The 124,506-nt window shown below is 31.2% G+C and overlaps 12 protein-coding genes across 18 annotated transcripts; 8 read left to right on the forward strand and 4 right to left on the reverse strand.

Annotated features, from left to right (window-relative positions):
- Positions 1–11,632: 11,632 nt before the first annotated feature.
- Positions 11,633–17,261, forward strand: LOC112697874 (uncharacterized). 3 transcript variants are annotated; one of them, XM_025751241.2, is made up of 4 exons: positions 11,639–12,001; positions 13,184–13,592; positions 13,801–14,002; positions 15,986–17,261. In XM_025751241.2, exon 4 carries the CDS (start codon positions 16,048–16,050, stop codon positions 17,050–17,052), a length of 1,005 nt encoding a protein of 334 aa, XP_025607026.1. In that variant the 5' UTR covers positions 11,639–12,001; positions 13,184–13,592; positions 13,801–14,002; positions 15,986–16,047; the 3' UTR covers positions 17,053–17,261. The 3 variants fall into 3 exon arrangements, with proteins under 3 accessions (XP_025607025.1, XP_025607026.1, XP_025607027.1); XM_025751242.2 differs by lacking the exon at positions 13,801–14,002 and having other exon boundaries at positions 11,642–12,001; XM_025751240.2 differs by lacking the exons at positions 13,184–13,592; positions 13,801–14,002 and having other exon boundaries at positions 11,633–12,001.
- An 11,749-nt stretch (positions 17,262–29,010) lies between these two features.
- LOC112697875 (uncharacterized) lies at positions 29,011–33,110 on the forward strand. Of its 2 annotated transcripts, none has more exons than XM_025751245.3 (11): positions 29,011–29,361; positions 29,724–29,848; positions 29,954–30,070; positions 30,287–30,530; positions 30,888–31,036; positions 31,146–31,492; positions 31,605–31,704; positions 31,814–31,873; positions 32,173–32,256; positions 32,348–32,464; positions 32,688–33,110. In XM_025751245.3, exons 2-11 carry the CDS (start codon positions 29,762–29,764, stop codon positions 32,985–32,987), a joined length of 1,605 nt encoding a protein of 534 aa, XP_025607030.1. In that variant the 5' UTR covers positions 29,011–29,361; positions 29,724–29,761; the 3' UTR covers positions 32,988–33,110. The 2 variants fall into 2 exon arrangements, with proteins under 2 accessions (XP_025607030.1, XP_025607029.1); XM_025751244.3 differs by having other exon boundaries at positions 29,036–29,361; positions 29,744–29,848.
- A 7,006-nt stretch (positions 33,111–40,116) lies between these two features.
- LOC112697877 (uncharacterized) lies at positions 40,117–41,822 on the forward strand. Its single transcript, XM_025751246.2, has 2 exons — positions 40,117–40,734; positions 41,175–41,822. The coding sequence occupies exons 1-2, from the start codon at positions 40,260–40,262 to the stop codon at positions 41,672–41,674; spliced, it is 975 nt and encodes a 324-aa protein (XP_025607031.1). The 5' UTR covers positions 40,117–40,259; the 3' UTR covers positions 41,675–41,822.
- Positions 41,823–42,420: 598 nt separating this feature from the next.
- LOC112697878 (uncharacterized) lies at positions 42,421–48,989 on the reverse strand. Its single transcript, XM_025751247.3, has 12 exons — positions 48,233–48,989; positions 46,902–47,038; positions 45,469–45,967; positions 45,295–45,382; positions 44,936–44,998; positions 44,700–44,863; positions 44,347–44,422; positions 44,194–44,253; positions 43,966–44,091; positions 43,055–43,279; positions 42,868–42,968; positions 42,421–42,776 (listed from the first exon to the last, which is right to left on the reverse strand). Exons 1-12 carry the CDS (start codon positions 48,643–48,645, stop codon positions 42,629–42,631), a joined length of 2,100 nt encoding a protein of 699 aa, XP_025607032.1. The 5' UTR covers positions 48,646–48,989; the 3' UTR covers positions 42,421–42,628.
- A 4,874-nt stretch (positions 48,990–53,863) lies between these two features.
- Positions 53,864–56,467, forward strand: LOC112697879 (protein OSB1, mitochondrial-like). Its single transcript, XM_025751248.3, has 4 exons — positions 53,864–54,523; positions 54,605–54,743; positions 55,338–55,413; positions 55,920–56,467. The coding sequence occupies exons 1-4, from the start codon at positions 54,135–54,137 to the stop codon at positions 56,186–56,188; spliced, it is 873 nt and encodes a 290-aa protein (XP_025607033.1). The 5' UTR covers positions 53,864–54,134; the 3' UTR covers positions 56,189–56,467.
- A 4,189-nt stretch (positions 56,468–60,656) lies between these two features.
- On the forward strand, positions 60,657–65,162 carry LOC112697880 (disease resistance protein ADR1-like). The gene is made up of 6 exons (XM_025751250.3): positions 60,657–61,168; positions 61,727–62,174; positions 62,648–63,045; positions 63,239–63,594; positions 63,702–63,913; positions 64,148–65,162. The coding sequence occupies exons 1-6, from the start codon at positions 60,926–60,928 to the stop codon at positions 64,972–64,974; spliced, it is 2,484 nt and encodes an 827-aa protein (XP_025607035.1). The 5' UTR covers positions 60,657–60,925; the 3' UTR covers positions 64,975–65,162.
- Positions 65,163–69,883: 4,721 nt separating this feature from the next.
- Positions 69,884–73,918, forward strand: LOC112697881 (probable disease resistance protein At4g33300). 2 transcript variants are annotated; one of them, XR_011873574.1, is made up of 7 exons: positions 69,917–70,453; positions 70,687–71,125; positions 71,249–71,640; positions 71,802–72,157; positions 72,255–72,463; positions 72,554–73,443; positions 73,575–73,918. XR_011873574.1 is itself a non-coding variant. In XM_025751251.2 (6 exons), the coding sequence occupies exons 1-6, from the start codon at positions 70,211–70,213 to the stop codon at positions 73,390–73,392; spliced, it is 2,478 nt and encodes an 825-aa protein (XP_025607036.1). In that variant the 5' UTR covers positions 69,884–70,210; the 3' UTR covers positions 73,393–73,918. The 2 variants fall into 2 exon arrangements, 1 of the variants encoding a protein (XP_025607036.1); XM_025751251.2 differs by having other exon boundaries at positions 69,884–70,453; positions 72,554–73,918.
- Positions 73,919–76,276: 2,358 nt separating this feature from the next.
- On the reverse strand, positions 76,277–82,012 carry LOC112697882 (nucleobase-ascorbate transporter 3-like). Of its 2 annotated transcripts, XM_025751252.2 has the most exons (14): positions 81,543–82,012; positions 80,649–80,746; positions 79,380–79,556; positions 78,946–79,046; positions 78,786–78,861; positions 78,642–78,701; positions 78,365–78,549; positions 78,175–78,271; positions 77,756–77,842; positions 77,571–77,629; positions 77,143–77,234; positions 76,993–77,070; positions 76,749–76,909; positions 76,277–76,640 (listed from the first exon to the last, which is right to left on the reverse strand). In XM_025751252.2, the coding sequence occupies exons 1-14, from the start codon at positions 81,712–81,714 to the stop codon at positions 76,425–76,427; spliced, it is 1,659 nt and encodes a 552-aa protein (XP_025607037.1). In that variant the 5' UTR covers positions 81,715–82,012; the 3' UTR covers positions 76,277–76,424. The 2 variants fall into 2 exon arrangements, with proteins under 2 accessions (XP_025607037.1, XP_029143556.1); XM_029287723.2 differs by lacking the exon at positions 76,993–77,070.
- Positions 82,013–88,215: 6,203 nt separating this feature from the next.
- On the reverse strand, positions 88,216–89,889 carry LOC112697883 (heptahelical transmembrane protein 4-like). The gene has a single exon (XM_025751253.3). It carries the CDS (start codon positions 89,629–89,631, stop codon positions 88,450–88,452), a length of 1,182 nt encoding a protein of 393 aa, XP_025607038.1. The 5' UTR covers positions 89,632–89,889; the 3' UTR covers positions 88,216–88,449.
- A 5,885-nt stretch (positions 89,890–95,774) lies between these two features.
- Positions 95,775–98,611, forward strand: LOC112697886 (large ribosomal subunit protein eL19y-like). Its single transcript, XM_025751256.3, has 5 exons — positions 95,775–95,967; positions 96,624–96,746; positions 97,629–97,942; positions 98,235–98,299; positions 98,390–98,611. The coding sequence occupies exons 1-5, from the start codon at positions 95,856–95,858 to the stop codon at positions 98,412–98,414; spliced, it is 639 nt and encodes a 212-aa protein (XP_025607041.1). The 5' UTR covers positions 95,775–95,855; the 3' UTR covers positions 98,415–98,611.
- Positions 98,612–98,854: 243 nt separating this feature from the next.
- On the reverse strand, positions 98,855–103,380 carry LOC112697884 (LEAF RUST 10 DISEASE-RESISTANCE LOCUS RECEPTOR-LIKE PROTEIN KINASE-like 2.1). Of its 2 annotated transcripts, XM_025751254.3 has the most exons (4): positions 102,496–103,380; positions 101,326–101,358; positions 100,601–100,624; positions 98,855–100,283 (listed from the first exon to the last, which is right to left on the reverse strand). In XM_025751254.3, exons 1-4 carry the CDS (start codon positions 103,343–103,345, stop codon positions 99,022–99,024), a joined length of 2,169 nt encoding a protein of 722 aa, XP_025607039.1. In that variant the 5' UTR covers positions 103,346–103,380; the 3' UTR covers positions 98,855–99,021. The 2 variants fall into 2 exon arrangements, with proteins under 2 accessions (XP_025607039.1, XP_072075520.1); XM_072219419.1 differs by lacking the exon at positions 100,601–100,624.
- A 6,735-nt stretch (positions 103,381–110,115) lies between these two features.
- LOC112697885 (rust resistance kinase Lr10-like) lies at positions 110,116–112,191 on the forward strand. The gene is made up of 2 exons (XM_025751255.3): positions 110,116–110,788; positions 110,935–112,191. Exons 1-2 carry the CDS (start codon positions 110,167–110,169, stop codon positions 112,029–112,031), a joined length of 1,719 nt encoding a protein of 572 aa, XP_025607040.1. The 5' UTR covers positions 110,116–110,166; the 3' UTR covers positions 112,032–112,191.
- The last annotated feature ends 12,315 nt before the right edge of the window (positions 112,192–124,506 follow it).

Genomic DNA, 124,506 nt, shown 5'->3' on the forward strand with positions numbered 1-124,506 from the left:
TTTTACCCAACTAAACCTGAGACTGGTGGTCTATTGAGTTGAGAGTTGAGGCTGACACAACAGACAACACAAAGTTTTAAAATGTCTTTTGTTAAAATGTTTAGGTTCAACACAAATCTAAAATAATATTCGACTAAAAAAATTAATATATTACACTAAATGAAATAACCATGGAATAATTATATTTTTTTAATTTTATAATTTTTCCCAACAATGACAGATATACTAGTTTAAAATAATTTAGGTTTTTCTCTATTTTAAGATATAATAAAACTTTTATTAAGAGAAGATAGAATACAATATAATATTACACTTATTGTATATAATTATTCATGATCTCTATAAAAAAAAAGGAGATAAGCCAAAAAGATGAAGTAGAAAATGCACAATACTACAATAGTCTAAATCTATGTTATTTCATCACACAATAATTATTAGGTGCTATTGGTACAAATTATAACCCTTATATTGATATATTAATTGAACGATAGATTTTTAATTTGCTTATAACAAGGTTATGAAATCCGGTTCATATATACTGGTCGAACAGGAATTCGGGAGCAAGATGGTCCGGTTAGAAGTCATACTGCTAAATTAAAAAATTATTATTGAACCGTCGAATTGAACCAGAATCCGGTTGATTTTCAAAAATCTTCACCAAACGGCATCGTTTCGTTCCCTTTGGAAAACTCTAAGTCTGCGAACGTGAACCTCTTCCCCAAAGTCCAAACGAAGCACTCTGCTTGTTCTGAAAACCGATTCGAACCGATTAAACTACAAACCAAAAGGAAAAGCAAATCGATCAGATGTCAAAACCCGAAATTAAAAAACCACTCCTGAACCGTCAAACTGGATGAGAATCGGTCGGTCGAACCGAACCGTGATCCGACCGGTTTTTTTTATTTAAGCTTAGACGGCGCCGTTTTGTATCACATTAGGACACGGAAGGTAAGCCCTAATCTCCTGCCCCTTAACTAAAACATGCTCCTGCCTCTCTCACACTCGGCCAGTTCGAGGTTCTCTCGTCGAGCTCCTGCTCCTCCGTCATTTCCGTTGAGCCACCGTCGCGGCATCGCATCTTCCTTCCCTCCGTTGCGCAGCAACCGTCGCAACTTCCTTCCCCTCCATCGCGTAGCCACCGTCGAAATGACGAAGCCTCCGTCGCGCAGTCATCCCGCCAGCGCCAGCTTTGTTCCACCTTGAGCCTTCAATCGTGCTCCACTGCTCCCTGTCCCCCTCTTGCGCCAGCTCTGCCCTGTTCTGCACTCCCTCAGTCCTTGGTATTCAAAAAATTTCTTTTGTAACTATAATTGAATAATTTTTCATTAATTTTGTGAACTGTGAACTATTAATTTTTTGTTGTTGTTAATTTTGTGAACTGTAAACTATTAATTTTTTTGTTGTTAGTTAATTTGTGAACTGTGATTTTTTTTTAGGATTGTGGATAATTTTGAATAATTGTTGTTATTTAATCTGTGAACCTTGCTGTTGTTACTGTGTTGAATAATTGTTGAATAATCTGTGAACCTTGCTCCCTCTCCCTCATACTCTGCTCATTGCTCACTGCTCAGAGTCTCATACCAAAAGTAATGGTTGTTTCCTTGCTTTTTCTATTGTTCATTTGTTGTTCAGATTCAAATACGTCCCTTCACTCCTTTGCTTGGTTAGATCAGTATGATTTATTTTATTCATCGAAGATCTTGCTTAATTTTTTTCTGATACAAAATTACTTAGTTTAGGGGTGTACATGGGTCGGGCCACGCCGGGTCTGGTTTATCCCATTTTCGACCCGAAATATAGACTGAGTCTAATTTTTAGACCATAACCCGATCCTAGACCCGATGAAACCTACGCACCTTCAGGCCGGGTGAAAATCGGATAAAAAACAGGTCTTTAGCATAAAAAAATTACATAATCTCCAACCATTATTTCACAATTCATATAGTAAAATTCACTTAAAAAAATATAACAAGAACCAACCATTCTCTAAAATCTAAGCATAACCATAATCAATACTAATATTGTCTAATAACACCAAATATTTAAATCAATACAAATAACACAATATTATCCATTAATCTAAAGTCTTATACATTTTAAACATAAAACATTAAATTATAATCTTATAATGACTAATAACACAAAATATTAAGGTTTACAATATTTAAATTCTACATAAAAATAGCCATCAGCCATCACTAATAACACAAAATATTAATTGTGTATTATGACCGGACCACCGGATCGAGTTCGGGTGACTCGATTTATGGCCCAGGCCCGACCCGAAAATAATGGTCGGGTCTATTTTTGAGACCCTTACCCGACCCCATACCCAATGAAATCACACTAAATTAGTCTCTAATGTGTTCGGGACCGAGTCGGGTCTTCGGGCCGAGTCGGACCATGTGCACCCCTAACTTAGTTGGGCATTTGATTAAATTGAGAATAATTGTGCAGAACCATATATTGAAAGGATGACTGGATGGAGATTGCGGTTGTTATTTTAGCTGGTTGTTGTTTTAATTAGTAGGATGTAGTTTCAATTCTTGTTTCGATTAAATTAACTTGTTTTTGTTAACTTATTTTGTTATGTTGTTGATCTTATTAACTTGTTAATTTGATCAATTGTGATTGTTAGAATGTTGTGCTATTCTTGACATTTTAATAATTTGTTAATTTAGTAAATTGTTTTTGTTGTGGATTGTTGTTCTTAATCTTGATTTTATTATTGTTGTTTGTCATTGGTTGTTGTTAACTAAATTTTGTTATTGACTAGATGATAGTATCAATCAATTTAATTCATTATTCTTGATTAATTTATTGTTCTTGACTTCTTGTCATTGGGTTGATGTTTGATCTTAGATTGTGTATTTGAAAATTTTGATGATTGATGACAAATTTTGATGTTAGTATTTTATATTTGGTTGTTTTTTTGTTATTTGTCTTTTGAGTTTATATTTGAATGATATTATAACATTGTAGTTGATCTAATACTTTTAATTTGAATGATATTTTAAAATCTGTATTCGATTATAATTATATTTTAATGTGTTTATTTATATTTTATTTATTATTTTATTATAAAACAGTTATTTAAACTATATTTTAAACCTCCTCAATGATCCATTATCACTCTCCAATTATATCAAATTATTTATAACACAAATCACTCATTTCCATCCAATTTCAAACCTAATCATTTATTCCAAACCACTTCAATCAACAACTCAAAAACCCAATGATTTTTCACATATTCCATACCACCAAAATTAATATTTACTAATCCAAACATAAATTACACCACATTCACACTTACCTAGACTTACCCAAATTTATGGCTTTCGACCCAACATTCATTAATTTATCAATTCATAAATCAACAATAATTAATTTACCATTCAATTTCACATATTCCATAACATTTCAATTTCAAACACCAAACCAAATCAAATTCATCAACCCATCAAATAAATATATCAATTTCATCAAATTACACAATTCACGCTTATTCATAGGGGCATCTAGCCTAAGACTTCATGTCAATTACATAGTATTTAAATAAAATTTAAACCGTACCTTAACTAATTTTTCTCCAAGCTCAAAACCACCAAAAAACCTCTTCCTCGCAAGCTTTCAAGTTCAGCCACCAAAACTTAATATCTAGCACTCCAAATCACTAACTCAACTCCAATCAACATACGTTCAATCTAAATTTATACATTGTACCAAAATGAAACATTAGGGTTTATCGAATTAAACTAATTACAGGGATTTAGTGATTCCTTACCTTACCCACTGAGATTTGTGATGAAACTCAGCAATAGTTGCTACTAGAGCATCCCTAAACAACCAAAATCTCAATATCTCAATATACGCCCAATAAAAAAACAAATTGAAAGGAAAAAATGAAACTGGACAGAGAGCTTTGAAGTAATCACCACAACACTTAGATATAATCAAAGAAGATGAGGAGAGCGACGCGTGGGCGCAAACGGTACAGTGATCGATGCTTCAAAAAAATAGTTATAGAATTTTGAAAATCGAAGAGTTAGGATTTCTCTCTTCTTCCCTCTCTTGTCTTCAATTCAGCGTGACATTCACAAATGAGGGAGTTTGGTTGTTGAATTGCATAAGTGTGTGGTTTAAATAGTGTGGGTTTAAACCCACTTGAACTTGATTTACTTGGTTTAATTCGTTTGTCCAAATTTTGGGTCAAAATTTTTTAAGATTAGTGTTTAATTTGCATTCTAATTATTCTCACTCCTTCAAATTATAAATTTTAACTTCTTAATCCTCTTTATTCATAATTAATTATCTCACTCACAATAACAGACAGACTTAAACCGATTAATTTATGCATACACATTTTTACACATTTTTTTATATAAAATTATATTTTTTCACTAAAAAAAATTCATTAAATGCAATTATTTTAAATTTTCAGATCCATCCGAATACGTTTTAGCTATTTTATAATGATTAATTATCTAACTAACCCTTTTATGTTTTTTTTCGGATCTTACAACATGGAAGTTGGAGCATTTCCTAATATATAATATTAATTTCGTTGCTGAATTTAGCATGATATAATTTAATTTTGTTGATGCAGTCTTAATAGATGTGATAAGTGATAAGAGCTCAAGGTTTCTATGGATCAATTATTTGACACCTGATATTAAGAGGGGCAGGATTTTTTGAAGGAGAGGAGCAAATAATTCTCCATCTGCATTTTATTTTTTGAAGTTGGAATACAGTTTAATTATTTATATACATTTAATTTTAAATTGTGATTTTGTTTCCGATGTGTTAATAATTTATTTTGTGTGTAATTATATAATTTCAAATTGTTGTGAATATTTGATATAATATTTTAACTATATTCAAATCATATTTAAAATTACAAATATAATATTTTTAAAACACATTTAAAAATAAGTAAGTTTATGACACATCAAAAATAACATAATAACACATAATTTTTTTTAACATATCCAAAATTTAGCTAAAATTATTTAAAATAAGTGTCATTAAACATCTAAATCACACCTACAATAAAAAATAGTCTTTAAAAAAAATATTTTTTCCTTTTGCTTTTTGTTTTCGTTTTTCTTGCTTCCCAAATTAAAAGACGTCATATGCTTTTGTAAAACTCTTCCTTATTTTTTCTTTTCGTTTTTCTTGTTTTCCAATTAAATGATTTAGTATTTTTTTAAGTTATAATTTAAAAAATTTTAAATTTAACTTAAAATAACTAATTTTTTAAATTTTGAAATTGATATTTTTAAATGCTGGATAAAGAGAGAAAACATCAAATTTTTTTGGTGACTAGAGAAAACATCAAATTTATATACGGTTATTGTAATTATATATTTAAAATTTTTATAAAAAAACTTAAAAAATAGAAGACATTAATAGATAATTAATTGTATTTATTAATTTAATTCAATTCAACAGGAATATCAATCTTAAATCACTATTCTTGTACACGACAAGTATTAGAACAAGCTTATTTGAGTTCATGGATTCAATAAAAAACCAATCTCAAAATAAAACACAATTCTGATTTTTGAGATAAACAAGTCACTTAAAATATATAAAAAAAATGTTCATCATGGGCTGTTAAATCCGTAATATTTAATCACCGTTTTTTCTAGAAATCAACTTAAATATAAAAATAACAAGAGCATTATTCATAAAATAGATTAATCCATGTCAGAATCACTATCACTACTGTAGATATCACTATCACTATCACTATAAATATCACTATCACTATCACTATCACTGGTATCGCTAGATACTTCATCGGAGCCCTTATTTGGCATGATGGGAATCCATTTGCGAAATTCATTAATAAGATCAGGATGGCCCCGCAAAAGTGTAACAACCTGCATGCATAACAACGACAATGTGTATATCTATATATGCTGAGGTAAAAATTTAAGTGTACTTAATTTTACGTATAGTTAATAAAAAAACCGTTAAATAATTTAAATAATTTAACTAAATTTTTATTTAACGGTTTATCAACTTCACGAAAATGAACACGTCACTAACGTCAGAGCTTAGTTGGGTGATAGATTTTCTTCCATCTTTGTACTTGTCCACTTTATCTTGGAGCGAATCGTAATTCACCAGAAACCGATCCTATATGCATCATCATCAACACACAAGTTATTTTACAACAATTAATTACAATCAAATGTGTGGCTCACATTAAACATGGATTTGATTTAAGAGTTACCTTGATCTTTTTCCAAAGGTTTTTGGGGATTGTACATCTAGTCGACCTTCATTAAAACAAAAAATTTAATTATCAAGTGTTACGGAACAATATATATTGGATATATGACTATGACTATGACGGATTAATTAAACCAAGTTTCAAATAAACATATAAATGAAATAAACATAGTTTAACAAAACCAGAAAAAGTTAAATAAACTTATTATTAAATATATCTATATGTCATAATTTTGTAAAGTTTAAAAATTTTAATATACTAAATTTTTTTTGAAAACTATATCATGTATCACACAATTTTGTTTTTTACTACTTGAATGATTTTATGATGAATTTTTGGAAGAAGAGTGGAATAAAAGAAAATAATATTATATGAAATTGTATTAAAATTGTGTTTTACATATATAAAAGTCATGCTATTTATAAAGATACTTTTAACTAATTTCATAAATATTCATCTATTAATTATTAATTATTACTGACTTAACTCTTAACTCCTAACAACTCTAATAATATTTTAATAATTTAAAGAAAAAAATAAAAGAGAATAACCTTTTCTTAGGTTCAGAATGGATAGATACTTTATGATAGCCCTCATTATGCAAATTTGGTTTCTCCAAATACGTTGCTACTGCCAAGTGTTGGGAGAGTAACGTGCACGAATCTTGAAGAGTCTCAGGAATCAATTGGTCAAACTCGTGGAGAAGATCTGGATGACCCCGCATAAGTATAGCAGCCTGCATATAACAATATGAAACATTTCTCAAACTAATAAAAATAGAATATAAGTTATAAGTTTTTTTCCCCTTTCTTTTAAAAGAATACATGTAACTTACTTAATTTTTTTTAAAAAATAATTAACTTAATTAATGTCTTGCTGCTTTGAATTTCAATTATTTACGTAAAAGATGAACCGGTTAGTAATAATTTTTTAAAAAATAGTAGAAAATATTTTAATGAAAACAGTTTAGTTTAACTCAATTAACTTTAAATATAATAAATTTAGACTAAAATTCGGTGGATTCAACTAACTAAGATATATGATTTTTTTTTGGAAATAATAGTTTTTTCTTATTTATTTGAAAAAATTTCCTTCCCATAACAATAATATGTGTGTATGTACTGTTGAAACCAAACCATCACAAAGACTTAAAAAAATAGAAATAATAGATACATTACTAACATCGAAACCTAGTTGGGTGATAGATTTTTTTCCCTTTTGGTACTTGATTACTTTATTTTGAAGCTTGAGGTAAATATCATCCTTCTCACAAATGGATGGCAACCGGGTCTGCATGAAAATTTTAAAATTCAGATGGATATAATTTAATATTTGAAAAAATTAATAATAAAAACTTTTAAATTATAAAATTAGGTAGAATATAAATCAATTTTACATGTTTTGAATATGATTAGATTAAAAAATAAATTTAAAATATTATCCTATCTTATATATTCACGGTATAAACAAATAGTTATGAATAATATTATACATAAAATAATTATATAATAAAGTAATATGTATGTTATGGAAATCATATAATAAATGAATTCAAATAAAACATTTACTGTATAGTACTTTTCCAAGACTTTGATATTTAGTTACATACCTTGATCTTTCTCCAAAGTTTATTGCATTGTTCCAACCTATCAACCTTGTTGTTTGGACGTGTAATGGGTTTAAATTTTGGCCGTACTACACCCGGGGGAGGAACATGATCCTTCTTCATTATATTTTTCGTTTGACAAGGTTCCTTCTTCATTATTAACCCTGTTGAAAAATGTTAAAAATTACAACATGATTAAAAGAAAATAGAAACAAACAACTCACGAAGCCAAATTAAAAGCAACTATATCCTATTCTTATATGAATCGAAAAGCATGCATGAAACAAGGAGGATTGAAGGTACAAGAAAATAAAAACTATACGAAACAAAGAAGGAAAGAAAAAACTAATACTTGAGTAGAATTCTGGCTTAACTTTTTTCGATTGTGCAAAGATGCTATTTACATACCTATATATAGGGAAGAGAACTAGGGTTTGTTTCGGTAAATTTAAAAAAAAAATCTCTTTGAGTGATTTTTTTAACAGATTTAAAAAAATATATATATATTTGAATATTTTATAAAAAAATCTTTTTATTTAGGAAAAATTATTCTAAAGGACCGTTAGGAAGATTTAATTATTAAAAAGGACCTTTAATGCCAAAATTATTAAGAAGGACCAAATCTTTTTATATAATATTTAAGAAGAAGAACAAAATCTTTTTATAAAGAGATAAATATATCCTTAACTATTTTTCCTCAACCATATTTATTTCAGTAGTCTTGACTACAGAAATTGAAAATATATTTTCCAACCTTCCACAATCATGCACCCATATCTTTTACAATTTGATATCACTCCATTTTACTTCTTTCTTCTGTTTGAATACATTCTCCAGTTTCGGGAGTGTTTCTAAATGAATATCTTGCAACTTGATGTTATGCATAACATCTTTTCTATTATTATCGTCAGCTTTTTCAAATATAACTTTGATTGACTCGCAGTTCGTAACCCTCAAACAACTTAAATTCGACAATCTTTCAATCAAATTATGAGGAATCACATGGACCAATTCATCACATTTCTCAATGATCAGAGTGTGTAGTTTGCCCAAAAAAATTTCATGAGCTTCAGAATTCCATATTTTGCACAAACTCTTTATGTTACTCAGTTTGACAGTCTTCAAATTTAGAAAAATTGCATCCTGCTTTTGGTTCACAATAGCAAGCTAATTGAATTAGCAATTATGCTAATATGCTAAATACATTTACTGCATTCAAAGTGCAAACAACTTATTTGAAATTCTTTTTTCCTTTCAAAAATCCTATCAAAGCTATAACTAAATAGGTCATTCACCGAAGGATGTAGAAATTAATGTGTTGTATGGATATATAAATGTAAATAAATAATCAGTAATTTAAGAAGATAAAAAGAGTTGGTCTTTTTTAATAATTTTGGTATTAAAAGTCCTTTTTAATAATTAAATCTTCCTAACGGTCCTTTAGAATAATTTTCTCTTTTATTTATCTTATATTTGGATATAAAAGTATTTTTTATTTATTTATTATATAATAAATATTTTTTTAAATATATTTAAAAATATATAAATTACAACTTTTAATAAAAGATTTTTTTATTTTTTTAATACTTTTATTTTTACTATTAAAAATTTGTCAAACACGTTAAAAAAAATCATTAAAAATTATTTTTTTAATAATTTAATGACACGAAACAAATTTTTAATCTAATTTTCTTTATGTCAATTTAATTTTTAAATTTTATTTTATTCTATTTTAAATAAAATCATTTAAAATTCTATCCTAACTTATTCAAATTTAAAACTCAATTGTAATTTTGAAAGAAATCTCCAACTAGCTTTAACGCTATTTTAAATTTAAAAATTTTCGCAGATGATAACAGTTAGGTTGATATATAAGGTTGCAACAAATTTTATAAAAATCATTCACAGAGTTGGAAGAAATTGTGGAGAATCAAACTAGCCAATCTACAGACACTAATAAAACTATATTAAAAATTAGTCATTTACCTACCATCGCAGTTAATTTAATTTAATTAAATTCAACGCAAACATCAATCATCAATCAACACGCTGTATGTTTTGAAAGAAGGCCAGCATTAGCATAAACTATAATATTATAATCTCATCTAAATATACCTCAACAATTAAAAATCACAACAGTTATATGCATTTTAATTTTTAATATTTATAATTAACATATAATTAGCTTAGTCTCTTTATGTATTGTTAAATAATTTTATATTATTAAAAATATTAATAATAATTAATTAATAATTATAAATTACAAAATTTATTACTCGTAATATCCATCATTCTTCTAAAACTGAAAAACTCCCATTCAATATATATATTGTTTATATATTTTTATCTGATAATTTAAATCGATAAAATATCAGAATATGTGATTAATGACAATTTTATAAGGATATTCATACTTTTATATATATATATATATATATATATATATATATATAGAGTATATTTTAATAGATTAAGTAGTTTTTGTCCGTCTATCAAAAATAAAATCGTAAGGCTCAAAATATTAATACAGATAATATTTATAATTTTATTTTCTATTTTAATATTTTGACTTTATTTAGAAACCTAAAATTTTACATTCAATACTAAATGGAAAAAGTATTAAGAATATTAGAGATTTTTTCTAAAATTATATATATCCGTTAAATAGGCCAGTATATACTTATAGTCTTATACGAATTAGATACACCTCAAATCTCATATAACAGTTTAGTGTATGTTCACTCTAATTATATATGATAAAATATAAATTAATGAACTATGTGTTACATATATACTAAAATTAGTCACCAAAATTAGTTATTATTATAAAATATATGTCGGAATATAAATATACGTTAAAAATAAATTAAATTACACATGTATTTATATACATACATTGATGGCTGAATTTAGTGGATGATTTTAGTATACTAATAGAATTTTTGTAAATTAATTGATTATGTTATGTGTATACTAAAATTAACTATCAAAGTCAGTTATCGGTATAAAATACATGTTAAAATATAAATACACATTAAAAATAAATTAAACTATACATGTATTTATATATAAATATATTAGTAAATGATTTTAGTGATTAATTTTAATGTATAAATAACATTTTTGTTAATTAATATTATGTAGACGATGCTTGACACAATTTTTTTTTAATATAAATTTATAATAGATTACAAAAATTGAAACGAGAGTAAATGGTTTTGTGTGAAGAGACTGAAGCCAGAAATGGAGTGAGATTTAATTTGGCAAAGTTTTTATTTTTTAAAAGTAGTTTATAAAAGTTAATTTTAAAAAAAAAAATTTAAAAGTTGTATAATTTATGTTTGGTAAATTAAATTAAAACTAGCTTTTAATAAACACAAGCAACAACAATTGTATTTGAAAAAATAACTTTTAAAATTTAAAAATACTATAATAGACATGAGTGTAAACATTAAATTTAAAAATTAGTTAACATATGAGATTATATTAGATTTTTAAATTTTGAAAAGTACAAACCAACTTTAAAAAGTTCTATTTTAGATGTTTTCAAAAGTACTCCAATCTTTTAAAAACGGTAAACACACATGGCCTTTTTTATTTACCAAATACAAAATGAAGAGTTTAAACTACAAACCACACGCAAAAGGAAAAGCAAATCGGTCAGATGCCAAAACCCGGAAATTCAAAAACCACTTTTAAACCGTCAAACCGGATGGGAACCGGTTGTCGAACCGAACCGTAATCTGACCGATTTTTTTTATTTAAGCTTAGACGACGCCGTTTTGCACATTAGGGCACGGAAGGTAACCCTTGCCAGCCCCAGCCCAAAGCCCCTGCCCCGTAACTAAAACGCGCTCCTGCCTCTCTCACACTCGACCTGTCCGATGTTCTCTCATCGAGCTCCTGCTCCTCCGTCACTTCCGTTCAATCACCGTCGCGGCGTCGCATCTTCCTTCCCCTCCGTTGCGCAGCAACCGTCGCAACTTCCTTCCCCTCCATCGCGCAGCCACCATCGGAACGACGAAGCCTCCGTCGCGCAGTCGTCCCGCCGGCGCCAGCTCTGTTCCACCTTCAGCCTTCGATCGTGCTCCACTGCTCCCTGTCCGCCTCTTGCGCCAGCTCTGCCCTGTTCTGCGCTCCCTCAGTCCCTGGTATTCAAAAAATTTCTTTTGTAACTATAATTGAATAAATTTTCATTAACTTTGTGAACTGTGAACTATTAATTTTTTGTTGCTCATCCAAAAAAAAAACTATTAATTTTTTGTTGTTGTTAATTTTGTGAACTGTGAACTATTAATTTTTCTCGTTATTAGTTAATCTGTGAACTGTGATTTTTCTTTTAGGATTGTGGATAATTTTGAATAATTGTTGTTAGTTAATCTGTGAACCTTGCTGTTGTCACTGGTTGAATAATTGTTGAATAATCCGTGAACCTTGCTCCCTCTCCCTCGTACTCTGCTCATTGCTCACTGCTCAGAGTCTCATACCAAAAGTAATGGTTGTTTCCTTGCTTTTTCTACTGTTCATTTATTGTTCAGATTCAGAGACGTCCCTTCCCTCCTTTGCTTGGTTAGATGAGTATGATTTAGTTTATTCTTGAAGATCTTGCTTAGTTTTTTTCTTTTTGGGTGCAGAATCATTTAGTTGGGCATTTGGTTAAATTGGGGATAATTGTGCAGAACCATATATTGAAAGGATGACTGGATGGAGGTTGCAGTTGTTATTTTAGCTGGTTGTTGTTTTAATTAGTAGGTTGTAGTTTCAATTCTTGTTTCGATTGGATTAACTTGTTTTTGTTAACTTGTTTTGTTATGTTGTTGATCTTATTAACTTGTTAATTTGATCAATTGTGATTGTTAGGATGTTGTGCTGTTTTTGACATTTTGATAATTTGTTAATTTGGTAAATTGTTTTTGTTGTGGATTGTTGTTCTTAATCTTGATATTATTATTGTTGTTTGTCATTGGTTGTTGTTAACTAAATTTTGTTATTGACTAGACGATAGTATCAATCAGTTTAATTGATTATTCTTGACTAATTCGTTGTTCTTGACTTATTGTCATTGGGTTGCTGTTTGATCTTAGATTGTGTATTTGGAAATTTTGATGATTGATGGCAAATTTTGATGTTGGTATTTTATATTTGGTTGTTTTTTTTGTTATTTGACTTTTGAGTTTATATTTGAATGATATTATAACATTGTGGTTGATCTAATACTTTTAATTTGAATGATATTTTAAAATTTATATTAGATTATAATTATGTTTTAATATGTTTAGTTATATTTTATTTATTATTTTATTATAAAATGGTTATTTCTGTTGAACCATCAGTTGAATCGGTTGAACCAATTAACCAATGAACCAGTAACTAGAATGGTTCGATGACCGGTTCGGTGTTCAGAACCTTTTCTGCCACTCTCTCACTCACGCGACACTCCTCATACTTCCTCGCCTACTTGAGCTCCTCCCTAACTCCCACACCTGCTCTGTCCAGCCACCCCCCTGTCACCGCCGCCGTCGTAGCCACCGCCTTGCTTGAAGCCGGTCGTCTCCGCCGCTGTTCGAACTTCGAAGCCACCGTTGCCGTTGCAACTGGTCTCGCCTTGTTCCTCCATCGCACAGCCACTGTTCCACCGCATCAGCCCCTCTGTTCCACCGCATCAGCCCCTCTGTCATGCTCCTTGTCCCACTCTGTGCTCTGTCTCGAAGGATCTATTCTGTTCCTTAATTGATTGAGCAGGTAAGTACATTCATCTTCCCCCTTGACTAATCCCGGTCGAGTTGGATTTTTCACAACGATACTACAACCTCTGCTCTCTTTAGAAGGTTTTTTTATTTTTATTTTTTAACTGTAATTGTTGTTTTAAACTTTTAATTGGTTAGTTAATCTATGATTTTTCATGTTGCTTCTTCAATTGTTGTTATCATTAGTCATTACTGTGATTTAGGATTGTGGATGATCTTGAATATTGATTCTGATATGCTGCGGCATCCTCTCTCTGCTTCTGCTTCTTCTCCGTCGCGACCTCTTTTCTCTTCTGCTGCGTCACCTCTCTTTTCTGCTCCACTGCCGCCTTCTCTTCGCCTCTCTGCTTCGCTTCCTCCTCCTTTCCGCCCCACTGCTCCGTCGCAGCCTCCTCCTCTCCACTGGTGTGCTCCGCTTTCCTGCCGTTGCTTTTTTTTTCTTCGGCTACCTTTTTTTTTAATTTTTTGTTGATCGATGTGTTGTTGTTAATCAAGTGCCAATGTTGCTGCTGTGCTGTTATAGTTGAAATTCTGCTATCTATTTGTTGTTGTTCTTCCTGATTGTTAATCAAATTTCTGATGAAATTGTTGATAAAATTGATCCCGTTGTTGATCAATTTAAGTTAGAGTTTTAATTTTTATGTCAGGTTGTTATGTTCAATCTCATCGATGATGATTGATATTAAAGTATAATATTAGTTTTGTGTTATGACACAACTAATATTGGGCTGCACATTAGAGTTTATTAGGAATATAAATAAGAGTATTGAGTCATTGTATTGAGTATGAAAAAATTAATGAATTGGTGAATTTCTTAGAATTCTTTGGAGATTGATAACTCATCTCAAATAGAGTTGCAACATTTTGTTATTTGCGTTTTGGATTTGGTGATTGGTACCTGAGATTTGTTTTTGGATTTATTTTGTGAATGATAAGAATTCAATAGATATCATATAATATATAATATTTATTAAATTCGGTTAAGTTGGATTCCAGTTCAAATGGTTAGAACTCTAAATCTTAACCCGAAACCTATCCAGTAGCCTGAACGGTTGATTGTCCGGTTTTGTTTCTAGAACCTTGGTGAAGAGGAATCTATCTAACCTTGAAGAAACCGTGTAACCCTTATTGACAGACCAAATCCAACCTTGAAGAAACCGTGTAACCCCTATTGACAGACCAAATCCAACCTTGAAGAACCCGTGTAACCCCTATTGACAGACCAATTGAATTTTGCATTGGATAGTGGAGGTTCCTTAAGGCCATAAATCACAATTTAAATGAAAACATTAAAGTCTCGCGTGGTAGATGTAATTCTCCCATGGAAACCTTATAGCATTAAGTCCAATTAATTATTATTATTAGAAAAAGAGAAATCAAGTATGTGTTGCAGTCTTAGAAAACACGAGGAAAGAAGTTCAGAATTGCAATGTCTTGGTAGATATGTGGTGTTGCTGAATTTGCAATTAGAGATATATAGTGGTGCTTCATCTGCATATCATTCTACCTTTAATTTTGTCATGGGTTTTTACATTTTTTGCTTATAAAGTGTCACTTGTTTGTTTTTCATTTGTCAGAGGAAATACACACTTGCTTGTATGCTACTAAATATACTTTCTTGTAATCTGATTGTGAAAATGTACTTCTTTCTTTGTATCCAAACAAGTCTATAAGTGGTTTTTAATAATTAGGTCACTTCTTAAGGTAGCCTATTTCTATCTGGCTGCTTCGAAGCTAAGGGAAGAAAGTTATATTTTATTTTCTGTTCTTTCTTCCGAGTGAGTGTGTGTGAGTATGAGTATGACTGTATGAGTATGAGTAATGGTATGAGGTAGTGGATGCCAATTTAGAACTGTAAATTTTGTTTGTTTTGACTCTTTGGATGATTGATGGGACTGTGAATCTTATGTGTGATTGCCAGCAGAAATTTGTTTCTTGAAAATAAAATTTATTTATGGGAATTATCAAAGGATAGAATGGTTTAATGTTTTGATCTGTCATGCTCATGAGACTGTACTGGCTGCATTGTTTGCATCCCTAGCTATATTTTATTTTCGTTATGGTTTTGGTATACAATAAATCAGTCTTATACGATCCCTTCTAACTTGTTAACAATATATAGTACTTTTACAACTCTATCATTTAGCTCATTTGTTATTTTGAAATATAAAAAGAACTGTTCTGGTAGAGTCATCACTCATCACCTGGTAGAGTCGTCTCCCTTTTTGTAGCACATTAAATATGGCAGACTGATAAAAACTTTTGGGACTGTATTGTAACTTCCAACCTTTGGATATTTTGACTGTACACATTGCATAAGTTACGTTACTTAATTGACGGATTTCAATGTATTGTTACCAATCATATCTGTTGCCAATTGCGTGTCAGATCCAGATAGTTAAAGGTTCTGCCACATTTATTTGAGAGAGAGAGAGAATCATTCAGCAAATATGAAAGAGGAAGAGGTCAATCGATGCCAAATTCAAGAATGGTACCCGAAGTTCAAATCTGTATCTATCAAGACCATAATTCATAAACTCCCTGAATCTTTTATTCAGTACCTTCTTGATGACTCTGGGACATTTTTGTTGCCTGCTTCTGTGTTGGATGAAGATGCCTTGCCGAATAGAATTCATAATTCGGATGATGAAGATTTTCAGGTGTCAGAAGGAACTGCTGATGAAGCAGAAGAACCTTCTCCACCGCCTTCATTTCCAGAACTTGAGTTGAAAATTAAGGAATCCATCGAGTCCCTTGGGGGTGCAGTCTTCCCCAAGTTGAATTGGAGTGCCCCAAAAGATTCGGCTTGGATAAGTACTTGTGGCAGCCTTCGTTGCACCTCTTTCAGTGAGATTGCGCTCTTGTTCCGCGCATCTGACTCATTGGTGCATGATTTGTGCCACGCTTATGACTCTTGCCAAGATAAATCTTTGTCCAGACCTCAAGAGTTTTTTCTTGCCCTTCGAAAATGGTATCCATCCCTTCAACCTGACATGGAGTTCCGTTGCTTTGTGCGAGATCAGAAATTACTTGGAATTTCTCAGCGAGAAGTTACTACCTTTTATCCTCCTTTGCTTGAAAAGAAGAGCAGCCTCCAATTGCTGATACAGGAATTTTTCAACAGTTATGTTAAAGAGAGATTTGAGTCTGAAAACTACTCATTTGATGTTTATATTACAAGGGACGAGAGAGTTAAGATCATGGACTTCAACCCTTGGGGTGCCTTTACATTGCCATTGTTGTTTACGTGGGATGAATTAGAGCATATCCACAATGAAGGAGGTGATGCAGAGTTCAGAATCATTGAAGATCATTGTGGTGTTAGGCCAGGCTTGAAAACTGCTGTTCCATATGATTACTTGGATACTGCCCCAGGAAGTGGTTGGGATCAATTTCTGAGGAATGCACATGAGGAGTTACATCGACAAACCATGTCTACTGACGCAGGTGCATAACAATTAGATTCTGTTTCTCATCTGCCAACTTTGAGGTAGAAAACAGAAAAGTAGATATTTTGTTCCCTAGTCTGAGCTGTTTGACATTCATATTGGATGTCGAAAAACATTAAAAATTTCTACCTGTTCCAGAGGTGTTTCTTTCCTTTTTAACAAATATGTAAACTGGTTTTGCTACGCATATGCTTAATGTTTTGAATGTTCCCTTCCATGTAGATTTACATATGCGATTTTATGAGGTTATCAAAGCTTGACTTAATGCGTGGTAGTGTATTTTGTTGGCCATGTGTGCATCAATTGTCCCGTGGCGGAGGCTATGTGGGCCAAGTCACAATCGAATGTCGTGGGCGCTTGTGTTGCTGAATGTACTATAAGGCTAGGGTATGCGCTTCTTCTAACACCAATTGGTTTTAGTCGAGCTGGTAGCGCCTGAGGTCCTACATATTTTAGGTCCTCAATTGAGTCGAGTTTACATGTTTAGCTTTATGATTCAAGATTCACCTAAAATCATGTTAAACTAGTTTACTCTACAAGTTTAAGTTATATAATATTATTAGTTTATTTATAAGTATGATATTACTATATTGTCATATTTTGCTAATAAATTCAATTGCACCCTACAAAAAAAAAAACTTGATGGCTCAAGTATAAGATGGTTTCGTAGTATTCCATGTAAAATTTTTATTTTGCTTTTGGTTTTTTTTTTCTCTCTATTAAGTATAATTAGATTTTATTGTGTCTCTCCCATTTAGATTTAGTGTTGATCAACAATATTTATAAGTATTAAAAGAAGACATTAAAATACTTTTAAGGAGAAAAATGTAAAATTTCTATCATTAATATTAATTGGACATCCTAAAGAACTTTCAATGACCAGATTTTAGAATAAAATGAACTAAAAACAAAAGGATTATAGTTAAAATAACAATTTTGGAGAGATCAAAATTTATCTTTTAAAAAAAAAAGAAACAATAAATAAAAACCACATATATTCTCTTATTAAGGGCAATTACATTCCGGAAGGCTTGGATGCATGAAACATTTGGTAGTTACACCAATAAGAATAAAATTGCATGCATGCCCTACCAACTATTATAAATTAAAATTGCCTCGAATTGTTTGACCAATACCTTAGTACTTATTGCTAAACAATACTTTTATGTCTCCAGAGAGCAATGTATGTTTCTGGAAAATAATGGGGGCCCTCTTTAATTTATTTTATTTTATTTTTCCTTTTCCTGAAGATGAAGCCATACAAGTGCTGACAAGCATTGTTCACAGCACAAAATTATCAAGTTTTGTTGCTGTTTTTATCTCTGGCCTTGTCTCTCATATAACAGCCTGTAACCCGTGACAATTTTGGATTCTTATTATTTTGTTACTATTTGATATATCCAATATCCATATATGTAGATCCATCTTCCATAAAAATACAAGTCAATATCAGTTATCTAATATATTAAAAAAAACTATAATGTATAATAGAAAATAGTTTAGTCTAGCGGACGTCTAGCTACTATATCAAAATTAAAGGAGTCAATTTTTTAGAACTAGTTTGCGGGTCCATTTAGCCAAACTGTTTCTTTTTATATATTATATAAATTAATTAATTTTGATTTAAACCAGTAGTTCAGTAATCCAACTAATATTTTTATCCGTAATAATTACGGAAATATAATTTTTTTAAGACTACATTAACAATATAGATTATAACATAAAAAATTTATATAATCAAACTATTTTTATAAAAAAGCTGTAAAAGACAAAAGTTTTTGTCTACTAAAAAGATAAGAATTTTTATAGATAAAAAATTAAATAATAAACCTATTAGTTATTATTTTCATGTGAAAAAATTTAATTTTTTATTAATAATTAATTTTAACATTCATTACTTAAAACTTAAAAGAATTTAATGTGTATATTTTTATATTTTGATTAGGTGTTAAGTCTGTTATACACATAAAAATAATTATTTTTTATACTTGTCATTTAAAAATAATATTTTTCTTTGTCTATATAAAAATATAATTAGATATTAGTATAAAAATTATACTAATAATTATAAAATTAACTCAAAATTAATTTTTTTAAACAATTAAATCTTAATTCTAATTATTAATCATAATATTAGTATTATCTCCAAGTTATATGAAATAAATATTTGGAAGAAAGAGAAGTAAAAATATAAATTATAAAGATAAATGGTGAAAATTTTAAATTTAATAAAAATTTCAAAAATATGCATATAATAATAATATTTTTATGTAAATAATATTACAAAATTATTTTTTAATGATATTTAATTATAAATTTAATATATTTTTTATATTTTTATGAATTTATTTAAATTATATTATGTTATTAATTTTATTTTTTGTAGAACAAAAAGGTAGAGAGAAAAATAAAAGGAGAGAGGGAGTTTGTTAATTTTGGAAGAAAAAAATTATTTTAATTATAATAAAATAATATCTCGTGACACATGTTAGTTTGTCAAATTAGTAATATAAAATATAAATTATAAGTTATATATAGAGTGAGAAGAGTAGAGAAAAATAGAGAAGCGAAGAAAAATAGATAAGAAAATGTAATAATGGAGTTTATTAATTTTGAAGGAAAATATTTTCTCTTAATTTTATTGAAAGAGTGTCATGTGATACATTTTAATTGTTAAATTAGTATTATAATATAGTTATATAATTTCAATTTTAATATTTTAATTTTAATTTAATTTAAGTTACAATAAGAGAATATCATGTTATATATTTTGATTGTCAAATTTATAATTAATCATTGATAACGATATATAAAGAGATAAAGTAGGTGAAGAAATGAGATAGAGAAAAAAATAAAGAAAAAAAAATGACTCTTTAATTAAAAAAAATTATTTTAATTATAATAAAAAAATGACATATAACATATTTTAGTTATAAAATTAATAATAAACAATAAAGGTCTCAACCGAATTAATTATCTATAACAATATAACAAACATAACTTAATTGGTCTAAACATCAAACTAAGCTGATTAGAGCGGTCGAACCAACTACTTCCGAATTGATAACTATGTGTATTTTTTCTATAAATTAATATTGAGTGCAATTTTATGTGAGTTCAATTCAATACAACTATGCTTAATGTAACAATATATGTATAAATTCATATACTGGTTACAACAAATAAATTTGATAAATAGCGTTGGTTCTTTATATTTTGCGATGGTTTTGGACTGCCATGTAATGGTTTCGCAACGGTTCCAAAAATCGCTGCAATTGTTAGTGTGTTAAAATCTTTTACACCAATTTTAAACAATACTGGCATAATTGTTGCAAATTAAGTCTCAAATTTTATGAGGGCACATATACCTCAAACCATATTTTATACTTGAATATATGTCCTTGACTGCCTAATTGGGCAGCGAAAATTTTCATGAGCTTTAACAAAACTGCATGCTCAGTATTTTAATTTATTATTATTATTATTATTATTATTATTATTATTATTATTATTATTATTATTATGCAATAATATAGGAAGGTAACCTGTCTTAGTCTCTCAGTCTTAATGTACATAATAATGGCCTCTATTTAACTAACTTTGGGCAGAATGTCACGTCATTTTTTTATTACAAGATAGCCTTGAGATGCCAAACTTATAGTTTGAATTAGGAAAAATTAAAAAACACCCAAAATCTATTTTCTTCTTCATTCATTCTTGATGCTGATATATATGCTCTTAGTCTCTATGATTCCTCAATTATTATTATCTTCTTAGAAAAATGTCATCTTGATTAATTTGGCATATTATACAATCATTATATATAATTTTCAATATGAAAAATTAGTTAAAGCAACGTTTGTAACAGTTCAATAATTATATATTGGTGAAAAATTAAGTGCAGTTAACTTCACGTGAAGTTAATAATAACTGAGACTTGTTATCGTTTGATAAAAATTTAGTCAAATCAATCAAATTATCTAACGACTCTCAACTACCAACTTTACGTGAAATCGACTGTACCTGAGTTTTCACCTTATATATTGATTGAGGAACAAAAACGAGTCAATCCATCCAAATACGTCTAACTAATATTCTTTACAACATTATTGCTTAAACAAAGAAACAAGTATTCAAAGTTTATTTAGCTCTAACTAATATTTGGTGTTTGAGAAATTCTTGTGTGGTCATGAAACATCGAGTTAAACTTAAATTTACTCCAATACCACTTATTACATAACAATTCAACTCTAATTGTAAGGAGGTAATTAATTATAAGTATCATTAAGTTAATGATCAAAGAGTATATTCTTACTATCCATATGACCACGCATGTAAGTATTTAATTTCTTCTTGTATACTAAAATTCATTACACGAATAAAATTTTATAAGTGTGAGTTTTTTCAATTTTTTTTATTCACGAAGTTAAACTCAAAAATCTTACTTACTTTTTTAATAAAAAACTATTTGAATTCATTTCAAAAATTTAAATAGTTTGACACATGAATGATTACATTTATAATACGTCTCTTAATTAAATAATATTTATCGTTGAATTTGTGTGAATTTTAATTATGTATTTTTTAATTTTATATTAAAAATTTATCTTTTTAAGATAATAATCATTGAACTCTTAAATTTTCTATTCCTAAAATAAGAAGAAAAAGAAAAGTAATTATGTCTTTACTAACTCCTATTCAATATTCAATAATAATTTAAATTTGTGGAATATGTGATTTAATGACAACTAAGAGAGTAAAAATGGTTCAAGTTTTAATGTTAAGTCTTAATAGTTTTAATGTTAAGTTTCATATTAATTGGAGAGAGAAATAAGGTATACTTTATAAGGATATTAATATAATTTTTTTAAATATATTTTAACGTATTAAGTGGTTTTGGTTCGTCTATCAAAAATAAAATTTTAAGGTTTAAAATATCAATGCAGATAATATTTATAATTTTATTTTTTATTTTAATATTTTGACTTTATTTAGAAACCTACAATTTTGCATTCAATGCCAAATGAAAAAAATACTAAGAATATTAGAGATTTTTTCTAATATTTTAAAATACTAATATGTTAAAATGTTTTAATTTATTACCACATTTTCCTTATCAATTGTGAACATACAATACAAAAATGTTGGATGCAAACATGCAGTATGATCCAAAAACCCCCACAATCGAATCAGACAGATCCCACAAAGACAGAGCCTTTAGTAAACTGAGTAAAACAATTATTTATTGGTTTCTTATTTTTTAAAGGTTCACCATTTACCACTCAATAGCAATGGAGATATGCAATCTCTGAATTCCGTACAAAATCCTATACAAAAAGTAATCATAAGTAGGAAATGACCAGTGAATATTTTGAGTTGCTCAAAAGTTAAAAGTTGTCTAGTTATTTTAAGAGAAAAAAATTTTCACATTTTCTCTTTTATTATTTGATTTAACAATTGAATGAAACAATAAACACTAAGTAACTTGATTTAATTAATTAACTGATTTAATAATTTTCTTCACACATTTAATATATGAATGAATTAAAAGAAAATTAGACACAGAAAGAGAACATAATTAACATGTCTTGTGTATTTTAATTTGTTTCTGTCTCCCTAAATGAATACTTGCATTGTGTACAAAAAATACTTTTATGATTTGTGGAAAAAGAAAAAAAAAACACTGTCGGTTACATTGTCTCTGATTTTTAAGGTATGAAAATTAAAGGTGCAAATGAAAGTGATATTGATGGTGAGTCTTTATCAAATAAATTATAATATGTACATAAATTAAATAAAGTTTAATTTGATGTATTAATAGTTAATTTTTTATAGTTATCCAACTATATATCTTTTTAAATGATTATTTATACAATAATAAATATAAAAATATTTGTTGATATAATACTTTGTATGATTAATGTATGTATAAATTTAGTTTACACTAATAATAATTTTGCATCAAAATTAAATTTAATTAAATATATAATAGAGTACCATATTATTTTTTATGTAAAGAAAATTTTAGAGTTATGGTTTACAGCTAAAAGTGAAAACTTTATGTAAAAAATGTGTATTGTATATATAAAAGTGTCAAGAATATATAGTAACTAACAGTGATTAATTAATTATTGAAGTTCATTCTGTGTGTGGAACAAGAGAATTTCAGTACAATGGGATATTATTATTGTAATAACCTTAATTACAAGCTAAAATTAATTCACACAAAAACTTCCAAGACCATATATTATTTTGAATAAATTAAAATACAATATATTTCTTCTTGAGATTGAGAAACTCATAAAAAATACACTTATTTATTTGTAAGTTATATCATATATGCTGTTTTATTGAAATTTAAGTTACATAATATTATTAGTTTATTTATAAATATGATATTAACATCTTTTTTAGAAATACGAGCATATACATAACATTTTTTGTATTTATTTAAAAAAAAAAGTGCAAGATATACCATGTAATCATCAGCATGGTGATAGATGATGATTTTAATTTATCCAAAATAATATGTTTACATAATTATGCATATTTGATTCTATAAATGGCTCCATCTAATAACAGAGAAAAGCAATAATAATTGTGTATTTTTAGTAAATAATAAGAACCAGCTGAGTTATAGTTTACCTTTAATCATGGTGAATGGTATGGAACACAGAAAGGACAGTTTTGGAATAAAAAATACTATTTATACTAGTTTAATTTGGTAATGCAGATCGATTTCATAGCTAGTGCAAATTATTGAACTCCTTTATTATTATTATTATTATTATTATTATTATTATTATTATTATTATTATTATTATTGATACAATCATTCATGTTACTTTTTTTTATTAGTTTAAACTTTTGAAAAAAATATCATTAAGATATGATATCAGAATTTTATATTCGAAAGATTTAAAACTCAATACTTGGTTTATCCCAAAAGAAAAAAAGTATAAAATAAATAAAAAATTATGTAAAAAATCAAACAAACTCAAGAGATATTTTTACTTAAAAAAAATATTAGAGACATAATAGTTCATGTTGTTTTTTTACTAGCTTAATTCTTTGGAAGAAATATTATTATTATTATTATTATTATTATTATTATTATTATTATTATTATTATTATTATTATTATTATTATTATTATTATTATTATTATTATTATTATTATTATGGCAAAAAGTAGGGGAGGAAATAAAAGGTAAAAGCACAAACCAAATGTGTGAATGCATCATGTATATAATTGATCCATGGTGAAAAAACCTAAAGGGAAAATAAAGCAACCACATCACTTTTTAATCACTTCTCTTAAAGAATCCAAAGAAAGAGCCTCTTCAAGTTGTTAGTTTTAACTTATTATGGAAAAATAAATAAATAAAATAATTAATAGTTTTTTGACAACTGCACAAGATAACATGTTACCTAAGCAATGGAGTTTTGCTTGTTTTTATAAGATCTTCCATTGTTGTCCTTTTCCTTAAATCTTGGAGGCTATCACTGTTGGTTACAAAGCTCTTTTCAATAATAGACATGGACAATTAAGCTGACACAAACATTAACTTTTTATATTGTTATATTTTGTTGCCGTAACTAATTTTTTAATTATGTTATCTTCATTATTAATGTTTTTAAATATGTATTCCTTAGTAAGTTTGGCCTTTTGAAGGCAAAATTAATAGGCATCTAGTTGAAAGTTTGATTAGGAATAAAGAAAACATTTTTTAACTAGGTAAAAATTACACTAATCTCCCCCTTAATTAATGCATGTTAAGTAATATTATATATACTTATATAGTCTCAATTTAAGGATATGCTTTATATTGTTAGGGACATGTTTTTTATAGTAAATTGACAAAAATACCATTAATTATTTATAATTAATTCAAGAATAATTAAAGATGTTCGATGGGTCGGATATCGTACAGTTCAGAGACGACTCTTGGATATTACAGGGGATTGTTGTCTCGTTTCGGATCTGGGGTGAGGGATAGGAACGGCCGACTTCCCGATTTTTTCAAGAGGAGTGGGGGTGTCACCTACAAGAAAACTCCGACGCTCGAGTAAAAAAAGTGTGTAGGTGATATAAAAAGTAGGATTGTGGTGACGTACCTTGGGGGAGAGGTAGGTCCCTCCTCTTTTATATCCTGTCAGTAACATGGGTCCCGTGAAGACGGACAAATCTTTCTGAAACCTTCCTAATCTCCAGCTATCTATAGCTGGTTTCTCAGAAGGTGTATGGGTAAAGGGTCAGACACGTGGTGCTTCGTTGCTCGTCTTTTCGAGTCGGGTCAGATCGACTACGAGACCAGTTGGACCGGACCGCAACAAAAAAATCTTTTTATTTATCATCTATAAAAAATATATTCGGTGTCATATAAGATATATATTTAGCATCATCCTAAAATATATGAAGGGTAAGAGTAGTGACAAATGTTGTATAACATAAATAAATATAGAAGATATTTTTATACACTTGCAAATAAACAAATAATATTGCACATACTATATATATATGCATCAATGCATGTATATCACCTTACTTTAAGAGTAGATACCCGTATAGAATCTACTCTGTTTTATTTATTTATATATTTATTTATTATTATTGCCATTTTTCAGATGAAAGTTATTTTTTTTAATTAAGATTAAAAATATGGATTTTAGCTTAGTCAAAGAAAAAATTGTAGTTAAACTCTAAAATAATCGTGGTAATGATATTTTTGTCATGATATTATATTCTTTCAAAAAATTTAAATTGATAAAAAAATATAAATAATTATATCTCTAATAATTTTTATTACGAATGAACATCTATGACTAAAAAAAAATACATTTTTAATTAGTCATGATTTTTGCTTAATTAACCACGATTTTATATCTCTAATGGTTTTTACTACTCTATTCTATACATTAATTATTGAGTTAGGGAAGAATAATACTAATAATATAAACTATCATCATCATAAATATGTACCTAACTTTTAAATAAGGAAAATTTTGTTTTTTATTTATATATGTGTTCAAGATAACAAATAGTTAATGTTATTAACGTTTATCTTATTTAGAAATAAAGAGGTTAAAAGATCATTTATTTCAAAATTTTAAACGAATAAAAAAATTACATAAATAATTATATTTAGTAGAGAAAAATTAAGAAGATGATTAAGAGAATCTACCTATATTAGTATATTTATAGTTGGTACCACCTATTTAATTTATGCCCTCAATATTTTTAGAATGATTCTAGCTTCTATATTTTTCTTCTTTTCAGCCATGTGATTTACTATAATTAGTACAGTGTAGCAAGAGTTTGTTCCAATAATTCAACTTTATTTTAATGTCTAGTTAAAATTGGTTGGTTCAATTGGTGATAAATAGATTAGAATAGAAAAATATTGAGCAATAATTTTGCCAATTTATCATCCCATTGTTTCCACTATTGTGTTTTATAGGTCTTTAATGAACAGAGTACTTTGTATTTGTTTTTTAAGTAAAAATGGTTGATTAAGGCAATGATAATTAATGTTGACTTTCTATAAAGAAGACACAAATTTAAAATAAACAAACAATTCGGAATAAGCTAAATACCTTGATGTTTATGAAAAATTCCAGCGTCACATCCATAAAATACAATAACATCAAAGTCACAAATTTTAAAGAACATTATATGCTTTCACAAATAGTCAAATAGAGAATGAATATAATTTAGTATATTGTTTAACTTTAAGAGATTTTAGGTAATTTATCAAAAAAATTAATAAGCATAAATTAACTATATGTATTAAATATTAATTCAAGTTTATTCTGTAATTTAAAATTAGTTATTGAAGTCTTTGGTCCCTGAAATTATACTCAAATTTTAATTTAGTCATGTAAGTTTTAATTGCCTCAATTTAATTTTTAAACTTTTCAATTGACTCTATGACAAAAACTATCGCAAAATTAATGTGATTAAAATTTGAAAAATTTAGAAACTAAATTAAGACAATTAAAATTTTAAAAATTAAATTAAGATTCGAATATAATTTTAAGAATTAAACTGAATATTTATATATAAAGCCTTAACATTAAAACGTATATATTATGATATATACCTTCTCTTAGCAAAAGAGTGCTTTCAAGTTTTCAAGAGCTTGACGGCGATGACTTGCTAAGATTAGCTGGACTAACACATTAATTAGTATAAATAAACCCCTTCTTAATTAACAGATAAAGAAAAGATATGTCTAATAATTAATGTCGGCTAGTATTTTGGAGTCAATGTCATGTGGTCTTCGATGGGGGGACACTAAACGAGTAATAATTAAATAATAATAATATATTTAATCAATTTCTAAGATTTTTTTTTAATCAGACATTTTAAATTTTATCAAATCTTAATTATCAAATCAATCTCTCAAACTTATATTTTATTAGATCAATTAATTATTCATCGGATTTTACTAAAAATATAAAAGTAGTCTTCAAACTTTTTTTAAATCATATCAATCCTTCGATATAAAAGAGTAATTTGATAATTTAAATTTGTTAAAGACTATTAAAAAATTATTAAAAATTGATTTGTAGTGGTATTCAAAAATATTATATATTGACATGCATGAGGATCGAACATTGTCTAAGTAAAATATTATCAAAAATATTATTATGGACCAATAATATATATAATATTAAAAAATATATATGTATTTTTTACTAACGAAGTGGTCGATTCTTCGTATCATAAAATTCATCAATCTGTGTCAAATTTTTTAGTAATTTTTTTAATATAATTAAAAGATAATTAGTAAGAAATTCATCTTTCATTTTATTTCTGAGTTATTCTTTTAATATTTTTTATGACTAGTTATTCTTCTAATATTCATAGCTGCAAAAGATATCTTAATTATAGTAGTTAAAACAAAGAGAATTAATATCAAATGAATCAAGAAAGATGTTCACAAAAAGAAAAAAAATTCACTTTATAAGATTTAAAAAATTTTATTTAATTAAAAAATATTAATAATAATATCTTTTCAAAAAAATTTAAATATTATTATTTATTTTTTAGATATTAAAAATCATTAATATTTAGATTAAACTGGATTTTTATTTATATTAAACTAAATATTAAAGATTTAATTCTAACCCTATAATAAGAATATTTCATATCATTGATTAATCATTATTTTAGGACGTAATTTCTATAAAAAAAATCCCGGAAAACAATTTTTTTAAAGCAAAAATTACCAAAATTTACTATTTTTTATTTTATTTAACATATCATGCAATAAATAAATAGTAAATAAGATAAATGTAGAATATTTGAGTTATTTTTTTCCTAATATTACTGATTTCTATAAATTAGCAGCCAAGCAAAATTCACAAAAATGAGAAGTCATAATAAATAGCTTTTTATTTTATTTTTTCAATTTTCAATTTACTAAGTTAATGACTAATTTATTTAAGAGTTTTTCTGATAATAAATTGCTATATATTTATAAAGTAGATTTTTTTTTGTTGTCCACAGTATTCTCTAATTCGACAGGTTAAGAATTAATTCGTTATGAATTTGAGTTTTATTTAAGAGTCTGCTGCTAGCCAATGAATTACTGTATGCACAAAGTAAGATTTAAACTCAACACTTTTTTAAACATACAAGAAAGTTAACTACTTGACCAACCCAAATTGATTATCTAAAATAGAATTTAAATTTCAAAATTTGTTTACAAAGACAAATAAACTAATTACTCGACCAATCAAAATTTATTTATACACAATAAATATAGTTAATCAACATGATTTGAAGATAAAATTAATTTACACTGTTTTATAAAAAAAATAAGTCATTATTTTATATATTTTTATAAAAAAATTCAAAGGTAAACAATTTTTAAAACTACTAGCAACATGTTGGTTAAAAAAACTATTTTTAACTATTAACCACTTAACATGACTCCTTGTAAGGCTTTATTATGTGATTGGAGAGAGTATCCTTCAATCCATGTCTTTAACTCTTCATCTTCTCCAACCCCAGCAACACTTACTATTTCTTTCTTTATTAATATAATTCTTTTCATCCAAATTGGATCAACTTCAACATATATACACACACAAAATCTTCTCTCTCTTTTTTTTCCTGGTAGTTGGTTAGTTCATGAAGTTCAATACTTCTTGAAGTTTCTTCAAGTTACTACTGCTGCTGCTATGTACTTCTTAATAATATTGAATATTGTGTATTCAAGTGATGAATGAAACCTTCTTCAGATGATATATAATGCTGCAATTCTTGTCAAGTTTCATTCTTCACCTGGAGGATCATTGGAAAAGGTTTGTTCTTTCATTGAATTTTCTCTTAGTTGCTATGCAATCATGTCCATGAGAGTTGACAATTGTGTTTATTAAAGTATTGGTTTCAAAAAAGGAATAATAATAATAATAATAATAATAATAATAATAATAATAATAATAATAATAATAATTAAATTTGCTAAAAAGTCAGAACTTATTATCAGGACATAGTACAATTCATGTGTCATATGTTATGATTGAGAAAACAGAACTAATAAAGTTTACAGCTTTCATCACAATTCAATGACACTACACACTGCCAAGAAAGAAAAAAAAATCTTTTTTTTTTCAATTTAATTTTGGGATTGGTGGATTGATTTTGATTCTAACCTCTTTTATAGGATTTGAATGAAAAAAACAGAGAAAAAGGGAGGTGGGGATGCAGGGAAATTTGAGAAATGCAGCAACAACAAAAGGTGGAAGAAAATCCATAAGCAGAGAAAGAAAACTAGCATTGCAACAAGATGTAAATGTTCCATTCTTTGCTTACTTTGTTTCGGACACTGTGGCATCGTTGGATTCATGTAACCGACAAAACTACTTAGTAGTGATTTTTTATTTTCTTTTACAGGTAGATAGTTTGAAGAAGAAGCTAAGGAATGAAGAGAACATTCATAGGGCATTGGAAAGAGCTTTTAATAGACCTTTGGGAGCATTGCCTAGGCTTCCTCCTTATCTCCCTCCATATGTTAGTATAAATCTCAACTTCTCAATCCCTTTTTATTGCTTTTACTGAAAATGCAGCATAACTATTTGACAGAAGTCCTCAATGAGGAATAGATTAAGGGGGACAAAAATGTGATTTTTGAATGTTGTTTTGGGGGGGTGTCAAAACCAATGGTGTTGGAGCATACTGGATTGGACTAATCTTGATTTTGAAATCTTGAAAAAAAAAAAAATTTAGATACTGGCGCTTCTCGCGGAAGTAGCAGTTTTGGAAGAGGAGATTGTTAGCCTTGAAAAGCAGGTTGTGCATTTCAGGCAAGACTTGTACCAAGAAGCTGTTTACATGTCTTCTTCTAAGAGGAAAATGGAGCATTCAGCTCATTCAAACAATCCAAATCCAACAATGGATACTCCAAAATTGGATACATTGAAGCATTTTTCACAGAAATCTGGTAATCCAGCAACATCTGCAACTGTTCCAGGTGAACAACTTACCATTACGTTTGGACTTTGGAAACACATTGAACTGGGTTAGAATCAATTCCAGAGGCTGGAATTTTGAGTTTTCAGTTTTTTAAAATGATCTTTGGTTGTTCACTTCCAAAATCATTTATAGCTTCCAGAATTGATTCTGGGGCCGGTAGAAGTGAAAGCTTTTTTACTTTTTTTATCCAAATCACTTTACTTCAAAATCAGTTAACAGAATCAATTCTACAAAGGAAGAATCAAGCTAATTTGCTTAGATTTGTGAACACATTTGTTGAATCTCACTTCGTACTGAAAAAGAGTTTAGTCCCTTATTTGCTTGCGAATGTTGTGTTGGCTTTGGCATATGATAGAGGATAGAAAAGGAAAAGAGAATCAGTCATGTACCAATTCTTCCAAGAGTAGGAAGCAATCTTCAAACCAAACAAATAAAACTCCAATCAAGAAACTTTCCATTGACAATAAATCACTACAAAAAAGTTTGGATACTCCAAGAAGGCAGGTATGTGATGTTCATAAATAATTCTCAGTTGTTTGAATCTTAGGGATAATAGGTGAAAAACTGGATATTTTTTTGAGGACAATGAATGTGAATTTTCTTAATTGTGCAGCAAGAAACAAGGGTAAATGACCAACAAATTGCAGAACTAAGAAATCCTAGTCAACACAAAAGGCCACTACCAGAATCTGATAGCCCAAATATAATCTCTGAGAATATTCTGAAGTGTTTATCAAGCATTCTCTTGAGAATGAGTGCTGTGAAGAATCCATGCTCTGTAGGTAACACACTAACGCGCCAAAACTGTATCGAAGGGACTGAAGTTTGGGATCCATATGGTGTCTGTTTGGAATTTGGACAGCATGATATCGGTCCATACAAGCAGTTATGTGCAGTTGATGCGAAATCTTTCAATCCAAATCGAACAGCAAACACTTTGTTTTTACAACATAGATTGAAGTATGTAATGTCTATTCAAACTAGATATAGTTTACACTTAGATGACACAAACTAGTTGTTATTTGTGTTGATTCGAAGCTAAAGTATTCTTATTTCTTGGAAATTTTTGCAGACTTTTATTTAGGAAACTTGCCTCTGTCAACTTAGAGAAACTTAACCATCAAGAGAAGCTTGCATTCTGGATCAACATTTATAACTCCTGTATGATGAATGTATGTGTGTCAATTATGTTCATCATGACATATTTACATATAGTATTGTTATATACTAAGACATATTAATATTATTTAGTATTATCCTTAAGCTTATCTAATTCTTCAGGCATTCATAGAGGGTGGCACACCAGAGAGTCCAGAAGCGGTTGTTACATTGATGCAGAAGGTATGGACTACTAAGAGAATTTTGTTTCCTATGGTTAGAATGGCAATGTATTTTGTTTGTTGGATTGAGAGTGTGTTTGTTTCTTCTTATTTTCTCGAAAATAATCAGAATATTTAAAACAATCATGTTCTTAGCCTTTGTAAAAGCCGAAAATTGTAGCTTCTTAGGTCAATCAGTTTTCAGCTTTTTTTTCTTTTCATACAAAAGATTTTAGTTGTAAAACCACTTTAAACAGAAGTTTGAAACAAGCACAAAACATGTTTTGCTCAAGATTTTACCAGGTTTTTCTTGTTACACAGGCAACAATCAATGTTGGTGGGCACATGCTGAATCCAACAACCATAGAGCATTTCATTTTAAGACTTCCTTACCATTGGAAATTTGTAAGTCCTTTGTTCACTTAACAGTTTACTAGATTTTCTATAGATGAGAATAGAGAGTTAACCATTATCTTGCTGCTAAATTCCGAATCAGACGTTCTCAAAGGGAGCGAAAAATCACGAAATGACAGCAAGAAGCATGTTTGGACTGGAATTGTCAGAACCCTTGGTGACATTTGCTCTCTCTTGTGGTACCTTGTCCTCTCCTGCTGTAAGTAGATGACTGGTTTATTTTACAAAGTATTTTCTTGATTTTCTATAACTTCATAGCTAAGGCAATGTTCCATTCATGATTTGCATCTTTTGTATATACATCCTTAAATAAGATGAAAAGGGGTGAAAACAATCACACTGGCTGTTAGAGTCTCTTTTAGGGATGAGTTAGGCCGACTCAATTCTACCGGTCGCTTTATTATTTACCATGCGAAATGCAGGTGAGAGTTTACACAGCATCCCAAGTTGAGAACCAGCTAGAAGTGGCTAAAAGAGAGTATTTGCAAGCAACTTTTGGAATCTCAACAACCAAATTTGCTATCCCAAAGTTGCTTGATTGGTATTTACTTGATTTTGCAAAGGACTTGGAATCATTATTGGATTGGATATGTCTCCAATTACCAAGTGAATTGGGGAAAGAAGCAATCAAATTACTTGAGGAAAGAAAAACTGAACCTCTCTCTCAATTTGTACAAATTATGCCATACGAGTTCAGTTTTAGATACTTGCTATGCACATAGTTTTCTTTACATATTTCTCTGTATATTGTTTTCTTATTATTGATGTCTGCCATTCAATTTTTTATACAATGCAAGCTGTATATCACACAAATAAAAGAATGATGAATAATGTTTTTCTTCTCATTCTGGATACATTTATTATGGATTTTTGATGATTATGTAACAGAATAGGAATAAAGAAGTGTGAAAATTAGATAATTATAGAAAGATAGAGGAATTAGAGAGAAACAGGGAGAGTTTGCACATCAATACCATAAAATAGTAATATAAAATGTCATAAACTATTCTGAATTCCGATCAAGACACTAATTTCTTTAGAAAAAGTTTACTTGATTTATTCTGCGTTAACGCAAGGTTCGAAGAAGAATCGCATCCAAAGTATGTAATGTAGGAAATCTAACCTGATAATTATATCAGTAACTAATTTCACAACTTAAACTTATGATCTTGAGATCACAGTCACACAGAGACAACCTAACCAAAATTTAAAAATTTAAAAAGAAAAATCATGGTTTAAGCAGTGCCATATAACTTCAGAAAAACCTATAGGATGAAGGTTTATAATAGTGAATTGGTTGCATATTAAATGAAACCTGCTTCCATGTGAATCAGTGGAAGCAATGCTCTATTCACATGTACTGAAGATTATAGAAAGAATTTACCAATGTTGATGGACATGCATGGGTGGTCCAACATCCAAAGTAAGATTGATAACAAAATTCTCTAGTAATTTGCCACATCCATTTTTGGTCCACATTTTGTCTCCTCTCTCTTATGAATGAACTGGACACAATAAAGTGCTCTAATTGCAGCTCCATAAATATGCATTTCACCTTCCCTCTTGATTGGTCACCACTTGCCACCCTTTATCATGTTCTTTTTAGGACATCTGTAAGACTGTAACTGCTCACTCAATCAGATCATAAAAGACCATGTCACACACTCCTAATGTGTGGGAGATATCAACCCAATTTTTCTTTTGTTTCTAAAAATATACACTAACATCTAACATTGTGAAAGTTTAGATAATAATACATTTAAAGGGAAGCCAATGTCACTCACACAAAAATAAGAATAGTGTTTAACTGTTTATGTCTGTATATTTTCATATTAGTTTTGGAAGTGTTTGCTAAGCATATCAAAACCTCATATAATGTACATTTTTTGTCGAGGACATCATTCTTATGGAAGAATGCAATGAATATTTGACTAAGAAGTCAGATTTATAGAGACTAATTTCAAAAGTAAATAATTTACACATAAATTACGTTAAGACGGAATATATAAAGTTTAAATTTAGTATAGGAAACGTGAACTCTAACATACAAGTAGGGCTGGAAGTGAGTTAAGTCAGCTCATGAATCAGCTCGAACTCGACTCGATAATAGCTCGATAAGCTAAACTCGTGAGCTGTGAGCCAAGTTTAAGCCTTGAATTGAGCTCATAAATTAAATAAGTCGAGCTTGAGCTTAGATAAGCTCAGCTCATTAGCTCGTGAACTGACTCGATTATATATATATATATATATATATATATATATATATATATATATAATCTTAATTATTTAAAATTTATATTTATTTTTTACATATAATTTTAGTATAGGACACAAATAAAAAACTTATAATTTATTGATAGATAAACAATATATAAAATTGATCTTTTCAAATATTTTTTAAAATATATAAGTTATAATTTATAGATATAGAATTATAAATTATGTATTTGTGTTTCTCTTATTTGAGCCAGCTCGTGAGCTTAAATCAGTTCGTGAGCTTTCGATGAGCCGAACTTGAACTTAAGAAATAGGCTCGATTGTTAATGAATCGAGCCGTGAGCCAAACTCAATTTTCGTGAGTCGAACTTGAGCTTAGTCTAACTCGACTCAACTCGGCTCACTTCTAGCCTTACATACAAGTAAAAATTGTGGAAAATATTATATTACGAATTAAGAGATATCTAAACATAAATAAACCTATTACATACATGTTACATAACAGAATACAATAATATTGTTTGATATATGTAACCGAAATCGACCAACCTAATAAAATAAGACTTGTGGTATCTTTTTCTAATTATGTGGACCAACCGCTACGTACTTCAAACAACTTCAATTATTTCTTTCCCTAAACATTGCGGGGAAAAAAGCTAAGCTGAATTATTTCATCTTTCTCCATATGTTGTTGTGTGCCAACTGACTAGAAAACAAATACTATAATGATCAAAACTTTTATTCATCACTCGGATTTTGTAGGTCAATATGCTTAACATAGATGTGGATAGTTCAACCTCTAGTTCTTAGTTCCTACAACTTTAATCAAGTTGGATTGGTCTAATAGTTAGTTCACTAGTTCGTTTAAGTAAGTATTTAGGATTCGAATCCCACGCAGTAATCATTGGTTAGTAACAAACTCTTAAATAAAATTTTGATCCGCAACGAATTAATTTTTGACCTATTGAAAATATCATGAGAAAAAAAAATTCCTACAACTTTCAATGTGCTCATTATTCATCACGTCTTTAATTTTTGGTGATTGCTATAATATTTAATTTTTTTTTTCCAAATCATCACATGTCTTTAGATTTACTATTGTTTGTTACGTTTTTCTTTTAATTTCTCGCTTTCAAAGTGATGTATTGTAGATGCACTTGTCAATCATACTTTCCGTTACCTTTGGAGAATAATTTGCATTTGTAGGTTTGGGAATCTAAACTTCGTCTTATGTTAAAAATTAAGAAAATAATATTTTAGGCTATTGTCTATTAGCAATTTAGCATTGGTATACCCGTCGGTTTTTTTTTAAGCTTCGATTAGTGTAATTGGACTGGGCCTAGACGAATTTTGTTATTGGCAAACTTATTTCATGTTATTAAATATATGACAATGATAAAAAAAACATATGATCCAAGTCTAATGTCCCAAAAAAAATACATGATCCAAGTCCAGAATTATTATTTGTTATAATCACCGAGATTAAATTTTAAATAAATACAAAAAAAAAAAAAACAGTTAAACATATATTATCTTCTCAATTTCGCTACGTTACCAACAACATTTCTGCCAACATCTGCTAACTCTTATTTATAACGGTGTTTAATAGAAGTGTCTTTGTGAATGTATCTAATAAAAATATTTTTTTTTATGTTTGTATTTAATAGAAATATCTTTATAAATATATTTTCTGGATGTGTCTTTTTATAGATGTGTTTAAAATATAATAATTAATTATAATTGACAATAAATTAACAGATAATATTTCTTTCCTTGTTTAGACACCAAAAAAATTAACAGATAATATATTGGTATTCTATATTTTTCCGTATCTTATTCTTACACCTTTACAACATTATATTAAACAAGTGGTCCAACGAACTTCATTAATTTTTTTAATATATGATCTGATCTATTTAGTTAGTATTCATTAAAAGAAAAATTCAAATCTAATCTATTTAAAAAACAAACCAAAACACTGAAACAGTGACATCCTCTTAGATAGCCTGGCCAACTTTCACCCTAAATAAACAAAATAATTTGAAATCTCACTAACCAATAAATAAACAAAACATAATTCGAAAAATAATAAATATTTTTAATTACATCAAATAAAGTACACTTGATAATTCAAAGAAGAACAACCTTCTAGGTTTTTTGTTACTTGTTAGAACTCAAAACAGAACACGACAACATTTATATATTCACATAAGAGAAAATGTGTTTGGTGTGTGAATACTCCAAATGAGATTTCACTTTGCTTTGACATGAAGAATTCCAAAGTCACTAGTGGAATAGTAGTTGTAATACTTTTTTACTATTATCATGTTGGATTTTAGTGTTTGGTATGAAGTACCTCATTGTCTTTAGAATTTTATATTGCAAGTTAAAGTTATAGGGTTTTTTTTTTCCATGTTCTATAGTGTCACATATAATTTCTTGTTTGTTCTTTAATGGAGTAAATATGGTTTTGGTCCCAAAAGTTTAATGCCAGAATTAAAATCGTTCCTCATCTAATTTTCGATTTAGAATCGTCTTTAACGTTTTTTTTCGTATTAAAATCGTCCTTTTTATTTAATTCCTAAACTACCATTACTTTAAAAAAAGGGATAAGTATTATTTTAGTCCCTAACGTTGAGGCTGAAAATCGAAATCATTCCTCATCTAATTTTAAAGCAGGGATAGTTTAGGAATTAAATTAAAAATTTAAATAAAAAAACTATTTTAATACGAAAAAAACGTTAAGAACGATTCTAAATCGAAAATTAGATGAGGAACGGTTTCGATTTTGTCGTTAAACTTTTAGGACCAAAACCATACTTACCCCTTCTTTAATTATCTCACTAGGTATACTCTTTTCCATTCTTCATGTATGGTGTAGTTATAATTTTGTATTATTTTTCTTTGTTTTTTTCTTTTCTTTTCGATCCAAATTTATAGTGTTTACCTTGCACAAGCTAAGTACGGCGTTAAGTAATTCTAGAAGCCCATGGGGAACAAGTCTAATGAGACATTAACATGTTTCTTTGAGTTCTTTAAGAATAATTTTAAAATGAATAATTATAGCATATAGACAAATCAATACAACGATAACGTAACTTCCATATAAAACCTTTTCTTAATTAATATATATTCAATGTCATATTTTAAAGAGACGATGAGTCATGACATCAAATTGGGTTGATTGATTTATTAGTTTACTCGTCTATTTAATTAAATATTAAAAATTTAAATTCGATAGTATGTATATAACTATATATATAACAATCAATTGACTAAAGATAAATATTATTTAAATAGAGTTTAAATTCATAATAAAATAATTTTTATCCTGTTAAATTGAGTAATACTATATTCTAAAAAAAAATTATACGTTTTTAAAATATATCTAAAATATGTTTAAGAATCATAAAACCCTAAATCCTCGTTACTCTTTGTTATCACAAATAAAAGACATAAATGTTTAGTTTTACAGAAATGTTCCAAATATTTTCTTATCTTTTTATTATTTTACATTTTAAGGAAGAATAATTTATGTGCACATTAAATACCTGTTTCTATTTGTCTCATTGCCATCTCTACCAGACAAATAATATATATATATATATAGGAGTTCCAAGATGTATAGCCTCATCATCCAAATACCCTAAAACAAAAGACGGCATTATTGTATAACTAGTTAAATTTTTTCCATCACAATATATATATATATATATATATATATATATATATATATATATATATATATATATATATATATATATATATATATATATAATGTAAAGAGATACGGATAGATCATTTTTTTAATTAGAGAGACTTAGATGGATTATTTTTCTTTTTGTGGGGCAATTATGTGTATTTTGCTTTTGATCTTTAGTGGGTTTTACAAGGCACAAACGGTGTATATTATGTAAATACATAAATATGGAGATAACTAACTAAATTACTAATTAATTAAATTAAAGGATAAGTATTCCAACGAGGCTATAGTTAAAATAATTGATTTTAGGATATGTAATTCACAGGAGTTTAAAACCCACAATTTCAAATATAAATCTCAGAAATTAGCATAACGTATATAAAAATAGTTGCAAATAGTGAAAGGTAAAAAATTGTCGCAAATTTTTTTGAAATAATATCGGTTTAAAAAAAATTTTATTATTAAATTACAGAATATCTAACTGTGTCATTTGATCAAACTGCCATAACACATTTTGTGGAGATTAAAATTTATATAATTATCATCACATACATAATATAAATTAAAATAAAAATTTAAATATAATATAATATAATTAATTAATTTAATAATTATTTTATATATATTATATATTTAAAATTTTTTTATTAAAAATTCACTTCGAATAAATAAGAATGAAATAGATATCCACAAATTCGAATAGTATTGGATTTATTTCTATGGCTTGGTTACTAAAATTTATGTTGACTTGGCATGGTTCTTCTAGATTATACGTATACATATGATAGCATATTATATAATGGCAGCTTGAAATTGACCAAGTTAAAGGTAATCTAATTAATATATAACACCCAGATTTGCCTTGTGTAGCAAGTGGATAATGACTTATTTGCTACACATATCTACATGTATACGTATGTGTACTTATATATTATGTTTGAAATATACATATTTGTCATATACAAATAAATTAGTTGATTTAAGTTGATTTAATTTATCTTTTGAAGCGTGCACTTAAATATATTATATATCCCTTTCAATAATATATAATATTTTAGCCCGGCCCTAATATATGTGCTAAGTAGATAAGTTTATTGTATACAAGTTATGTATTATTTCCAAACATGTATTTAATTTTAATAATCACCCTTGTGGGGCAACAAGCTAGCAAGTTGTATTGTTGATAGTTTTACTTTTCTTATAAGAAGATTATTGTTTGATTGATTTCTATTCACACCTAAACACAGGCTAACATATTATGACTTTGACATAAAATCATAAATGAAATCCAATGCAATGGTAATAGAAGGCGGCTTCTCGTAACTATCCCACAACGAGTTAATAATTATATTATCTATGCCAATAATTTTGGTCAACAAAATAAATAAATAAATAATCTACTTCATCAATCCATTTCCCATCTTATTCTTCCAACTTGTACTTAGTTATTATATGCTATACTTGAGAATAATAAGGAAAATATAATTTGAAAAATAGAATTAGCCCACAGAACTAATTATAACACATGTGAAATAAGTATCTAGACTAAAATCTCAAATAGGTCATAACAAAAATAAAAAAAAATAGTAATGTTAATTTAGTTCTTGAAAGATAATTTTTATTTTTAGTTAATCAAAAAAATTAAAAGAAATTTGGATATTAACTCAAATTAGAATTAAATTGATGTCTCAACTCTTTTAATAATTAATTTGGAAGCACAAACAAAATATCCACAATAAGAAAACCAAAAAAATTAATTGATGTCCAAATAAACTTAATAGATATTTCTTATATGAGGAGAACATGTGGTGATAAATAGTATTTTATTTTATTTTATTTTATATCATATCATTGATTGAATATCCATGTATTGAGGCCACATAATCATTAATAAAATATTTTAATACAATAAATCATAATCATTGATTAGTACACAATTGAGAAACAAGAATAGCTATTTCCTCCCACCTTCCCTCCACATGTGTTTATATAACTATATATATATAATATATACAACCATGACCTAAACCTAATTTAGGCATAAAGCATATCCAAGGCAAAAGAAAAAAAAGACATGGAAGTGATGGTGCAAAATTCTTCAAGTATGGATAATTTTGAATTCATGAGTGGGACAATGAGTTCACCATATTTGAGTGCACCTTCTTCACCAAAACGTTTTGGAGAATACTACTTGAGTGCACCAACAAGTCCATCTAGGGTTTCTGAGTTATATGCTGATTTTCATGAATACTTCTCTTCCTCTTCCTCTTCAGCAATGCATTTTCAACAAGGTATTACTACTAATAATGAAGATGATGATGGCGATGGCGAAGATGACGACGAAGGTTTTGCATTCTTTGTGAGTCGCGAATCGGAGAAACCTTCTCGTTCGGCCGAGGAACTTTTTGATGGCGGCAAGATCAAGCTTTTGGAGCCTAAGGGCAATGAATTGTTCATAAAAACTCATAAAAAAGAAGAAGAAGAAAAAGAAAGGAACATATTATTCAAAGCTTTTTCAAAAAAAAAGGAGGCTAATGAGTCTCATCAAGGTATGTTAATTAATAGATTATATTTTTGAAAAAAAAAGTTTCCTTTTAAAAAAATTATTCTAGGAAAGTAATTACTAATCATTAATGCTTTTAAATTATAAATGAAGCAAGAAAATGAAAATCTATTGAAGACTCACATGCAGTTATCTTTATGTGAAGTTGATAGTTAAGAACTGTTAGATAGTAATTTAGTCAAACTTATCAAATCATCTAACGGTTCTTAAATATCAACTTTATATAAAGACAACTGTATGTGAGTTTTCACCTTTGTAATTAGCCTTTGACTTTGTGAAGAACTCTTGGTTTTAAGAGATTATTATGTATTTCTAATTAGTTATTAGTTTTTGAAATTGAATTAAATCCACCCAATTTCAATAAAACATGTATTGAGACCTATATTATTGTTGTTATTGAATCTAATTAGTTTTCCACTTGTTCAGAAACTCAACATAGAAGAGGAAGAGACAGAACACCAGCATCATCATCAACATTGTCTTCATCAAACTCAGGTAGAAGGATCACAAGATCACACTCACCATATAGAACACCATTTCAAGAACAACAACAACAACCACCTTTGACCAACAAACTAGAATCCTCATCAATCTTAGCATCATCATCATCATCATCCTCCAATAACAACAACAAAGGTGGTTCATCATCAAAAAGATGGAGCATAAAAGACTTATTGTTGTTCCGAAGTGCCTCTGAAGGAAGAGCTTCAACCAAGGATCAATTCAAGAACATTCTCTACAACAAGAGTATTAACAAAACATCAAGCTTTAGATCCATAGATTCTTCTTCTAGAAAGAAGGGACACGTGTCACCACATGAGTTGCACTATGCAATGAAGAGAGCTGAATCTGAGGATATGAAGAAGAAGACTTACTTGCCATATAAGCATGGCATTCTTGGAAGATTAGCTGGGTTTGGACTCTAAAATAATTTACCAAAAAAGTTACTCCTAAAGAATTCATCTTGTTCTTTCTTTGTAAAATAGTTGTATGCTTTTGCGTAAGTTTGTACAATAACTTTGTATTAGATGGAAAATTTAAATTATTATAATAATTGTTCATTTTTTTATTAAATAGTAGTTGACTAATGGTAACGTCGTCAAAATAGGTTAAATCTATCAGATTAGCTCATTTATTTGTTTAAAGGACGGATTTTGTCTCTGAAATTAAGCTCGTTTAAATTTCGAGTTAAGCATGCTAAGCTTAACTAATCCGAAAAAAAGATAGAGGATTAAACGGGCAACTCGCGGTAAACGGATGGTTTATTTATTTTTTATTTGCATTTTTTTTAATTAATTTTTTTTGTTAAAACTCAAAAACCTAACCCATCAACTAAATAATATACATGTTTAGAATTTTTTACCTAAAAATGATATTTTCTACCAAAAAATAAAATAAATAAGTAAATAGATCAGCCGGTTTAACTTATTAGATTAACTATAAACAATTCGAACTAAAAATTTATAGCCGATGAATAAAACGTGCTAGTCCGATGGAGCGAGCCTAAATGGAACAAGTTGGTCCGTTTGACAACCCTAACTAGTTGTATAGTATTACTAATAATACTACTATTAATGAAAATTAGATCATAGCTATAGCTCTACTCTGTTCCATAAAATTTGGTGTGCAATGAACTAAGATATACAATCATGACATAATAGAAACAGGGAAATTAAATAATGGTTCAGCTAAAATAATATACATTTAATTATATTTACACATGAATTTCTCGATAAAACAAGAGCCTTGTTATGTACACAATATATAGTATCATTAGTAAGTAGTGAATACAAGTCAAATGTTATCCTAAAATTAGCAGCTTATGAATAATGAATAATCCTTGCTCCAATTTAGTTCAAACAAAATTGATTTAATTCTTATTAGCTCATGACATGCTTCAAATTTGAGTGAGGCAGGGATGATAGGTTGCTGGACTTTGCAAGAGACGAGTAATTGAAGGTGCCAGCTTTAACTGAAGATTGAAGATTGTGATGGGAAGCTATAATAATGTGTTTAGATTCCTCAGCACTATCATAAAGCAAAGACAACATTAGAATTGGATTTGCTAGGATTGTAATTTGTAAACATAGATTAAATTATAGCAAATAAAGAAAAAAACCCCATTAATTTCTGAGTTTTGTTGAAAATCTTTGTGCTCATGGAGGTTGGCAATATATCATGTCTATTTTTGGTATTATCTTTGGGACTAGATGAATTATCCTACAAATAATTGAATATACTTGTTAGTCCATTGAAAATGTAATAAATTATGAATGATGATGAATTGAAGTGTGATTAGCACTTACTCCTTGTCCTTGGTCTCCTTTGTGACACAAATTTAAATGAGGATGAATTAGAGGATTATCTTGATCATGAAAGTTGTGGAGAAAGGGATGGTTAAGAAGCATTGATGCAGAAGGTCTATCAGCAGGGTCCCTTCTGAAACATTGCTGCAGGAAATCCTTTCCCACTGATGATAAACTCTCTGGTATTGGTGGTGTGCTCTGTAGTACCTTGAACATTGCTGATGGCTAATCATCAAATACAAAAATCCAAAAACTATATGTTATTAGATGACTACTGATATGAAAATAGGATAAAATACTATTTTGGTTTTAACATTTGGGCTAAATCCTAATTTGATCCATAATGTTTCAAACGTTCTATTTTATATCAAAAAGTTTTAAACAGGTTCAATGTGGTCCTATCATTACATTTGAGACTAATAGTGGACGGACTAAGTGATCTGGACGTTAATAACATTACTAGTTAAGTTACATCTTTTTTCATGTGTTAAAAAAACATAACCAAAACCTTCTTATAACATTTTTTTCTCATCAATTTTCTTCTTGTACAAAACACCAAATCCTAACAATCACTTACATACCGAAGTCGAATGCTATTGGCTCTTCAATATGCAAATTGTTTGTGTCAAATTCAATGGTGGGACAATATTGAACTCACTTAAAGCTTTTTATGAATTTGAAATAGGATGTTTGAAAATTTTTAGGATTGAAATAGGATGTTTGAAACGTTAGGGAGCAAATTAGGATTCAACTCAAACGTTAAGGATCAAAATAATACTTTATCTTATAAAAATGTATCTGATAGTTAATACGTGCACACATGTTTATGTTAAGTAACTTAGTCACAATTTTCAATTATCATTTTCACGTAAATAATCATCGCGTTATATATAGTAAGGTAGTTTGGTTACCCCTTCAAGGTCACTCCAAGGAGGCTTTCCTGACAACATTTCAATGATGGTGCAGCCTAAGCTCCATATATCAATACCCATGGCAACATCAGGATTTGATTCATTCTTAATGGCAGCTTTCATCACCTTCAATTAATTCAAAAGGGGGTATGTAATTATTGTAACCATTATTAATCTAAATCACTATAATTATATAGTTGATGATGATAAGAGTAATGAATTAAATACCTCAGGAGCCATCCAATAAGGACTTCCCTTCAAAGAAAGTTCATATGAATTCCCTGAGAGCTGCAAATAGCACATTATATTATTGTTCTTCAGATATCATGACCACCACAATCACAACTAAAAATCAAAAAAGAAGTTACAAAAGAAACTCACAATTTTGGCCATCCCAAAATCTGCAAGCTTGACAATGCCAGATTCATTAACAAGCAAGTTTGCACCTTTGATATCCCTAAAGAACAAGTCAACAAATTCCAATTTAGACTTTATTATAAAAAATAACAAATAAAAGAATAAAATCAATTTTACTTTGTAGGAAGATTCAGCTTGTGAATCACTTGTCAATTACATCAAAATAATCTATCAAAATTTTTAAACAACAAATTTGTCTTTTACTATATGTAAAATTCCTTGAAAACCAAATTGACATTTTACTCATTAAACACATCACATTGTTTTCATTCAACACAACACAAAAAAAAATTGTTTTGAACAAAGAATGTTATGACCTGTGAATAGTCTTGGTGCTGTGTAAGTAGGCCAATCCAGAGAGAATGTGTCTTGTGAAATTTCGAACTACAGATTCTGTCATAGCTCCACAATGCTCCCTAATAAATTTATTAACTGATCCTGGATGAACATACTCCATATATATGTACAAATGATCACCAACCTGATGAAAACAAATGTCAAATCTAATTGAAACTCACAAAATATGAAAGAAAAATTTAATGAAGTCACTCACTATTTCACTTCCATAATACTGCACTATATTGGGGTGGTGTAGTTGATGAAGGATTTTGATTTCCTGAGACAAAGATGGAATAAGCCAAAACATGTCAAAAAATTAACTACACTATTTGAAGCTGCTTTTATGAACATTTATGCCATAGTTCATATCTCCTGTAATGTGGAGTTGATTATCTGATATATTTTTAAGTATAACTGCACGAGTTTAATTTTGATGCACTGACAGCTTTACAGGTCACACAATTTATAGATTAAACAAGGATAGCGAGTGTCATATAACTTAAATTTCAAGAAAATTATTCTATATAATTTATAAATTAAACAGTAGTGTGTAGAGAGGTTAATGTAATTTACCTGCTCTAGTTGCTTTATGCACTCAGCAGATGTAGGATCATCAGGAATTATATCCACTTGCTTCATTGCACAAGAAGCTCCAGTTTCTCTATAAAATCATACACATGAATAGCTATAAAATCAAGCATATAAATGGATTGTATGAAGATGAAGAATGAGCAGAGAACTGCATACAGGTTGGTTGCATGATAAACACTTCCAAAGGTGCCGCGACCGATTAGTTTCCCTTTCTGCCATTGGCCTTTCATTGAAGAAGGTGATGGTTGATGTAGTATCATTGATGATGAAACTCTAGGAGGAAGTGGCAAGGGATGTGCATCAACATGGTTATTTTTGGGATTAGAATGATAAGCAGTACTTAAGCTAGCAGGGCAAATATGAACATTATTTTTGTTAGTATTAGCTTGTGGTAGGTGGTGGTGATGATGATGATACAAATTGAAATCATTGTCATTGAGTTGTTGAAGGATATTATTGATGGTGTGATGATGATCAAAGAAATGTTGTGGGTTGTTGTTTGATCCATGTGGACTAGTGACTGGACTAGAGAAGACACTTGATGGGGCACTCTTGGCAGCAACATGCATGCTCAAACCAGAAATACTCACACAATCATCATCATCATTTTCATCATAATGACACAATGATGGGGGAATTTTGCATGAACTATTCCCTGCATTAACATCAATCGTTAAGGAGAGTCTCTAAAAAGCTCGCGTGGACAGAAACCTAAAATTATATCAGATAAGACGGAATAGTTGCAGTTATATTTCTGGAGATAATATTCAATTTGGTCCCTAAACTTGCACACAAGCCTAAATTTAGCCTCTAAAATTTTAGTTGCCTCTATTTAGTTTCTAAATTTTGTAAACGTGATTTATGTTAGTCCTTAGAATAAGTTTTGACTATAGACATTAATAAAATGCTAACGTGGATAGTCAGATGTCAAGTTGGACTCTCTTCTGTCATTTTTATTTTGGCACTCAAATATAAAAAAAAAACATCGTAAGTAGTGTTTATTAAAATTTTTCCTCTCAAAACAAGTGACACGACGTCATTTTTCAGCTATTTGAGCACCAAAACCAAAACGATGTCATTTTACACGGTTTAAGATAGCATTTATGTCCACACTCCTTTATTATTTGTGTGTCGAAAGTTGTTCCAAAGACTAATATGAATCAGGTTTGTAAAGTTCTGAGATTAAATAGAGATAATTGAAATTCAAGGAACTAAATTAAATATGACGTACAAGTTCAGAGACCAAATTGAATATTAATTCTATATTTTTGTTTCTAAATTCTAAATTCTAAATTTCAAAATAAAGATATTTTGTCTGTATTTTTATTCTGTCTCAAATATCAAACATGGTTTGAGAAAATAGACACATTAGTAGACAAAATATTTCTATCTTGTGACTAAATTGTTAGTAGAAACAAAAATAGAAATACAACTTCCAAAAAGAAGATCAAACCATTAACATTTAATTAAAAGAGGATGAATCCCTTCAACTTATACACCATAATTAACTAATCAATATGAGACTAAATGGAGTCACCAATATTTGATTCAAGAGGCACAAAAAAGCAGAGAATGGATAAGAAATTAACCTGCCAAGAAAGTTTTAGCTGGAATGTGCACTCTCAGATTATTTTTTGCTTTTGCTATAGTTGTAAGGTCTTGAGAGGGTCTATCCAAATTGCTTGAAGGTTTTGTACATGTCAATGCACCATGATTCACTGTTTTCCTGATAATTTTATGGTAAAGGGCAAAAAATTTCCTTGATCAAATTTCTTCGAAAAATAAAAAATAAAATAATTAAGAAAAGAAGAAAAAAATAATAATAAAAGGCACCTCACACCACAGCCTCAGAAAAATTTCCCCACTAATTAATTACATTTACCTTTTTCTGAAGTATCTGTTTGAACCTTTTATATTAAAACATCAATTAAAATATTATCCACCATCCTTCATTCCTACTTAAAAGGATCACTGATGTTGCTGTATTATCTAATGTATAATCTCGGACCAATATGTGATAGCTGTACAAGGATTAAATCTTATTACATTATTATTAAAGTATCATTTCCTAATATACATTATCGTGTAATAGCAGATTATTATTAGATTAGTAAAATATTTAGCGTTGACCCTACTAATTATTATGCAAAAGATAATACTCCTATGTAAAACTACCTGGACAGATGAACGTTTTACCCATTATTTTGGACAGTTAACTATCTTTCTGGTGTAAATAGCTATAATTTTTTTGGGTAGAACCATAGCTATAAACTTTTAGTTACATTTCTGGTAAATGTGAGAAAAAAAAATCAGCAAACACATCACATAGCTAAAATTCTTAATTAATATTAGTAGCACTTAATTTTTCAATTTTTTTTCCTTGCAGATACTGCCAATTCTTCAACTGAAATTCCAATAAATGCCATTCCTCATGTGTTTCAATAATCCCAAGAGAATTGGTCAACCAAAACTTTTTGGTGCTAAATAAGTTAATATTTTTATATTGCATAATTTATTAATAATTTGAGCTGATATGTGCCATTCATTTGCAAAATTAAATATAAAAAGAAGTATTGCAAAGGTATACTAAAAAAAATTATGCTTAAAAATGTAAAACTTTAAATTTTATATATATTAAATATATATAAAAGAGAAATTTTTTTCTCATTTTCTTGCCCTTAACTAATGTCTTTAGAACCTTCTTTAACTAAATTCTAAAAATACACAACAAAATTTCAATAAAAATATAGCAAAACTTGTCATCATTAATTACTTAATTAAAGTCTTTTGTATTTCTAATTTAAACACCAACAAGGTCATATATTAAACTTTCATTCTTCTTTAACAAATAGTTCCTAACTTCAATGTCCTTGATTTTAAAAGGAAAAAAAATGAATAATAATAAAATTAAGCATATTACCTCAAAGTCAAAGCAAAACTAGGCTGTTCTGTGGAAGGAGATCCAAGCAGGTGGACATGGCCTAATCCGAGGCCCGTTGACTCGGGAAGTGGCAACGGCTGCGGCTTAGCAGAAATAGACCAGTGTCCGCAGCCGATGCTAGAACTACGGCCTCGCGAGCAGGAAGAAGAACAAGAACAATTGATAGTGGAGTGCAAATGCAACAAATCAAAGACTTCTTTGTCCTTAAGGTGCCTAACCAACTTCCTCTGCCTTGTAACATGCTGAACCTCATCAAGAACGTTGGTGTTGATACTGTTACATGTTTTTGATCTCTGGTAGTTGCTTTGTTTCTTCATGGTTTTTTCATCATGATGATCATGCACAACACATGATGGTGGTGATGATGGTTTGCGTGAAATTATTGGAGGCATTTGATGAGAGTAGCGGAAGATCAGAACATGAACATTACTCGATCAAAGTCTTTTATTTTTTTTAGTGGCGGTTTTATGTGGCAATAAAGATAAGAGACTAAGGCGTGGAAATTAAACACTCACATGGGAAACATCTTATGTTAATTCATTTTTTTTATTATTATTTTAGGACCATTAGCATTTTCCTGGCAACTTGTAACTTTTCCTTGTCCTTTTCCACCTATACTATCCTCATATGTCAATGATTTATGTTTAATATTTTTTCAAGTCAATGTTTCTTTTCTATTTTTTTTTTTTCATAATATCTCTCACGTCTGATTTTTTTAATTATAAAATATATTTTTAGTTTATGATATTTAGTTTTTATTAATTTTACATCAAATTTATTTTTATTCTGCTTACCTTATTTTACATTTGTTAGTTATCACGCAAATAATCAAATAATATTCTTAGATGTAAAAGTTTATAATTTAGATATAATAAATATATAATTATAAAAATTATATATATATATATATAATTAAAGATATTAAATTCAATAAAATAATTTTAGATTATTATTTTTCTTGTTTCCTTAGCAATATCAAAATTATTACTACAAGATTAATTCATTTATGATTCGCGATCCAGATCAAACTCAAAAATTTTTATTTTGAATAAATTTTGTTCATCTTCATAAATCAAAAGAATTCAGATTTTTTTAATTATAAAATTTGTTCTTTTTTCATTTTTTTATTTTTAATATTAGATTAACAATAGTATTCTTTTAAATTGTAATCTAGTAGTATTTTTCTAAAATATTGGATGATTTAATGTATGGAGTACAAATTAAACCGTCCGATTTTAAAGAAGTATAAAAATCGGACCGTCCGATTTTTAAGTACACAAATCGGACCATCCGATTTCTATACTCGGACCCACCGATTTGTGTTGAAAAAATTAAAAAATTTTGAGTCCAATTTGTGTCCTTCAATTTTTTTTAATTTTTTAACACAAATTGGTAGGTCCGATTTGTGTATTCCAAATCTTTAAAATTTTTTAACACACATCGATAGATTCAATTTATATACTCCCATAATTTTAAAAAATACTAAAAAACACCACGTTAAAGTATAACACTCATTCTACTGTCATATCCAAATTTTTTAACAATTCGTTAAATTCTTTCCTTTATTATTAAGCATATGAATTGGGAACTCTATTCTAATTATCTTTTAAATTTATTGAATTTATTGTTGAAGTCCTTGTATATACACCTTTCTATATAAGACTCTTTTTACTAAGTTTAAAACCCAGATATAGCTGCTATCATATAAATTACATAAAAAATATTACACCATTCTCCCTTTTAAGTACTTAAAAATTAAAATTTCTACTTTAGCATTAATTAACTTGGCCAAGATTAGAAATTGGGGAGGCTTACTTATTGGTTGGGAAGAAAAAAGAGATGACAAGTGATGCAAACTAATTAAATTGTAAAGAACAATATAAACACCTAAATCACAAAAACTTAGATAGAGATAGAGTCAATGTTGACAAATGACAAACCCTAAAATAGAGAAAAAATGACCATTGTTAACAAATTTAAGTGTACAAGATTGAGAGGATTGTGAACAATAGAAGAGTAGTTTATGTGAACGGTGAGAAATAACATTTTTTTATTTTTAATATTTGATTAATAATGATATTTTTTTAAATTATGATTTACTGTGATATTTTAAAATGTGGAATAATTTAATGTATGGAGTACAAATCAGACCGTTTGATTTTTATATTCGGACCCACTGATTTGTTAGATCTGATTTGTGTACTCTAAATTTTTAAAATTTTTTCAACACAAATTAGTAGGTTTAATTTATGTACTTTCATAATTTTAAAAAACGCCAAAAATCATCACGTTAAAGTATAATACTTATTTTACTATCATATCCAAATTTTTTAATTAGAGATAACTATAGACTATTATAACTTTTGAGTTTAATTTGTATTATTTATGTCAATGTCATGGCCAGGACCAACAGTAAAACAATCACAACAATCATGACGATCATAATGCCAAAAAAAAAAAAAGGCTAAGGTCTATGAGGTTTTAAACTTTAATTGTTTGATGAAATCCACACATGTATGATTAATATAATCCGGGAATTCATAATATTAGTATATTACGTTGAATTTTATTTCTATAATAAAAATAGAGACGGATAATAACGATAGAAGAGATGTGTTGGAATTTTTTTATAAAACTAAAAGAAGACGACGAGGAGATTAGTAAAGATTATGGAGAATTAGCAGAGATAGTTTAGTAAAAATATTTAGAGTAGAATTAAATGAGAGAATATAAAATAAAAAAAATATTACATTCAACTTAAAATTTTAAAATAATAAATTAATAAATTTCTCGTTTTATAAATTTTTCATTCTTTTTATTTTTTTTAATATGAGATTAATTTAAATACTCCTCACACTTACAACATTAATACTTACTTATAACAACTCTTAAAACAACAAAATCCTAATTCAAATATAGTTTGGGTGAATCAATTGGGTGAGTCAAGTTTGGCAGCTCTCACCTGTTCATCATCACTTCAGCCAAGCTCCCAGCAACAAAATGCTTTGGCGGTGGTGGTTGCACGTGGCACAAGAAAATTCAAAGAAATTCAAAGAATTTTCAAAGTAAAAACATCACTACTCCACAACATACTCTTACTTAAGCGCAGCAGCTCCTCACTGGGCTTTAGACATGGAAGCTTGCTTAAACTTCTTTGCTTTCCTTCTTTATTTCTTTCTCAATTTCCTTTTTTATTTTCATTCTCATTTCTGAAATGAATATCTTATTATATTTTTTTAAATCAGTTTTTATATTAGATTATTGTTTTTCTGTATAAAAGGATTAATTTGAGAATTTTAAAAATAATAATACTATATATATATTAAAAATTAATTATTCGTATAGAATATATGTTAATATATAAAATACGTATTAAAAATAAATTATACAATACATATCTTTATATATAAATATATAATAATTAATTTTTTTGTTGTATATAATTTTTTAAAAATTTATTAAGTACTATTATGTCTATATCAAATGATAAGGACTATTTTATCTAATTTATTTACCAAAATTTGATAGAAAAAAATTAATTTATCTAATGAAATAATGTTTAAAAATATTCAATTTAATCTCTCAACTTGTATGTAAATTTTAATTTATTTTTAAAATTTTAATTGTTTTTCTTTAGTTGTCAAATTTACAAATATTATTTACATTAGTTTTTGAAATAATTTACAGTAAAAAAAACATTAATAAAGTGCTAACATGGATAATCAAATATAATGCTGAAACTTGTAAAACGATGTCATTTTAATTTTGGCGCTGAAATAGTCAAAAAACTATTCCGAATCACTTGCTTGAAGAGAAAAAGTTTCAATAAATACCACTTGAAATTTTTGGGCTATTTTCGTGTCAAAACAAAAACGACATCGTTTTACAAAGTCCAACATGACATCAAACTGCCCATGTCAGCGTGTGCATTGAAAATGGACTAACATGATCACATTCACAAAGTTTAGGGACTAAATATAGGCAATTGAAACTTTAAAGATTATATATTGAGATTTTAAGAGTTAATACTCAAAAAGACTTCTGAAATTTGACTCCAACTTAATTTAGTCTTCCAATTTTTAATTGATCCAAAGTGTTCTCTAAAATTTTAAGATGTGACTCAAGTTGGTATTTAGTCACTAAAAAAGATGAAGTGACACAATTAAACAACGTCATTTTACTATTTACACCTAAACTAATGACATCGTTTCTCCTCTTCTTTCCCTTCTTTTTATGATATTTATTTAGAGTATCATTTTGATTAAGATTAAAAAAAATTCTTTAATCTTTCATTTTCATTTTTCCATTTCTCCAAAGATTTGGGTAATAATGTATGAAGGTGGATTTGTGATTATTATGGTGAAAAAAAGTTATACATTAAACACGAAGATTCTTTGACGGGATTTAGTTGTTATTTATTTATTTATTTGTCTATGTTTCTAAATTCTAATGCCATAACTTATTTGGTTATGTAAATTTTGGATGGAAAAAATGATTTTGATATATACATTCACTCAAATATAATAACGGTAAAACAGAGTTAATTATTAAAGCTAAATTTAAACAATACGGTGAAGTGAGGAGAAGTTGAGGAAGAGGAGGGTTGTGGTGGTGACGGGATTGAGACGGTGATAATGGGTGGTAGGAGATCTAGACATTGAGAAGGAGAAAAAAGAAGAAGAAAGATGAGTAAAAGTGTAAAATAATGTCAATTAGGTATAAATAATAAAATAATATTGTTTAATTGTGTGTCACGTCATTATTCCAATGATAGAAATGGATGGAGAAACTAACTTGAGCCACATCTTAAAATTTTAAGATATAATTTAGGTCAATTGAAAATTAAAAAATTAAATTAAGTTGGAAGTTAAATTTTAGAGGTTATTTCTAAATATTAAAAGTAAATTCTATATGCGACAAAAAAGTGCCTCTAAAATTTAAAGGTAAATTTTATCGCACGGCTATAAAACTGGCTATGCTGTATGGTTGGGCGGCTAAAGGGGAGCACGAACATAAGCTGAGTGTGGTAGAGATGAAGATGTTGAGATTGATGAGTGGTCATACGCGATTGGATAAAATAAGGAATGAAGATATAAGGGAGTGAGTTGGAGTAGCACCATTGTGGAAAAGATGGTTGAATCGCGTCTCAGGTGGTTTGGACATCTGAGAAGAAGACCGATAGAACATCCAGTTAAGAGGATGGATGAGATGGAAGATGGACAAAGGGCGAAAGGTAGAGGAAGACCTAAGAAGACCATCCATGAGGTGGTCAAACGAGATCTACATGTAAACGGTCTCTCTGTAGACATGATAAATGACAGAGCACAATGACGTCGTTTGATTTATGTAGCCGACCCCACTTATTGGGACAAGCTTTCTTGTTGTTGTTGTATTTCTAAATAGGATTTGGATCATCTAAATTTTGAATTTTTACTTTATAGGGTAAAGTGTGATTTTCTATCTTTGAATGGTTTCTCTCTCATATTTACTTTTGACCCCACCTATAAAATAAATAATGAGAAATCACACTTTATTCTCTAAAATGAAATTCAAACTTTAAAAGATCCAAATCCTTCTGAATATTACCTCTTTGCACATACGTTGAGCCATAAAATTGAGTATTATCTCACTGTTTTTCTTGGTCATGGTTTTTTTTTTTTTGGTCATGCTTGGTCATGTTATAGCTCACTTTATGTGCATATAATTCTCCGGGCTCTTTCTGGGCTGGGTCATTACGCCCATGAACCTTTACCAAAAAGCCCAAAAAGAAGAAATACTCACAACCCTACCAAACGCCAAGTCGCCAACTCTGAAAAACTAAAACCACGAAAGCAAAATCTAGTCTCGCCGGAGCCCGCCAAAATTCACTTCGCCGGAGTCTATGAACTCGAAACTCCTCCGTCTCATTCCACTCTTCTCAACCAAACCAAAATTTCCAGCTTCGTTACCTTATTCTCCTTCTCAACAGAGGTATTTTCCGTTCTCCACTGCAACTCCCGAAACGACGTCGTTCAAGGAGCGTCGCAGATTCACGCACTCGTTTGATGACGATGCCGTTTCGGGAACCAGCGCCGCGTACAGCCACACGCTGAAGTTCCAACGACCATCGACTATCGATTGGCATCGAGGGATTGAGAACAACGCTTCCTTCATTGGAACCGTCACGCGCCAGCCGAAACCCGTTAACTCCAAAAAAGGTTGTTTCGGTGCTTTCACTGTGTTGGAGATTTCGAATCCGAGATGCGATGATTCTCATAGCTCCAACTTAAGGTGATTTTTTTTTTTAAATTCACAAAATGTCTCATTTGGAGCTTGTAATCATAGTGTTTGATTTTGCAATTTTGTTGGCAGGGTGGTCTTGTTTATGTGGGATCGGTTAGCGGAAATTGCTTTGAAACATTTGAAAGCGAATGATTTTATATATGTCTCAGGTTCTTTGCGTTCTTACACCAAAGTTGATCATAGTGGAAATGACAATGTTAACTATCAGGTATTTGGTTTTTACTCTTTTGTGTTCTTAATTTAAATTGGGGATAATCTTTGTAGGTTCAATTATGATTGCCATGCTTGTTGATTTTGGTACTTTGGGAGTTTAACTTTGATCCAATGATACATCATGTGTGTTTAAGTTCTAGCTTCTTGTTTGATTGGTACTCTACTATGAAAGTGTTGCTGATGTTGGAGAATATATGGATCGTTTTGCTGAGCTTCTTTTGAACAGATAATTGACTTAATTTAAGGAATAGAAGTTACTAATTTTTTAAATCAATTATGCAAATTTCAAGTTTTCCATTTTTTTTCTTTTCTCTGCGTGTAAGTTTGTTTTTTTTTATCATGCATTACTGTTGTTATCAGCGTATCACTTTTTTCTGATTACTACTTATTCTTCTTCACAACAAAATATTCCATGTTTGCCCGTTGATTCATCATTCATCATGGTTGGAGTTTGCCTTAGATTTGTGCATTAAAGCACATTATTGAAAGTCAACTCACAGCATTCTTGTGTTTGCAATTCCTCATTTATCAGCACAGCTTTTTCAATATGCCCATTGTTTTTATAAATTTGTCTTCTGTCTCACTGCAGCTAGTTGTGAAGGAGCTGGATTTTGTTGCTCGAAAAATAGGCCATGAGGGGCACAAAAGATTAGAATCTATTGAAGGTATGTATGGTAGATCATGTTATGTTCATACAAATCATGGACAATATAGTTATCCTTCTTGTGTGGACGTATTTAAACAATTTGCTCAAGTGGGTGGCAATCAACTAAAAGCTTTTAGATAAATGTAAGTTCCTAGCTTGACTGAGTGCAGAATGAATGGACATGAGAAGTTGTAACGATATTGGGTAGGTGAATATTGATTCAGTAAATCTAAAGGATAACAGTAGAAAAGGGTCTTAAAAAGATCTTGTTTTGTGCCTATAAGCACTCACAGTTTTAGAGTATAGTATTATTAGTTGAGTTTGTAATGCATTTCTGTTATTTCCTTCCTTTGGAGATTTTTTGTACAAGGAAACAGGCTTATGCTTCATTCTTAATTGCCTCGGTTGAAGTTAGTCTCAATTTTTTATTACTTCTTGACCATGAATTGGGTTATCTTAATAGTTTTTCATGGTCTTTCCTGTGTTAATGTTTGTTCTTACTCTTTCCATCTTAAACTAATGTAGCTGCAGATAGTATCCAAAATAATCAAAATCGACTTCACCTATGGCATGTGTTTTTTTCCAATCCATATGAGTGGTGGGATCATAGAAAGAGCAAGTATAACACAAAACAGCCTGATTTTAAACACAAGGATACTGGTGAAGTTTTGTGGTTGAGTAAATATGATCCTCCATGGGTAAGAAAACAACTTGAATTGCTTGACTCGAAAATTGCAGAAGGAAGAGTTATGCGTCCTCATTCTCGTGTGAGAACTTGGGTTTATGATGAGTAGCCGAAGGCTATGTTGATGGACCCTTAAAACAATCAAATTGCTATGATTATGATAGTATTGTTGCTATGATCTATTCAACACATGTTAAAAGATAGTTTTGTCGAGTTGATGATTACTCATTAGTCAAAAAAAGGAAGAAAACTTGAGTAGTGTATGCGGATGCTTACATAGCAGCCCCATGTACCATATTTGTGTAACAGATGCAAGAACAAGTATTTAATGTCGAATTTTTATGTATAAATAATAGAAGGTTACTGCTAAAGCACTTAATCCTTTCAAGTTTCCCTTGTTAAACGAAATGCATACAGCATAACCATATGTAAGGTTTTAAGTCTCTGAATTTCAAAGGCATAGCAATTCACAGCGTCAGCAGCTTCATACTTGAAGACTTGTGAAGAAACATGGATGAATTGAGTAGTTGACTTCCCTTTATGGCCTTTTTAACACGAACAGGAGTATGTTTCTCTTACTTTTCATTCATTTCTTCAATTTGTATTTACATTGCTAAATTGTGATAGAAGTGTGTTATTGTAACCTTCTTGCTTTGATTATGTTTGCAAGTTTTAGACAGGTCATTTGAAGTGATTGCATAGAAGTAAAGTAAGTGTTGAAAGTTGAAGTGCTTCTAACACATTTTTCTTTTCTAAAGATTTGTACCCAAAACTTTAAGCAATAAATATTGAATTATTTGGATAAAAAAGCCATGGTTCACACAGTGAATTCTACCAGTTGAAAAGTCAAATCATTAGAAGTTTACTTTCTAGAACATCATGGTATGGTAGGTGGTTCTTGGCGGGGAATAAAATGTGACCGAACCTATGAAAGCAAAGTCTGTACTATGAATATTCTACAAACCATAGTGGAGGCATGTTTTATGCTTTAACAAACCATATGACTGACCGGAACATAATGAGAACTTTGTTGAATACTCCCCATTAATGGAGTTGTCGCTTATTTTGGGTTGGGGCACCCTAAGAAAAGTTGTTGAAGTTGAGCTTCTATTTATGCTAAATTTTGATGAACAAGGTAGGATTTAGATCCTGTATTTAGGAAGACAAGGCTTTCTGTTTTAGGGTGCTATAATTTTGGTTTGCCGATGCATTGGTCAGGTTGGATTTTAGGTATATACAATAGTCCCATTCCCTGTTTATTTTATGATTTGTTCTTTTAAGTTATTCAGACTTATTCACCTCTTCTTCTATACTTATAAATTTATAATCTAAATATACTTAGCTGAGACATAAGGTAATTAACATGCATGCTGGTAAGTGATGTCATAACTCACAAGTGTTGTTTAAGCACAATTATCGGCATGAAACACAGCTAAAATTTAATATATCAGAAAATGAAAATAAAATCTCACTAAGACATAATAAGAAATGAAAATTTCGTTAAGTTAAGCCTGCTGCATGCCATCATTCACTCATCCATTAGAAAAAAAAGATGATTGTTACAAATTGGTTATTCTCTAAAGCTAAAAACAAATACTGATCTCCGACTTGCGGCTAGGAAAAGGAGATTATCTTTATTTTAATAGCATGTGATAATTTGAAATTTATTTTACCCTGTCAGCATCAAGGATCAAGATTGTATTAATTGACAGATAATTATTGATGGTGATTTATGAAAGATCTGCGAAATGTCCTCTTTCTCTTTTTCTTTGTTTCATATGCATAGATTGAGCCATTGAGGCCCACGAAGTGCAATTCTAGCAAGACACTCAACCTGTCATACTAATAAAGGAAAAATAATAAAAAAAGGAAGAAGTTGCAAAGAAAAAGGAAAAAAGAAGAAGAAGAAGAAACTGTAAAAATGCAAAGCACTCAATACTGAGTTGCTTGCTTCAAGTGAAGACGAAGACCAATATATGATAAAGTCATGGTTTATGTGCACCACTGCCACCACATGATTTGCTTTTTGACCCGACATCTGTGCCAAAATTTTAAGGACTTTAGGTCTTGGGCATATTCCATAAGCATAAAGCAGCCGTAATCTTTTTTTTTTCTCCTAGAAATCAATCGGATATTTTTTGAAAATCTATTTTTTCTGTTTGCTCAATTTTAAGGAGGGATGACTACTTGATTAGGGATATAGTGGTCATTGCACACGTCAACGTGGCTTTTCTTTCATTGACGTTATCCTTAATTGAGAAATTGGTAATGACCATCCAATAATGTCATGGACTCATGGAGAACAACAATATTTATTGATTTATTTCTACAATCAAATAATTTTGATAACACGTGCTGCTGTCACTCACCAATACTTGGTATCATTGGCTGTATGCTTAGTGTTTCCTAGAAATTATCTTACACAAATATTATTATACATTTTTCTTTAGTAAAACAAAAGTTTTATACCTAACTATTACTATTATTATTATTATTATTATTATTATTATTATTATTATTATTATTATTATTATTATTATTATATAACGTGTTTGTTAATTCAATTTTTTATTTATTAAATATATATAACATTAACAAACTTGAAAATGATAAATATTTTTTATTATGATAAATTTTAGTAATAATTACGAAAAATATTTTTTATATATATGTAGATAGTGAAAATATTTTAAAAACTAAAATTTGTACACCCAATTCTCTTCGATTCCCATTATGTGCATGGTAGTTTTTTTTCTTTCTTTCGTTCTAATTTCGTACTTTAAAGTTTTATAATGTTGCCAAGGTTACTTTTCTACCGTCAATATTTAGTGTAGACAGCTATCAATTTGGCCAACTTAGTGAATGAGACATGCATCAATATCATCGTACAATAAAAATTGATTATCTACTTCCTTTTGAATTCCCCATTTTAGTTACTTTCATAACGAGTATTAAAAAAAGCCATACATGCATTTTCCATGGTTAGTTGAATCTGTAAGTGTAAATTTTAAAATTTATTTATGTATCTATTAACCGGAAGTAAAGTTTGATTAAGCTAATAAACTTTAATCTTAATGACAATAAAACTATACACAATATGTTTATGGAAAAGTTGAATGTTACTCTACGTCACAGGAAGATTTTTAAAATTTAAAGACACGTGTGTGTGTTTTTTTCTTTCCGAAAGGTAATATTTAATTTCTATAAGCAAATTACGATTGTACCAATATAAACAATTAGAGAAGTGAAGAAAATACCTAAGGTTACTAGTAATACTATAGGTAGTGAGTGATTAAGGAGGTACAAAAATAACTAAAAAATTAAGAAGAACCCAAATAATGAACACGTATAAAAACTGACAAAAGGCAGAGACTGATACAAGCAGTGTTTAAAACCACACAAAGATGAGTAGTTAATTAAATAGTTAAATGAATCTAAATTATACTATTAAAAATTTGTTGAAGTTTTATATTTAATTTAATCGATTAATGGTCGGATTGATGAAATTGGTACTAACAAATTACTCGATAGTGTAAGTCAGCAAGATTTATTCTTATTATATCGGATCTCTTCTCGTATATATATATATATATATATATATATATATATATATATATATATATATATATATATATATATATATATATATATATATATATAAATTAATGAGCATCATTAAATTTTATAACAAGACTTTTTCTTACATATTTTTCCTTTTTAACTCGAACTTAAGTCTTAAATAGTGTAAAATCACACAAATCAATAGAGAAAAAATGAAGAGATTCGTTCTCAAAATATTATCCATGCTAGGTTTTAACTTTTAACACAACTGATTGTTCTGTTACAATGTCTAGGGATGAATTAACATCCATATACACTATTATGTTTTCCTATATTACTACTAATTATATTTTTTCTTTTAAATATAGTACTAAAAAACATAGATAGAACACGCGATACATAGATGATATTATACAGAATCTTAACGACTTTTAGACATGATGAACTATATCAATAGATATGATTAACCAGTTAAAAAATGTTGACCGTAATCCTCAATTGTCTGTCATTATTTGCTGAAATTACTGAAAAGCTCGCAACCAGTTCATTTTTGAAGATTCTACTTTAATGCTGTCTACCATTCAAGCAAGTTCTGTTAAGTTGTTTCGTGAAATCTAAAGAACTCCCAATTTAGATTGTTATCTTTATGATGCAAACTCTTAGTTTCATTTAATTTGATTTATCATTCTTTCTTCTTTAAAATTTTTCTTCGTTTTTCAATCATACACCATTGGATGAATATTTTCAGTATATTATTTTAAAAAAATTTTACTTTTTATTATGTTGTCCAATTTTTAAACATCTTTATACTTTATTTTTTAATAATTAATAAAATATAACTTATTATGTTTGAAAAAAAAATACGAAGATGTTGATACATCATATAATATAATAAAATATATAAATACTAAGCAATATATTATAATAAATTAATAACAAAATGCCATAACGAAGTTAAGAGCATTTATTGCTAAAATTTATGTATAAGTACACAATAATAAAATACAAAATAGAGAATAGAATTATAGTTTAAATACCATAATTTTTTTATACTCGTCTAAAAATTCGCAAAGTTTAAGTCTCCCAGTATTCAGTAAAAAAAACGAGGACATATAATTGCATGAAGGGCATTATAGTGAATTCAAGTATCCCAGTAGAGAATCTAATATTCCAAAATAAATAAACCAACCAAGAAAGAAAAACCATCCACCAGCATCACCAAAGCTACCACCACTGAATGGTAGCAGCAAAAGAGAGGCCCGAGAAGAACAAGAAACATAGATAGATGGCTCTGAACGACTTCTTCGCCGGCGAGATCGCGACGGAGCTCATGAAGATGCTGATAAGCATATCACGCAAGTCACTCCTCTGCAGAACAAGCGCTGATCAGCTCAGAACTTACATCAACGAACTACTCCCTACCATTCAAGAGATCAAGTACTCCGGCGTCGAGCTTCCCGCCGATAGGCAGCGCCAGCTCGACCGCTTTTCCGAGATTCTTCGCTCCGGCGTCGAGCTCTCACATAAGGTTTAATTTCGATTCACTTATTTTTATATATGCAGTGATATTTTGCCAAATGTTATTCGGTGCTGTAACGGTTATTTCTAGTTTGCACGCAGATCGAGACGCACAAACAGTTACTTCTAACAGAAAGTGTCTCGAAAGATGTGCAGAAAAACAACACAAAACTGTTCATAACATTTTGATGAAAAAAACACTTAGTTGATTTAAGTCGTTTAGTATAACAAGATTTTTGAGTTTATTTGAATGGAAGGTTCCAGTATTCTAAGATGAGTTAAACTAGGCTAGTTGAATTTCAGTGAAGCTGGAATGGAAGTAAATTCTACAGAGTTGCTGATATAGTTTTGGATATTGTTTATTATTCAAGCGGTTTCAATTATTGTGAATAGAGTAAACTTGATTGTAGTGATTTAGTGTAAAAGCTTTTTCTATATAAATGTTTAATTTAGTATCAGCATGGAAAAGAAATAAATTAAGTTGTCAGACAATAACTCTTGTGATTTCATATACATGTAATTTACATTGATAGTATATTAAAATTGATCTGTGCAAAATGTGTTGAAGGTTCTTAATTCGAACCGGTGGAACGTGTACAAGAACTTGCAGCTAGCGAAGAAGATGGAGAAGCTTGAGAAGACCGTGTCACGGTTTGTGCAAGGTCCAATGCAAGCTCACATATTGGCTGATGTGCACCACGCCCGGGTCGAGATGGCCGAGAGGTTCGACCGGGTCGATGCGTCGAACCAGAGGCTAGAGCAGTACTTTAGTGCCATGAAGATAGGAGTGGGAGGAGGAGGGTGGATAGAGGAGGCTGTGAGCAGCATGGAGGTGGATGAGAGTGGGGTGGAGGGTAATTTGGGGAATTTAGGTGTAGGTTTGGAACTTGGAAAGAAGAAGGTTAAGGAAATGGTAATTGGAAGGAATGATATTTGGGTTGTTGGGATTTGTGGGATTGGTGGCTCGGGGAAGACTACACTTGCTAGAGAAGTATGCAAAGATGAACAAGTCAGAAGTAAGCCTTCAATTCTTTTTGAAGATCTTCAACTTCAATTGCCTTTTCCTTTTATAAAAGAATAGGGTTATTGATGAGATTGATTCCTAGAAAATCATATATGATTCAATTTAGTTCCTGAAAGATTTGATACTTCAATTTAGTTATCTAAGAAATACCAATATAAATCAAATCTGTTCTTCTGATAATTTTCAATTGACGTGTCACCATTAAGTATTATATGACACATTAAAAACATGAAAATGACACAATTTACCTCGCACATTAGGGTTATGAGTGTGAAATGACCAACTAAACTCACATTGGTATTTTTTAGGGACTGAATTGAGTTATTGAATCCTTAAGAGACCAGATTGACTTGTGTAACCTTTTAGAACCATTTTGAATCCAATGCATATGACTACGATAGAGATGTTGGGATAAAGAGAAATTCTTAATTTTCTAGCACTGGTTTTGATGGTTAAGTTTTGCAGGTCATTTCAAGGAAAGAATCTTGTTCCTAACAGTCTCACAATCTCCAAATGTTGAGCAACTAAGAGCAAAGATATGGGGTTTCATTATGGGAAACCAAGGCTTCATAAGTTCAAATTATGTTGTTCCTCAAAGAATGCCACAAACTGAATGCAGGAGTGAAGTTCAAAGATTGATTGTTCTTGATGATGTTTGGTCCCTCTCTGTGTTAGAATATCTTGTGTGCAGAGTACATGGTTGCAAGTTCATTGTGGTTTCGAGAGAGAGATTTCCAACAATTTTCAATGCTACTTATGAAGTGGAATTGCTGAGTAAAGAGGAAGCATTAGCTTTGTTCTGTCACCATGCTTTTGGTCAAAAATCAATTCCTTTGGATGCTGATAGCAATTTGGTCAACCAGGTAAAATTTTAGTTCTTAACTTTGATCAAGCATGTAATGCTCAATAATACCATGTTTTTGGATTATTTTCAATATTATATGTACCGTTATTCAAAAAGTTTAAGTTGATTAGTTTGAAGCACGTGAGTGATTAAATATATGATACCAAAGATAATTTCTTTGCTGATTCTTGAATCCAATGTAAAAAAAACAGGTTGTGACCGAATGTGGAAGGCTTCCGTTGGCTCTTAAAGTGATCGGAGCTTCATTGCGCGATCAGACCGAGATGTTCTGGGCTAGTGTCAAGAACAGGCTATCTCAAGGACAAAGCATTGGTGAATCCTATGAAATCAACCTCATTGATAGAATGGCAATCAGCACAAATCACTTACCAGAAATGATCAAAGAATGCTTTTTAGATCTTTGTTCATTCCCAGAGGATAAGAAGATTCCACTAGATGTTCTCACTAATATGTGGGTTGAAATCCATGATATTGATCAGAAAGAAGCTTTTGCAATTGTTGTGGAGCTCTCAAACAAGAATCTTCTCACATTAGTGAAAGAAGCTCGGTATGCAAGCTAAAATGTGATATTTATATTTGTTTTGTTTTGTTTGATTACTTCACAATGATAGTATAATTTCTAAACCATATGGATATGATATTTCAATATATCAGTGCTGGTGGCATGTATAGCAGCTGCTTTGAGATATCTGTTACTCAGCATGATATACTGAGAGACCTTGCTCTTAATTTGAGCAATCGCAGCAGCATCCGTGAACGCCGCCGATTAGTTATGCCTAAACGAGAAGATCACGGCCGACTGCCTAAACAATGGTTGAGATATAAGGACAGGCCATTTGAGGCTCAGATCGTTTCAGTTCACACAGGTATACTATATTTCGATTTCAATGGTAAATTAGTCAGAAGATTGGAACAATGATAATTCAACACCTAAAATACATTTTTTAGGTACTATAGACTTGTTTAGTTTTTCCAAAGATGAGATTGTTACTAATTTAATCTTTTGAAATCTAAACAAGTCTTTGAAATTTATCTTTGTGACAATTTGTTCTTTGTCTTTGCTCTGCCATTCATATTAGTAGGAATGTTAAACATTGCAGGTGAAATGAAAGAAGAAGATTGGTGTCACCTTGAGTTTCCTAATGCCGAAGTTTTGATAATCAATTTCACATCCAATGAATACTACTTACCTCCCTTCATTGCAAAAATGCCAAATTTGAGGTCATTAATTATCATAAACTATAGTGCATCATATGCTTCCCTTCACAATGTATCAGTTTTTCAGAATTTGACCAATCTTAGAAGCCTTTGGCTTGAAAAAGTTTCAACCCCTCAATTATCAGGCACTATAATGAAAAGCTTAGGGAAATTATTCATAGTCCTATGCAAATTAAATAATAGTTTAGAGGGTAAAGAAGCAAACCTAGCACAAGCATTTCCTAACCTAAGTGAACTCACTCTTGATCATTGTGATGATGTTACTGAATTACCCTCAAGCATTTGTGAGATACATTCACTTCAAAACTTGAGTCTCACAAACTGTCACAATTTGACCAAATTGCCCTCAGAACTAGGCAAGCTAAGATCACTTGGGATACTAAGACTGTATGCTTGTCCAGAACTGAAATCACTTCCTAGTAGCATATGTGACATGATTAAGTTGAAGTATATAGACATATCTCAATGTGTTAACCTTGCAATGTTCCCTAATGAGATTGGAAAATTGGTGAATTTAGAGAAGATTGACATGAGGGAATGCCCTATGATTAAGAGTTTACCAAAATCAACAGTGTCATTGAAGAATCTGAGGCTTGTGATATGTGATGAGGAGGTACAAGAGGTTTGGAATGAGGTTGAGAAGGCAAAGCCAAATCTCCACATTAAAGTCTCAGAGCAATACTATGATTTGGATTGGCTTAAAGAGTGATTCATTGACCTTGGTGTCAATTTTCTTGTCCCTAATTTTTTGTAACTATCAACTATATATTTTTAGTCTTCTCTCTATAGACATCTTTTATGTAAGAAATTATGTTTATATACTGACTAAAAATATTGTGTATATAAGTGGAATTATTGATTAAAATTCCAAAGTATAATACTGATATTTCAGATGTACTTCAAACTCTTCCAACATATTGAAAATATATTATTGATTAATACCATAGCACTGCCAAACAAAACAGAGTGCCGAACCAAGCATATATTCTTCTTGTCCAAATATTAATACTATAATCATTTCTTTATAAAATCATGTGCAAAAAGGTTATAACTTTTAAATAAAATTGAGAAAAGATACAAAAGCTACTCATACAATAATTGCACACAAAAAAAAAAAAAAGCTTGACTAAAATCTTTTGACTTTCTATATATTTTTATATTACAATCTTTTCTATTATCCAAATAACAAAAAGTAATGTTTTATTTAAAAAAAATTCAAAACTAAACTAAAGCACAATCACTTGAAGAAAATCTATCAAGAAAACAGACTCGTGTCTTTTTCACATATGAATGCTATTTATTATTTCTAATAAGCTTAATTTAAACTTCATAAACTAGATATAATGAAAATATTAATATTAATATGTATTATGATCTAATTTAGATAAACAACTTAAATAATTTTTTTGAAAACTTTTATTAATAACAGCTTATAAATAAGTTATTTTGTATTTGAATTTTTAGTTATAAAAATACTTATTTTAAGGTTGTAGCGTTTGAATAAATAACTCAAAAAATACAACTTTTTTTTTACACAAGAAAATGGATATTAAAGTAACGATAATAACAAATACTTGTCACTTTCGTATGGAAAAGAACATAAAAAAAGAAATCAAACAAATATTTCTACAAGAAGAGATACATAAAAAGTGGAGAGATATTATAAAATAAGGGAATGACTCTATCATTGTTACAAGTGAATAACTATGTTTTTGTGTGTGGTGAATAGTTATAAAATTCTAATTCACAATAATCTTTATGGCAATGTCAAAAAAATTATTGTATAGTTAGTGCTTGTTGTTTTATTGTTTATGATATGGTACGTGAAAATAAAAAACAAATATGAAATGTGTGTCAATGTTAGGGATGTGCATGTCCCGGCCCGGCCCTGATTTTATTAGAGGCTAATTTGGTGTGATTTTACCGGATTTAGGGCTGGGTAAGGATCTCAAAAATAGACCCGATCATTATTTCGGGTTTGATCCAGGCCATGGCCCGGTCATCATACACAATTAATATTTTGTATTATTAGTGACGAATGATAGTTATTCTTATATGGAATTTAAGTATTGTAAACCTTAACATTTTGTGTTATTAGTTATTATAAAACTATAAGTTAATGTTTTATGTTTGAAATGCATAAGATTTCATACTAATGGCATAATATTGTGTTATTTGTATTGATTTAAATATTTAGTGTTATTAGAAAATATTAGTATTGATTATGGTTATGCTTTAATTTTAGAGAAGAGTTGATTCTTGTTATATTTTTCTAAGTGAATTTTACCATGTTAAATAATGGTTAGAGTCATAAAAATTTGAATATTTTCACATGCTAGTTTATAAGAAGGTGTATAGGTGTCTAGGACCGGATTCGGATCTAATAAATAGTCCCGGTATATATTTCAGATTGGATCTAAGTCACATCAAACCCGTTTTACCCCACCTATGCACACCTCTAGTTAATATATATTTTGTTGTTATTTTTTATTTTTTATTTTTACTCCTATTAGAACTCCATCCACTTTTATTAGGGTCAACAAATATATTATAACTTACTATAAATGGTGGCAAAGAGCCAGGATTTCCAGCAGAAAATAAAAAATATTTTTTACAAAATCAAAAATAAAAATAATTTTTTTTTGTTTTGAAGTGAATTTTTTTTTATAAAAATAATAGAATGACTTATAAAAAAAAAAGTTATATATTTCTAATTGTTTAAAAAACTGTGAATTAACTTCTTAAAAAATTAATTTCTTTTTTTTAAATAGTACTAAACTCTATTGTTACTTTTTATAATTTAAAAATAAAAAAATAACTTTTGCTATTTTTCTTCTGTCTCTACTAACAGATTAAGAGATATTTATATGTCTATCAATATTTTTTAAATCAATAATTAATGTAAGATTAATCAAGATAATAAGTTCTTTAATTAATTCCGTAGTCAACATTTTTGGTTCAAATCTTAGTAATAGAGAAAAAATATAAGACAGACCAACCTATAAATGAGAGACTAAATAGGTCAATCTAAGTATCTAAACCAACAGGTCTTGGTGTTTGTGGCGTCTCTCAACACTTTTTGACACATATATCTAATATCTCCATAGTTATCTTAGATAAGCTCACTAACGATATTTTTTTATTTATATTAAATAAATATAATATTTACTGAATTAAATAAACATAAAAAAATTTATTAAAATATATCTTTAGTCACATCTTGAATTTAATAGGACACTTTTAAAAATAGTTATATCTTGATTTTATTCTGTAAACTAAGATGTGTAAATTATATTTCGAATATATTCAAGATATAAATAGAGACATATCTCAAATTAGGGGTGTGCATGATCCGGTCCGACTTGAAGATTTGGCCTGGTCTCGACTATTTTAGGGACTAATTTGGTGTGATTTCATCGAGTTTAAGGTCGAATAAAGATCTTAAAAATAGACCCGGTCATTATTTCGGATTGGGTCCGGACATGGCTCGGGTCACCCGAAATCGGTCCGGTGGCCTGGTCATCATACACAATTAATATTTTGTGTTATTAGTGATGGATAATGGCTATTCTTATGTAGAATTTAAGTATTGTAAACCTTAATATTTTGTGTTATTAGTTATTATAAGACTATAAGTTAATGTTTTATGTTTAAAATGCATAAGATTTTAGACTAATACATAATATTGTGTTATTTGTATTGATTTAAATATTTGGTGTTATTATACAATATTAGTATTGATTATGATTATCCTTTAATTTTAGAGAAAAGTTAGTTCTTGTTATATTTTTCTAAGTGAATTTTACTATGTCAAATAATAGTTGTAGTCTTAGAAATTTGGATATTTTCACATGCTAGCTTGTAAGAAGATATCAAGGTAATGTAATGTTAATGAGCCGATTTTTACCTGGATTTTATCCGATATAATCGTGGCCCGAAAGTATATAAATTTAACCAAGTTTATGACCAAATTCGAACCGAATCTAAATCACCTCAAACTCGATTTCACCCGACTCATACACACTTCTATCTCCAAGAGTATTCTATTTTAGTTTAATACATCCGAAATACGAGGATTGAAAACGGTGATACAACATCCAAAATACATCTAAATTTAATATTTTAATAATACAATAAGAATTTAGTCACTTTAACTCTTTGAAATCACATGCACATGTAAAAAAAATTTGAATTTTTTAAATTTTAAATTTATATTTTAAAAAATAAAATATAATTTTTTATTATTAAATAATTTTTTTATATTTATTTTTAATTTTATCTATAAAATAAATAATTAAAAATTATACTTTACTTTCTAAAATAAAATTTAAATTTTAGAAGGATTCCATGTAAAAGATATAAAAGTACTCGGCAGTTGCAAAAGTTAGAAAAAATATCCATTGCCTCAAGATTAATTTTGTCCATTGGTTAAAGGACATTAAAATTCTATCCTTTTTTTATTTTTTTTAAATGAATCAATTAGAAATTAGCAAGCTTTTGCTCTTTTCGTTAACCTTGAGTTATTATCTTTGTTATGAACTTGATTACTTAAAAAAATTGAGTCTTTCCTATCTTTATCTGATAGGGGCTCATTGGTTTTGGGTAATTTTTTTTAATAAAAATAAAAATAAAACATAAAAATATGATTGATTAAATATTTTAAAATATTTTTAATGAAAATATTTTCTAAAAAATAAAACAAAATAAAAAATAATATTAAAAATATTTTCAACCCAAAACACGATGTTTTTTATTTTAGGATAAATGTTGGACCTGCTCTTTTCTATACATTTTTTTCACGGTACATCCACCCAATTTACTTTTATGTAATTAGGCTTAATTTTTATACCTTTGGTCTATATAATTAAAAAAATGAAATTCTAATTAAAATTAAATATATATTTATTAATTTTTTTTATTTTATATAGTACTGACTATATATTTGTTGAGTTTCCTTTATTTTTGACATTCATTCTTTCAGAGGCAAGACCATCAATAAATTTGTTATGAAATAATTTTTTAATCGACAATTAATTATAAAAATATCAATAATAAAAATTAAAAAATATATAAAAATTTAAAAATATTGATAAAAAGTCAATTTTTATTTTAAATTTTTTAAATTAATATTTATTTATTTATTATTTTATTAATAAATTATTTGTTAAATATATATTTACATCAATAAATATGTTTAATAAATATATCTGCAATCGTATCTCGAATGCAATGTATTCAAGATACATCTTTATTCATATCTCACACTTTAGATATGACTCGAATGCAATGTATTCAAGATACATCTTTGTTCATATCCCATACACTTTAGATATGACTCGCACATCTTATTTAGTACACTCGTTACCATTTTTAGGAGCGCCCCATTGCATTCGAGATGTGACTAACGACGTATTTTAATAAATTTTTTTATATTTATTTAAATCGGTAAATATTATATTTATTTAATTTAAATAAAAAAAATCCCTCACTAACCAGTAACCACTATACCTATAATTATTTTCGTATTAATCTCATCATAAAACATATTTAATAGATGTGATCTAATAAAATACTATTAAACAAACGCTACATATTATATAATATAATTTGTAATAAATTATATTAATATCTAAACATAAGAAAATAATTGTAAGCAAAAGTGCCAGTGATATTATCATATTACTAAAAAAAGGGAAAAGAAAAAACTATCTATAATTCTATAATAGAAACTAAAGGGGGGAAAGGTGACACTTGAGGGGCAAAACAGTGAATTCAACAACCCACCATTAGAGTTAGAGTGCTGACCAAACTATAAGACTAACAATCATAGAAACATAACAAAAAACAAAGTGACGCAACCAATCAAACAAGAGGCAAAGAAAAACCAACCACCACCACCACCACCAGTGTTCGCCGGAGAAGAGCAAAAGTGGCTTGAGAAAGTAATGGCCCTGACGGAGTTAATTAGCAACGAGCTCACCGGCGAGCTCCTCCGGAATCTCGTAACCATCTCTCGCAAATCCATTCTCTGCCGTGGAAGTGCAGATCAGCTCATAACTTACATAACTGAACTCCTTCCAACCATACAAGAGATCAAATACTCCGGCGTTGAACTCCCTCAGCCACGTCAGCAACAGCTTCACCGCCTCTCCGAGATCCTCCACTCTGGTGTCGAACTCGCTCACAAGGTAATCCATCTCTAACTAACTAACCAACTAACTGATTCCATAACTAACTCTGTAACTAACTCCACCAACGGTGGCTAAATCATGTTTATGCTGCAATTTTATTTCATCTATGGTTCTTGTTCTTATTATGTAATTAAATTTTATGTTCATAACTCAAAATATGTGCTACTAAAATATTGAAGAGTTTGTTTGTATGATCTATGTATTGATTCTGTTTTTTAATTTTGTTGAAGGTTCTGAATTCGAGCCGTTGGAATGTGTACAAGAACTTTCAGCTAGCTAAAAAGATGGAGAAGCTTGAGAACACGGTATCAAAGTTCATAGAGGGTCCGATGCAGACTCACATACTTGCTGATGTGCACCACACGCGGTTCGAGATGGCGGAGCGGTTCGACCGGATCGAGGCGTCGAACCGGAGGCTGGAGCAGTACTTTGTGACCATGAAGATGGGGGGGATGGGAGGTGGAGGGTGGGTCGAGGAGGCTGTGAGGAGCATGGAGATTGCTGAGGGTAGTTTAGGGAATTCACGTGTGGGTTTGGAGCTTGGGAAGAAGAAAGTCAAGGAGATGCTTGTTGGGAGGAATGATCTTTGGGTGATTGGGATTTCTGGTATTGGTGGCTCAGGGAAGACCACTCTTGCTAGAGATGTTTGCAGAGATGAACAAGTTCAATGTAAGTATTAGATGTAAAACCATTCATATGTTTCTAATTGAATTACTTAAGCATTTGGAAGAAACAGTTATCATCGTTTGGGTTCAATTTCAAAAGGTTTTAGTGGTTACTTTTTTTTGGCAGTTTCTTTCAAGGAGAGAATCTTGTTTTTGACTGTGTCACAGTCCCCAAATGTTGAGCAGCTAAGAGCAAGGATCTGGGGGTTCATTATGGGGAATCAAAACTTGAATCCAAATTATGTGATTCCCCAATGGATGCCGCAATTCGATTGCAAAACCGAAACTCGAAACCTTATTGTTCTTGATGATGTCTGGTCACTCTCTGTGCTGCAACAGCTTGTATGCAGAATACCTGGCTGCAAGTTCCTTGTTGTCTCCAGAGAGAAATTCCAAATTTGTAATGCCACTTATGAGGTGGAACTGTTGAGTGAAGAGGATGCACTATCTTTGTTCTGTCATCATGCTTTTGGACAGAAATCAATCCCTGTAGCTGCTAATGAGAATCTAGTAATGCAGGTAATGAGAATTTGCTCAAGTAAAATGTTATACAAGAAAATAGAGAGAGTACTATCATACTAGTGTATGGAGCATAGTCCTTACTAAGCACCTAATAATTTTACTTTGTGGAGTTTACTTAACTTTGTTTTTGGTGGTTTCTTGAATCCAATTGCAAACAGGTTGTGACAGAGTGTGGAAGGCTTCCACTAGCTCTTAAAGTGATTGGAGCTTCCTTGAGAGATCAGAATGAAATGTTTTGGGAAGGTGTCAAAACAAGGCTATCTCAGGGCCAAAGCATTGGGGAATCTTACCAAAACAATCTGATTGAGAGAATGGCAATCAGTGTAAACTTCCTGCCAGAGAAGATCAAGAAATGCTTCTTGGACCTTTGTTCATTTCCTGAGGACAAGAAAATCCCTCTGGACATCCTCATCAATATGTGGGTCGAAATGCATGATATCTGCCAAACCGAAGCCTTTACTATGGTCGTTGAGCTTTCAAACAAGAATCTTCTCACCTTGGTGAAAGAGGCGCGGTATGCACCTTTTAAAAATTGCATTTTAACTCAGATTTGATTGTTTTTTATAGTAATGGCACCATTCTAAAACCCCGTTTGATGTTTAATATGTCAGTGCTGGAGACATGTATAGCAGTTGCTTTGAGATATCTGTTACTCAACATGATATACTCAGAGACCTTGCGCTCAATATGAGCAACTGTGACAGCATTTGTGAACGCCGGCGATTGGTTATGCCAAAGCGAGAAGCAAGTGGTCTCCCTAAAGAGTGGTTGAGATACAAGGATAAACCATTTGAGGCTCAGATTGTCTCAATTCACACGGGTATGTAGCCAATCTCTCCCAAAATTTCTTTTTCGTTTTATTAACTTTGCTTCATCTTTGTATAATTTGATGAATGTATTCATGTTTCAGGTGAAATGAAAGAAAAGGATTGGTGCAACCTTGAGTTTCCCAAGGCTGAAGTTCTGATTATTAATTTTTCATCCAGTGAATACTTCCTGCCTCCCTTCATTCAATCAATGCCAAATCTGAAGACATTGATTATAATAAACTATAGTGCTTCTTATGCATGCCTTCACAATATGTCAATTTTTGAGAAGTTGACAAACTTGAAGAGTCTCTGGCTTGAAAAGGTTTCCACTCCAGAGTTATCAGGCATTGTGATGAAAAATCTAAGCAAATTATGTCTAGTCCTTTGCAAGATCAATAACAGTTTGGAGGGGAAAGAACTCAAAGAAGCAGACCTATCTAGAATCTTCCCAAACCTCACCGAACTCACTCTTGATCACTGTGATGATGTAACTGATCTTCCCTCAAGCATCTGTGAAATACATTCCCTGCAGAACTTGAGTCTAACAAATTGTCACAATCTGACGAAACTACCTGCCGAATTGGGGCAACTGCGATCGCTTGAGATCCTCCGGCTATATGCATGTCCGGATTTGAAGTCCCTTCCTCTGAGCATATGTAATATGATTAAGTTGAAGTACATAGACATTTCTCAATGTGTTAACCTGGCATGCTTCCCTAATGAGATTGGTAAGTTGGTCAATTTGGAGAAGATTGACATGAGGGAATGCTCCATGATTAGGAGCATACCAAAGTCTGCATTGTCATTGAAGAATCTAAGGCTTGTGATTTGTGATGAGGAGGTACAAGATATGTGGATAGATGTTCAAAAGGCCAAGCCAAAAGAATTTCATATTCAAGTATCTGAACAGCAATATGATCTGGATTGGCTAAAAGATTGACCCTCAATCTTTGATTGTTTTGATGTTCACATTCCTAATCCTTGACTCCTTGTAAGTAGCTGTTCATAACTAGTTTAAAGTAGAAAATTTCTTTTGCCTAGAAGCAAATTTTGTTAGGGTATGCTTGATGGGTAAATTCTGTTTGGTTTGATTTCTTACTGGTGTCTGAACCGTGTTATAAGCCGGTGCGGCCGTGCGAGGGTCATGGCCGTCCTCCCAAAACGGTTATTACCTTCGCCGGAGATCGAACTCGAGACCACAAGGAAGGATCTAAGGGGGCTCAGCATGGCTAGACCAAAATACATCAAACTCATTCAAGAAAGTTTCTATCATACCTTTATTCAACCTTAGTGCAGGTTATGACATAATCTGTTAGCTAGTCTTCTGAGTTAGCTTAATCTGTAATTTTTAATTGTCAATTTAATAAGATATTTTTTTTCAAAATACGTCCAGTTCTATGATTTGTATTGTTATGTCAATTTCTTTAAGCAGATGTAATAAGATATAGGCTTCATCTGTTCCCCAATGTTGATTTTCTGTTTAGTTTTAATGATATGTCAAGAAAAGCAGCACAAGCAATGATGGAAAAATTGTAGAGAGTAAGGCGGCTAGAATGAAAGAATCATATTAATTCATAGATAGATAGATTTCCAAAATGAAATGCTTCTTTTTCTTCTGTAAAATTTGGGATCTTGTGACCACCATGGACATATACAATGTACGCATGTCAAATAGACTACTTCCAACTTCCAATAGCCTGCTTCCACTAAAGGGCATGTGGGTATTTTCTCTCAATTTTATTTTCTTTTATATTATTAAAAAATATAATATTATTTTTTGTTTCTTAATAAAATGAAAACGCGTGAGAAGCTGATAATATGCATCACATAGGTTTCAGCTAACAAGATTCTCTTCAAACTCCAAAGGTCACTGTCACTTGTGTAATGTGTTACTTGCTGAGAACCTTCCTTGGTCTATTTTTCTTTTTATCTTGTATGGTTTATAATGATATCCGCCACCTTAGTCAATATCTCTTTCTTTTATTATTATTATTATTATCCTTTGTTTATTGATGATGTATAAATCTTGCAAGCAAGTCAAGCCTACCCTAGTCAACTTAATTTGATCATCACCAAACTATATGTGATTGTAAAGTGTATACAGCGTGTTGCGAATAATGAAACCACTCGGTTTAATTAGTTCAGTTTGATTGTCGGAGAGACTCTTGAGAAATAGAACTATTTGAGCCATAATTTTTATTATTATTTTAAAACTTGAATTTAAGATATCTATCTAGTAATTAAAAGCTCATGTTTCGTGATAATTCAACCAGCTCTTACAGCAGTAGATGTTTGCAAAATTTGGATGTTTGATGACAAAACTCCAAAGTTCACAATATTACCAAAGATAGTTAAAAGGTGAGGGAAAAAACGAGAATTACTGTATACGTTACCAACAGCATTTTTGCAACTTTTTTAAATCTTATTTATGACTGTATTTAATAAAAGTATTTTTGTGGATGTGTCTAATAAAAATATTTTTTTATGACTATATCTAATGAAAATATTTTTGTATATATATCTTGATGTATCTTTTTATATATATATTAAAAATATAATAATTAATTATTATTAATAATAAATTGACAAATAATATATTAGCACCGTATACTTTCTCATATCCTTATATCTAGACGGTAATTGTCACTTTGTCAGTTAGTGGCATAAGACAAAAAATTGGCTTTATATTGGTTAAATATAAATTAATCTTTATTTGATTGTATGTATTTATAACTATAATACATATACACTAAATAAACTAAAGAATAAAATACCATATTGGAATATGAAAAGTGTGAAATAAAATGTATATATACAGAAATATATAATAATAATTAATTTAATAATTGATTTTTAGTATATCCAAAACTTTTGATGCACATATCTTAGTCAAAAAATTATTTTCTTTTCAAATATTTTAGAAAGATTTAAGTTCCGGCATACAAAAATATTATGTTTACACCAAAATCAGTTATTATATATTTATGTATAAATATATATATTATTTAATTTATTTTTAATATTTATTTTATATTCTAATATATATTTTATATTAGTATCTAATTTTCATTATTAATTTTGATATACACCTAACAAAATTATTATTAATAAAACAAATATATAGAGAACCAACTTTTTGTCCGTCAACATCAACATTAGCTAACTATTTTTCTCAATTCTAAAACTTCTCATTTTTTTATGATTTAAGATTTATAATTTAAATTTAAAATTTAAGATTAAGAATTTATAATTTAAAAAATAAAATTTAAAATAAATAAAATAATTTAAGAAAATTGATTAATAATAACAAAAAAATTAACTCTAATATTATTCGATGGATAAAAAAATATATAATTTGATGACCTCACTATAGAGAGAGTAAACAATATCACAAATTGACAAAAACAAATCTTCTTTTCTACCAAAAAAAAAAAAATACCAATAATGAATACTTCCAATGTAACTTTCATGAACGTATATTAACCTTTGATTTGGAAGATTATAAAATGTATTTTCCTCCAAAGTAAACCAATTTATTTGTCCTCCTTTTCTGGGGAAGAATTATGTCATCTCATGCCTCATGAATGACACATCTTACTAGCCGAAATTCCTTGAGATAAACGAGGGCATAATTGACATTAAGAAAAGGCTTTTCTATACTATACTTTTTTATAAGAAGTTAAAAGACTCTAGAAGGATTAAGGAATATGCAAGCATAATTTCACACTAAAGCATGATTCATGAATACATGCTAAAAAAGCTTAATATATTTGGATGAAATGAACTTTTTGCATGTAAGAACATAAAACATAAAAAGAATTATATGTCAAAAATCCATTTATACAGGTTAAGGTAAAATTTGCCAATGATAAAAATTGCTCATCCATATTTTACAAGGGCTATTTGAGAGTTCTTCTTGTAACTATGCTTAAAATTAAAAGCAAGGTTTAGATACAAGTTTGGAGAATACTTTTAGAGAAACCTAGAGGGTATATACTCAGTAAGCCGTAGAGGATAATGGTAAAACTCGTCGTTTCTAACGTCTCCTTTCCGATTCTGGAAAGGTACCCACCATGGAAGTCCTCTCTCGGCGATTTGCTTGTGCTCGAGGGTGTTATCGAGAATCGTACCGACAATTATAGCGACGGTTGGAGGAGACGAGAAAATGGTGTTAAGGATGTCATTAAACTGTTATGACAAAAGAGAAGTTAGATTACTCAATAAAAATGTGTTCATGCAATACAAAAACTTTACCAAACCAGGCCTAAATAAACCTTGAGAAAATTAGATACTTACCCATCCGGCATTTGTTCTGGTCGGACCGTGACCATCCGGAGCCGTGTTCATGGCAAAATATTGAGATATTGAGATCCCTAGGAACAAGGATAGGCCCAAAACATACATGTTTCTCATGCTATTGGAATTTGCAAACTGTATAAACGAAATCCCAACAGCAGCTGCAAGATAAAGCTAGTTAGTTACTATGCAAAAATGATCATAATAATATGCAACATATTGACATAATTGCAGCATCACTTACCCACAATACCAAATAAAACACAATATATAGCAGCAAATATTGGTAAAGGAATCGATGCGAAAAAGGCTCCGAATTTCCCTGGAAATAGTTATTGTCAATTTATTATGATAAAGAATGTAAATATAAGAGTAAAAAAAGAAGTTATTATACCAAAGATAGAAAAGAAGATCATGAAGCCGCATGATATTTGGACGACTCTTCGGCTCCCGATGTGCGTTAGACCAAGTAAGCCTACATTTTCCCTGCACTCATTGCAATTGAGGAGGCAGCTCAGACATGATCACATGAATATATACAAATCTTTGTTCAATTAGTTTGAATCTGATAACATAGTAGTTGCAAGCATAAATTTCAGCTGCCACTAATTTGGTTTTTCACAGAATTTTGTAGATTCCAAATTTTCAACTGCTGATGATGTAAGACTCAATTGAAGGTCTGTGTAGTCCTGAGTCCCGTTGTTAAGGAATCATCGACGAAGACTTGAAGTGATTCGTTAAATATGTCAACTTCTTAATAACTCGACCTTAAACATATAAGGGAAAACCATTCAACAAAGGTTCTTAGAGAAAGTTTCTTACACAGAGGCAGTAGTACCAACAACAGCACCAAAAATGCCATCGAGAAGCATGTTAAGACCCTGAATAAGGAGCGAAAAACAAGGGTTTTTGTCAAAATTATTTTATTAGAATACCATCATTTTGTAGCAAGACAGAAGAATCATCAGACTAGTAGTTATTAAAAAACAAGAAAATTAAAACTTCACCTGTAGCCCAATGCTTCGGCTGAGCACATATGCAGGAGGGGATGTCGCACCGGAAAGCCTCGCCGCAGCATAGAAAGTACCAGTAGACTGCATTTAAAATTCCCACAAGCAAAAAGCTTAGGATTTTTAATGGATGATATGACATTAACCATTAAATCCTTAATTTAATTTTAATGCATTATCAACATTTATTTAATACTTTATTATTTATTTATTTATTTTTTTTATGAAGGATAGTCTTGCAACATCGTTGAGTTATCTCCATGTGACCTCAAGGACTATATTACATCCTATAGCTGCGCCGTTCTCCCGACCCTGCATAATGCAGGATGCTTGAACACCAAGCTACTCTGTTTAGTTTTTTAAGGTTTTGACAGATATATTGAAATAGATAGTGTATTAAGGAACCGATACTGTACCTCGGCTGCAGAAACAAGTGCTGCTCCCATCATACCAAAGACATGACTAGCTTTGAATATTGGGGTACCCCACTGAAACGGGTATGGAACTTTAATCCTGGAAGGGAAAAAAATTAAAATTAAATTCGTTAAGTTCCAGAAAGAGCATTGAAACTTGTAAGTTACTAAAGAGTCTATGTTGTGATCATACCATGGAGCAGAAGACATGAGATATGAACGATCCGTGCGGCAACTAAACTGTGTCGATCGTTTAACATTGTTGTATGCACCGGCCACGGTGAGGATAGCAGCAAATGCCCAAATGACAGCAACACAAATAAGCAAAGCAAATCTCTCAAGAGCATGCTGTGTAATGTGATGAAGGCGCTTCAAGTACTGCAATTCCAGAAAAAAAGAAGGTATTGTAACATAAAAAGGTGATAAGAGTAGTAAAACTACAAGAAACAGATTTTGATGCTAAATAAAACCTGCTGGGTTAGGACCAATAGAATGAGCATAGGTAGTCCAATCTGTATACAATTCGCAAGCTGCATGGAACAAGATAATTGAGTTTAAGAACCCTTAAATATGATCATACAAATCTCAATGATTACATAGGAATGTTAATTTACCTGTGGAAAGCCCCTTGCAAACAGCCCAAGACCCACCAAACATACGACCGGTACAATGACTACCGGACTGAACAATCTGATCCAGAAAGAAGGATCACCAAAAGTATTAAGAGAAAAGAGAAAGTGAGAAACAAAGTTGAGAAAATTGAAATAAATTTACCTTGTTAGATTCCCCCAGGCCCTACTATAACCAAGGATGATGTTGATGAAAGACGAAACTATCAAAGAACCTTGAATTGTTCTCATTGTATAGGTAAACCTCTGCAAGTGCCAAAGTCAATTTACATTAGCTTCAGGATCAACACTTTTCATGTTAGAGAAAGCAATTCAGTTAAATAGTGTAAGCCACAATCTTGACCCTCAAAAGATTAGTTCCCTCGGAATGATAACTATTTTGTGGTAGTCGAAAGATTGGAACTACTTGACAAAATGCTGGTTTATTAGAACAAGAATGCTTTATCTTAAAGCAAAGAAGAAAAATGCGCCCTAAAAATACCAGAATAACATGGTACAACTGAATTCAGAACACACATAAGTTCCAACTGCAATCAAATACTTCAATAGTAATGAATTCTGTTATCTTGATGTACAAACCTCATGCTCCGATGTGAATGTCATGTCTGTGTAATCATTTATGATGGACAGCACCGGAAGAATGAAAGCAACCGATCCACTCATCACCGCCGGAAGCCTCGACCCAAACCAAGACTGAAGTAGTGTGTTAATTCCAGACATGAACAACAATGTCTGAATCACACGAGCTTTGTCACCCTGTTCAAGAATAACAAAAAGGAAGAATTACTAGTAGGACACTCACAAAATCAATTCTGGACTCTAGAACTGGTTCTGGACAGAATTGAAATTCTTCTTTCTTTCTATTAGAACCATTTTTAGAAGAACTATCAAATATAATTCACTTTACATCAAACTTAATTCTAAGTAAATCACTTCTGCCAGAATTAATTTGGCCTAGAGTCAATTACACAAAAGCATAACAAGGGAAAATCTTACTATATACTACCTCTATTCTAAAACAAAAATGCTATCTGCATCTCAAAATGCAGTCACTATATATATTTGCATAAATACATTATTTAACTCATTTTTTATTTGTATTTTGTAATTCAAAAAGTATTTTGTATAGAATTTAGTAGCTAACTTTTTGTGAGTAGGTAACATGGTTGGTTCTAAGAGTAAATGGTCAAATTAGTCTCTGAAAGATCACTCGTTCTTCAAATTGGTCTCTGAAAGATTTTTTTAATCAAATTCATCCTTTAAAGATTTTAAATTAGTCATGTTAGTCCTTCTGTCACTTCGTTTGTTAATAGTGTCAAAATTTGCTAATGTGACACGTTAAGTGACACTCCAAGTCTCCAACACACACACTGAGGAGTCGTAATTGACTATTAACATAATAAGCTTATGAAATTAGATCAAATCAAAACCTAATTGAGGAGAGAACTTGAAGCATTAAAATCCCTCAATTTGGGGTTGATTTGATTTAATTTCATAAACTAATCATGTTAATAGTCAATTAAGACTCCTAGGTGTGTGTTGAGGTGTCGCCTAACATGTCACATTAGCAAAATTTTGACACCATCTACAAACAAAGTGACGGAAGGACTAACATGACTAAGTTAAAGTCTTTAAAGAACGAATTTGATTAAAAAAATCATTCCGGGACCAATTTAAAAAACGAGTGATCTTTCAAGGACTAATTTAACAATTTATTCTTGATTCTAATTGTGAATTTGGACAACGTGAAAAGTTAATATATTTGGTATGCATTAACTTTCCAATTTTGTCCAGATTGATGATTATTTTAAACCCACAAGAACATAAGATAGAATACATGGAACTTACGGCATCCCCACCCATTGCATTCACAAGGGTGGTTGCGATGAAAACTGTCGTCCCAAGCATCACAATGTAGTGCTGGAAACCCAGAAGAAGTGCCTCAGCTGCCAAAATTATTATAAGATATGATCAAAATGTGAATACTTCAGATTAAGACTAACCACCATAAAGTTTTGGATACCAGAATTTAATACTCAGAAAATGGATTTCACATAATTTTTTACACATACCGAATCACATAAAAGAATAGTTTGATACTTTGATTCATTGACGCAATTCACACAACTGACAGGAACAAAAATACAAAAGGAACATCCCATTTTTTAAAAAACAAAAGATTCGGTATCAGAAAAATAGAATAAAGGTAACAACCAGAAAAGCAATCTGCAAAATAAACCATTGCATATACACACACAGACTCATATGAAAAAGAAATCAAACAACAAAGATAGAGACACCAAAACTGAAAGAACTGAGCTTTTATTCTTTTTCCACTTTAAAATAATACAAAAACTCAACAACCCTTTTGTGTTTTGACATGCACAGAACTATTGACTCCTTTTAACATCAGAGCATAACTTTACTATCAGCTTTTGGCATTGAAAATAATAAAAAATAAATTTTTTTATATAAAGTTAGAAACTTTGCAGAATTTTAGTTGACAGAATGACATGATTGTTGACCCTTGTGAGAAAAAAGTGAGTCATATCATTCCATTTCATCCAACAACCACCACCACCATAGTTTCTGTCAAAGATTCCAATTATATTCTCCCAACTAAATAACACTGATTATAATTTAATAACTTGAATGAAATATAGCACAACCACAATAATTCAATTAAAAAAGTGACACAATCACAGACATGTATATAGAATGAAAAAAAGGGATGAAACTAACGCCAAGAAGGGTTGGAATGGATGCAGTAGTGAAGCTGAAGAAGCTGTTCAGCTGGTTGCCAAATGGGACCCCTTGAAAGACCAAGATTTGGCGGTGGTGGACCTGGTGGTGGTGCCTGAACTGGTGGCGGTGCTTGGTGGTTGTGGTGGTGGTGATGTTCTGTTTCACCCATTTTCTTCTTCCTCTTGTTCTTCTTAGTTCTAACCTCAGAAATTCAGAATCTTTTTGCTGTCAAATCCTGTGTTTGTTGTCTTCAACAGAAGGAAAGAGAAGGAAGAGAGAGAGAGAAAGAGCTCAGAAGGTTGGTGTGTGTATTGAAATGAATGAAAAAGCATATGAAAGAGAGAGAGAGAGAGAGAAAGAGAAGCTTAAACTGGTGCTGTTGGAATGACTGTTACTGATGCTATGAATGAAGAAACTATATAAAATAACATTTAATCCAACTTGATTAAGGTCTTAGCTTAATTCTAACTATTAAAATAAAGAAAGTATAACACTTATAAGTGAATAACGGTTTTCTTAGATGATATTTAATTGATGTTTTTTTTAAAAAAATAAAAAGATAATAATATATGAATTTAATTTTAATGCAAGATAAGTATAAAATCGTTTTACACGTACATTCAATCGCATAATGTCATATTAATAAAAATAATTATTCTTTATATTAATTATATAAATAATTATAAAAAAATTATAATTATACTATTGTGTAAAATATTTTATCTTATTAATGTATCAAAATTAAATTCATAATATATTTGATTAGTTGATTATAACATATCATTACTTATTAAAAATATATCAAATATAAAAGATGAAACAATGCAAAATAAAATGTATTTTATAATTGTATATATTGATTATATTTAGAAGAATTTTCTTCTATTTTAATTTATTTTAAATAATGCTATATTCTAATGTATTAAGTGTGTTTAGACTTTAGAAAGAGTAGAGTTCAGGAAAAGTAGAAGGAAGGAGTGGGAGAAAAAACACTCAGTAGATGAAGACTTAACGCTTGCATATTTTATGTACTGTTTAAAAATGTTATCTTTGACCAAATGATAATGTAGTAGTATATGGAAACAAATTTAACTTTTCATTAATAATGTATAAAAATTAAATGCTACATATTTTTATTTTCAAAATTGTAATGTATTACTATATATGTATATGGACATAAACTTTTATATATTAAAGTGATATATTTTAAAATGTGGGAATTCAATATGTTCTAAAATAAATTAACAAATATATAAATTTAACTCTTCTAAACTGAGTTAATTGATAAAAGAAAAGACTAATTATTTTTAAATAAAAGTGTGAAACTCAAACATAATAAAACTTCTAAATTTAATAGTAATTAGTATTTTACTTTGTTACATTTTTTTATTTTAAAGAATCTTTTTTCAATAAATATATAAAGTAAAAATTCAAATTGGTCACCAAACATTTTAGATTGTACACTTTAATTTTTAATAAATTTTTATTCTCTATTTTTTTTTATAATTACCCTTATTGAATGGATTGATTTTTCTATTGGCTTTAATCACATTTTTAACATATATGTTAGATAAATAAATTTTTAATAAATTTTATTATAAAATAATTTGATCTCAAAAAATATATTTTAAGATAAATTAGATTCAAAATAACAAAAAATCAATTTATCAAATAAGAATAATATTCAATAATTTCTATAGAATAAAAATTTATTAAAAAATTAAAATAACTAATTTAAATTTTTTTACTATCAATTTATATATAATATATATATATATGGAGGTTTGCAAGCATGTGTTTAAACATTAGCGGAGTTTGAAAAGATTTTTTGAGGGTAAAAAATTTTAACATAAAAATTATATTATAAAAAATTTAAAATTGAGGACTTAAAATAAAATTATTAATTAAAAAATATAAAATTAAGTTTTTTAATGTATTTATTGTATAGTTATTAAAATATAAAATTTAAAATTTTTTATTACTAATAATTTTAATATGTATTTTTAAAGTACATAATAATAAAATTATATAAATATATAAAACTTTTTTTTTTTTGAGTTTAACGTTTTTGTTGTTTTTATGTTTGGAATTTAATGGGGGGAGTATGGGGTGTGAGGTTGGAAGGCGTGGAATGTGCAGTGTTCGAGGTGTTCAGAGTTAAACGTAAAATTGCTTTCATCTCATTTGCCAACTCACTCCAACTTGTTTTCTTCTCTTCTCTTATCATCTCTTTACTGTTTCATTCTCTTCATTCTTTCCTCTTTCACTAAACAACCAAATCTTTACTACCACACTCGCCCTATGTTTCATAATTTTGTTTTCACTTAATTTTTTTTAAGTGTTTTTTTTTTAACTCTAACGAGAATAAATAATTATTTTGATACAAAAAAAGTTCTGTTTTTATCAAAATAAACTCCAATATTTATTTTTGATAAAATAAACTTTAAAAAATAAGCACCGTTTAATAAAATAATTTTGACGTTAATTTTTCACTCTAAACGTTAATAGAAATATTTAGATGGTGTTCAGTAGACCAAGTATCAGACGGTTCGGAGAGATCTTCGGATTGAAAAGGAGGGGTACGGCCTGATTCTGGGTTGCAGAGCTGAATTTGGAGTAGTCGACGTCCCGAGTTTTTCGTGTGGAGAGGGGGGTGTTGCCTGCAAAGACATTTCGACGCTCTAGTCAATTGGAATACAGACGAGAGATAAGAATAAAGTGATATATGTGACTTACCGTGGAAAAAGAGTAGGAGTCTCCCTTTATATACCGTGTCAGAAGTGGGTCTCGTAATAACAGACCCACCTTCCTCAAAACTTTCTCATATAGCTGTAGTAAAGAGCTGTCAAGGACACATGTCTGGGTCGAAGATTGAGCATCTCGCACCCGACCGTTCGGGACGAATGACCTACAAATCGAGTCGACCCGCGTGACATTTAAATCAAGTCGTAATAAATGGCACATTAAATATTTATCTAAAGAATTAGATATGATATTACAATATTATTTTTTATATATAAGAGATTATTAAACTCAAAATCTTTATTTCACACTTTTAACATTTCAGTTGACCTTCATTAACTCAGTAAAAATCTCATCTCACAATAGATCGTCGTTATTACATTCACCTAATATTTAGAAAATACATATTTATTTTAGATACACTTTTAACATTTAGCACACCTAAAAATAGCATTCTACTACTAATTTTTACTATCATATAGCAATAACAATACTACCACTACTTAAATAATGACAATATGCTCATAAATATAACCAAAGTTATCCCGATTACAAGCACCAATAACAAAGTCTTTATCTTTTCTATGTATTCTTCTATCACAGATGATCTCATAGTTATATGTGTCTTATAATTTTTGTAGGCTATATATAGTTTTGAGAACTTAACAATATAAAACATTAAGAATAAGATATAAAAACTAGAGACACAAAAATTAGTATTTTTATATTTTATTTAATAATAAATTAAAATAAATTATAAAAATTTAATTTATTTTCATTTTGTTTCATTCAAAAAATTTAAAAAAATATATAATTATAAAAAATTAACAAGAATAATAAAAAAATAAAAAAATAAATTAACTTGTTAGTATTTTTATGTTTTTTCTATCAGGATAAACACATAATATACTAATTTCAGTATTTCTAGACATAATATTATTGTTTATATTTTAATTGTCAAACACGATTTTATATCTTAGTGTCCCGTGTTTCTAAATAAACGCAGATTTATTGTCCAAGATTTTCATCTCTTTGCTCCTTTCAACATTCAGCTTAATTTTTTAATCTTTTTTTTTTTCACTTCATCAACCCAACACAAAATATCTACATTCCATTCTCAATTTCTATCAAAATAGAAAAAAAAAGAAATAGAAAAGTTTCAACAAATAAGAAGAATCACAAACTATATTTCAATGAGTTTCATTTAAATGACATACATACCTATTAAAAAGGACAAGGAAAAAACTAATGTCTAGATTTGGACTGAATATTCAATTTTAGCATCATCATTTTCTAACGGTCAAAGCAGAGTTTATCAAATGATTTTTTCTATTTTTTAGTGCAGCTCTCATAGTTGTTCTCGCATATAGAAGTGTCATTTTTTATTAATAAAAATTCTTTTTTCTCACCAACTACTTAATTTGGGGCTTAGAATTTTTTTCAGGTTAAAATGTAATCAATTTTATATATATCACTCTAATCTTTTAGGTAAATACTTAATATGCTATTTAGACATTTTTATTAATATCTATAATGAAGAGTTAATATTAAGATTATTTTGTCAAATAGCTAGTATATATTTTTTAAGATTTATTTTATCAACAATAAATATTGGAGTCTATTTTAATAAAAACAAAATTTTTTAAATATAAAAATAACTATTTACTCCTCTAGAAAATATCTAATCTTGTCCCATGTATGTTATGAGAATAGATATTGCATCAATAAATTAAATTAGTTCTTCTAATTTATTTAAAATATTAGCACATACATCACTCACAAAGTGATCCATCACTTATTAGTGAGGGAAATGATTAATACACAACACAAAGTAATCAAATAAAGCTTGTTATATCAATTTCTTCATCATATGATGATTTCATCATCAAATAATTGTAATGTATTGTTTTGGATAAATTAAAAAAAAAATTAAGCACTATCCAATGTATCATCTTTACATTACTATTATCCATGACAAACTAACAAGGTTTCATCATATACATACATCACCATATAACTTTTGTTTCTACTCTTATCCTCTTGTGTAAACTTTTGTAGAATCTAAAGATCTTAACCCCACAATGAAGTAAAGAGAATTAAGACAATAAAAAGGATGAAATAAAGAGTTTGAGTTTATCTATAAAGGAACACTTTGCATACAATCATAATCATCAATTTGTGTCCCACTTTAAAGGCTGAAATGATCATATACAAAACAAATTAAAGGGAAAAGTTGATGGTTAATGTTTTCTATTCTCATCATTCACATATTACATCGGTTCCCACTTTTCTTTATTAAATGTATTACATGTTTCAGATGTTTGCTATAGAAAGAATTTAAGTATTAATTAATAGTTATTAATTTATATTTTTAAATATTTAATTTAATTTTATATATTTTAATTTTATTTATTTAATTAATAAATTTAGAATTTTTTATTTTAATTTAATAAAAAATTATAAATATTTCTAAAATTATTATATCTATCGTACAGAAAAATTAAATTGAGTGAGTTTTTTTATTCAAATTTTAAATTATGTATGGAAAAATTAAATTGAGGAGTTTATTTTTTATTATTATATCAAAAAATTAAATAAAAAAATAAAATATTTTTTATATTTAATTTTAACCTATTTTTCTATTTTAATTTTTTTAGTTTCAATCATTGCCTTTTTGTTTATTCTTTATTCCGTATTATATATTATAATTTTCTTGATAATATGTAATCGGAATCTCTGAATTAATAATCAATTTTCGCACATACTGATTTATCTTGGAAGGCCGATCTAACTCAAAGCCATTTTTAGGGTTTAAGTTTATTTTTCTTTGTAGCAAAGTACTAAAGTTAGAAATAATTATTTAAAAAAAAATTGAAAAGGGAGATATATATAAGTTAAGTACAAAAACCTAAGTTTAAATAAAATATGAAGAAACCTACCCACTAAATTGTTAGATTAATCATCGTTAGTTTTTATGATTCTAAAAATTGATTAAATAATAATTTAATTAAAGTTTGTTTGGATGAATTTAAAAAAAAAAGTAATGTGATGTTTAGATATTTAATATAATTTTTTTAAAATTTTCAATTATGTTTAAGTATAATAATATAAAATTATTTTTATTTATTAGATTAAAATATATTTTTTTTAAAGTAAAAAATATTATTTAAAAAGATGAAAATTATAACTTTTAAAAACAAAATTCTAATATTTTTATTTTGCTTAAAATTATCAAACACACTTAATTTCCCTAAAAAAAATATTTGCTTACACCTTGATAGTATCCAAATTCCAAACACACATTTAATTTACTTTAAATACTACTGAATTCAGATGTCCATCGAATTTGTTAAACCATTCATCAAAAGTCCAAACCTTTAACCTTCTATGAAGCAAAAGCTAGGCACCACTATTAATTATTAAGATTTAAAATCTCAAGCTAGCATGTGAAGGCCACGTGATCCGTGGTACTATATAAGTATATAATGATGGAATCTCTTATGTACTCATATAATGATTGTATTTTTCAGATGAACATTTAGTAATGTGTCAAATTTCTAGTGCCATATTTGTCCATAGAAACCGACCTTAATAACCTACTGAGGTATTGTACTAGTACTACTACAACCACCTTCTGAAACTCTGATCTTAGTTTATTATTGAATTTCTGATCTAATAAGTTCACAAGAATATTTGAAATGAAGCAAACCCCACCAGATCTTTAATTTGTAATTTGTAGCGCCGCCTAATTACTTGAAGTTGGTGAGTTTCTTAACTCAGTTTTATTAGAACCACCACATTCCAATGAATAATAGTATAAGAAATTATTTTTAATTAATCAATATTGTTACCTAGATTATTTTTTTTATTTGTATTTTTTTATATAGTAGAAGTACATAAGGAGTACATAATATATAAGGGGTTATAACTCAAATATTTTTTTTTGTTTCTAATCATGTACGATACACATGAAATTTTTATTGCTTACTTACTTGCATGAGGATTCTAAATCTATACATATGTCCTGTGTACTAAGTGACGCATAAACATCCCAAACTGGAATCACAAATTTAGACCAGCTCGAGATGTAAAATTAGCATACAGCTGCAGATTATACAACAAAATGAGCAATCAATGACTGATTCCTTTATGGTTCACAAAATCAGCAACCCCTAAGGTCACGCCACCTGAGATAAACCAATCCAGCACGATAATGAGTATACGCCCCAACCACGACGAATATATGAAACAACTGGTGACTGTGTCCAGCAATGTCAAATTTCCCAGGCATCCACCGTTCCGGAATCCTGGTGACATAGATCAGTGCTCCAACGCCATAGAAAGCACCCATCAGAAGCTCATAACCTGTTGTATGGAATACCTCAGGCTCGCCCCAGAACAAATACAGCTTGTGCAGTATAGGTCCTGCACCAGACAAACCCATGCCAAAGAAGAGGGATGCCCGGATGGTGCGGAATTCTGGACTTTGAAAGACTGGAAGGAGAGAAACTAAGATAGTGGCGATTCCCAATATGGTAATGAATCCCAAGTAAAGGTTGCAGAAGAATGGATAACACATAAAAGAGTAATATACTGGGGGATAGAATGAGGTAGATATCAGGGCTGCAATGCCAGCATAGTCGAGCCTGAGCATAATGTAAGATATGCGCTCGGAGTGGCAAGAGAGTAGATGGCAGACACTGCTAGCTAGCAAGCAAAACATTGCCCCTCCTAAAAATGCGAAAAAAGGCCACCTTGTAATTGGTCTAATCATCAGTGGTGCTATAATGTTTGCCAGGTCCTCCTTTACACTATGCAGAACACAAGAATCGGTATGATTGGCACTGAAAAATCTTTCCGGCAAACAATTATACAGAAGTTCTTTTACATGCCAACTTGAGATTGACGGAAGCATATCCATTGAGGGCAACGTAGTCCTTAACTCGTCCCTGATCTTGTGAAAATCAGGCATGGAAGGGAGGCAAGTGAGAAGCTCTGCTTGTAATTTGTGCAGGTCGGGAAAATGCTGCAGTGTATTAAGATCTACAACCTTTGGAACTTTCATGGCAGTGTATATGGTCAATGCCAGAAATATGAAAAATCCAATCAGATGCGTCCAAACATTGAGAGTTTCATTGTGGATGGTGAAGATGCTGAGAAGGACCTGCTTCATAGGCCATTCGGGGCGGTAATGGCGGAGGATGTACTCGTTGTCCCTCAAGTAACTAGGTAGAGCGTGGTACTCCACCAGCTGGGACTTCATCTTCTTCCATAGCCTCCTCCTTTTCCCTGCCCGTGAACAACCACCGCTAACCGACTCAACCGCTTCGTCTTCACCACCCATACCCGTGATCCCCTTGCCCTCACAATTAAAACAATTATGAGATTATTAAGAAGGGGAAGGCGAGGACGAATGAGAAGAATTGAGAAGAAAGGGGGCCGGGGATATTTTGACGTTAACAAGAAGATTCTTGGATGAGATGCGGAGATGCCAACTACCCAATTTCCCTTTTGCCTTGGCTTCGCGGGTATTTCAATTGTGGTTTGTTTGTATTGTTGTGGTGCAATCAGCAGTCCCTATGGACGCACGATTTTGGAGGCCACGCTTCTAGCCTCTGCCATCGACATCAGAATAAGTTGATGGCCAGAAGGGACTAAGAGATGGAAAAGAATAAGTTGTTCTCATTTTGAAAAGAATGAAAAATCCCTTAAAAAATATTTGAGTTATAACCCCTTATATACTATGTACTCCTTATGTACTCCTACTATATAAAAAAATACAAATAAAAAAAATAATCTAGGTAACACCCTCCCGCAAGCTAGAATTGTATAAATCTAACAATCCTAGCTTGGAAACATTAGTAGAGAAGGAACCCGGTGGTAGAGCTTTGGTAAGAAAATCAGCAAGTTGGTCTTGGGACCGAACTGGCATAAGATGAATGAGACCAGACAGATGTTTTTCACGAACAATGTGGCAGTCTACTTCAATGTGTTTGGTTCTTTCATGGAAGATGGGATTGTTGGCAATATGAATAGCTGACTGGTTGTCACAGAATAGGGTGATAGATTTTTGAAGCGGCAGACCAAGAAAATCCATTAAGAAAGACAACCAGCTAGCTTCACAAGTGGCAGCTGCAAGAGATCTGTATTCAGCTTCTGCAGAAGACTTGGCAACAGTGGTTTGTTTCTTACTCTTCCAACTGACAAGAGAGCTTCCAAGCATGAAGCAATAACCAGAAACAGAGCGACGAGTATCCGCACAGGTAGCCCAGTCAGCATCGGCAAATCCGGTGAGATGCATATCAGAAGTAGAGGAGAAGAATAAACCAGTTGCAGGTCTACCTTTTAAGTATCGGAGCACACGGAAAGCAGCCTGCAGGTGAGAGGTGGTTGCACAGTCCAAAAACTGACTCAAACGCCCCACAGCATAGGAGATATCAGGTCTAGTGTTTGTGAGGTAAAGGAGTCGGCCAATGAGTTGTCTGTAAGTAGTGTTGTCTGGTAAAATGGTACCCGACTCCTTCGAGAGTTTCTGACTATAATCAAATGGAGTGGAGAGAGGCTTGCAATCCAGATAACCAAAATCCTTGAGAAGGTCCATGGCATACTTCCGTTGATAAATGTGAATTCCCGAGTTGGAGCGTGCGACTTCCATTCCCAAGAAGTACTTGAGATCACCAAGGTCTTTTATTTTAAACTTGTCATCTAAAATCTGCTTGATGGAATTGATTTCACCAATGTTATCACCGGTTAAAACCAAATCATCCACATATACTAGGATGGCAGTGAAGCCTTCAGAAGATTTCTTGATGAAGAGAGAATGATCATCAAAAAACTGCTTATAACCAGCATCAACAAGAGTCTGAGTGAGCTTAATATTCCATTGCCTGCTAGCTTGCTTAAGTCCATATAGAGACTTTTGTAATTTGCAGACCAAACCTGGTTGTGACACATCCAAACCGAGTGGTATCTGCATGTAAACTTCCTTGTCCAAATCTCCATGAAGGAAAGCAGTGTTGACGTCCAGCTGTTTCAAATGCCATTTCTTTGCCGCTGCCAATGCCAATATTACTCGTAGAGTAGTCATTTTGACAACTGGACTAAATGTATCACCATAATCCACTCCTTGCACTTGAGTGAATCCTTTTGCAACTAGCCTGGCTTTGTGCCTTTCTATGGTGCCATCGGGATTGAATTTTACCCGAAAAATCCATTTGCAACCCACAGCCTTCTTGCCTTTTGGGAGTTCAGTGAGACACCAAGTTCTATTCTTATCCAGAGCTGCTAATTCAGCTTGTATTGCCTTTCTCCAGCATTCATGTGCAGCCGCTTCCTCATAGGTGCTAGGTTCTGAATTTGAGGTGATAGCTAGAGAAAGAGACTTATATTCTGGGTTTAGTTTATCATATGATAAATATTGTGAGATAGGATATAAAGTGTTAGAGTTGGCAAAATTGCTAGGATGCGTTGTGTGGGTTATCATACAATGGTAGTCCTTCAAATAAGCAGGCGATCTCTTGACCCTTTCAGATTTTCTAGTGATGCAGTCATGCGGGATGATGTAATTTTGTGATGCAGGTACAGTGTTGGTGTGTGGGGTGCTAGTGGGTGCAATGGTATGTGAGGAAATAGGTGAATGCATTGAGCTTGAGAGATCTACAGTTGAATCTGTGAGTGTGGTATGTGTAGGTGATGGCAAATGATGTGTGGATGGTGTATCATATTGAAAAATGTCAATGCATTGTGGAAGAAGAGTGGGTGTCATAATTTCAGTGCTTGTGGAATGTGAAAATGGAAAATGAGTTTCATAGAAAGTTACATTTCTAGATATGAAAATTTCTTTTGACTTCAAATCAATAAGTCGAAAACCCTTTGTTCCAAATTTGAAACCGAGAAATGCTGCTTTTCTAGCTCTTGGGTCCAATTTTGTTCTTGAATTTGTTAACGTGGAGGCATATGCAAGAGAACCAAATACTCTTAAATCTGAAAGATTGGGTAATGTGCCATACAAAACCTTATAAGGACTGACATTATCCAATTTAATACTGGGCAGCCTATTAATTAGGTGAATAGCGTGAGCAACTGCGTATTGCCAAAAACAAAGTGGAATTCCTGATTGAAATAACAGTGCTCGAGCAACACCTAAAATGTGCTGGTGTTTTCTCTCTACAATTCCATTTTGCTCTGGTGTTTCTACACAAGAAGTTTGGTGTAGAATGCCAATTGATGCAAAATAGGACTTTAGAGTGAATTATGGTCCCTTGTCAGTTCTTATACACTTAATTTGTTTTTCAAATTGTACTTTGACAAAATTTACAAAGTTAATAACCAATTGTGATGCCTCAGATTTTGTTTTCATAAAAAAAGTCCAAGTAAATCTACTCTTGCCATCCACCACAGTCAAAAAATATCTATGTCCTTCATTGGAAGGGACAGAAATGGGACCCAGATATCCATATGAACTAAATCAAAACAATTCTTTATTTCAGTTGTGCTAAGATCAAAAGATAGCTTCTTTTGTTTTGCAAAATGACATGAGTCACAAGGAAATGTTGAAGCAGTGCAATCTATAAAAGGATAATCTTTTTTCATTAAAATTAGTCTATGCATAGGTATATGTCCTAATCTAAGATGCCAAATCTTGTTATGCTCAGTTTGTGAAGATGCTATGTTATGAGTAGTGGTAGAAGCTGCTGCCAATGAAGCTTGCTTTATTGAAGGGGATTGAAGGTGAAAGTATTCTATTTCTCTACTCATTGTATATAGCCCATCTCCGCACTTAGCAATGCCAATCATCTTCGATGTGGATTGATCCTGTATCTCACAACACTTATCATTGATTAACATTTGACAATGTAAATTTGAGGTTAATTTTGACACAGAAATCAATTTGAAATCAAAGGAGGGAATGTACAAAACATTTTTGAGAAAAAATTTTTTAGAAAATATGATTGTGCCAACAATGGTGCTCACAGTTTTGGTTCCATTTGGCAATATCACATTTATTGGAGCAATATTTTGAAAACTTGCAAAATCTTTTAAGTCAAAAGTCACATGATCTGTCGCACCAGAGTCAATGACCCATAGTGCAGATTTTGGAGTTATAATACTCATAATTCTTGTATTAAATTGTAATACAATGATTTTATCTGGAGTGGAGGTCTGAATAGAATTAACCTGATTTGCATTATGAGGTTGTTGCTGCACACTTTTGCCTTTGATCAGCTCCAACAAGGCAAATTTTTGTTCTGGAGTGAATTCAGAGCTTGACATTCCAATGTTCTCTTGGAGGCAATTGAGCTGGGGGTGTTTATCATTGAGTACATTAGCAATTGTGGTGGGATGTTGCTGCCGCTGCTGGAAATGGGAGGGGTACCCATGTTTCTTATAGCACACATCTTCTGTGTGGCCAAGTTTGTTGCAATAAGAGCATACTATCTTAGCTCCACGCCCTCTACCACCTTGACTTGATCTCCCTCGCCCTCTTCCTCTGCCTCTATTAGATGATGAATTGAGCACTTGTGATGTAGTTGTATTTTGAGTGGAATTGAACAAAATTTTATTGTTGTCCATGTTGGTCAACTGTCTCTCTTGCTGTGTTAGCATAGAAAATACTGTGTTTAGGTCTGGTAGGGGTGACATGAGCATGATTTGTGATCTGACGGTAGAGTATTGTTCGTTCAATCCTCTCAAAAGTCTGACTACTTGATCTTCATCTCTGTATTCTCTTATTTTTGATAGTCCGCAAGAGCATGACTCTGCACATCCGACACAGTTTGGAATGGATCTGAAATTGTTGAGCTCCTCCCATATCTGTTTGAGCCTTGTGTAATAATCAGTGATGGTCAGATCACCTTGCTTGATGGCAAAAAGTTCCTCTTGGAGTTCTGCAATTCTGAACCTGTCCCCTTGGTAGTACCTGTGCTTAAGTTCCTCCCACAAATCAATAGCAACATTGTTCCACATAACACTATCACGAATTCCAGGACTTAATGAAAGATTGATCCAAGAAACAATCAAATTGTTGCATCTTTCCCATGCCTCATATTCAACATTATTATTCTCAGGTTTTCTTATGGTACCATCAATAAATTTCAATTTGTTCTTTGAGCTCTAATCATAGCATGACTCCAACTATCATAATTGTTAGGTGTTAACACGATTGAAATAATCGGTGTACCTGAATTTTCTCCCGGATGGATAAAATAAGGGCTTGATTGATCTTGAATTGGACTTGTGTTGTTCTTCGAAATCTGAGACTGAAGAGTAGTGAGTTGATGGAGGAGATTGGCTAGTGCGTTTACATCCATCTGTACTGCGTTGCTCTGATTGTCAGCCATTGTTGAGAAATCAATGAATCACAGAATAATGGGGATCCAGATCTTCTTCCTTCTAACTCGTTGATCGGAACAGCTATGTTCAAACAAGAAAGAATCTTGTGAAATAGCCTCTCATCAAACTCTATTGGGTGAGTCTAAAGGAAGAGGTAAGAAAAGGGAAAAGAAAATCTCGAAAGAAAAATTAGGAAAAGAAAAAAAAATGGCAAAATTGGTAACTAAATTTACAGCTTGATTGCTTTCCACGCTCACCGCACCATGAAAAAAATTTCATGCCCTAAGCTATTCAAGCTGTGATGTTGATGGCCAGAAGGGACTAAGAAATGGAAAAAAATAAGTTGTTCTCAAATATTAATTTATTTTTTATTGTAAAATTATGTTTTTAACTTTTATTTTCTGAAAGATTAAAGATTTAGGATTAAAGTTTTGTATTTAAGTTTTAAGATTTAAAATTTCAAATTTACGGTAAAAGAATAATTTGAGGAAAGTTAACTAATATTAATTGATTAACACTTGAATCCAAAGACCAAAATACTGAAATAGAACTCTTTTTATTAAATAAAGTGCCAAATGTTTCTAAATTAAATCATGTATTAAAAATTATTCATTTTTTTTTTAAATTGTATACAATTTTTAAATGTAGGAAAAAAAACAATTTAAAATATTTCTAAATCAAGTATTATATATTCTGATCTTTATGAATACGAATATCCAAATGTACAAATGTCTTGAAAGGATTTGCTTTCACACCAAGCTGAAATGAATGGGCTTTAAACAAATGGCAAGCACATTAATTTCTATCCACAACCCCGAAATAAAAACAAAATGACAATACCAAAAAAAAAAAAAAATGAAGTTTCAAGATTATCTAGAAGAATGAAAGTTTTGAGAAATATTTTATAGAATTCGCTACAAAACTTGAGACATACACAGTACACTGGATATTGGAATTCTCTAACTTATCCTTTTTTTTTGGTCATTTTTTTTCTCCTAATTTTGACAGAGTGTTCCTTTTGTTTTTGGTGCAAGAAGGGCCAGCAGCCCAACTTGTTATACTTTCAATATTATGATGAACTTGTGATAGAGGTGAGCCCAAATACTAAAACTTCACATTGGGCCTATAAGTGAGGACCGGCCCATTAACAGAAATGAGGGTTGCCATTTGAAGCAGACACATATATAGCACTTCGCGATAGAGAGAGAGGGAGAGAGAGAACTGAGAAGGGAGAAAATGGTGTCGCTGAAGCTGCAGAAGCGATTGGCGGCGAGCGTTCTCAAGTGTGGAAGAGGAAAAGTGTGGCTTGATCCCAATGAAGTCAACGAAATCTCCATGGCCAATTCTCGTATGCTCTCTCTCTCTTCCAGTTTATTGTTATCAACATTTTCAGCTCCGTTTAGCCAGATTAGGATCGAAGAAATGTCGATGCTATCAAAATGAAAAACAAAAGCCTGTGTTCCTTTAGCTAAGCTCTGAGGAAACAGAAAATAAAATAAAGAAAAGAAGAAGAAGAAAATAATTAGTTTCCTGTGAGAGAAACAGTTAGCGAGCTCCTTTATCTTAAAAAAATAGTTTGTTCAAGTTTCATTAAAATTTTCACTTTATTTTAACACCGCAAGATTTTTTTTTTCTTTTCAAAGTTTTGATTTGTGTTTTCAGTTGGATCTGATATCTGAATGTGGTGTGTTTTTTTCTGTACCTAGTAGTAATACGGTTTGGTGTTTGTCCATTTAGGCATTTAGCATTACTTAGTGACATTTCCTCCCAAAAAAACTAAACCCTAAACCCTTCAAGGTATTGTCGACGGAGGTTGCTAATCCAAGACTTTTAGTGAACATTATTACTGGTTAATGGTCATAGATAGCACTTTCTAGCTTCAAAATTATACTTTTAAGGGTAATATAAAGTACATCAATCAAATTTGAGACACTTATTTTGATATACTCTATTGGACAACAAAACATTGTCCGTTACTTAGCTTGGTGGGTGCTTTGTTCGTAGGCCAAAACATTCGAAAGTTGGTTAAGGATGGATTTATCATCAGGAAGCCAACCAAGATTCACTCACGCTCCCGGGCTCGCAGGATGAAGGAAGCCAAGCGGAAGGGTCGCCACTCCGGATACGGTAATTTTTGTTATACTTAAATGCAAAAGAGATATGCCATCTGTGCTTATCTTTGCTTTGTACACTGAGCCAACATTACAAATCCTCACCATTTGATGAGGTGTGACTTGTGAGATCTAATTCCATATTTCAACCCGAGTCCGAACCTTCATTCGGTCTTGGGGGTTATATGTTAGGTGCGTTTATGAGGCAAAGATGAGTACACAGCATTTCTCAATGTGAAAATAATTGATCTTATAATTCAATATTGGGATGGATTAAATTCTAGTAGTTTGTAGCTGATGCATATTCACAAAATATGGCCATGGTACTATTGGTCGTTCGCCACTTGAAGCATAATAACTGAGAAGTTAGTTTGTTTTGTGTTCGATTCTACTTGTTTGGAACTAATTGTAGGTTGAATTATTTATGGTAGAATTTATTTAGTTAAACTGTTTTATGTTTGATCATAGTTGTTAAAGTAACTGTCAGAAAATAAAAAAAATGTTTTCAGTTTGCCCAAAATCTATTATAGAACAAGAATTTGATCTTGAGAGTTAGAAACCAAACAGTATTGGAATTTACTAAATCAATTTTACTTCCTCCCAAAATCAATTCTAAGCCTCCCAGGGGATTTTCAAAGATGTTATTCAACACAATATCACTCTTTAGATAAGCCACTAAGTGATATTGAACCTTAATTTTTCACTCCTTTTGTAAGTCATGCTTTACAGAGCTGCTTATCGATTGAAAAGAAGTTTGTAATACTTCTGCTAGATAGGTTTGCAGATAAGTTATAGCCACTAAATACATGTGGAGCTTTGTTAGCTGGGCATAAAATGAATTTGCATTTTGGTCCTGGTCATCATTTGCGAATTACAATGCTTACTTCAATACTATCAGGTAAGCGTAAGGGTACAAGGGAGGCAAGGCTCCCCACCAAAGTACTTTGGATGAGGAGGATGCGTGTTCTAAGGCGATTGCTTCGTAAGTACAGGGAATCAAAGAAGATCGACAAGCACATGTACCATGATATGTACATGAAGGTGAAGGGTAATGTTTTCAAGAACAAGAGAGTTTTGATGGAGAGCATCCACAAATCCAAGGCTGAGAAGGCTAGAGAAAAGACTTTGTCTGATCAGTTCGAGGCCAAGCGCGCAAAGAACAAGGCTAGCAGGGAAAGGAAATCTGCTCGAAGGGAGGAACGTCTGGCCCAAGTGAGTTCCATTCACGGGTTTATAATCTCGTAATCCTTGCACATGGGAATACTTAGAGATGTATAATTTGTACTCATTCTTCTTGTACATCAAGTCGACACACTTCACTCCTCCAACTGGTAACATGTGAGACCTGTTAAGTTCTACACCCCATCCAATGGAGGAGAGATGCGTGTTACCCTGGTGTACAACCTAATATACAAAACATTTCTCTAACACTTAACTGTTTTGTGTGTTCTCCTAAGTTATATCTAAAATTATCACACTTGTGTTATGTGTTTGAAATGTTTAGGGTCCTAGAGAGAAGGTGACAGCAGCACCTAGTGCTCCACCTGCTACAGCACCCCAGCCTGCCCAGTGAGTATTACAGTTTATGTTTATGTCATAGTTGCAATTTGTGTATGGTGTTTTTCTTGTTTAATGGTCAATTGTATATCTTTTATGCAGAGCACCAAAGAAATCCAAGAAGTAACAATCATCGTTTCCAGTAAACTAGAAGGAGGATGGTGAATCTGTAATGGTTCTAAACATAATCATTCAGTCTACTATACTAGTTTTGATGTGAGTTCATTTTTGGCAGTTTTGGTTTTGTAAGTTCTATAACATTTGTTTCGTATTTTGAATTATTAGTTTGTTTTTTATTATTTATGTTTCTCCTTCTGATATTAAGATTCACCTGCGTGCTACCAATCTCGCCCCATAACATAAAATTAACCCAAAAATAATTTGCAGAGTTTATGTGATCAACAAATTTCAGCCTTAAATTAGGGGAACATAAGGAAACATGCAAGAATTGGTCATATTAACTATTTTGCATTCTCTAACCATTGTATATATTATTGAGTTAAAACTAAACAAAGATTATATTTAACTTATTTTATCAAAATAATAATATTAATACACGCGTGCTCATAAAGAAATGATCAAATTGTCATTCAACTGGTTTCAATAAACAAAAGCGTACACAACACGTAAATATAAATATAAATACAATATAGAAAAATACCACACTTGTTATACTTGCCCTTTTGCTTAACATAATAAGAAACAAGATCATAAAAAGCAAATTGCATTAGTCATCATCCAGAAAACATTAACAGAGGGTTAGTTGCAATTTCCTCCTCAAAACCCGAAGAGCCAGAAGAATTATTTGAAGTAGCTTCTCCTGAGTTAATCTCAGAATCTCCGTGGATAATATCATTTGGATAATATGAAGGCTTTGGAGGCATTTCAATATTTGCAGCTTCTCCTTCTAACATTTCCACTACTTTATTCATTGAAGGACGATCACTTGGCTTCAATTGTATACACCACAGCGCAGTTGTAAACATCTTTTTTGCTAATTCGCTTGTTTCTTCATGCATCAAAATTTCCACCTTTATCTCATCACTTTTCTGAGCCAATTGATCATATATCCAAAATGGAAAGTAAAATTGGCTTGAATGCTCTGCGTTTGGATTCGAGTTTCTTCTTTGACTTGCCATTTCCATCAAAAGCATTCCAAAGCTATAGACATCAGCCTTGTAAGATATTGCACCAATATTTTTATAGAACAATTCTGGGGCCATGTAACCAAGGGTTCCTCTTGCTGTTTTCAAAGAAACAATACTGTTATCCAGAGGATTAAGCTTTGCAAGACCAAAGTCTGAGACCTTAGGAATGAAGTTCTCGTCAAGAAGAATGTTGTGAGGCTTGATATCAAAATGCAAAATTTGCATGTCACAACCTTCATGCAGATAAGCTATACCACGAGCCACTCCAAGAGATATTTCAAAAAGTTCCTGGTAAGTCAATGATACACTATCCACTTTGGAGAAGATAAATTTATCTAGAGAACCATTCGACATAAATTCGTATACAAGAGCGCGTTTTGAACCCTCTACACAAAATCCAACCAATCTTACTACATTGGCATGATGTATTCTACCAATTGTAGCAACTTCACTGATGAAATCTTGACCATTACCCTTGGCTTTACCCAACATTTTTATGGCTACAAAGGGTCCACTTCGTAACTTTCCCTTGTATACTGAGCCAAATCCTCCTTCTCCCAATTTTTCCTTAAAATCTCTTGTCATCTGCTTTATCTCTTTATATGAATATCTTATTGGAATGAGTTTGTTCCCTTGCAAAAATTCCTCAATATTTTCATAAATTGATGCATGTCTTCTTTGGCTTATGTAGATCAACATTATGAAGAAAAACACGAGACCTGATATGAATTTGACGACCATGTATGGCACCATAACCCGTCCCGTGAAAACTCCTAGCTTAATAATAGCTAATACATCTGCTTTATAGAAGGTATCACCACCATCTTTTCCTACTACTTTTCGAAGTCCTGTGTAATATAAAAGTATCAATCAATTTAAATATGTTTGTTGTTAACGAGAGTATAAAAGTTGAACATGGGATACAAAGAATGTAATTTGATATTCAATAATGGTAAAATAGTTTACATAAATATTTAATTGACATAAGAAAAACCACCAATTTATCTCTTAAAAATATTGAAAAAATAGCAAATTATTTAGTCTCTAAAAGATATTGTATATGTTTTGTGGCACCCTAATAATGTCTTCTTAGTGACATAGGACTCGATAGATATGGAAATCACACCATGCAACTGAAAATATTTGCTGAGGAATAAGAATCTACCTTTCAAAATTCCATACGCGTAATCTGCAAAGAATTAGTGGAATAAATCATAAGACATGGAGAAACGTTTCAAAAGGATGCAAGTCGTAGAAAAGCACTCAAACTAGACACAAAGCAAAAGGTGCGATGACATTATTGGGAGCTTGCGATTATATATTCCTTACTTTGCATTATCTTAATATTGTTGAAAGATGAGAAATTGGGTAGCCATCCTAATGCCAAAATGCTTTATCAATAATGTACAAAATTAACTACTAAATTAATTGTATTACTGTATATTATACATGTTATATTATACATTTTTAATAAAATAATTTATCACCAAAATAATTATACTTTTTATAATAAAATAATCAAATCTTTATAGTTGATTGGTAGCTGATTTTTTGTGTCATTGTGATATATTGATGGTAATGTATGCAAAGAATTGATTCATTCAACTAACAGGCCAAATAATAATAATAATAATAATAATAATAATAATAATAATAATAATAATAATAATAATAATAATACAACAGGTGATCTCTAGGGAAAAATAAAATAAGTGCAATGGTATAAGATAAAAATAGAAAAGTAAACTCAGTTAAAAACAATGAGTTGAACAATATTCCTTGAACTAAATTATATTTATAAATAGTTCCACATATAAATTTGATTCATGAAAAAAAAAAAAATTTCCTTCGCACACTAAACTCGCCTTAATAAGGGATAAAAGTTCATACCTTCTGCGATTATTTGGAGCTTCGACACCTTTCCTAAATGACAGTAGAAACAAATTAGCTATAGAGTATTGAAGATAGCAAAAATAATACTACAAATTATTTCGTGCCGCTGTATGTGGTTTACCACCGTATTATTAGTAATATATTTAAATGAAATTCATATGAAACTAATTTTATGGGAAAAAATTATATTGCACTAAATTTTAAATTTTAGCATAGTTCTTAATTTCGAATTCTTGAATTTTAAATTTTAATTTTAAAATATTGATATAAAATATAATATATAATAAAAAGTTAAAATTTATTTAATTAATTAATAAAAAATAATGTAATAATTTTTATTTAATAAAGAGTATTTACAAATAAGCTTATAGATCTATACATTTTATATGTATATATATAAGTTGTGTTTATCTGTGGAATAAAAATAAAGTAGGGCTAGAGGCTCAGTATTTTTAATAATCTATCAATATTAACAAAAAAAAAAAAGAAAATTTTCTAATATTAATCTATAATATTAAAAAATGTTAATTTTTAGACTGCATTTATTTATAAGGATAAGATACTGAGACATAAATATAAAAACACAAAATTATATTTGATAAATAAAATATAAATAAAAATATTATATTCTAAGACACTGACACTGAATTAATATACATTTTATATTTTTTTATAAGAATGACACAGAGATAATAAACAGAGACACAACTTATTTTTTTTTTATTTTTTTTACTATTACTATCAAATTTTTATAATTATATTTTTATTACTTTATTTTTATTCTAAAATATGTGACTAAAAAATAAAACTAAATTAGATTTTTTATTATTTGTTCTATATTATATTCAGGTCGTCACTAAATAAAATATAAAAATATTAATTTTTATGTTTTTATCATTTTTGTGTTATGTTCAATATTTTATTTGTCTTATTTTCAAAACCAAACACTCTCTTGGTATTTGTAATAAAGATATACAATAAAAAAAAAATGTGTGTTTTGAGTTTTGACTGTGAAAGAGTATATGTTTTAGTGATAAAAAAGTTTTATATATATATATATATATATATATATATATATATATATATTTCTACATGTTATTTTATTTTTGTTATGATATATATGTTCATAAAATCATTAAATAGTATTATTGGTTTTGGTTTTCTTACCACATTCGGCCATCAGAATTGGAGTGTAACAGTTTTCGCCGCCGTAACATGAGATACCACTTCGAGCGGTTTCGTCAATTATGCAAGACCTCCTCGGTCCACACTCACAAACACCAGGTAGCCACGAAACCTCAAATCCATAACTGAGCATCCTATGAATCTCAGTGTATGAATAGTTTTGGCCGCATCTCAAGAATGATTGATCATATGGCCATCTCGGTGGAGCAGGAAAGGATGATGTGGCAGCAACCAGCTTCACACTGCAATCATCTTTTAATTCATGCACCCACATGTATCCAAAAACAGCATAAAAATTGCGGCCTTGTTTAACGCAAGGTGCAGTGTCCACGTATCGTGGATCGTCCCTCACCGGATTGCTGCACTCCAAGAAAACCACGTTACAGAATACTGTTAAGGATCTGGACATGCCATTATCTAAAGCACTCTCTCGCTTTTGATTGTCTTCATATGGTTCCCTTGCATCTTCATTCGTCAAATAGGAATTGGATATGGAATAGTTAGGAAGGGTGGAACAATCATCCTCTAAGATCCCGGGATCTACGAGTCGGATTGTGTAGTTATTGTAATTTATTGATTGAACATGGTAGTTTTTCCCCGGGAACAAAGCTAGCACCGCGATGTTATTCTCGCAAGCCAGCTCATACCTCCGATCGCCACAATATTCTGGGTCATCCTTCAGCCGGAAAGGATGCGTTATGTTGGTAACTTTGCCGCACGCAGATGGAGCACATCTTCTGTTATGACCCACGGCGGCGGATGCAACTATGGTAATTAGGAGCAAGTAGTTTAAGAGTGAGCAGGAGAAGCCTTCCCCTCTTTTCATGATCATGATTGATTGATGATTGATGATGAAAACTGAAAACTCTTGTTATGTTATAAGCTAAATCAAAACATCCCGTCCATACTCTGTTGAGGGCAAAACTGTCTTTCCATTTGTCAATGCTATTGACTTGCATTGGTAGACTTTTGTGATCACTCAGCAAGTCACCATGCTAAAAAGGGTAATAAATAATTAAATATTAAATAATAAGCTGCTTAATAGCAAATTGGGAAAAGACAAACTCTTAAATGAATTTGTGGTGTACATACACCAAATTAATTTTTAGTTTGTCACGGATATACCATAAAAAAATTGTACGAAGAACTCATTTTAGTTAACTAATATTTGTTAATTTTAAATTTTAAATTTTAAATAAATAAAATAATTTTTAAAGAATTAACTGATATGAGTTAAAAAATTGATTATCCAACATTATTAAAAAATATATCAAGCATTTTTTAATAATAAATTTTAAATAAAAATATTATTTTCATATAAAAATTTAATTATTATGTATTTATGTATAAATTAATGTTTTGAAAATCAGATCGGATCGACTATAGGACTAATCTGACTAAGAACGGAAAGTACTTTTTGTTTGGTCCAACATACAAAACCGTTATTTTAAAAACCGTTTTGAAACTGTTGTCTGACTGCCAAATTGAATTAAAATCCGACCGATTTTCAACTCTCACTTCATAGGGATGATAGCAGTAATCTATCCGTAAGTACTTAATTTTTTTCAATTCGGTCAAATAGAGTTGTCAACTCAATCCGTTGGTATAGGATTGAACACATAGCGAATTGATCTACTAGTCGGATAGAATGTGGGTTGAGACTCAATTTATCCGACCAACCTACACCCTATATATATGTGTGTGTGTGCGCGCGCGCGCTAGGGTGCGTATCGAATCAAGAACTTTTTATTCATATAAAAAGCCGTTAACTATTAAGCTAAATCTAACCAGTGATCTATAAATACCAAATTATTACAATCCTCAATATATCATCAAATTATTGAATATTGCTTTTTTTTATGAGACAGAATAAGATACCGGTAAATTGAAGGCATGTAGAGTTCGAATTGATATATTATAAACCTGCGGGTAGGATAAAGTTGAGTTTTAGTAAAAAAATCAACCCGTAATTAGAGTTAGGATTGGATCTAAATCCTTACCTACCTATTGTGTCACCCCTACTCTCTACAAAAGAAAAGAAATCCTAGCCTCTACCATTGTCGCCATTCTTCTCACTGCCGCCATCCCTCATGCTTCAGTTGTCTCTCCATTGTCCAACCGGTTGCCTCAAACTCCTATGTACATTCGCAAATTGCGAACTTCTCTATATCGTTCGTCGCACATCATGGGTTATCGTGCTCATCACCTAGTCGCTCGTTATCCATCACGCCGTCGTCGCGGGCGTTCTTGTTCCCTCTTTCTTCGTACTCTATTTATTGCTCATTGCTCAAACTTTCATATCAAAAGATAATGGTTATTTTCTTACATTTTTTATTTATTTGTTGTTCAAATTCAGAGACGTCTTTTTCCTCCTTTGCTTAGTTAGATCAACATGATTTAATTTGTTCATTCAAGATCATGCTTAGTTTTTTTTTTTTTTGGGTGCAAAATCACTTAGTTGGACATTTGGTCAAATTGAAAATGATTGTGCAAAATTATATTTGCTTAGAACAATAACTTGATGGAGGTGAGCTGACTTCCAATTTTGTGAAGTTGTTAATTGTTGTTAAATTATAGGGGATAAATGCGAATCTGATTGGATTGGATATGACAAAAAATTTTATTCGATTCTTATTAAAATAATTAGATCGGATTTAATATCCACAATTTTTTATATTGGATCTTATTCGATCTGATTCGTGCATTTGCGGATCGGACCAGATATCGAATATATCCGCAAAATATAAAAATATTTAAAAAGTCTATTTTTATAAAAAAAATATCAATAAAATTCTTTTTTTCACTCTTTTAAATATATTTATTCTTAAAATATTATTAAACATATTTTTCTTAAATAATAAAAATAAAATAATATAAAATCTATAATAATTATTAGTTAAAATAAAATATAAAAAATATTTATGTATTTATTGTGAGTCTCTAGATATGCGGATACCTACTTAAAATTTGTAATCTTATCCTATTAGTATGTAGATTGGATCGGATTCGTTAATCTTGCAGATCGAATCAATATTCACAATTTTCAAATCAGATTCGGATAAACATATATACGGATCGAATCCGATTCATAAACACCCCTATTAAATTATTAACATTTTTTTATATATTCTCTAATTTGTTTGGCATATATTCTATTTTATTCTATATGATATCTATGCCTTTGACTTTTCAACCTTTATTTAATTCTACTATGTCCAAAGCACATTCATTTTTCCAAACAGAATGTGAATTTTGTTTTACAGTAATCATGGAATCAAATATTCATATATTGGAAAGGTACAAAATATAATTGTAAACTTCATGTACCATTTTCTTCTATTCTTAAGAATTAACACTTTCTCGAGTTGCATTTTACTTCTTCATATGTATGGTATAATTTGTGCACTAATAATGGTTATTCTCTAGCTACGGCGACTGTCGTTTATAATAGGGTTAAGTACTACTTTTGTTACTAAGGTGTTGAGGCGAAAATCAAATTCGTTTTTGACTTTTTTTTATTATTAAAATTATTTTTAACATTACAAAACATTAAAAAATTATTTTTTTCTACTTCAATTATATTTTTTGACCAAATTACCCTCATAAAAATAATATTAAATAAAAAAGCAAAATCCCACCCCACCCACTCCCTAGCATCTCTTCGGCCTCTCCCCCCACCCCTCCCTCAATTCCCTTTCTTCAACTCTTCACCATCACCCTCTTCTTCTCACCTACGCCGCGACAATTTCTACTGCCAGAGGACACCCACCCCTCTTCCCCTTTCTCTTCTCACTCTTCTTTCTTCTTCTCTTCTTCTCAAATTCAATGCAGCTTCATCTTCTTCACCATCATCATCAATCCAGTTCGCTCTTCCCCTCTTTGTCGGCAACCAAACCACAGGTTTCAACAATTCTAGCAGCAACCTGTTAATGGAACCAGTTTTAATCCACAACAAGTCAACAACCATATATTCAAGTACGTACCCACATATTTAACACAATCCTCGGCAATTCGAATAACAAAATCTTCATAAGGCAAACACATAAAATTCAACGGCAATACCAGCAAAAATTCAAACACATACAATTCTATTACCACTAACAAGCTTAAACTAACTTATCCTAATAACCTAGTATCCATTATCAGAAAAATCTAATCTAACTAAACTAACCGAGCAACTAGAACTGATTAAAAATTAAATTAAAATTCTAATTAAACCTAAGTTAAATCAAACAAAAATTAGAGGGACTGAAAGTAGGTTGGTTCATGAACCTGTAATGAAGAACAAAGCAAAAAGAAATCAGGGTAGAGGTGGATGTTGCAGCGGCGGTGGTGAAGACAGCAGCTGCTAGAGGCGACTAAGGTAGTTGCTGGTGGTGGTTCGGCCATGGATCAGTGGACAGAGGAGAAGAAGAAAAAAAGAGAAAGGGTTGTGGCGGTGGACTGTGGCAAGGAAGGAGAGTGTTGTGGCACTAGGGTATCGCGAAGAAGAGCGTCGCGGTGGGTTCTGGGCTCGCGGAGGTCTACGACGTTACCGGCGGAAAGAGGAAGAGTGAGCTGGATTGATGATCATGGTGAAGAAAATGAAACTGAATTTGAGAAGAGAAAGGATTTTGATTTTTTTAAATATTATTTTTGTAAATCATGTTGCTTGTATGCGAAGTTTGTATTCGTAGGTTTTGATGAATGACAAACCAACAAACGACATGAAAGGACAAATCAACAAACATCTTAAATGAACAAACATGAAGAGTTGAAAGCAAACACAACAACAACAAGAAACTCAAGTCCACAACTTTTGAAGACATGTATAGAGTCTTAGGACTTAGGTAACTTCTTGTTAAGAACCAAATGTTAAATCTCTCAACACACACTCACAAAATGTTTTGATGATTCAATGCTAGCCAAAAGGTTTTAAAAACTTGTTTTCAAAGGTACAAAAGCATAGGAATTGACTCCAACAAGTTTGAGATCAATCCTAAGCATTTTAAAGTGTTTTTAAACCGTTCTTTGAGGTTTGCATCGATGCACACTTATCTTGCATCGATGCAAAGCATGCAACGACTTGTTGCATCGATGCAAAGATGCTTGCATCGATGCAACCTAGCTGAAAATTCAAATTTCAGCATCAAAGGCATATTTGCATCGATGCAAAGTGTTATGCATCGATGCAAATAATTCAAAAACATAAAAAACGGCTAGTTTTGACATAAATGCTCCATCCCATTAATTCCCCAACGTTTCTAAGGTTTGGGAAATCTATAAATGGATGGATTGAAGCCTTATTTCATAAGTTTTTGATATTAGAAAGCCATCTCGTTCATATTTTTCCTTCTACACATTTTTAAGTGATAAAATACACTTTTTGAGAGAATATATCATTTGGTTCAATAGTGCTAGACTTGTAATCACACACTCTTCTAGAGAGCACTCATTTCATCTCAACAATTCTTTGAGAATTGTTTTTTTTTCTTGTACACCTTGTAAATTGGAGTGTGATCTCCAAGTTTGAGTCAAGAGTTATAAACACTATAGTCGGTGAGGATACCAAAAGGTATACTAAGTACTCAAGGCAAATCTTAGAGAAGGTATCTCTAAGTGGAGTGGGTTAGTATACGAGTGGTGATCATATACCGTGAGGTGTTAGAAACTAAGGACTCGGATTGTAAAAGGTTTTGCGCGAGCACCTTGAAGCTTGGCAATAGTGGAACTTCTCAATTGCGATTGAGAAAGAAAGTGGACGTAGGACAAGGATTGTGCCGAACCACTCTAAACAACGTTTGCTTCTCTTCAAACTTATCTCTTCAATTATATTGCCTTTTTACTTTTGAACAAATAAATTGTGATCGAAAAGTAGCTTCGTAAGTACTTAAGGAGTGGCTTAAGTCCGATTGGTGAAAATCTTGATCAATTTATTTGAGTTAGTGTCTATTGGAAAGTAAAAGCTCCTTATAAATGCTTAGCAATTGAGTTAAGCTCTTGGAAAAATACTAGTACAATAACATTTTTATATATTGTTCTTAAATTTCGCAAAAAGATAAATTGTTGTTGCATTACTCAATTCACCCCCTCTTGAGTAATTGTGCATAGGTTCTACAATTTTTATTATTTTTATTAATAATGAAGGGTAATTTGGTTAAAAAAATATAATTAAAGTAAAAAAAGACAATTTTTTAACATTTTGTAATATTAAAGATAATTTTAATAACCAAAAAAGATTGAAAAAAAATTTAATTTTCGCTGAAACCTTAAAGACAAAATTAGTACTTACCTCCTTTATAATAACATAAGAGTCCTTCTTTTCCTCCCTTTGGTTTTGATAGGTTTATGACAAGAGTTGGCTCTAGTAAGAAAATATCAACTTATAATCGTGAATATTTAATAGATTGTAAAGCCAAGTTCCTCTTCAGCTTAATAACTAAAAAATATTTTTATTACTTGTTCTTAACGCGTATCTATAAGGCTGGTGTAGCATACATATTCTTAGGCCCTGATATAATTTCAGTTTTTTTTTTTTAGTATTGCTGGTTCTCATTTTTGTGTTTTGACATAAATACCACCATTCTTATATGAATATCCGAGTGTATGACTATATATAAAAGAAACAAAAGAATATTTATATGCCTCAGAACTCTGTTTCTTCCAACTTATATATATGTTTTTTTTTTTATAATTTTTTTTTTTTTTTTTTTTTTTTTTTTTTTTTTTTTTTTTTTTTTTTTTTTTTTTTTTTTATAATTATAATTTTGGTTATGTTTATACTTTTATTTTTTTTTTTTTTTTTTTTTTTTTTTTTTTTTTTTTTTTTTTTTTTTTTTTTTTTTTTTTTATTTTTATATTTGTGTTATTATATTTAAATTATATGTTTTTATATATAAAATAGTTATTTTGATTTAATTATGATTAAATTAGTAAACTAATAAATTAATAATTAAAATGGTTTGATGACTGATTTGATTTTTAAAATTTCGAGTATATATATAAATGTTGTTTAGTTTGTTTATAATATATCTTTTATCTTTTATATTTTAATATATCAACAATTGACTTGCATTGGTAGACTTTTGGGATCACTCAGCAAGTCACCATGCTAATTAAAAAGAGTGATAAATAATAAGTTGCTTAATAGTAAATTGACAAGTAAAACCCTTAAATGAATTTATGATTTGCGCAGGGAATTGATTTTTAGTTTTTTGTGGGAGATTTGTTAAAAAAATAAAAATATTATATGTATATTAAAATTAAGCATAATTTATATAATTTAAATTATTTTTTAATGTATATTTTATATTTAAGTGTATATTTTATACTAATAGTTTAGTTAAGTGATTAATTTTAGCTTACGTCCCAAAAAAAAATATTAAGTAGTTTTTAATAATAAATTGTAAAACGCGGATTAGTTTGTGGAAAAGTTTAGGAAACAGCAATTTTATTGAATTTTGGCCAGCATGTAACCAATAGAAAAATGTGACCTATTGGATGAAATCAAACACTAATTTCACACCATTAAATCATCATTGATGGCTATTTGATGGCTACTAATCACAAAAATTGCTAGCCCCTAGCATTGGTCTTAGTTTGTATATTTTGGTGTTTGTGCAAGTGAATTCAAGGTTGAAGTGATTTTACACATTTTGCATTCCTGTGTTGGCAATGAAGGTATCGGCATTGTTTCTGCTGCTGCTTCTAAATCTGAATCTTGGGAACTGCCAGCTGGATCAGCATCCTCCGGTTCCATGTCCGTTCCATTTGTACTGTGAAAAAAACAAAGACAGTTTTGTTCTTGAGCTAACCGGCTCTTCATCTTTAGTGAAACTCCCCGTCCGTCAAATTGATTACACATCACAAACTTTACAAATTTATGATCCCAAACACTGCCTTCCAGAACTCTTTCTCACACTGAATTACTCATCATTTTATCCTTTCCGATCCTATAGAGAGTTTTTCGACGATATGGAACTTTCTCTTGACGGTGAGACCAACCTTACTTTCTTTAATTGTTCTTCGACAGACTCCGACTCCCAGGAACAAGATACTTTATCTTGCCCGATTCGTGTGGCTGGCGATGAAGACGCCGTCGACTCAGGCTTGGTCTCCTGCACAAAACTGGTTACTAATCTTATGCAATTAAGGCCAAATCTGATACAGGGAAATTCAATCAACTTGGTATGGGATAATACAAGTTTTCCTAGTGGCCATGGATGCTTTGTTGGCTGTAACAGAGGGAAGCCTAAAGCATGGAAGGAGTATCAACCCATTATTTTACCCATTACAGGTGAGAAATTAAAACATGGACTCTTGCAGTACTCTCTCCAAACATGTTCCTAATTAATCCTTTTTTGAGTATAAATAATTTTATTGGCATCTAATGTTTTTGTGACTTTAGTACCTACTTCAATATGTGTTTATAATGGCATGCAGGTGCAGCTCTCCTTGTGTCAATACTCGGTGCCTTGTATTATATACATCGCTATTACATAAACAAAGGGGAAGATCAACAAAGAGTTGAAACTTTTTTGAAGGACTATGAGGCATTAAACCCAACAAGATTCTCTTATGCTGATATCAAGAGAATTACTAAGCAGTTTAAGGACAAGTTAGGTGAAGGTGCTCACGGAGCTGTATATAAAGGAAAATTGTCCAACAAAATTCTTGTTGCTGTCAAGATTCTCACTAACACAGACGGCGATGGCAAAGAATTCATAAATGAAGTGGGAACAATGGCCAAAATCCACCATGTCAATGTGGTTCGCTTGCTTGGCTACTGCGCCGACGGATCTCACCGCGCTTTGGTTTATCACTTCTTCCCCAATGGTAATCTCCAGACCTTCATTGCTTCGTCCAGCGACAAGGAAAACTTTCTTGGATGGAACAAGATGCATCAGATTGCTCTCGGCATAGCTAGAGGGATTGAATACCTTCACCAAGGCTGTGATCAAAGAATTCTGCATTTTGATATTAATCCTTACAATGTCTTGTTAGATGACAATTTCACTCCAAAAATTTCAGATTTCGGTTTGGCTAAGTTATGCTCCAAAAATCGAAGTACTGTATCCATGACTGCGGCAAGGGGAACTTTAGGATACATGGCGCCTGAAGTTTTTTCTAGAAACTTCGGCAACGTATCTTACAAATCCGATATCTACAGTTATGGGATGTTATTGCTTGAGATGGTTGGAGGAAGAAAAAACACAAACGAGAATCAAGAAACATTTCAAGTTCTATATCCCAATTGGATACACAATTTGCTTGAAGGAGATGACACATATATTCCAATTGACGATGATGGAGATTTTAGAATTGCAAAGAAACTTGCAATAGTGGGACTATGGTGCATCCAGTGGCACCCGGTTCACCGTCCCTCCATGAAAAGTGTAGTTCATATGCTTGAAGGAGAGGAAGACAAGTTGAAAGTGCCGCCAAATCCTTTTGAATCTGCCGCTGAGAGTAGTTCAAGTGCAAATATTCCAGCAAGATGCTTGAATTTGGAACTGGAAGTGATTCCAGAAACAGACTAGTTTGATTTAAGATAGCATATTATTAGGCATTTAACTTGCATTTGGTGTTTGCATGTATCTCTCTGAAGTGATAAGGAGAGTTCCTTTTTTCTGCATTATAAATAAAAAATTATATTTTAGTTTAATAAATTATATTAAGAGGAGTGTTAGGGGCAACAAATTGTGTGATTTGTAGCCATCAATTAATTATTATTGGTGATTTCAATGGTGTGAGATTTCATCCAAAAATGAGTGCTTTTGCTAGTTAACCCAGATTTTAATAAAACTGATCATTCCTAGACTTTTCCTTAAATTAATACTTATTAATTTAATAGACTAGTTATTTACTTAATTATTTATGCGTGCCATTAATTAATCATATTTAGAAAAAAAAATGATTTTAGTTGGTTACTGTTGAATTAGTAATTGGGTACATTCGACATATAATTCCATTAGATAATCAACGGGATCTACTTAACAACAAGCTAATGAAATGATTCTAATATTTTAAATTCTCATTAATTAGTGATTATTTAAATTTTATTTTTTAAAAATATAAAATTAATAATTATTAGTACAATTATTTAAAATTAATTGATTAAAAATTATTTATCTATATTTTTCCTTCAAGATGTACATGCACATATGTTATTTAATGCACATACATATATGTTATTTAACTTATTTTTCTTTTAAACTAATTCAAATTCTAAAAATACTTAAATTAAAAAAGGTTTTAATATCTGCTGTGACAGTATCATTGATAATTTTTTTATAATACTTTTATTCTGATAGGATAAGATTAATCTATCATGAATTAAAATTTTATTTAAAAATTTATTAACTAATAAGTTAATATATACATAATATAAAATTTAAAATCCTAATATTTATTTAAATTGATTAATGAACAAATTACTAAATCAATTCAAATCGAAAATATTTCTGAATTATCTACTCCAATATAATTAGTACGTGAGTCTCGCACTAGGTTCAATGTTTTAATTTAGACTCATTTATAATAATAAAGAACAAGAAATTCGTTTCTTACATCTGTGATAGGACATACAGTAGTTAGATGGATAATGTTAATTTGACAATTATTATATTGGATAAAACAATTATGTTAATTATATATTAAAATCAATCATCTATATATATAAAATATATATAAATATAAAACATATTTTAAAAATAAGTTAAATAATATATATTTATCTATAAATATATAATAATTAATTTAATAATTAATATTTTATTGGTAAAAAGGCTTGTGATATTAAACAAAAGTCTATAAATTATTAGTTTACATGCTTTTTATGTTAATTTGTATGGGTTGTGTGAAATTTCTTAATTCATATATATATATGACTAAAAAAAGTTTGGAGAGAAATAAAACAGGGGCTAGAATGTTGAGTACTTGATTAAGTTTAAACACTTCATTGATTCCTTCAAAAACAAAAAACAAAAAAAAAAAACACTTCATTGTCAAAAGAATATTACAAAATATTCCTAATAACAAAATTAAAGTTCTATACACTCTACTTTTTTAATTATTATTGTGGGTAAACACATAAACTTACATAATCAATAAGGAGAAAGAGACTTTCGGTATTAAAAGTGTAAGACTCGAGTTAAGTAGACTTAAATTGATCATAATTATTATCAAATTTTAATAAAAAAGATAACTGAATCAATTCAATATATAATTAACATATACGGTTTTAAAAATAACGCACAATAAAATAATAAAATCTTAGAGACAAAAAATAAAATTCAATAAATGTTATATAATATTTAAACTATAATAAATTATTAGAATACTAAAAATATTTTGCATACATTAAAAATAATTACCAAATCAACCATCATTATAGATATGAATATAAATATTATCTAATTTACTTTTAGTATATATTATTTAATTTATTTTTAATATATATTTTTTACATAATTATTTTTTTAGTCAATGTCAACTAATTTCTTAAAAAATATTTTATTTATTTTAAATTTTAAATTCTAAATTATAAATTTTTAACTCAAAATGTTAAATAATCAATTCTAAAAAATCGATTTACATTAAATAATTAAAAGTTAATTTTCCTATGCGCACAGATTTTTGCTTCTTTTGAGATATTAGGACGAGTAAACGACGACTTAAGTCTGATACAATAACACCAAAAATAAAAAATCTATGCAAGGAGTCAAGCGTAACTTGTGTGTTGTGCCGAACAAAGAAATTTTTTTTAACATAAATTTTAATAATTTAATTAATTTGTGCTCTAAAGCCAACTTCATCAAAGAAATCCACTTCACCACATGGCTCTCAAACGTAGTAATGGTAAGGAAAAACTCAGGTAAGTGACGCATGTGCGTCGACTTTTCAGATTTGAACAAAGCATGTCCTAAAGATGCTTACCCCTACCATGCATCGATAAACTTGTAGACAACGCCTCGGGTTTTAACAGCTTGAGCTTTATGGATGCATACTCTGGGTACAACCAGATTCTAATGCATCCAGAACGAGTCTTCACATCGTCTTGAACCCAATGATATGGGTCATCTTCCCTAACCTCAATAGCCTTCAACTTCTCTTTTAATTTCTCTCCCGCCATGAAAAAGTATACAGAAACGAACAGTCAAAGAAGAGTCAAGAAACGCTTACCTTTCGAAGACATAGCGAGGATAAGAAGATTATGAGCAACACAGCGTAATTCCCAAAAACAAAGAAAATAACTATTATTGCAAGCCCACTAACAAAGTGGGTAAATTAATTCATACCCACTAACAAACGTGGGAAACCAAAACGACAATAATCAGTAATAAAGTTGGCACGACTTACGAAGAGACAACTAAAACCCTTTTCAAATTCTTTCAAAACAAACTTAGCCACGTATGAAAGACAAAAAAGCTCGGCTACCGACCTATACGGAACGCTAGCCCACCTGGGGGGCTATGATGTGTACCACGCCATAATCGGCATTGAAATTCATTAACGGGCTGACCTTAAAGGTCGGAAATAAGCAAAACAGAACAAACAAATTCTAAAAGCTATCTCCGAAACTGAATGCACTACTCAATCACGTCTCCACACTTCAAAAAGATATCCATAACGGCAGTGACCAAGAATATCGGAACTAACCAAAGTTCAAAGCTCACTAACAAACCCAATACGCCTATAAATCTGACCCCTCTAATTCAGAAAGGCTCAGGTTCCAAACTCACTTTTAGTTATTACTCTTTACTCATTTATTATTCACCTACTTACTTGAGCGTCAGAGTGCTTTGTGCAGGTACTCCCACCGCCGTGTTTCAGAGGACCAAGGCCAAACTCATACCCACACTTGGACGACGTATAGTTCGACCACATATCCAAGAGTTCACTTCAGAGTCGTCGACCTTGGTCAGTACTGACGGAACATTTGGCGCCCACCGTGGGGCCCGAAAACTAACCCCACTCTATTACCACTCCCCTTTTTCTTTTTACTTTCTTGTTCTACGCAGGTTTCATCAAGATCGTGACATGGCAGACAACGGAATTCAAGTACCCAGTCAGGCCGAACTTATGGCCCAGATGGCCGAACTGCAAGCGGAAGTCAAGAGACTAGCTGAGCTATCTACCCAGAGCAGCAAACAAGAGGAAGGAAACTCCAAAGGTTCCACCTAAGGCGGTGCCGAACTCATAGGCGTCAAACCCCCTAAGGAGAAGCTGACCTTGGACAACCCGTTTTATGAGGAAATCACGAATTTCCAAATGCCTAAGCATTTCACACTGCCTTCCTCTCTTGAGCCGTATAAGGGGATTGGTGACCCCCGGGCTCACATTAAGAAATTTCAATCTATGATGTTTTTTAACGGACCTAATAACGATCCTGTGCTTTGCAGAGCTTTCCCTACTTATCTAGACGGGGCTGCCCTACTTTGGTTTTCAAAATTGTCTGCAGGATCAATCGCCTCCTTCGAAGATCTGGCTAGGTCTTTCATCGACTACTTTGCAGCAGCTTGGATCTATGTACATGGATCAGACTACCTAAGCACTATCCGCCAGGGCCCACAGGAAAGCCTAAAAGATTACATGACCAGGTTCACAGATGCCACCATGGAAATACCTGACTTAAACCCTGCCGTCCACCTACATGCCCTCAAAGCTGGACTCAGACCCGGAAAATTCAGAGAAATAATCGCGGTTATAAAACCAAAAACACTGGACGAATTCCGAGAAAGGGCAGCAGGACAAATGGAGATCGAAGAACTCCGAGAGGCCGACAAAACCGAAAGGAGACCAAGAAAAGAGGACGACAGACCCTCCAGATCGGCAAACATTAGAGACCTCGGCAAACCCTTCAAGCTCACCCCAAAATTCGATAACTACACCAGATTCAATACGAAGAGAGAGAAGATAATCAAAGAAATACTTAACGCCAAGATTATAAAGCCACCAACTAGAGCGGGAAGCTACCAAGATCAGCGATTCATCGACAAAAGCAAACACTGTGCCTTCCACCAGAAATATGGTCATACAACCGACGAGTGCGTGATAGCCAAAGATCTCTTGGAAAGATTAGCACGACAGGGCCTCCTGGACAAGTACATTGAGGGACGAAAACACAGGGAAAGCAACAGAGAAGAACATCATCAAACCTCGGCCAGCAAAGAAACCAATAAATGGCTGAACAACAACCCACCTAAGGGGGTTATAAACTGCATATCTGGAGGATTCGCAGGAGGCGGCGCATCCAATTCAGCACGGAAGCGGAGCTACCGTGCGATGTTAGCAATCGAAGGAACAACTCCACCAAACAACAAAGATATTCAGGACTTAGAAATCACTTTCAACCAAGCTGATATATACTCGGCCGCCCCTCACACAGACGACCCAGTAGTAATTTCCATTCAAACAGGCAACCTTCTGGTAAGAAAAGTCCTTTTGGACCCAGGTAGTAGTGCAGATGTTCTTTTTCATTCTACTTTCTTGAAAATGAATCTCTCTGAAAAACTAATAAAACCCTCGTCCGGAGAATTAGTAGGATTCTCTGGCGAGAGAGTACCAATCAAAGGTTACATATGGCTAAGGACGACGATGGGAAACAACCCATTATCAAAAACCTTAGACATACAATACCTAATAGTTGACTGCCCCAGTCCCTACAATATTATCCTCGGATGACCTGCTCTGAATATGTTCAGGGCAGTCGTATCTACTTATCATCTGTGTGTTAAGTTTCAGGCGCAAGATAACAAGATAGCGACAATACATTCTGATCGACAACAAGCTCGGCAATGCTACAACGCTAGCTTAAAAAGATCGGACATATGCCACAAACAAAGGGAGGTCCATTCAATAAATGGCTCAGAAATCTTGTCCTTGGCCGAACTAGATCCTCGAGGGGATACCCAGGAAAGACCTCAACCAGCAGATGAGCTACACAAAATCCAGCTAACTCAAGTTCCGGGACAGGTGACGTACATCGGCCAAGCACTAAGAGGACAACAGAGATCGGAATTGATAAAGTTACTACAAGACTACGCTGACCTGTTCGCCTGGACCCCGGCAGATTTGCCTGGCATTAGCCCAGATATCATCTGCCACAAACTAGCCACGAACAAAACAAGCCGACCTATAGCCCAGAAGAAGCGAAACCTCGGCACCGAGAAATCAAAGGCGGCCTTAGAAGAAACAGAAAAACTCCTCAAAGCCAACTTCATCAAAGAAATTCGCTTCACCACATGGCTCTCAAACGTAGTAATGGTAAGGAAAAACTCAGGTAAGCGGCGCATGTGTGTCGACTTTTCAGATTTGAACAAAGCATGTCCTAAAGATGCTTACCCCCTACCATGCATCGATAAACTTGTAGACAACGCCTCAGGTTTTAACAGCTTGAGCTTCATGGATGCATACTCTGGGTACAACCAGATTCTAATGCATCCAGAAGACCAAAGCAAAACAGCGTTTATAACTGAACATGGCAATTTCTGTTATAGAGTTATGCCCTTTGGCCTAAAGAATGCAGGTGCAACCTACCAGCGTCTGATGGACAAAGTATTCCGACACCAGATAGGTCGGAACATCGAGATCTACGTGGACGATATGGTCGCCAAGTCCACTAAAGATCGGCCACACTGCGACGACCTCAAGGAAATATTTGAACAAATCCGAGCATATAATATGAGATTGAATCCAGAAAAATGCGCTTTTGGAGTCCAAGGAGGAAAATTCCTAGGATTTATGTTGACTTTCAGAGGAATCGAAGCAAACCCTGAGAAATGCAAGGCTATACTCAACATGACAAGCCCCAAGACGATAAAGGAAGTACAGCAACTAGCAGGAAGGATAGCCGCTCTATCCCGATTCCTACCCGCGGTATCAAGTCGGTCATATTTATTCTTCCATGCGATCTTAAAAAACAAACAGTTTCAATGGACACCAGAGTGCGAGGCGGCGTTTGCCGAACTTAAGACCCTTCCATCATCACCACCCGTATTACAAAGACCTGAGGTCGGCAAGCCTCTATATCTATACCTGTCTGTTTCCAATCATTCCATAAGCTCGGCCCTCGTCGTTGAGACAGGAAGAATCCAACAGCCAGTATACTTCGTCAGCAGAGTAATGCAACCAACGGAACAAAGGTACCCGAAGATAGAGCAGCTCGCCCTGGCACTCGTGGTCACGGCAAGAAGACTAAGACACTATTTCCAAAGCCACACAATAGTAGTGAGAACAAATCACCCATTGAGGCAAGTATTAACAAAACCAGAACTGGCAGGACGATTGACCAAATGGTCAATTGAACTCTCAGAGTTCGATATTCAGTTTCAGACCAGATCGGCCCTCAAGGCACAGGTTCTCGCCGACTTCATCACGGAAATGACCCCAGACGATCACATTGAAACATAGGAGTTACACGTGGATGGGGCGTCAAGCCGAGAAGGGAGCGGGGCCGGCATAATCTTAAAGGAGGGAAATCAGGTGGTAGCCGAGCAAGCCCTCCAGTTTCACTTCTCGGCAAGCAACAACCAGGCCGAGTATGAAGCCCTAATAGCGGGACTCAAACTCGCCTTAAGCCACAAAGCGACGAATTTAACGGCACATTGCGATTCCCTCCTGGTGGTCCAACAAATCCGAGGAGAATTCCAGGTAAAAAATCCCTTGCTAGAACAATACTGGCTCATAGCAAAGGATCTAATTTCAAATTTCAGTTCATTCACCATATTACATGTACATAGAGAACAAAATGTCAGGGCGGACATACTATCTAAACTCGCCGCCACCAGGGCAGACACACAAACATCAACATTATCACAACACACACTCACAAAACCGAGCATTGAACTATTATGTGTCGAAAACATTAACCACTTCCATGATTGGAGGAAACCTTTCCTTGAATATATATGTACAGGTACCATACCCAGAGACGAGCTCCACCCTCAACAGTTTAAACGTAAAGCAAGCTTCTATACGAGAATATCAGGGGAGCTATACAGACGAGGTTTCTCACAACCATTACTAAGATGCCTAGACCAAGACCAGGCCATAGAAGTAATGAACGAAGTCCATGAAGGAGTATGTGGAAACCACATAGGAGGACGAGCTCTCGCTGCAAAAATAATCCGAACAGGGTATTATTGGCCGACCATGAAGAGAGATTGCATAACAAAGGTCAAAACATGCGACAAATGCCAGAAACATGAGGCGATCTCAACGAAGCCAGCCGAGGTATTACACAGCATGGAGGTAAGCTGGCCTTTCCACAGATGGGGACTTGACATCCTCGGCCCATTCCCAACAGCACCAGGACAGGTAAAATTCCTCTTGGTATCCATAGACTACTTCTCGAAATGGATAGAAGCTCAAAAGGTAACAGCTGAAAAGGTACGATCTTTTATTTGGAAAAATATAATATGTCGCTTTGGAATACCGAAAGAAATCATATCAGACAATGGTAGACAATTCACGGATAACAAGCTCGGTTCATTCCTAAAAAATTTTAACATTCAGCATCGTTTTAGCTCGGTGGAACACCCACAAACTAATGGGCAAGCCGAAGCTGCTAACCGAGTTGTGTTGCAGGCAATAAAAAAGAAGCTCGATAACGCGAAGGGAGAATGGGCCGAGCTCATCCCCGAAGTGCTGTGGAGTTACAACACCACAATGCATAGCACTACAGGCGAAACACCCTTCAAGCTAGTTTATGGCTCAGAAGCACTGATCCCCATTGAGGTCAGATTACCGACGTTAAGAACCGAGCTATACGACGAACAACAGAATCTAAGAGCCAGAAGTGCCGAGCTTGACCTAGCTGAAGAAGACAGAGAAATTGCCGCTATCAAACAAAGGGCCCAAAAAAGGATAATAGAAAGAAGACACAATAGGAAGGTGGCTCCGAGGATATTCAAGGAAGGCGACCTCGTGCTCAGACGAACAGAGGAGGCCAGGCGACCTCCAACTCATGGTAAACTCGCCGCAAATTGGGAAGGCCCTTTCCGTGTAACCAAAGTGCTCGGCAAGGGGGCATATCAACTGCAAACACTACAAGGCAAGGCCATTCCAGGAAACTGGAACGTCTCCTCTCTCAAGATGTATATGTCATAGTTTGAACGAAATGCGAATGAAGGTACTCTTTTTCCCCCTTAGAGCTTTTTTCCCCAAAGAAAGGGTTTTGCCTAAGGAGTGTTTTAATGAGGCCGAACGCCCTTCGAATCCAAATAAAGGTGATAAATTCTTCTGAAGTATAGCCTAACAATGACAAAATGTAACAAGGCAGAAACACTTGCTGTAAATCACCAATATAATATTACCAAACAGGCCTAACATCGGCCAAATTCCACCACAATAGTCAAACCGACCTAACGTCGGCAAAGTACCATACACGATTCAAAAAACAAATCCAAAGTTCAGTCAGTCAAAACAACAAAAGTTATAAATACAAACAAACTAAGAAGGAGCATTCTCGCCATGCTCCTCCACGGTACCATCCACAACTAACTTTCCACCTACAACTATTTTTGTAATATCGAGCTTGTCGCAATCAAAATCAGGAGCCAGCAGAGCAACCTGACTCACAGCACGATCAAAACCATAAGAAAACATCTCCATCCCAGCTTCCTCTAGCTCATGCACGCGGGATGTAAGCCGACCTTTGGCCACATCGTGCTCCTTAACTTCAGTTTGTAACAAGCGAATTTGATCCCGCAAACGAACCACCTCATCCTCAGCCTCCTTCGCTTTAGCCACAGCACTGGTAGCGACATCATCTTTTTCCTTCACAGCCTTTTCCAAATCAGCAATCCGAGCTGTGTATGACTTCTCCAAAGTGGAAACTTTGTCCACAGCTTCTTGTTGCTTAGCCCCAACGCACTCAACAGTCCGACCAACACAGAGTAAGAGAGAAGCAACAACCTACCAAAGCATTCGTGACATAAGTACAATACAAAAGATCGAAAGAACGAGAAACAAAAATAAAACATACCTGAACGAATTTACCAAGCGCCTCCATACCAGCTCGGCGAATCATAAGCATGTCCCCAGGATACCGTGAAGCCATCTCAGAAAGCTCCGCAAAGTTAAACTGCTCGCTCCAAAGGGAATGCGAACTGGAGCCCGCAATGAAACCATGAAGCTTCTTTTGCCGATCAAAGGCAAGTCCACTACCACCCACAGCCTCATGACCACCTTCAGAAATGACCTCCAAAGAAGTATCATCCCTCTTCCTTTTAAACGAAGATGCAGGATGCGCGATGGACGACAAAGCTTGCTCACCCCCATCCTTCCGATCACCAGCGCTACCAACCCCTTTCTCCCTCTTCTTGTTCAAAAAAGACTGCAACTTGTTCGGATCCAACAAAGGAACTCGGCCACCTGAACGAAAACCACCAAACGTTACATAAACTCGGCAAAATACCCAACACTCAACAAAAAACATCAGACGCATTACCTATATAAGCCCTTAAACCCTCATTATCACCTGAATCATATAAACCAAAATATCAGGAATAGACAAGCATTCCCCAGCAGCAACACTCTCAACCAGAAAACTCATCACAAACTCCTCTTCCTCACTCCTCTCAGAAGTTTCGAGAATTTGAGTCGGTTCAGAACACCAGTAGAGGGGAAATTTCTCGCTCAACTCACCATCCAAATAAAAAGGATACTCAGATTCGGCAGACCGAACTTTGATAAAAGGGATTTGAAGTTCTTAAAAGAGGACTTATAAAGAAGAAATACAGACCGCCCCGGAAAACTACTTAAACAAACCCACAATCCCTTACGAACTCCCTTTGCCTGAAAAAGAGAGAAGAATAAAGACAGCGAACAAGAGAGGAATTCCATTAGACATTGAAATGCGCGGAAAAATGCCCAGGAATTTGGGTGCAACTGAGACGGAGCACAGTTTAGCTGAGTGAGGACGTCACACTCAAAAGAAGAAAAAGGAAACTTCACCCCAAGTTCAACCATGCATGGAGTATACATATAAAAATACTCCCAGTCACCCCTTCTCTCACAAACCCTATCACTACTGGAGCAGGGCTGAAACTCGACAACAACACCAGAACCTCCCCTCACGAAATCTACGCCCCTCAAATCAGAAAGGGATTCGACGCTGATGAAGGAAGACGAACGAGTCTTCACATCGTCTTGAACCCAATGATATGGGTCATCTTCCCTAACCTCAATAGCCTTCAACTTCTCTTTTAATTTCTCTCCCGCCATGAAAAAGTATACAGAAACGAACAGTCAAAGAAGAGTCAAGAAACGCTTACCTTTCGAAGACATAGCGAGGATAAGAAGATTATGAGCAACACAGCGTAATTCCCAAAAACAAAGAAAATAACTATTATTGCAAGCCCACTAACAAAGTAGGTAAATTAATTCATACCCACTAACAAACGTGGGAAACCAAAACGACAATAATCAGCAATAAAGTTGGCACGACTTACGAAGAGACAACTAAAACCCTTTTCAAATTTTTTCAAAACAAACTTAGCCACGTATGAAAGACAAAAAAGCTCGGCTACCGACCTATACGGAACGCTAGCCTACCTGGGGGGCTATGATGTGTACCACGCCATAATCGGCATTGAAGTTCATTAACGGGCTGACCTTAAAGGTCGGAAACAAGCAAAACAGAACAAACAAATTCTAAAAGCTATCTCCGAAACTGAATATACTACTCAATCACGTCTCCACACTTCAAAAAGATATCCATAACGGCAGTGACCAAGAATATCGGAACTAACCAAAGCTCAAAGCTCACTAACAAACCCAATACGTCTATAAATCTGACCCCTCTAATTCAGAAAGGCTCAGGTTCCAAACTCACTTCTAGTTATTACTCTTTACTCATTTATTATTTACCTACTTACTTGAGCATTGGAGTGCTTTGTGCAGGTACTCCCACCGCCGTGTTTCAGAGAACCAAGGCCAAACTCATACCCACACTTAGACGACGTATAGTTCGACCACATATCCAAGAGTTCACTTCAGAGTCGTCGACCTTGGTCAGCACTGACGGAACAATTATTATTATTATTATTATTATTATTATTATTATTATTATTATTATTATATGACTAAAGGTCTGCGAGATAGGTCGTCCCTGGCCCTGAGTAAGTGGCTTTGCCAATATCGAGGGGATAAGGACGGATGGTTCTTTTAAAAAAATATTATATAATTTATAATAACTTTAATATTTCAATTTAATAAATTTACGAGAAATTCATTCACTAAATCTAGGCTAGGAACGAAATTAGTTAGTTGGATTCCTGGTATTTATTGATTTTATTTTAAGAGTGTTTGTTATTAACAAATATCCTAATGACATTTTTTAGTCTAAATTATATGTATGAATTAAATCTAAAATGACACTGGTATCATTCTGATAAATTGAAACGTACGCTTATCTCCAAAACTCAATTACTCAAAAGTGAAACACGTAATGACACGAATTTATTTCGTCTTGTGCTTTACAGCTTTAGAATCAAGAAGTCAACCTCACTTTCTCCATTTTTCGGTTTATATCTCTTTTTCTAAAATACACTGATACAAGACACTGATATGAACATTGGATGCTAAAGTATACCAGACATACATGCACACAACTTTTAAATTTTTATAAAAATACATATAAAATATAAATTTTTTTTTATAAATTATAATAGTATTTTGATATTTTATTAATATTAAAATATAAATTATTCTTTTAATTATTTTTAATATCTTTTAATTATATAAAATTTTTAAAATATTTTTTATTTAAATAAATAATAATATATATTATTTTAAAATTTATTTTAAAAATATATATTAAAAATAAGGCTAAAAATACTAATATATGAGGATATTTAAATGTATCTAAATGAGTCTAAATTTATTTTTTATTTTTTATAAAGACGCAATTAGACATAAAAAATTTGTATGTCAGACGAGTGTTAATGAATATCGTATTTAAAATATATCTAATATATAAATACAATAATTTAATAAAGTGTTCTTGTA

This window comes from Arachis hypogaea, chromosome 16, assembly GCF_003086295.3.
Source record: "Arachis hypogaea cultivar Tifrunner chromosome 16, arahy.Tifrunner.gnm2.J5K5, whole genome shotgun sequence".
Taxonomy (NCBI): domain Eukaryota; kingdom Viridiplantae; phylum Streptophyta; class Magnoliopsida; order Fabales; family Fabaceae; genus Arachis; species Arachis hypogaea.

What these genes read in the sequence shown, in the direction of transcription:
- LOC112697874 (XM_025751240.2), top strand. Translation starts at nt 16,048, where the DNA reads ATGAAAGAGGAAGAGGTCAATCGATGCCAAATTCAAGAATGGTACCCG.
- LOC112697875 (XM_025751244.3), top strand. Translation starts at nt 29,299, where the DNA reads ATGATATATAATGCTGCAATTCTTGTCAAGTTTCATTCTTCACCTGGA. An exon ending in TGGATACTCCAAGAAGGCAG is followed by an intron (nt 31,037 to 31,145) that starts GTATGTGATGTT and finishes TTAATTGTGCAG; the next exon opens with CAAGAAACAAGGGTAAATGA. An exon ending in TTCCTTACCATTGGAAATTT is followed by an intron (nt 32,257 to 32,347) that starts GTAAGTCCTTTG and finishes ATTCCGAATCAG; the next exon opens with ACGTTCTCAAAGGGAGCGAA.
- LOC112697877 (XM_025751246.2), top strand. Translation starts at nt 40,260, where the DNA reads ATGGAAGTGATGGTGCAAAATTCTTCAAGTATGGATAATTTTGAATTC. An exon ending in GGCTAATGAGTCTCATCAAG is followed by an intron (nt 40,735 to 41,174) that starts GTATGTTAATTA and finishes CCACTTGTTCAG; the next exon opens with AAACTCAACATAGAAGAGGA.
- LOC112697878 (XM_025751247.3), bottom strand. Translation starts at nt 48,645, where the DNA reads ATGCCTCCAATAATTTCACGCAAACCATCATCACCACCATCATGTGTT. An exon ending in AGTATTATGGAAGTGAAATA is followed by an intron (nt 44,864 to 44,935) that starts GTGAGTGACTTC and finishes TGTTTTCATCAG; the next exon opens with GTTGGTGATCATTTGTACAT. An exon ending in AAAACTCAGAAATTAATGGG is followed by an intron (nt 42,777 to 42,867) that starts GTTTTTTTCTTT and finishes GCTTTATGATAG; the next exon opens with TGCTGAGGAATCTAAACACA.
- LOC112697879 (XM_025751248.3), top strand. Translation starts at nt 54,135, where the DNA reads ATGAACTCGAAACTCCTCCGTCTCATTCCACTCTTCTCAACCAAACCA. An exon ending in TCTCATAGCTCCAACTTAAG is followed by an intron (nt 54,524 to 54,604) that starts GTGATTTTTTTT and finishes TTTTGTTGGCAG; the next exon opens with GGTGGTCTTGTTTATGTGGG. An exon ending in ATGACAATGTTAACTATCAG is followed by an intron (nt 54,744 to 55,337) that starts GTATTTGGTTTT and finishes GTCTCACTGCAG; the next exon opens with CTAGTTGTGAAGGAGCTGGA.
- LOC112697880 (XM_025751250.3), top strand. Translation starts at nt 60,926, where the DNA reads ATGGCTCTGAACGACTTCTTCGCCGGCGAGATCGCGACGGAGCTCATG. An exon ending in GCGTCGAGCTCTCACATAAG is followed by an intron (nt 61,169 to 61,726) that starts GTTTAATTTCGA and finishes AATGTGTTGAAG; the next exon opens with GTTCTTAATTCGAACCGGTG. An exon ending in CAAAGATGAACAAGTCAGAA is followed by an intron (nt 62,175 to 62,647) that starts GTAAGCCTTCAA and finishes TAAGTTTTGCAG; the next exon opens with GTCATTTCAAGGAAAGAATC.
- LOC112697881 (XM_025751251.2), top strand. Translation starts at nt 70,211, where the DNA reads ATGGCCCTGACGGAGTTAATTAGCAACGAGCTCACCGGCGAGCTCCTC. An exon ending in GTGTCGAACTCGCTCACAAG is followed by an intron (nt 70,454 to 70,686) that starts GTAATCCATCTC and finishes ATTTTGTTGAAG; the next exon opens with GTTCTGAATTCGAGCCGTTG. An exon ending in CAGAGATGAACAAGTTCAAT is followed by an intron (nt 71,126 to 71,248) that starts GTAAGTATTAGA and finishes TTTTTTTGGCAG; the next exon opens with TTTCTTTCAAGGAGAGAATC.
- LOC112697882 (XM_025751252.2), bottom strand. Translation starts at nt 81,714, where the DNA reads ATGGGTGAAACAGAACATCACCACCACCACAACCACCAAGCACCGCCA. An exon ending in CTCATGTCTTCTGCTCCATG is followed by an intron (nt 78,272 to 78,364) that starts GTATGATCACAA and finishes TTTCCCTTCCAG; the next exon opens with GATTAAAGTTCCATACCCGT. An exon ending in GTTGGTACTACTGCCTCTGT is followed by an intron (nt 77,235 to 77,570) that starts GTAAGAAACTTT and finishes CAATGAGTGCAG; the next exon opens with GGAAAATGTAGGCTTACTTG.
- LOC112697883 (XM_025751253.3), bottom strand. Translation starts at nt 89,631, where the DNA reads ATGGGTGGTGAAGACGAAGCGGTTGAGTCGGTTAGCGGTGGTTGTTCA.
- LOC112697886 (XM_025751256.3), top strand. Translation starts at nt 95,856, where the DNA reads ATGGTGTCGCTGAAGCTGCAGAAGCGATTGGCGGCGAGCGTTCTCAAG. An exon ending in AATCTCCATGGCCAATTCTC is followed by an intron (nt 95,968 to 96,623) that starts GTATGCTCTCTC and finishes CTTTGTTCGTAG; the next exon opens with GCCAAAACATTCGAAAGTTG. An exon ending in GGGTCGCCACTCCGGATACG is followed by an intron (nt 96,747 to 97,628) that starts GTAATTTTTGTT and finishes CAATACTATCAG; the next exon opens with GTAAGCGTAAGGGTACAAGG.
- LOC112697884 (XM_025751254.3), bottom strand. Translation starts at nt 103,345, where the DNA reads ATGATCATGAAAAGAGGGGAAGGCTTCTCCTGCTCACTCTTAAACTAC. An exon ending in AATTCTGATGGCCGAATGTG is followed by an intron (nt 101,359 to 102,495) that starts GTAAGAAAACCA and finishes ACTGTCATTTAG; the next exon opens with GAAAGGTGTCGAAGCTCCAA. An exon ending in CGCGTATGGAATTTTGAAAG is followed by an intron (nt 100,284 to 100,600) that starts GTAGATTCTTAT and finishes TATATTACACAG; the next exon opens with GACTTCGAAAAGTAGTAGGA.
- LOC112697885 (XM_025751255.3), top strand. Translation starts at nt 110,167, where the DNA reads ATGAAGGTATCGGCATTGTTTCTGCTGCTGCTTCTAAATCTGAATCTT. An exon ending in CATTATTTTACCCATTACAG is followed by an intron (nt 110,789 to 110,934) that starts GTGAGAAATTAA and finishes AATGGCATGCAG; the next exon opens with GTGCAGCTCTCCTTGTGTCA.